This window comes from Leptinotarsa decemlineata, unplaced genomic scaffold (genome assembly GCF_025532065.1).
Source record: "Leptinotarsa decemlineata unplaced genomic scaffold, Ldec_3_MD MMD2_tig00078422_RagTag_RagTag, whole genome shotgun sequence".
In the NCBI taxonomy this organism is placed as follows: domain Eukaryota; kingdom Metazoa; phylum Arthropoda; class Insecta; order Coleoptera; family Chrysomelidae; genus Leptinotarsa; species Leptinotarsa decemlineata.
Genome location: NW_027412747.1, coordinates 3,726,455 through 3,843,585, shown reverse-complemented (window position 1 = coordinate 3,843,585; position 117,131 = coordinate 3,726,455). Strand labels below are relative to the sequence as shown.

The window sequence follows — 117,131 nt, the reverse complement described above, 5'->3', positions numbered from 1 at the left end:
TGATAGGTAAAATGTTCATAACGAATTTTTATAATGCAAACACGTTTAACTAACGAAACTCAAGAGCCTCAAGAGCAAACAGAAATGAAAAATCCGCTACAGAAACTGGTCGATATGACCACCTTCTCTTTCTATACATTTTCTTAGTCTGCGAAGACACCCTCTCTGTACTTGAAATAGCATTCCAGGGTCGTTTCGTATGGCTTCACAATGTAATGTTATTCTATTCAACAATGCATCTCTTGTGTGAATAGGTGTAGCGTAAACAAGGCTTTTTAGATGCCCCCACAGAAAGAAATCCAATGGATTTAAATCCGGAGACCGCGATGGCCATGAATATGGCCCACCTCTACCAATCCATCTATTGTGGAAAATATGGTTCAGATGGTCACGCACAATCAAACTAAAATGAGGAGGAGCGCCATCATGCATAAACCACATATCTCTTCGGGTTTGCAATGGAACATGTTCCAAAAGTCCATTCAAATCGTTCTGAATGAACTCCAAATAACGTTCTCCATTCAATCGGTCCTGTAGAACGAATGGTCCTATAAGATGGTTTCCTATGATACCAGCCCAAACATTCACGTTGAATTTCCGTTGGTGTTTGGTTTGCAATATCCCATGGGGATTTTCTTCGGCCCATATATGGAGATTATGAGAGTTGATAACTCCATCTCTACTGAAACCTGCTTCATCAGTGAATAAAACTCGATTAATAAAAGTCATATCCTCTCTTTGCCTATCCATGAACCAATTGGCATATTCCAGTCGTGCTGGAAAATCTTGAGGTGTCATGGCATGTACCTTCTGGATGTGAAATGGGTGGAGCAGTTGTTCCCTAATTATTCTATGAATAGTGGACTTGGATGTATGGAACTGTTCTGATAGATTTCTGATGCTCATTGAAGGATCATCAGCGACGGCTTCCAAAATATTTTTCTCCAATACAACGGTACGTACAGTCCTAGGAGCGTCCTCACCACCTCGTTTTGGCAAAACTGTACCTACAATAATATCGAAATAAAACAACGTGCTCAAATTAATTATCAATTATTACATACCTGTCTCCCTCAAGCTGCGATCGACACGCTCGAATGTTTCTCTTGACGGTACCGTTCGATTGGGAAAATGCTCGGAATACAGACGACGAGCTTCTGCAGCATTACAAAATGCTCGTCCATAAAATACATGCATATCTGCATATTCATTGAATGTAAACTGTTCGGCCATATCAAAAAATTCAAAATATCCTATAGAATATTGACAATACAATAATAGTCATATGACAACGCACCACTCAACAAAACAAAATCGCATTCCAGTTTCTCATTTTTTATCAAAACTTTCTAAAAGGTTTTTTTGTCAACATCTGTGAAAGAAATGGAACATAATTATTCCCTGGATATTTTTCACCTGATCATGTGCAGCCGTTTTTGTAGTTCATTCGTTTGCTTTTTATTAGTATAGTAAATATTTTTTCCGATGTGCGTTTTTTCAGCTAAATTTAGATTCGTGTTAAAGAATTTCTCCCATAAAATTATAATTATCAGTGAAACTCCTCAACAGTTTAGCTGTGAAGAAGAATTTGAAACATTCGAATGTTGAGTTTCATGAGATTCAGATAACTGATCAACACGAAACGTGATTATTCCACACGTATTATGTACATACAAAATATGGAATGAATTCGATATTTCATAGTAGAGTAGCTTGTTAGTTTAAAAACACCACGAATCTACAGAACTTGATATTTCTTTTGAAAAAATATCTGCTATCACAATTGTGACTTAAACTTCCATTAGGTACTGTACTTTTTGTTTGCGACTTCATATTAGCATACTTTGTATTATTTCTGTTATAAATGTTGTTGAATTAACGTTATCATTATTATTTCTGCTTTGATAATTATTCATTTCAAATAATGATGGACGAGCGGGTTTGATGTCGTCGAGTAGAACTACATTTTTATCAAGACTCGTTGCTCCGATCGACTTTCCACACGAGTACTTTTATTCATAAAATTGTCCAAGTAACCTTATTTTGTTGAAAAATATGGAAAAATATCTGTCATTTCAAAGTTTTGGGGTGTGGACCATCGGGGATAGTCCGTTCCTGTCTTTGTAGCAAAACAACTGACTCCTGCATGAAATCTCATCGACGGAATTCATTTGTTTAGTCAATTACCAAAATTTGGATTATTTTGAATATTCACTTGAAAAGTTATCAAAGAAAAACATTTTTCATTTTGTTACTTCGAGGGCCCGTAACTTGGTTACGAAGACTTTTAGGAAAAAAAGTTATATGAAGTACTGGTGATATTTTGACCCATCTATACATTCCCGAGAGGAAAAGAGGAAGTCCAGGGACACCCTGTATATACAAATATGTTAACGTCTGTGCTTATTAATCTGAATACAAATAAAGTTGCGGCGATGAAAAAAAAAATATGTAGGAGGGATGTTTTGGAATAATTTTGAAATAACTTCTAAAATCATCCTTGATTTTTTTTTCTGACATAATGTAAATGAGTCATTCTTGATCATAAAGTTCCACAGTGCCTACCTCGCGAATGCCACGGTTTGAATTTTACAGAGGTTTGAAGTATAGTATTTCATCGACTTCTCGAATAATCAATAATTCCTTTGTAACGGAAAATGATATTGTTTCCTAGACAAACTTCAAAACATTTCAATGACAAAATAATCTGAAATGAGAATTCATGAATGTACAAAGTTTGCAACTCGTCCAATAAACTATTCATATTTTATATATTGTGAAATTCTATTAGGACCAGGACCACCTCGCCTCCACCCGATGCTTTACAAAAATACAGGATGAAAACAATAACTTATTCTCGAAAAAGATCATATGCTGTTAAACAACTGTCTTCTGAAGTGGATCACGTCATCATTATACTTATTAGTATGAAAGATATTTTTGTTTTGCACCATCAAATTTTTTTCATATTTCGTTCTAATAATGGACAATTAAAAATTCTAGAGAGGAATGATATGCTTTGGTTTATATTCAGGTGTTCATAACTGCATTGTCTTCAATAAATGATGGCCGCAACTGACAGACGTATAAAATGTGAATTAAAGTAAGTACATAACATGAATTTAGCACGATTCCAAACATATGGTCTGATTCAGTGGAGACAGATATAATGATAAGTACCACAACAGCTACTGAACTGAGTCAAATCAATTCAGCAAGTTCATTTTTTTCAAGAAGACAACCTTTCGGGTGTTTCATATTTCGATTTCCGAAAGGAGTTATACCGGTTTCGGGGTTTTGCCCTCATCAGTGTAGGGTAGGTCTTATATAGATATCACTGAATAGAGCATGCGGCATTCTTAGATAACTAGAAAAAAATCTCCATTACAATCATTGAATCTGCAGTTAATTCAATAGCAATGAATTCTATCGCAATAAAGAATTAGACTTCAGACGAAGTGTCATGCATCCAAATTGATCACCTACATACCGGTGTTGGGTTTTTTGAGGTGTTATTCAGATAAATTGTGAGGAGTTTGTTCACCGGCACAACAGTGGCAACATGCGCCCATGTTCCTAAAGCCCTGGCACCGGTTTTACAAGTACAATAATATCCTAATATGGGCTAGTTTGATTCTTCTCCAGGTTCGTCTCCATCATTATATTTGATCCAAAGTTGATATTTTGTGGCATTTCTGAACCTCAAAAAACCTTCACTCTCATAAATCCAAGTTCCTTTTTGAAAATATCTACCTCAAACTCTTCATTTTCTTCCTTCTGTAATTTATCCTGTATACGAAGGTGAAAGTTCAACCTGGTATATACCTACGGTCAAATATCTTAGATAATCTATCTTAAGGCGAGAAAAGTTTGGATTCATGTTTCCATTGTTCTCATCTTCATAGCTGAAGTGTTTAATAGCCACAAAAATAAAACCATTGTCATCGAGAAGATGTATGCACGCCTTCATGTTATCCGGGATGAATATATACCCATGGACGAAAGTATTGGCCCTGCATTTATTGGATAGCGTTTGCTGATCAGTGGCGGCATTGCAGATGAAGCATGTATTGCTCGATGTTTGTGTCAAAACATATTAAGTCTAATATAAGTCGGATCAATCTTTAAGTCGCTTAGTTCATTAATAATAGATCGATTACAGTTTAAACATTTTTTTGTTTCTTCTCCTATGATAAGAGGGGGACCACCGCCTAGAAATAGTTATTTGATACTTTTCCAAATGTTCTTCTCCATGAAGAAGATGTGACATTCAATTACAAGGATAAGCCAATGCATGGGGTCTTCTTCAATAACATTGGAGACCTTGGCTTATCAAAGCGCATGACGCTTTGACGCATGACGCTGAAGAAGAATTTTTCTTTCATGTAATTCAATGTTTATATGAAAGTTTCTGGAAGACTTTTTCTTCCAATTTGGGTCTGAAAGTTATTTCTTTGCATGATCTACATATCTACGTGTAAAGTTACTTCTTTTAAAATTGATTACTTTCTTCCTTTCTTTGGGATATTCCCACATTTCTCTGTATCAGTATAGAATAGTAGAAAGCCAAAACTTCCTTTCCCAAAAATTAGTCACTCGTAAAAATATGAACCTGTAATATATATATATATATATATATATATATATATATATATATATATATATATATATATATATATATATATTGATGCAACTATATTTATTGATGCAACAAATTTTCCTTTATTTTGAGTATTTCAATATTAAATTCTACAAAAAGGATTTGAAGCTTTATATCTTCTATGAATTATCTGCGAGCGCTTTCAACAGTTGGTAGTAGTGTCAACTTCTGGCACTCCTCTGGCAGATGACAGTACTACCAACTGTCGAAAGCGCTCGCAGATAAGAGGGGGACCACCGCCTAGAAATAGCTATTTGATACTTTTCCAAATGTTCTTCTCCATGAAGAAGATGTGACATTCAAGCTGGTATTGATCGGGTATTGCATACAAAGCAATTTACTTGATTTTGATAGGCCATGATGACCTGGGAACATTCCAATATGAGATACTACTGAAGATAATCATTATCTCACCTTATCTTCGAAGAGCAGGAAATAAAAGGAAATAGGTAATTGATGACCAAAACATCAACCGATTCTGTGATTATTAGCAAATACTAACATTTCATCAACGTTCAACCCATCGAAATGTATTTGCTATAAAACATTCATAACTCTAACAGCATTCGAATGACATTCCAAGGACAGCTCTATTTTTGATATTGAATAATATACTTGCATAGAAAAGTAGAAGGTACAAGTGTTGGAAACGGTACAGTAGATTGTGTTTTGTTAATCTGATTTTTTAAATTGCCTTTGGCTTTTAGAAAACGTTAAAGAGGCACAAAAAAAATATAGCAGTTATCAATCTAAGCAAGTTATGTTCACACTGTATATCAAAAAACAACTTTTGAAAAATAAAATAGTTCCGGGATTGCAGGAGAACGTACGCCCCTTCCACTTGGAAAACTCTGCAGTACCTTGGCCTTGCTTGGCATGACCTTTTACTGGCAGACACATTCGAAGCAGCATCGGAACTTTTCCGAAAATTGTTTTCATCCTGTATTTTACTGGAACATATATTGAAAACGATGGTCCTTATAGAATTTGTATTATATTTTCATACACTGTATAAAACATGAATCGTATTCGTGTGCTCATGCATATGCCCGAAACTATATTTACAGAATGAGACTGAGTTGCAACCTTTGTATAGTCATGAATTCTCACAGAATGGAACTAAGTTGCAAGCTCTGTATATTCAGGAATTCTCAATTCAGATAATTTTGTCATTTAAATGTTTCAAAATTTGTGTAGGAAACAATATTATTTTCTATCACAAAGGAATTATTGAATATTCCAGAAATCGATGAAATACTATACTTCAAACTTATATAATTCAAACCATGACATTCACGAGGTAGGCACTGTGTAACTTTTTGATCAAGAATGACTCATTTACATTATGTCAGAGAATAAAAAAAGTCTAGCATGATTTTAGAAATTATTTCAAAATTATTCCGAAACATCCCTCCTCCATATTTTTTAGATCATCGCGGTAACTTTATTTGGATTCAGATTGATAAGCACAGACGTTGACACATTTGCATAAATATACATATATTAACTATTAACAGTAAACCTACAGAAGATCCAACATAAATAATATTACCTGGTGTAACCCAAATACAGGCAAATTTATCTAAAGTACATGGAGTACCTGCACTAAGGCGTTCGGACCGCATAAAAGGACAAACAACAGGTTGGCACGTTCAGTTTGAGTAGAGCCTAGAACATGACAGCACTACCAGCTGTCGAAAGCGCTCGCATATAATTAAATAGAAGTTATAAAGCTTCAAATCGTTTTTATGACTTATATTAATACTATATATATATATTATATATATATATATATATATATATATATATATATATATATATATATATATATATATACAGGCTGATTCACGGTGGATGGCACATTAGACATTAGACGTTTCTGGTGAACCAGACAACGGATCACTTTGAAAATTTAATGGAGGGCATATTCGGACATTCTCTAGCCAACTAAAATATTTTCGACAATGCGGTGTTGCCGCTTTTATTAGAAAGCAGTAGCAACTTTGATTTTTCAAATGGAACACTCTGTATATAATATTATTTTTGGAATCTCCAACAATTGCCCGACAACTTTTCTTGATATTTCCCTATACCTATCTGTTACCGTTTTCAAAATAAAAATTAATTTCAATTTTTTTTCTTCGAAAATCATGACTTCTAAAAATGCCGATATCTTTTAGTTAAGAAGTACTATGATATCGAAATTTGGTTTGGAGTTAGGTGATACTTGGATACTTCCCACACGTCAAATGATTACTATTTGACAGTAGCGTTGTGACATTCTCCTAATAATATCTCGACATTTTCGTCACTTCAGAAGTTGCAAATACCTTCAAAACGATGGAACAAAACTATTCAAACGAAGTTCTTATGAATTTGTTTACTATTTTTGGACAGTGTGACAAAATTATCAGCAGAACATGTAGAAAGTTCAATGAAACTTTAAAAAAGCACCAAGAAACTTGAAACTGGAAATATTGATATGAATAATTATAAAAAAGTAAAACAATCATGTGGAATATTTCAAAATATGTTCGAATCGCTGGCCGTTCACTTCCAAGCACTTTAAAATGCGGGTGTTGACTGCTTTCGTGGTGGCAGATCTGATTTCATTGGGATCCAAATCTTCAAATGTTTGGGCAATCCCTTCTAACAATTCATCTCTCGAACGCACGGGTATTTTGTAAACTTTTTCTTTAGACATTCCCCACAAATAAAAATCTAATGGATTAAGATCGGGTGATCTCGCTGGCCAATTCCATGGTCCCAAGCGCCTCATCCACCGATCGTCAAATAGTCTATCCAGTTCTGCGCTCACTTCTCTTGTGCAATGTGCAGGAGCTCCGTCTAGTTGGTACCAACAGTTTCGATAATCTTCGAGTGGCAGATTATCCACGAAACTGTCTACAGTATTCTCCAAAATATTCAGGTAGCTTCTGGATGTTAATGACTCCTCGTATATCACGTACCTTAATTTGTTGTCCATCAACATGCAGAAGACATTAAAACTAAATTTTTCTTGAAATCCGGCTTCTTTTGTGACGTGAGGATTTTCACTGGACCAATAATGACGATTTTTTCTATTGAAAATCCCTTCTCTCGAAAATTTCGATTCATCAGTCCAAATAATTTTATTTAAAAAAAGTGGATCTTCTTGAATGCGTGTTAACAACATTTCACAAAATTCTACTCTCTGTTGAGGATCTTGAGGTTTCATTGCTTGAATTTTGGTGAATTTATAATCATGCATTTTATGTCTTCGCAAGATTCTTTGAACCGATGAATATTTTATACCCAAATCTTCATCAGCACTTCTTATCGATGACTCGGGAAATGCGTGAAAATATGCTAAGACATTAATCTGGTTGTCTTCGAAAGTTACGGGTCGAGGCAAGTTTCTTGGTGCTTTTAAAGTTGATCCAAATGCATTGAAATTGTTCTGAATTCGTATAAATTTCTTGAGGTTCATTGGCGGTAGATTCGGATACATTTCATTGAACTTTCTACATGTTCTGCTGATAATTTTGTCACACTGTCCAAAAATAATAAACAAATTCATAAGAACTTCGTTTGAATAGTTTTGTTCCATCGTTTTGAAGGTATTTGCAACTTCTGAAATGACGAAAATGTCGATATTATTAGGAGAATGTCACAACGCTACTGTCAAATAGTAATCATGGCCTGCTTACCAAATACCGAATGGAAATACCATTCTGAAGTTGACATAAAAACTTGGACCCCCTTCTCTGCATGACCATGAGAATTGGAGCATTTCTCTTTAGGGCAGCTACCCCAGCAGCTGATGAACATGATTTTGTTTTCGACACTGAACGAGGTGATCGCAACTCTATCACCGAGTTGAAGCCCGTTCAGCAAAAGGCTCATCACTTCACTTCTGCGGTAACACAAGAATAAGCCAATGCATGCAATGCAATAAGCCAATAACATTGGAACCTTTCCTTATCAAAGTGCTTGACTTTCGCTTTCCTCAGGTCGAGTGGGCTGAAGTCGAAAACTGAGGGGTTCATCATGGCATACCAGGATGGTGTCTTCAACACATCAGTCTACCGCAGTCGGGTGATGGGTATAGAGGTTCCTGACAAAAGGTGCATGGCCTGCCGCGAGGCATCCGAGAACGTAATGCACGTGCTGTCAGCATGTTCAGCATATGCGGTCTTGTCCTGTATCCATCGACATAACGCGGCCCTGAGAGTGCTTGATTACCACTTTTACGGTATTGACGAGACACCGTTGTTGCCCTACGCTCCGGGAGATATTGAATCTATTGCGGGGAACGAGAAGTGCCGAATCTATTGGAACTATCGATTTCCTACCCTCATACAATGTGATAAGCCTGATGTTGTCCTTCTCGATCACCAGAGCAAGGCGATATTTGTCGTGGAGTTTTCAGCTCCTGGCAAACAAATTCCGAAAAGAGGAGAAAAAAAATATCAACATCATACCGGCCCGCCGCACTAAGGCAGAAATCTTAGCCGCATCGATTCAGAAGGCTGTCATTCTTGGCTCATTGCGCTTACTCAGGGCACATGATTCTCGGACCCAATTATTACTTACCCCACGATGTGGAGATTGGTCGTTGATTGATTATGCTGGCGCGCCTTCCCGAATGTATCGGGGCTTCGGGGGATAGGGCCTGACCACCGCAAACTTTGGATACGCTTTTATAGGATACGAATGCTGATGCCTGCTGAGAAGCCACTAGTGAGGCGAGCGAGAAATATTACGAAAAACCTCAGATTCCGCGAAAAAATATCCCTCTTATTCCAAGTGCCTCCGCGTGTTATGGATAAGTTGCCGACCACTCATCAGGTAGAATCCTTCTGAAAGAACATCTCTCAACATTCACAGCCACCCAACTTTACATACCAGCCCTAGCGCAGTTCGAAGCTTCCAGCAGAGAGCTTCGACAGCCTGAGCTCAATGAACTGCGCAACCCGATAACCCGGAAGACGTTCGCGAAGAACCGTTATAGAATCCAAGAACTTAGCTGCTCCAGGCACAGATGGCCTGAACACTAATTGGTGAAAAAAACTACCAGGCACCCACCGCCATCAGACCAGAGTTTTCAACTCATGGCTGGACGGGGAGTTGCCGATCTGGATTGTTTTGTCGAGGGGTGGACCATCCTCATCTCTAAAAAGAGATATTTGTCGATTCTTGAGAAATATAGACTGATAACATGCTCAAACTCGTGTTTCAAATTGTTTACGAGTACCTAAGACACACGAATACTCACCGCAATTAACCAAATGTTCGAACGGATATATGAGCATAGAGGGTCGACGAGAGGAGTCGCTGGATGTAGAGAGAACCTGCTTATCGATAAATGTGTAACGCAAGACTCGATACAGTACAAGCATAACCTCACTATGTCCTGGATCAATTAACACAAGGAATTCAATAGAATATCGCATGAGCTCATCTTGCGTTCGCTCAGATGCCTTGCGGCACCTAAAAATATAGTGAGATGCCTTAAACAACTGATACCACTCTGGCGGACTCGCTTGACCATTACAGGTCAGGCTAGATTCCAAATAGGGTCCTCAGTCCCTTTCTCTTCTGCATCTTACTATTGCCATTATCCGTTGCGCTCAGAAATACTCGAAGATATAACTATGACATTCTCGGAAACCAAAGGCATAAGGTCACCCATTTGATTAATATGGATAATCTTAAACTTGATTTCTCTGGAGAAAAAGATCTCCATCAGTCTTTGAGGGTCATGGTGAGAGAGTATACGCATACTATCGGTATGAAACTCGGGATTGACAAATTTGCAAGGCTCCATCTCAAAAAGGACGATGCGGGAACTACGGAGAGGATGTGCAGCTCGTAGATGGAAGCGCCATCTAGATGCCAGAGAGACGTATTCTTTTTTCGGAGGGGGGGCAACGCCACTGACAAGAAGAAACAGAAGTATCAAGTATCAGCATATACTCTGAGACAGATATGGTCATCAGAACTGTCGACGAAGAACAAAGTTGTTGCAACGGAAATGCTAGCCGTTCCAATCTTTCTCTACTCATTTGCTACAGTGAAGTGGAATTGGGAAGAGCTGTATCAATTTAACGTAAATACCCGAAAAATGATTCACTTCTTTAGGAGTTTGTTCGCATCTCAAATCGTTTGTTCCACGGTTGTACTTTCCCCGACAACAGGAAGGCTATGGCCAGAATAGTACTGGATGGAGCTTGTAAAGTCGCCAGGAGTTCGAAATTCCTTCTCTGAATGGTCCGCGATCATGAGAGAGCAGAAATTGGATCATTTATCTTCAGGGTATCTGCACGAGTAGCTGGTGAACCCGGTTTAGTTGTCGACACCGAACGAGGTGATTACAACTCTGTCACCGAGTTGGAACCCGTCCAGCTGAAGGCTCATATGAAAGCCATAAAGCTCATTTCACTCCTGCGGCAATTCAAGGATAAGCCAATGCATGGGGTCACTTACTATTAGCATGTCAACATATGCGGTCTCAGCCTATAATCATCGACATAATATGACCCTAAGAGTGTTTCATTACCACCTACGGTACTTTTAGGGTAATGACGCGACACAAGTGTTACCCTACGGATTGAGGAATATTGAATCCATCGCGGGGAAAGAGAAGTGCCAAATTTCGGAACTATTCGTTCCCCACCCTCAGGCTTATATAAGCTAAAAAGCCTGTTGTAGTCTCTGTCGACCATAAGAACAACACGATATTTGTCAAGATTTCGGTTTTTAACGAGATGGATATCGTTCGAGAAGAGGAGAAAAAACGGATGAAATATCGAGATTTTCTCTTTGATTATCGGAGTCCTTTGTAGAATGATGCCCTCTCTACTCTCGAATATCGATATCATGCCGGCTTGCCGCACTCAGGCAGAAATCTTTGTCGGACAAGGCTGTCAGTCCTGTCCCACTGCGATTGCTCGGGGCACATGATTCTCGGATCCAATGATCACTTTCACCACGGTGTGGCGTAAGTGATCAAGGTATTTGGTACAACATTTTTCCCTCATGAATTGTTACGAATTCAAATATACCGGGTAAGCGGGTACCCAGTGGTATATTATTCTTTTTTCTTTTTTAGCTACTTTTAATGTCTTTCCACTTCCGGTTTTTCTGAAAATGACATTAATGTTCGATTTTCAAACGAAATACCCTATATGTTATTATATTTTTGAAATCTACATACATTCATCCCTCTGAATTTGGGATGATTTGAAAACCATTGTCTATGTAACTTTTTTAACAACCCGCGAGAACTTAGAAATACGAATAAGACAAGCCTTTCAGAGTTTAATGGCTCAACAATTAACCAATGCCATTGAAAATATCGCGAAACGAGTTTGAACATGCCTGGATGTTGTCGGTCTACAATTAGAACAGCTGTTAAGAATTATTTATGTATTTTAAAAAACATTTTGTGTTGTTATGAATAACAATATGAGAAAATACCTGTTTAATTCCATACAATGAAATAATATTAATTTTTTCACTGTTCTTCATGACCATCTAAATGGAAAAATGAACCGAGCGTCTTGCTACCTGAAATATCAACTATGGGGTAACAATGGATTTGGAAAATTATGAAGATTTCCAAAATGCAATAATATACAGGGTGATTCATTCGGAAATCAAACGTTGATTAGTTTTCCGAAAAAGTCGGAAGTTGAAATGAATCTTCCAATACGTTAAAACGCGCCTCTTCACGAGCATATTGATTGTTTCAAATTTGGGAAAAATGCTGAAGAAATAAATTAACGGGAGGTGTACCATAAGCTTAAGATATTGTTCTGAATACTACCGGTGATCAGTAACTCCAATTCGCCAAAATTCTCTATAAATTAGCTGCCTATATACTTTCTCGTTTCTGTTATGAACATGTGACAATTTATTTGTTTCATCAATATAATCTCCACGAGGTTTTCAGTAAATAACTAATAATAACAGTTTATCGAAATGCCAAAAATTGTTTTTTGTTTCATATCAACTTTCTCGATAATCCGCGAGAGGTTGAGTCGGGCAATCTTTCACGCCACCTGACATAACCATGTGTTCCAATTCCTTATTCAAATATCGACTATGAGATATTGTATCCAAAAAATCATATAGATTTCAAAAATGTTATGACATACAAGGTGTCTCATTTGAAAATCAATAGTTGATGTCATTTGTTGTGGGACCGAAAGATAAGAGAATAATTGCATTTGCTATTATACGTCATTATGATGAGGAAATTTGTTGGGCCGCGATTTTTTATCTCAAAGTTGGTTTCCTATAAGAACTAAATAATAATAAATTTGAAAATGAATATCCCATGCAAGAATCATCCTAACCTCACATATAGTCTGTTGATGGGGGTGAATTGGGGCAGTGGTCATTTGTCCGGGCTAGAACCAGAGGTCATGAATTCGAATCCTACCTCAATCTGATATTTTTCTTGCGAAAATGTATTGTTCATTTCCAAGATGTGAAGTGATAAATTACTCAAAAGGAATAATTTTAATGACGTGCTATGAATGAAAATTGTTGTCTTACTATTAGTATTAACTTCATCCCGGAGAACTGTATTATATCTTTTCACCCAATTATTGAAAAATTGTTTTCAAATTAAATATAGAGATAAAATGATAAGAGATCATATCCAAACGCATATTATTCCTTTGACAACCCTTAACAAACAATATACAACCAGTCTGAAAGGGTTTGAATAATAAGCCTTTTACTATTGTCTGTCCTCATACTCGTACATACCTACATACCAACACCCCAATATAACGGCATTAATATCCCACAGTTTTGATTGACAAGATCGATATAGTGCGAACAGTGAAAATTGTAATATGGAAAATATATCGACAATTTATCATTCAAGGTCATATGACGTGCACATATCTCAAGGTCGTGTGACGTCATTCAAGGTCAAGGTTTAGTATTGGGAGATTTAAAAGCTTCATCAGCACCCTACCGTCATTATGTCTTTACTTCATATGTCATTTTGTCCATATCATAGACTCTGTAATATAATAGAGGTTGAGACTATTGTTTGTTATTTTTGTTTTATAGTTCTTAAATAATAGTAAGGTGATTAAGGTAATGTATCTGTAGACCTCAACCAAACATGATTATTGATAATAATAACTAACTGTGACTGCTTCAATTGAAGGTTTATAATAATAAAACAAAACTATGTGTCGTTTTGTCCGTGCTTTCTCGACATCGCTTCAACACTTTCAACTTTTGCTCGATTGATTATGTTGATTATGCGAAATGGTGGACGGGTCTCGAATATCCATGATGGCCCGACAATGCCGTAGATACTAAAGCAAAAAATTAACATTGATAGTTCTATTGAAATCATGTATTTCTAATCGTTATTTTTTCAATTTCGTAATACAAAAATCATTGTTAGAAAGACTAGAATCAAATTCTCTCTCAGAAGAGAAGCTCGCCCACAGTCGATAATTTCATGCTCCTGTAAAAGAAACAATAAAATATCCCAGTTCAAAATCTAAAAACAGTATGATTTATTACCAAGGGATGTTCGTTGTAACAGCCGGTAAGTCTTCTTCTCGATAAGTTATTCAAATTCAACTTCTGGCAAGGTAGTAGCGTCGTATTTATACTCCAATACTCAAATTCTGGTTCCAGCGTGATTGCTACAGGGTCTGTCGAAATTATGCGCTTATTTTCCTCGATCAGTGTATTGTTGATGGCAACAAATATCAAATTACTGTTCGGAATTCTCTTCACATAGTAGTTCCTGGAAATGTATTGTCACCATTAAACAATGAAGTTACCGTAATTTTTTTTAATTTGACATATATGCAACTAGATTGAAGGTGAAAACTGATACATTAACTGATGATGAACGTCAAACCATCCTCAAATCCAATGAGTCCAAATTTTGGCCGTGAAATACAATACAACCGAACTCCTTTCATCAAGCAGTTACTGCAAATGGAAATTTGTTTCAAAATTTCGAGTATATATTATGTAGATAAAGATTTATTCCTGATTATTATTGTACCTATGTGTCGATGAGTCTTACTAATACAAATTTTATGATTGTTTGGTGATAACAGCCCCTTCGCAGCAGGGTTAAGAAGGCCTAAAATGTATATTCTGAAGTATCGCCAAAACTACTTATATATTTTTTCCTGAGCTGAAATTTTGCAGACACGTTTTGCAAACAATGCATGATTGACCAAGTGACCTTCAATATGACGGACCGACTAAAATGACGATTATGAATTTGTATGCACTTCCATGATACTTAAATGATGATATTTGCCCTAGAAGATACAAAAAAAATTAGGTCCAAGATAGCAGACTAGTTATTTTTCATGCATCCCCATGATATAGGTATCAGATGAAAGGGTATACTCAGAACAATATGGTGGACTCCCAAATAAGATGGTGGACTTGGTTTTTATTCTCCTTCATGATATGAATAGGATCAAATAACAAAAAAATAAAGAGAGAAAAATTGAAATAGAGTAAAACAATATGGCCACCATACCAATTATAATGAGTTATAACTTGGCAAATGTTGTAGGGGCTAACTGTACAACAAGGACACATTAATTGAAATGAACAGACTCAGCAACGTGTTCAGCGATAACTAGGAAATAGTAAATGATTAATTACTGAAAATATTTTCAAAATTAAGCTTTTATTTGCATTCCATAAAAAAAATTAAATTGAATGAAACCCATCAATTTTCAACATTTCGAACATTTTACTATTTCAAAAATATAACCCTGGATTACCACCCATCCCGATAGATGAATTCTTCTTGAAGGAATAATACATTTGAAATGTAAATGATATTGAACTCGAAGAAAATTTTATTTGCAACATTTGAAATACATCAAGAGCTATTGAGTTTTCTCCACTTTTGACAATAGATCATCCTGAAAAATATGTAACTAACTTTGTTATTTACATATTCTAATTCTAATTACATATTTCTAATTCCTAGAAAATTTGGAAAGCCTCTGGTTTGGGACTTCAGCTGCGTGGATACAGTTGCAGCTTCACATCTTGCCGCTACGTCTTATTCCACTGGTGCAGCTGCTATGATTGCAGAATACTCCACTTTGCTGAATTCTTACTGTTTCTTTCCTGTTGCTATTGAAACCTTTGGTGTTTTTGGATCTCATGCTTCTGAATTGATGAAAGAAATTGGTAGAAGAATGATGAATTCTACCAGTGACAACCGAGCCTATTCATTTTTAATTCAAAGAATCAGTATCGCCATCCAAAGGAGTAATGCCACATCAATATTGGGTACTCTTCCTTCTACTCAAAAATTAGATGAAATATTTCTGAACCCACAAATCAAATCAGAATTTCATATGAACATCGCCAAATGGAGTAAGCAGATTGATCACTTCCCAATTGTCTCAGAAGATGCAGAGGAAAATAAACAAGTTCTGGAATTATCTTCCTCTCCCAAATTTGAAAAACCACCATGAATATATCTGATTCAGTTTCAAGAAATTTACCTTCAAATTCCTCATTCCGTTGGTCCAATGATGGGAAGAATCATTGCATCCGTGATTACTGGAAAGAAAACAGCGGTGGCGAACGTATCACCAACAGCTACAACACAATTAGATCAGTGATACGTTCCTCAGTCAAAACCTTTGGGCTTAATGGGTTGAAAAATATTGGCAACACCTGTTTCATGAACAGTGTGATCCAATGTATATCCAATACGAGATGGCTACTGGAATATTTGAAAAAAGATGAGTACATGAAAGATATCAATATTAATATTTCTAGTTCGGAGGGTTCTATAATCAAAGCTTTTGCAGAAGTTATCACGGAATTATTGTGGTCACAAAATTCATCTGACAGAGCAGTGAACACAGTCTTCTTAAAAAGTCAGATTCAGAGTTTTGCCCCTCGATTCATGGGTCATCCGCATCAAGACGCCCAAGAGTTCCTTCGTTATCTTTTAGAAAGTTTACATGATGACGTTAATAGAACTATTGAGAAACCTAAACCGACCTTAACGGAGATTGACGAAAAATTGAGCAACAGCGAAAAAGCACAAAAGTCATGGCTGATTTATTTGAGTACATATAACTCTAAGATTGTAGATAATTTCGTTGGTCAATTACAGTTACAGGTGAGTGTCCACACATTGTGGACACTCACCTGTAACCTTCGATCCTTTCTGGGATTTGTCACTCCCCATACCAGAAATAACTAACCAATTGAGTTTATCACAGTGCTTGGATTTTTTCACAAGAGAGGATACTTTGGAAGGACATGAAAAACCGATGTGTTCAAGTTGCAAAGAAAGAAGGAAATGCACAGTCTCTATCGATCCATAAGTTTCCCCATATTTTAGTTATTCATTTTAAAAGATTTTTTCTAACAGAAAGATTTAGAGGCAAGGTAAATGTTGCCATCGAATTTCCTCTAGATGGATTAGATATGAACAATTATGCAGCAGATAATGTGACTCCTTGTCGCTATAATCTATATGCACTTTCGAATCACAGTGGGTCTACCTACACCGGACATTATACAGCATTCTGCAGACATCCTTTGAATGGCACGTGGACCGAATACAATGATTCACAAGTGTCACCAATTTCACCAAAATCGCTTGTGAGTGGAGATGCATACATCCTCTTTTATGAAAAGGAGGAAACGAGTTCGCACCTTTGAGCGTTTTGTAAAGTTATTTTTGAACTGTTCATTGTAATGTTATGTATTATCTAGTTAAATGTTTATAATTTATTAACATTTTTTTGGATTCTCTCTCCCTCAAAAAAAAAGAAGAAAAGTAATCAAAATATCCATTTTGGATTCAAAGGCCATTTTGGTATCTGTCTGAATGAAATCAATTTCAATTTAAAAAAATACAGTACGTACCTGACAAAAAAATAAATTCTCAATCTTATACCCAAAAGTGTAATCCGTATTTCATATCGAGAACAGTTTGTCAGCAACGAATAGCAGTAAAATATCACTCAAGCTTCATGGATGGTAACATTGACTAGTGATTAGAAAAGCTTCAGAAGAAAATAAATGAATATTCAAAAATGTCATATTTTACATCGATATTTCATTTTTTCAAAAAACAAAGAGTTTGTTAACTCATTACGTATTTGAACTTTCACAAAATGAATTTGATCTACACTTTTTTGTGAAGAGGTAATTTTCGAAATTGATTGCTTCCTTCCGTTTTTTGGGAGATTCCCACATTTTTGTATCAAGATGAAAAAGTGGTAAACGCCTTTCTTTCCCAAGAAATAAACATTATCAATCTGGCAAGATAACCGAATGATATTTTTTTCTGAGAAATACGTAAAATTCATTGTTAATTGAATAAAGCAATAATTTACAAAGTAGCTTGTGACTCAATTTTTTATTCGAATGAATTTCCAATTCATGAATCCACTTAATTTTTTCGCGTGAATTGTTACTTCTGAATTCAATTATTGAGACTGGCGATTTTATCCAACTCTGATTGGGTGATAGTTTGGTGAATGATTTTCTTCCATTTCTAATACTAGAGCTTTTGAAAACACAAAATATCACAAAATAGTCAGATGTTCAAAGCATATAGTGAAAGAAGAAGCTGTACTACTGGAGTGTAGGAAGGAAGTTATTATCTATGAAGGTCAAGATCCGTATACTAAGCTTCTACTTAGTAAAATTTCAGCTAAGCAGCAGCCTAACTTCTGGAGATGATGTTACAACGTGTTTCGTTGAGCAAAATAAAACATTATATATATGCATGTCAACAGATAATAAATAAAAAACAAGTAAATTGATTTTTAAATATCAAAGTACGTTGTAGTGACAAAAGTGAAAACCAGAAAAAAGTTAGTAATAATGTTTTTTCTGTCGCAAGAGCATTAGTTTTTTCGAGGATTTCAGTAGATTATGTAAGTCGGTTACCGTTTATAATCAACTTCACCATTGAAGGATCCTTCAATAAAAATATCCTGCCTCAGTACGAATAGATTTAACTGTGTTTCACATGCGTAATAGTTATCAGCCGAGTTATTGAACTGGACCGATTCCTCAGCTTCTCCGACATCAATATCATCTAAAAATTATGACTCAGTATACGAAAATATTTACATTGAAGAACATTTCTTACCAGTATTGTTCTGCATAAAGTCCTGGGCATAGGTCACTGTCTCGTGAAGTTTATAGAAACTCATTTCAAGTATGAAGTAAATCATTTTCGTTAATATCCAGTTCACAAACGTTTGGATGTTTCTCATAGGCTGAAATAAACTATTCAATTTCACCATATTCAACAAAAATATAAACTAAGTCAATCAGAAATAGATGGGTGGAGTATCTGTATCTGTAGAGAAGGGGGGTGAGTATAGGCCCACAGCTCTTAAGTCACATGTGACCCATTGTACATCCTCCCAAGGAGTTGTCCTCCTAGGTCATCGTTAATCCTGTCTTTCCAGGAAGGTAGGTAGGTCTCTGGGAGACATCTCCTTTAAATAGGCAGGTGTAGGCCAAGACTCACCGAACACACATTCTACTATTGACGATAACTCCGGACATTCGCATACAACATGTCTGACAGTTTCATTTTCCTGCATAGAGTGTGTGCACTAGCCTCATATTGTGGAGGTGTTTCCTTAATTGACAGTGGCCAGTCAGAAATCCTACTGTTAAGCGTATATTTTTCCTGATCATCGCCAGATATTTCTTTGGCGCCAGCTTCCCAGGGTCGTCAAGGGTGATCCTGGCTAGATTGCATTCTTTGATTTCATCCCATCTCTTTCGGAATTGAGCATGGGTGTGACGTTTGGCTAGTTCCGCAATTGTCAAAGTCATCAGGCCGTAGGTGCCACTGGATCCTAAAATTCTTAGTCCAGCCGCTTCCTTGGGTAGAAAGTCGGCAATGCGATTACCTTTACTCCTGTCGTGTCCTTCAATCCACCTCAGGATAATGTTATTATGTACCGAGGATTTGGCTAAATCTTGGTAGCACTTTAGTACTAGCCCTGAGGTAATGGGTAAAGTATAATAGACCATATCGGATACGGATGTCGTTTGGAGCATATATTCTTTGTATTTATTATCAATGTATATGATCTTTGTGTTGTTGACCATTTTTCAATTTCATTAGTGGTCAGATGCTTTTATGTGGAAGCAACGCCTATGAATACTTATGGAGAGTTTCATTTGCTCTTTGAAAGTAATTTCATTGCATTCATTTCTTCTTCTATATATTTTCTCTGAATTGGTATATGTCATACGTGTCAATTGTCATATGCAATTGATGTTTATAGATATGTTTCGTCCAAAGAACTCATAATATTCTCATAATATTCCAACCTCGACCAGATATTTTTCTCGAGAGAATTTATCTATTTGAAGCTGGAATGATTCTGCAACGTTACATGGCTGACGAACTGCGAATAGCCATGATGCTTCCTAGGTGGCTCGGGGAGTTATTAACATTGCTAACCCAGGACACGAGGCTAATGACCAATGCAGTCGATGCCGATGACACCCAAAAAAAATTTATTTCCATAATATCCCAATAACCATCCTGTGTTCTACGATTTGTAAAAATTTTACGAACACTACACGTTTTGTTCGTGAAAAAGTTCAAATATTTGATTTCCTTGCGGTATTTGTGGAGAAAATGTTATATGCAAAAATTTTGTGAAATTCGAATAAGCATAGCTGTGCTTATACATCAAACAGAAATGACAAATAACTTTTGGTGGCAATTACTCAATCTGGGTGCTAACAAAACACAACTTATATTTAATTTGTTATAATGGTAATCAATCAAGTTTTTTAATGTTGAAGTAAAATTGAAGTGAAAAATTAACATGATAGCTGACACTAATGATAAATACACAAAGAGTAGCTCACTCAGAAATAAACAATGTGCTCCAAATAACTTGTTCGATTGATGACCTATTTATTTTGTAGAAACTTATATTGATTATAAGATTTTTATTGGATTTGTTTGTCAAAATGCATCAGTTTTCTTGAAAATGGTTTAAGAAACCGAAACCGATCGTAACAAATACAAATCTTAGTAGAAATCAGACAAAAGTTATTTTATCCTATGCTCCAAATGAATACGGTTGAAAAATAGTGTGAATTTTAATACGGAAATTGATTGAAACTCTGGAGTGACGAGTTATGTGATCTCATCACAGTACAGTATTTTTACCTGAGATCGCTCAATCATCAACAGTTTTTTTATATAATCCCTTAAATAGTTAAGATTACTCCCTCGGAGAAAGTGTGCGAATTAACAAGTTTTCGCAAGAGTAAAATATATCGATTTTCTCCATGTTCACTGAATATTATTTTGTCGTTCATGTCAGTCGCATTATTCTTCCTATAAATTAATAACTGAAACTCACCGTAATCAATAAATCTGGCGAACTTGAACTGCTGTTTTCCGTATCTCTTTTGCAGAGAGCTTGGTAGTCATACAGGGTTACGTTTCTGTAAATATCTTCAACCACCATGGATTCGAAAATATCTCCTTCTATTTCTCCAAAAAACCTACCAGTGTCCCACTCGTTTTCGGAAACGATTATATATCCAGAGCTGTCTATTATATAACAATCTAAAGAATCATTACATCTGCTGCAATGCGAGCATTGATTCTGAAAAACAGAGATACGGCTTTAAAAATAGTTCGGGTAAGGTACATACGGGGGGCGGGTTGTCTTGATAATTGAGACCATGAGGAAAATGAAAGAAAAAAAGAGTAATAGCAAATTAAAAGAGATTATAAAAAACTCCCGAGACATGGATTGATAACTGATGTAATATTATGCAGGAAATTGATGTTCCGTTTTAAAAGTTAGCCAAAAAGGTGTTTTTTCCGCTCGAAACTTCTACAGTGCGTCTCTAGACTCACTCAGTGTATGACGATCTTACTCCAAATCGTTCATGATGTCATAAGCTTCTCAAAGTATCACATATCAGTGTTTTCTAATCAGGTTATCAAACTCTGCTAACTCGTCGGAAAAAGTTTAGGAACGCAACCATATCATACATCTACAGGGGTGATAGATTTCCATCTGAGTTTAATACTATATCAATACTCACGGTGTGCATGTTTTCACGACCGGTACCTAACAAATTTCCGGGACCATAACTAGTAAGCCAAAAAACATCGGATAGTTTGTATCTCAATACTCTTTCATATATCACGTTGTGTAGCATTCTTATGCATGATATCTGTTTCAATTCCATAACGAATGTTTGGAGTACAAGCTGAACGAGATAAATTGTTTTTGTGTTAACTCCAGCGGCAGCTCGTCAGAGGAGGCAAGAGAGGCTTAGCCTCACCATAACATTCGAAGATATTCATCGCAATAAATTAAAAGATATTGACAAATAATAATGATTATTTTTTTCTGAAAATGCTTGGGTATCATCACTTTACCATTAATTTTTAATATAAATACATAATATGCCCGAAAAAACACTATCACTCACTACGTAGTACGTACCACACTGTATGCTGCATAAACAAACCGCACCGTCCACGAACGATTAACGAAGAAACCATCAACCCGAAATAATAAATGCCATACGTTGTGAGGGAGCCAAGCCTCCGACCGCTTAAAAAAACATAAGCTCCGCGAGACCGAACCAGCCAGCGACATACGTCCCGATTTGTGATTTTAGTTGCAGAAATTATAGCGTTAAAGGAGGCTAGCCTCCAATTGGTCTCCGTTAGTGTACGACTGCGTTTGTAATTGTTCGGACGGAATGCCGTACCGGACCAGTATGAAAAATTTGTGTATGATAATATTTGTGTATGAAACAGGCAGTATTGTATTATACTTAGCAGTGCTTTTTGGTAATATTTTGAATGTGTTTTTAAAGTGTTTTCTTTCAATTTCAAGGTGTTTTCAGGTTTTCACTTTTCGGTATGTTTTTTTTTCCATTTATTATGAATAAGTTGGACGAAATTAAAAATCTGACGATATAGTCTATTGGTTGCTGACAAATAATTTTAAGTCTTCATCTTATGATAATAAATTTTACATTATTAAAACTCTTGGAAGGCCTTAACCAAATTTGATTTCAATCAAAGCGTCAGATAATCGACAAAATCGAGGATTTAATATTAGTTGGTACGATAAATGCGAATGGTTAAACGGCTCCATTAAACGAGAAAAACTTTTTTGTTGGCCCTGTGTTTCATTTTCCGTACAAACCGAATGCCAAACGTGGTCTAAAATAGGATACTCCGATTTAAAAAATTTACCTCGTTCTACAGAAAGACATTTTAAATTTAAGGATCATATATTTTCGTCTTGTAAATTAAAATTGTTCAGCAAAAAAAATATAGCAACAGTTTAAGATACAGCTCAAAAAGAGGCCATAATTTCTTTTAATAATCAAGTTAGGAAAAATCGGTCGAATTTAAAAAGACTTATCGATATTACGATTCATTTGGGTTCCCAAGAATTAGCTTTTCGCGGACACGATGAAACCGAAGATTCGATTAATCGCGGCAATTACAAGGAACTTTCAATGTTATGGGGCAAATATGATTCACAATTTGGCACTTTGTTAAACGGTAGCGTTTTTTTCGGGCACCTCAAAAACCATCCAAAATGAGCTTATAAACAGTGTGGCATATATTATTAAGGAAAATATAAGCAAGGAGATTGAAAGTGTTCCTTTTTTTGCATGGAAAATTGATGAAACTACCGATATCACCTGTACATCACAACTTTCAATCGTTTTTAGATATGTCAAAGATGGTAATGTGGTAGAACGTTTTATGGGTTTTCATGTGTTTCATCTGGGCGCACAGCTGACGATTTGTTTAATTTTTTAATTCGTACGTGTGACACCTATAATTTTAGGCAAAAGTTTATGATGGGGCTGCGGTCATGACCGGCCATTTAAATGGTTTACAAACTGAAATAAAGTCCACAGCTCCTCCTCATGCACTTTTTACGCATTGTCATGCCCATGACCTAAATTTAGTATTAAGCAAAGCGTGCAACAACATAAAATATTACCGAGTATTTTTTTCAAGTTTGTCTGGATTTTCGGAAATCTTTTTAAAATCCACCAAGAGAAGCCATGTTTTAAATGAAATATGTGGTAGCCGAATGCCAACTTTTGCCGCTACGCGTTGGAATTCTACATCTAGAGCAGTAATTTCAGTGCATTAAACAAAGACAAATTGATTGATGTCTTTTATTTTATCCTAAACAGTGACGATTTTAAAACCGACGACCAAAGTCTTAGGGAGGCGAGAGGTTTCAAATATATTTTAAATGATCACAAGTTTTGTTTCATGTTAGGAATATTTAAATTAATATTTGAATATTGAACATACCGATGTTGTTTTTTCTATTCTTCAAAATAAATCAACATATATTAAATTATGAATTTAAGAAATAACGATACTTTTTTTAATAATATTTTCGAATCAATTGATTTAACTCTTGAACCGCCGGCGCCGAAAGAAAGAAAAACCAATTTAGACTTACTCGATTTGAGACAAAATTATAAACAGATTTATAATGAAATATTGGACACCTTTTTGATGCAAATCAAAGTTAGATTTCAAGATTTACTTAAATGAAACTACTTTGATTTGTTGTTGTTTGAAAAATTTTCGTCCTATACCAAAGATTTTCCCCAAAAACTTTATAACGACTCAATAGCTCAGTATCCATTTTTCCATGTTATTCAACTGAAAAATGAATTAATCGTAATGTACAGCGAACCTTGAATGTTTCAGAATTGCAAGTTTCCTTCAGATTTATTGAATTTTATGTTTAAAAATGATTTGAGAGATTGCATGCCTGAGTTATATAAACTTATATCTATAATTGTGACAATTCCCATAACATCAGCGTCAGTTGAGAGAAACTTTTCAGCATTGAAAAAAATCAAATCCTTTAGTAGAAATTCGATGACTCAAAATAGATAAGGTAATATATCTCTTCTTTTAATTGAAAAAGAGTATATAAAAGAAGTGACAGGCAACCCCTGATGGGGTTGCCTATGGTTTGCCACTTTCATGAGTGCTATGTCCGATATTAACTTCTGTTTCTATATATACATATATATATATATATATATATATATATATATATATATATATATATATATATATATATATATATATATATAGGTACCTAAACGCAAATTCACACCACCACCCAAAACAAATTCACGCGGTGGCAAAAACACTCATTACACGTTCGAGGAGGCTGGCAGACAACGATCACAGACAACAAGAGTTGAACACCATCGAAACAACGCTACAAATGAATAACTACTCAGAAAGAAGTATAAAAGCGGCTGCCAAGACCACACGGAAACAACAAAAAACTCGAGATACACCGGTCATAACAACCACACTACCATATATTGCAGGAACAACAGATAAAATCAGCAGAATTCTTCACCGACATAACATATCAACTTCGTTCGTACCAGAACGAACAATAAGGTCCATGCTTCGTAATCCCAAGGATCAGATACCACTGGAATCACAAGGAGTGTATGAAGTACCATGCCATGATTGTGACAGGACTTTCATCGGCCAGACCAACAGACGAATCAACATTCGCAAAGATGAACACAAACTAGCAGTGAAGGGAAAAGTCACCACGTCTTCTCTCTTCCAACACGTACTTCAAACAGGACATAACATCAATTTCGACAACACAAAAATGCTAGCAAGCAACGAAAACTTTTACTCACGAACAATCAGAGAGGCAATCGAAATTGAAAAACGACCTAATAATATGAACAAGAGGGATGATGCGCAAAGATTACCATCAACATGGAGATCCGTTTTATCACTTCGCACAAGCAATCAGACTGCTCAACTTCAGAGGCATAACTCGGTACATGACAATACAGGTACAAAAACAGAGACAGGAGAGGCAGCTCAGGTAATAAGACCAAAACAGGTAGTCGAGCAAACACAGGTAGTGGCAGCAACGCAGGTAAAGGGAAACATCCATCCCTATAAATTGAGACACAGAGTTCGAATTAATCAGTCTAGTTGAAAAAACCAGACATCACCAGAAGATGGCAAATGAGACTTTGCCGAAACGTTGTGAAAATAATCCCGAGAAAACAGCTCATCATATATATATATACATATATATTGTGATTGTTATATAATTTAGAAATGATTATTGAACAACGACATTAGTTAACTATATTAATCTAACTATATTATAAAAGGGGAGCTGTTGGAAGGTAGGTTGCACTATATCGTTTACTTGAACTATACCGCCTTATACAGACTGCTTTTATATTACGTTACTACTCTTGTTTTCTCTTTTGAAAGAACTTCTTGATAATGTCACTTTCTCTAACTTTATTTTGTCATTTTATCTTGCTAAAGATAGAATTTTTGACAATTGGCACATACAACGTAATAGAATAGGATTCATTTTTCTAATAGAATAGAAATAAATTTTGCCTGTTTCAAAATTTTATTCGGTTATGTAATATAAAACGTGTAATTTCATTGATAATTTTTGTATTTAAATGCTCAGTACTATAAACATATCGATTGAACGTTTGAAAGTGGTGGACAATATTTCAGTTCAGACTTCAATTGTCTAATATGATGTAATATGATTTGGAATCTCTGAAGGAAATTTTCAAATAAAAAAATAAAATAGATAAAAGTAATAATTATACCAAGCAATAAAACGTGTCATCACCCGAAAACGATTGTGGATAGTAACAATCGAAACGTCGATTGAATCTTCATTTTTTTAAAACTTTCTGTTTATTTTTTCACAGTTTCATCATACGTTTTATTGCTAAATATAGTTGTTATTTTTAGCTATTTTCATATCTGAATTTTATTCATTCTCTCAGCGATATAGAATCATATTATATCATATTAGACAATGGAAGTCCGAACTAGTAAAATTCATATCAAATACACCTTTTATTCCGTTGTTAATGAACCACCACGGTTTTATTGATAGTCAGGTTGTACCCTAGAATACATTTTGCTTTTGCTTTCCATTTCATGTTTCCATTGCGTGTAAAATGATATATTTATTTTTTGTTTCAGGTGTGTGTAAAGTTTATTTTTATATATTTTTATATCCAGTGAAATATTAAGACGAGTGCCAATTTTTGCTGAAGTTTAAGCTTTTTCATTACCTTCTATTTGTGACGACCTGGTATCATTATTTGTTGATGTATCCGCATTTTTAATTTTTTCTATCGCGTTTTTGGAGTCTGAATATTGAATTTTATCATAATTCTTTTCAATACGTTTTATTATGCTTCCATAAAATTTCTTCTGTCTGTGTTCTGAAATGAATCAATCGACGTTCATTTGCGCATTACATGAGCACTAGTGAGAAATGAAAATGAATGGAAAATGTAGAAAAATTGAAAGTTGGTGTAGAAGAAACTGAAATCGTTGACTTCGATAACTAAAATTGAAAGGAAGATACATGGAAGTATAAAGGAAATAATACTTTCGTTATAAATAGACGATTTATTTGAACACCGTTCAAATAAAATCGTCTATTTCAAGTAAATTATTCCATGATAAACTCTGAAAATGAACGAACACATCAATACCCACCGTTAACTTGTTAGATACTTTTTTGAACTGAGTTTGAAGATCTCTTTGTGAAAACTGGAAGCCGACGACCGATCCCGGTGCTTCAAAACCACCATCTGACGGGAATATTGCGAAACTTCCTGTCACCATCGGATCGTCTATCTGTCCGGCATCAAATGGTACGGAATAGACGAAAGATTCATCGTACTGATGCTGTAGGACGGCACTCTTGTACCACTTTTCGTTTATAGCCCTTGGGTGGAGATCGCCAAATTCTCTAAAAAGATAAAAAATCTCTTTTCTGTCCATTCAATTATTCATATAATAACTTGATGAATTGGAAAAATTTGAACATCTAGGTGGAATAGAAATAAAAACTAGTGATATGGAAAGGCAAGTGCTATTCCAGATCTTAACTAGGGAGCACATCATATAACTTTCGGGAAAGTAGGTGAAGAAAGTGAAGGATTGTGGAATTTCTCCTTCTCTTTTGTCGCTGTGTAATGGTTTCTGTTCAGGTTGGTTTCATTTGTTGCCAAATCCGCATCATCCATCACAATTTTGGAGTTTTTGGTACATCTCTTTGTAGTTGACAATACCTATATTTTTCGTACAGTTTGCACGCAAACCCCTATAGCCTCACTTACTCCTTCTTAAAACTTCAGAGTTCAAATACATAAATTCTAATTCACCCGCTTTGTCCACTGTCTATGAACAAAAGTCCTGTATCCACCACAATTCCGAGGTATCTCACTCTCGTTTTTTGCTCTATCATTCTTCCATGCATGCTTAGTGCCGGGAGTCTTTCATCTTTGCTGGTTGGTATGAACATGCACTCCGTCTTCCTCTCATTATTACTCAGCCACATCTCTTCCTTCCATGCTTCATACTCACTCCATACCAACTTCCATCTATCCTCGATGCTATCCCCAGAGTTACCCTCTATGATGACAAGCTGGTCATCCCCATAGGCCGGCACTGGTACTCCTACTGCACCAATGCCTTGTCTGGTTTTCATGCTATTAATTCGCCCGAACCATGCTTCCATCACTAACAACCATGGAGTCGGTCCCAGACTTGACCCTGTGGACAGCCTCTATTCACCGTTTCAGAGACCGCCACACAAGTGACTCTTTTCTCCCCTATATAAAGCTCATGCATTTCCTACCCATATTTTCTGACATTCCCATTCGCTTCATGCACACTTTAATCGCTGGTTCCCAAGCGATATTGAAGACGTTTGACAGGTCCGACGCCACAGACTATGTCTCCTTCCTCTCTTATTTTCTTTTATTCGCCTCACCATTCTCTCTACAGTCATGACGGTATCCATTCTCCCTCTGAACCCAAAGTGATTCGAGGAGAATATCAACTTTCTTTCACAGCATATTTGCATCCTACCGTTCAGAAGCCTGTCCAATATCAATCCCATGCCATTCAGCAGACTGATTGGCCTGGAATTTCCGTCCTTCTTCGTTATCCATACGACCTTTGTTCGCTTCCATGCTTCGGGAAAATGCCCTCTCCCTAGGTAGGCGCTGAATAGTTCTACCATACATTCGCCATTCCTTACGAATAATTTCGTTCGTGACCCCATCCACTCCTGTCGACTTTTCGTCAAGGAGCTGCTCAGCCACCGCTTTCAACTCCCGAATAGAAAATCCAGGCTGATCTTTTTTCCCATTTTTCATCATCTCTCTTCTTCCACCAGCTCGAGGTGTCTCTCAGAGGATCGTCCTTGGGAACCAACAGCAGGAACCTACTGGTCTCTTCCTTCCCCTCGATGAAAGTACCATCCTCCTTCAAGACGTTAGATGGCATTTCCTCCACTCTATCATTGTTGAGGAGTCGAAAGGCTCGGTCTCACGGATTTTCATCCTGTATCCGCTCCACTCTCTCCCTCAACCAACTAATTCTTGCCCTCCCTATCGCTCTTCTATACCCATTCCTTTCTCTCCTATACTCATCCATCCTTCGTCTCCTTTCCTCTCCTCCTCTCATGTTTTGAGACTCCCTTCTTATTCTCCTTACATGTCTTCGTAGGCTTTTCAGCTCTACGCTCCACCTTTCTCTCTTCGTGTCCATTATCCTTTCGCACCTAGGTATAAATTCCATGCATGCTTCTTTCAATCTCTCTTGAAGCTGCATAGCTTCCCTGTCGAAATCCTCTTTCGTTTGCAACCTACCTGGTTGGTACTCGAGCATCATCTGTTCGATTCTAACCCAGTTGGTTTATCTAACACTCGCAACTAACGCTCTCCTCATCTTTGGTAACCCCATCAAGGAAAACTCAATCACCCTATGATCACTCATTGTTTCCTTCATGCACACTTTCCAGTCATTCACCTGCTCATTCTCACTGATGATCAAGTCGACCCAACTTTCACCCCTGCTGCTGGAGAAAGTGGCCGGACTCTCACAGTCGTTCTCTTTTAGGTACCTCTTCTCCATCACCTATTCTAGCACATCTTCTCCCCTCTCATCCGTGATGTTGCCACCCCATGCTACATTCTTCGCATTCATATCTCCAACCAGATTCTTCCTTCCCTCTCATTCATCAAATATTCTTATAATTGCATCCAGTTTCAAATTTCTCTTCCCACCTGGCTCATCGTACACATTCATGATTCTAACCTTATTCCTTTCGTTTCCTACAACTATACCTATGACATTCGTACTTCTGACATTCCTAAGGGCGAGGCTATGGATGGTGGATCGGACCCATGTTCGTACCTTGGTGCCTTCTCTACCATCGTGTTTGACCAACCCCTCTCCCAAGCCGGTTCTCTAGCCCACGGTTCCTGTATACACGCTACTTCGGCGTCACGCTCTTCAGCGATCCTCCGGTGTGGTGTGGTGACTTCCCTCCTTTTTCCCACATTAATCTGTAGAACCTTGAACGTATTTGGTTCTCCTTCTTTGTACCTCTACCCCCCTCACATATACTAGGCACTTGGGGTCTAGCGCCGAGTGCCTCCTTTCACTCACTGCCACTACGTCTCGAATTTGTTGTATGCCAATTCTTGCCTGCATGCCTTGGTGGTGTGCCCAAAGTGGCAACACTTAAAGCACACCGCCAAACTATTGTGCTCTTTCACATACACCCCAGCTAGGTCCAGGCCAACCACCCCTAAGGCCATCATCCTCTTGAAAAGCTTCGCATTTAACTCCACAATCACATTCTCTTTCCATGCTTTCCTACAATTCCTTCTCTTTCTCACCACAATGCTCTCTATGTCTCCCTGCGTTAGGCCTTTACCCAGTTCTGGGTTCTGTTCCAGCAGGAGTCTGATCAGCTCCTCGTCCCCATATCCCTTCTTCACTCCCGTGGGTAGGACATAGGGATTTGGTTTCTGACTATCCTTTATGCTGGCCCTACTCTCATCCCGGAGTACGTCCCTGATTTTTTGTTTCCCCTTCTCCGTCTTGCCTTTTATGACCACCACTCCCGTCCGGTTTCGAGTCACGGCTTCCACATACGACAGGCACCCCTCTCTGCGAGGCCTTTCGCTCACAATCCTCGCGGTTGGTATATTGTCCTCCTGGATAGCTTTCATATGATGATTTTCTCTTCTAAGGAAGGTGGAGTTTTCCACCCTGACCTTTCCTGCCTTAGTCTCTCTATTTCGGTCGGGTATGTTTTCTTTTCTCTGTTTTTATTCCTCCTTAAATTTTTGTTTTGGACCTCCTGATAACCAGCATCTGTTTCCATATCAGCTGCCTCTGTGTCAGCTCTGTGCACCCCTTTACCGTGCGTTCCCAAGACTCAGCTTGTTGGTTGTGTCCTTCCTTTTCTCCTGTTTATTACTTGTGACCTTCAGCTGCTTGTCAATATTTTTCATGATACACCACTCTTCTCCCATACCATTCATCCATCCTACCAGCCCTTCTAATCTAACAGTCAGAGCTGTCACACCTTCTCTTTCCTTTTCCATCACTCTCACCATCTAACTTCCTTATTTTCCCTTCAAGCATGCCCTCTTTCGTTTCAAGTGATTTGAGTTTGTAACCAAGATTCTGTTCTTCATGATTAAATTGAATTTCCCCCAGAGAATCTGGTCGTGGCCTTCTGTATGGTCCCGACCACATCCCCAATCATGGCTGTCCACGAGTCTGCCTCCGAGTGTACTTTACCACCCCTTCTAAAAATATTCATAGAGGATTTCTCTAGTTGCTCTTCTTAACTTTCCGTGTCCTCTTCACTATCTCTTAATGTCCTGTTTAAGTCCTCCCGGAGTTTCTCAATTATCTCGTTGGATTTATCCAGGATCTCTTTAACTGTCCCCTCCATGGTTGCCTTGGCTTCTTGAAGAACCAAATCAGTCAGCGTTTTCCTTTTCTCTGGTGGTGTCCTATTCAAAGACTCCGTGGGCTTGAATATATCCAGATCATCCGAATTATCTCCAAAACCTTTTTTTTAAGTGCATATTGTGATTTTTCACTGGATTTTATCCGAAAACTGGTCTTTACATTCGATAAATTGGCGAAGGTTGTTTTATCACCTTTCGCCAGATTAGAATGTAAAAACTTAACCGGCCAAAAATTCTTATCTCGTTTTTATTCACGACCACCGATAAGATTTTATTTCACCTAGAAGTAAATTGTTTTTCAAATATTGAATGCATGCATTCAAAAAAATATAAGAATTCTGTTTTTAAGTGTCTATCACGAAATATTGAAGAAATATAATTTTCGTATACCTTGATAATGTGTCCTTTTTCACTTCACAATTCCACTTGTACTGTACAAAAACAATTCCTAATACGATTCTAGTAGCTCCCAACAATACGTCCGTCCTCGACGAAAGCTGAGAACGAAGTCAGGTCAACTGGCAAGAGTTTCAAATGCTGAAAACCTGGTCCATCCTGCGGCAGGGTAAACATAGAGTATGTGCCTGCCATATTTTGAATTTTCTCCCAAAGATTGACTGGACGGTACATTTTCTCCAGTTCCAAATGCTGAAAACCTGATCCGTTCTACGGCAGGGTAAGCATAGAATATGTGCCTGCCAAAATTTCAATTTTCTCACAAATATTGACCAGACCATGATACATTTTTCTCCAGTTCCAAATGCTAAAAACCTGATCCGTTCTGCGGCACAGGGTATCTGCATATCGAGTATGTGCCTGTCAAGGTTTGAATTCCGCTCAAAGATTCACCAGACCATGATACATTTTTCTCAATATAGTTAGGCGGTTAGTCTGCGACTACCTTCTTCAGGTAGGTAAGCATCACAAATGTATAGTTTAGGAAGTAGGTCTCCTAAGAAACATTTCAGGAAGACGCCCTTCTTACAGCATCCAACAGCCTGGAGACACTCTTCTCAGGTATCCTGCAGCCATCCTGTTGTTGTTTGAACTACTTGCATTAAATACAATTTTATTGAAACCAGGTATCGAGAATAACGATCAATTCTTTTTTATCTAGCATTGGTAATCAGAACAAAAACTGTTGAAAAAACAAACAACTCACTTTCCTTTTGCAATCGTGTAATTATCCTCATCTTCAAAAATATAGTTCCATCTTGTTAGACCGCTCATAGTCGCCACAAACCTCAATGACGCATTATACCGCCTAAAAAGGTCTTTTTGTCTCGGCTTGAAAACCCATTTCTCCATGAAAGTGTCGTGCGTATTTCGGGCATCGAATATCAAACGCTGAACCAAGTGCATATCGCAGTAGTAGTCCTCTTGCTCGAGGTGTTTTCTAGTTTCTTCGTACTGACTTTCCCATTTGAAGTTGCGGTCATACATTTTTGCTAGGAAGTGAAGCAGTTCCTTTTCGGGAGTGGGAAATTCATGGTCCTCGAGATAATGATACTTGCAGTACACCCTGAAAATAATTATAGTTGCACTAGGAGATGTGGAGAAAACAATAGAAAGAATTTTTTTTTTGAATTGAAGGGGTTATATTTTTAGGAGTGATTAATTTTTTTGGGAAAGAAAGTTTTTGGCTTTCTAGTACTCCATATGATACAAAAAAAAGGGATGAGAGAATCTTCCAAAGAATGGAAGCAAGTATTCAATTTGAAACTCTATACATGAATGTGTAGATCATGCAAAGAAGTAACTTTCAGACACAAACTGAAAGAAAGTCCTCCTGAAACAGCTACTTTCATATAAACATTGAATTACACGAAAGAAAATAATTCTTTCGAAACAAATACTTCTATATGAACACTGAATTATACAGAAGATACTTTTCTCTACTCAGTTTGTATTTCAAACATTTGTTGTGGAATAAGAATCAGATATCATTCACATGAGTTCTACTTTGAATGAATGGTTATAAATTGTACTCACATAGAACACTGTCACCCTCACTGGTATACACCGATGTTTCGCCTTAAGACACTTGCCCTAAGGCTCTCAGTACCAAATTGGATAACATATCATCGATGACATCGTAATGACATTCATTCACCTATTTGATTTAATCCCAGCCAAGAGGAATCTTATTTGAATTAAAGGGGTTATATTTTTAGGAGTGATTAATTTTTTTGGGAAAGAAAGTTTTTGGCTTTCTACTACCCGCAAATTTTTTTTTTCTTTGGAAGATTCCCACATTCAAGATGGAGAGGTAGAAGGTCGAAAACTATTTTTACAAAAATTAATCTCTCCAAAAAAATTATCCCTTTCAATTTGAGTATTTTCCTTCAGAGACTATAATATAAAATCGTATAGGAAACGCAAATGGCAATTGAAAATACGACATTAAATATTTGCATAAGATACGTATATATGAATTAAATCAGGTACACAGTTATGAAATTAGTGAAGTTTGTAACTAATTTGAGTAAGATAGTGATTAGTACCAAGTATGTCTTCATTTTTTTTCTTGGGAATATACATTCTGAAAATGTAGAAATCGTAGTCATTGTTTACTTATTTTCACAAAAACAATGCCCACTTTCCATGAGGACATTTACATCTTCCAAATGTTTCAAGGGCTTACCCAGAAAATAATATTCAAAGAGTTTAGGTTCAGAAAAATGTTTTTAAAAGATGTTAGTGACCTTTCCACATTCCAATATACTGGGAAGCATACCTCTATAAAAATAGATTTAAAACATATTGTCTATAGACAAGCGATTCTGCAATAGATCTTTCAGTAAAAGCATGATACATCAGGGGTAGATCAATTCTCTCATTAAAACAGATATATCAAAATTACACAAGCATTCCTGATCAAATGATTTCTCACATAATCTAGTGTTTCTTGGTTTAATAGATGATAGAACCATATCACATAAAATTAACCAAGTTGAGACATGATATCATCTAAAGGTATAGGTAGGTTCGATTCATTGCCATCGAAATTGACAAATATATGGTCTACGGTTTTAACCTAATTTCTGCTTATTATAGTTGGTCAACGGAATTTTAGCTTCAAATTAAATTCACTCACAGAAAATTACATAAGTCAGTGAAGTATCTATAACATTCATCGTTGATATTATATTAATCAAGGTAGAAATCTCAACTCCGAAAACTGTACTTGATAGGTTTGTAAGTAAGTGCAAACACATTGCACATATAAAGATAATCTCAAAATAGTTGTAAATATCCATTCAAAACATAATAATTTTGAAACCTCTTAAATTTTGGGTGTATGTTCGAATGATTACAATGTGATTGTTAAAAGTTATTTTATTCTTGTGAATTGAACGTTTACAAAAGTACCTACTGTAGGTATACTTGTACTGAAAGCAAAAGTTTGTAATTGGTACTTTAATGTACCGAATTTCAAAATAGTGTTGATATTTCCACGTTCTAACATGAGATGAAGCATCTAATCAAAATATATAACTGCTGAGTCAAAAGGCAATATAATATGTCCAAATTGATTGAAAATCGTTTTAAACGAAAAACCGTGTTTTATTTCAGGGATATGAAGTTGCACACATTTATTTTGTACTTCAATTGTGAATGCTGAGAAATTATGAAAATGATGATGTTTCAGACACAAATCTCTGAAATTAGTATAATAACAAATATGGTGTGAAATATACAATATTAGCCTCACCATTTCGGATGTATTTTCCATTTTCCGGTGAAGAATGACGTTAAATTTTCTCCGGTATGTTTGTTCCTCAGAATCTCATCCCCCACTTCCAGGGAATAGTTTCCGTATTTGTGAGGAATCGCGATTCCCACGGTGAACGGCGTATCTTCTATGGGAGTATAATAATAGTCGTAAACCCCTTCGAACACTCTCCTCATGTCGTCGTAATGGTAGCTCAGTTTGATATTTCGCATGCTTCCATTAGCGCCATCTACCATTGCCTGTCTTAGCTTCATTACGCTTTCGGGCATAACCCTTGGGAAGCTCTCCCCGTCAGGCGCGTGCTGCTCCACTTGGGTCAGGTCGATGCTGTTGTAGTTCTCTTTCAGAATTCCTTCAAACTTTACATTATGAAATGATAACATATTAACTGAGAGATTCGTTAAAGATTAAAAATAAGAAGGGCCATAAAAATCTATGATATTATTTTCCACAATTAACACTCACAGTTATAACTGAGGATATACAGTTATGAAGGTGAATTGACAGTTACAACTGTGAACTGCAAATAACATGTATCCTGACCTAGCCAAAGTTAGATTCAGCTAGTGCAACTAGAAATTAAAAAACATTACTTCATGTGAACTCAACTTAGTTGAATATAGCTATAGTTAAAGTTATATATAGTTACAGGTTAGATTTTATCTTTCAAGTGAGACGTGTGCAAAATATACATGCGTCTACAGACACTGGTACTAATTTAAAGTTATATCTGTGATTTCATAAATTACACCTTACGATTTTTACACCTTACGATTTGATCTTCACGAACTTTATTTGAAAAATTATTTATTATCTGTGTATCACTGTGAAAGTGAAATCGAATTATTACTTTTAATTCGCACTTATGAGTGGGAATTTCTTAATTTACAGTAGGTAATAATATTATCAATTTTTGTAGCTCTTCTACGCTTTCGTATTATGAGGTGAACTCTATCAAAAAGAAAACCTCACCATTGGTCTCAAGTCTGGATGCATCAGGACGTATCCGTTGTTACTCACAATGAAAGCGTATCCATTGACACCAATCTGAAACAATTTCAAAATTCATCAAATCTTTGACAACTGCCTCTTTTGTGTGCAATAATTGGGTAAGACATAAGGAGGTTGAATATAGGAAGAATCCGAAAGAAGAGAAAAATCACCAAAAATTTAGTGATCAATGCTCTAAACTTGACAGAGTACGAAAACAAATTATTTTTCTTGTGTCTTGGGTGTGTTGGTATATGGGGAACTGAAAACATGGGAGTACATTCCAAAACTGATCTGGTCAAATATATGTTTTACAGATCATCAGACGCTACTTTGATGGTATCACAAAAAAGTTCATCCCCTGAGAAATAATTGATGGTTGTTACTTCTATCAAGAGATAAGTAAGATTATAAGTTTTTTTCAAATTGAATGAACTGATCAGATAGAAGACAAAGTTAGTGATAGAAATGGACCCTATGGAATGCCAGGGTTGGTGCTTAATGAACAAGACGAGACTATAGTCAGTCATCCACAACAAAATATATCATAGCAAAAAAAGCTAAACCATAGCCAGCATAATGCTAGTAGTATGCCAGGGACAGAATATTTCCGAAGAAGTCCCATGTTCCAAAAATTCACTATTGTAACAGTCCGTATATGCCGAATATTAACGAATACTTTGCGAGCGACTATTAATTATTTATTCTACTGGGGTCTTACAAACAGTGACTGAACGGCAATTTTGTTGAAATCGCACAATATGTAATGATAATATGTATAACTTGATAAAATATATTAAACATCAAATGTTCTTACGCTTGGCATAAATAATGGCAATAATAGAAAGTATAAGCTGAAAAAACTTCTTAACTTTGTAGTTCAACATTTTCAAAGATCCACTAAGCATGAATTCTGTTACATAATTGAATATATAATTATATTTCATTTTGTAATTTGAAAATTTACAAAACTTTCCAAATCAATAAATGCTTTCAATCAATTGGGTTCATTTTATGACAAACAATTTTTTTTTCAAAATAAATTTTTTGCAATTGTTATGATTATTATTTAAATATTCCGCCAAATGTGTGCTATACCTGGTCTAAGATATGTTCAACATGTGGAATTCAGTAAGTTGGTACAGGCACAGTAGAGTGCTAAAGATCTATACTGTGGTACAGTACACGCTACGGCTGATGGCGAGCGATCGTGCAGGTATAGACTCTCCTAACTAAATTACTATTGGATTACGATAAGCTCCTTGCCAGCCCAGTGTCGTACCTATATAATTAGTTTCAATTAGGATAGCAAATGGAACATGACTTCTTTGTAATTTCTTATCATATTTTATTTAGTATTATAGGTAGAAGCACAGTTTATTAAAATATATAATGAAACACTTATCCAAAAATTAACTTTAATCAGTCACTATCTGAATAAAAATTTTCTTCATTTCCACTACTGCTTGTGCTGCTATCGTCATTTAAATTTATAATCACTAGATTTATCTCTGTTTGAACGTTATTCCCAATATTTCCGCTTTATATCTACTACATGTCGGCGGCAATTCCTCGTGCTTCGACAGTTTTCTCACATCTTCCAACTTGAAAGTTACATTTTTTTGGGACACTTGTTCAAAAAAATGGGATTCAAATCCCAATGGTGAGGTAGAAGTCGCAAAACGTTATATCCATGTTCAAGCAGAACCTTATCAAATTTGATCAACTCGTACAATTCGGGTTTGAGCATGTTAGGGGTGAACGTAATATTTTTTTAGTGCAGCCACTCCACCATGTCAGCCTTCCTAGAATTTGTGTTGGGAACTGGCATAATTTGAATATTATGATGTGGAGCATTATCGATCACGACTACCGAATTAACAGGCAAACTTGGAATTAATTTTTCTTGTAACCATTTACCATAATTTTCAGAATTTTTTTCTGAATGATAATCCCCTGATGTTGTGCCTGATTTAAATATAGGCCGACAATTAGGTATTAAGCCCATATCACCTCCTGCATGGACAATAATGAGCCTTGGTTCCTTCGCCATATTTTTAAATAACCCTTTGGTTGATTCATTCGTCCAGTTCTTGGAAGATTTGTGTCCACTATGGAGGTATGTTTAATTTGTAAATACTTGATCCTCAATGCTCTTATGTATATTCTTTCTGTTGAAATTTTTCTATTGTTTTCAGCCCTTCTTCATTTGAAACCTATTTTCTTCAAAATTCTACGAAGAGATGTTTTGGAAGCCATAATATAATTTGTCAAAGTATCTTTGATATCATATTTTATTTTTTTTCACAAATGACATTTGGAATGTTGAAATTTAGTGAAAGAACAGCTAACCAAACAAAGATAACCGCAATAAATGCAATGGCATATAACATTCCATCTAACCTGACCTTCGAATTCTAAAACGAACGTATTTTCGAATATTTCATTTTGCAAGAACTTTCTATCCTCAAAATTCAACCTGACCTTCAAATCGTGAAAGGAACGTGTTTTCAAATATTTACATTTTCAAAAATTATCTATCCTCAACATCTAACCTGACCTTCGAACTCTGAAACAAGTTTTTTTCCAAATATTAAATTTTTGAAAAACTATCTAACCTAACCTCCGAATTCTGTAAGGAACGAATGTTCGAATATTCAATTTAAAAAAAATCTATCCTCAACATCTAACCTGACCTCCAAATTCCAAAAAGGAACGTATTTTCGAATATTCAATTTGAAAAAATATCTTCTCTCAACATCTAAACCAACCTCCGAATTCAAAAATGAAAGTATTTTCGAATACTCAAGTTTGTAAAAACTTTCTTCAACATCTTACCTGACTTCGAATTCTAAAAGGAACGTATTTTCTAATATTCAATCTTTTGTCAACATCTAACCTGACCTCTAAACTCTAGAACTTTCTTTCCTCAACATCTAACCTGACCAAATTCTTGGTGGAACGTATTTTCAAATATTTTATTGAAAAAAAAATCTTTCCTCAACACCAACCTAACCTCCGAATTCTAAAAGAAACGTATTCTCGAATATTCAACTTTGAAAAAACTACCTTTTGTCAACATCTAACCTTACCTCTGAATTCTAGAAAGAATGCTTTTTCGAATATTCAATTTTCAAAAAACTTTCCTCAACATCTAACTTGACGTCTGAATTCTTTAAGGAACGTATTTCAAATTCAAATTGAAAAAAATCTATCCTCAACATCTAATCTGACCTTCGAATTCTAAAAGAAACATATATTAAAATATTTAATTAAAAAAAATATTTCCTCAACATCTAACTCAACCCTCGAATTCATAAACGAACGTATTTTCGAATATTCAATTTTGTAAAAAGTATCTTTCCTCAACATCTAACCCAACCTCCGAATTCTAAAAAAGAACATATTTTAGAATAATTAATTGCAGCCAATTGCAAAGATGGACAACAACTGGTTACATATGTGAAGTTTTTCATGTTTGGGAACCAGTTGTTGTCCATCTTTGCAATTGGCTGCACCGCGCCAATTGCAAAGATGGACAAAGATTGGGGGTTATTTTGAGCAAACACCGCTAAAATTTGAGTTTTGTGCAGAAACAGATAAATCCAATAACTATTATTTTTTCAAAAAGTTCTATGAAACCAGTTTCACCAAAATCTAGGGATTCCAAAGATCAACCCTTATGACGCATTCTGCCAAAAAAATTTCCAAAAATATACCAGTGATTGCATACTACACCTTTTTGTTGATTTACTCAGAAAAAGTGGATTCATCGAGTTTGTACATGTACATAAACTATTCACTTGTAAAACAGTGTTATTTACGTAATATTAATTCATTATTTAAAAATATGATTCTGATATAAAAAATTATTTTGTGCTAGTATAATGTCAACAAAGCATTGCTGTTTGCTAATTATACATCGGATAATCGATATCCGGAAGGAAAAGTGTTTTTTATACTATTTATAAAACCTCATAATGATGAGGTTAGATGTAAGAAATGGATACATGCTTCGAGGAGAGTGGATTTAACAGTGCAAAAAATAAATAAATATTCATATGTATGCTATAAACATGAAATGAATAGTAAATTTTCCATAGTTAATTACCATTGATTAGAAGAGACATAACCTCAATCGTTTATTAAATTATATTCATTATATTTAATTAAATTTATTTCATTACCATCTATATTTGATTCATATTTCACTCGGAAATAAGACTGAAATTCATAATTATTTTAAATATCTTTTATTACAGTTTTCTACCGCTACTCGTTTACTAGAGTCTGTATACTAACCTGTATACTAACCTGTCTATTAATTCACTTTTTTTCCAGTTACTTTTAAATTACGGCATGCAAGCCAACGTTTTAATGTTACAACATTGTTATTCTTTACAGTTGCAAATTTTAGTTTTACTCCAGGAACATTTTCTTCTGTTAAAAATATTCTTTTTTAATTGTACTTTACCATATGTTTATATGAGAATTAGGCAGTGTTTATCCCTACCGAACTACTAGCGCTGCTAGTGAGTGAGTTTTCGTACTTCAGGAAAAAGGTTCATTGTTTCAGAATGATCAAATGGGAAATTCGGTGGTTGATAGTTAGAACGAAATACTGATCCGCGGTGGCCCCCTCGTTCTCCAGATCTCACCCCATCAGATTTTTCATTGGGATATTTAAAGCAAAAGGTTTACAAGGATCGAGCATTCAATAATGCTGAGGAGCTTGAAAATTTGATACGATATCATTGCAGAAAGATTTCAGCAAGTGTGTTGCGATCCACTCTTTGTGAATTTTATAATTGGACAATGAAATGCATTGAACGAGAAGGTGGATACACAGTGATACGTCGATAATTCTTCCTTCACACATTTGATAGTGGTTAAGTTATAATAAAAATAAGCCGATAAACATTGTCAAAACCATCGGCAACGCTTTCAACTACAATTGAAAATAGTTTAGGTATTATTCCTTTCTGATTATTTTGTTAATATTAGTTATTGATAATGATAACTTTCACTTTCAACCCTCATTTGTTTTGTTCTTGGGTATCCGCGATTATTTTAAAAAGAATTCATGTTTGTCGATTAATTTGTATAGCTATTTCAAATACAAAATGTTCACTTCAAATGAGAGTTTTTGAACATACATATCACTATTACTAAGGTTTTACCTTGTTGAAAATATGGTTTGCGGAATTTTATTAATGTTGTGTTAAATATCGTTGCAACAAACATGGAGTTTGTGATTCCCTAAAAAAATTAAAATCCAAGTTGATTGCACAAATATGCATGAATTTGAACAAAGTTATGCACAGCTGATTTTGTTATGATTAACTTATGAAATTTGTTAGGGTAATTATAAAAAGAAAAACAAACTGGGAAAAAATCAACGAAAAAAATTGAAAAACTAAAAAATGTCTTAGGAGGTCATGTTTTCGTATTCAGGCATAACTTTCAACTGTTAACAACATTTTTTTTTTATAATATTTTGCTAAAGTTTCTGAAATGAGGGCAATTTTTATATTTTTTGGCCTAACCTGTATGCAGTTTGATTCGCAACCACTCTAAGTGCACCTAAAATGATAACCGAACATACACTAACTTTCGGCACTATCTGTATTTTGGTTATGCAATGAATTAAAGGTGTTTAGCTCACATATTGTGACATGACTATTTTGTGGTTCAGCATTTCATGTTTTCAGCATTATGAGAGTTTCTTAGTAGTTATCCAGGGGCATTGCTTCTGGAAAGACAAATGCAGTATCTAAACTAATATGTTTTCTTTAGTTAATTATTCATTTATTTACCTTGTAAGGGACAGTTAATCTTGTAAACTCATCTATTGGTACATCAGTGCCAACTACGCCGAGCAAATATGCTGTCCTAGTGTCGTTCATTTTGTTGACTTTCGTGTCATAACAGGGTATAGCTACAGAGCTAAGCAATCTGTATGGCTCGTTTATCGTTATGTCATTCTTATCGTCATACTGAAAAAAACATAACAATTATTCAATTTGTTAAATGGTATATGCAAATTATTCGAATGAAGCATCAATCAGTTGTTTTTCCATATCTATAGCCAGAATGTTTTGACACTTCGTGTGTAAAGAATCATAGAAATATTTGTACAATGTATGGAATATATAAAATACTAACTGTCAAATCTGCATAAGCGTGAGTCCACGAAACTGGATGCTCTTCCGCTTGTAGCACCAAAGGCCTTGCTATGACGCTGATGTACTTAAGAACAGAAGCTGTTATTTGCTCCAGACTCACAACAGAAGTATAGTAGCCTGAAAAATATTCAATCATAGTTATTACTGAATATACTTTCATCAACTGAGGAATTTGGATAAGAATTTTCAATTAATATATTTTTCAGTTCCTTTAAACACTCAATTCTCAGAGATGCATGCGAAACTTTCTCGACTCCATCAAACAGTCACATTTCCATGACAATACCAATAAATATCCCAAGTCCCACTAACTAGAAAGTTTTACCAAGCATTCAAGAATCAACCCCTAAATTTTGGAAACTGTTTCAAATTCATATTCTAAATTGAAGACCCCCAATATCCACTCAACTCGAATCGAATATGTCTATCAAATTTCTTGCAAATATTGTGAAAAAAGTGAGAAAATGTATATTGGTCAAACAAAACAACTACTTGAGGACCAAAAAAGTGGACATAAAAGTGATTCTAGGAAGAATATAAAATCTTGTGTCTTAACAGTCTATGCAGTAGATAAGGATCATGGAATGGATTTTTAAAACGATCGTGTTCTGGATGTTGAAACTGATTTAAATAAGCGACTCTTCTTATAAATGGTTCACATACAGTAGATTAAACATTTCCATGTCTATGTCAATTTTGTTTTATCATTTTATATAAATCTTCATGTTGATCATCAGGCAATTTAATTTTTATTTCATATTTCGATATTTTCATATGTTTATCAACTTACGTTTTGCAGAGTCTCAACAATGAAAATACATATTTTCGAAAGCTCGACTAAAAAATCAGGTCAAATAGACTGCAACCCAAATATCTTTAGAAAATATAAACAATGCATATCCCATATGATGGGATGACTTAATCAAAACAAACAATCAGGTTAGAAATTATAATAAGAGAAATAACGAAATACTTCCAAAGATTGGAGTTGGAAGTGTCAAACTGTATATAGAGTTATAGAATAAGTTGAGCCTACTGATTATTATTCAAAACGCGCATAGACGTGACACTATTTTTTTACTTGCCCCTATTTGCGCAAGACATCCACTTGATTTCTTCCACGTTTGCGGCGTCTTTTCCTATGGCGTAAGTAAATATTCTGACTGGAATATTCGAACCATTATTGAGATAATTATATTTCAGAATAACGTCACTTAAATTTCCATTCACTCCATCTGTGATGATCATGATGGCTTGATTGCAGTTACTATCTTCCCCATCGCAATTTCTTTTGACCCTGTACTAGAAAATAAGTGTGTCTGTCAAGTCCGCTCTGTAAGGAGACGCACAAAAGAAAGAAGAGAGAATTATTTTCATATGTGTTACCGTTTCTTAAATTATATGGTAGTACTTCTTCGCTGTACTAATGGCAATTTTTCATAACTGTGTCACATTTTTTTAGTTACTTACTGACGCAAGGAGTTCGAACGCTACTTGAAGAGCATGATCTAGTTGAGTTTTTCCATCCGGTATGAGCTTCGATATCGCACTTTTGAAAATGCTAATGTTCTCTTCGGTAGCTTGAACCAACATATTTGCAAAGCATGGAATCGTATAATTGGCCACAGAAGAGTAATTGAGAATGTTGACATAGTCATTGTTTGAAAACGTGTCCAAAATACTAGAGGCCGTCATTACAGCAATGTGGTGGCCAATACCTATAAAAAAATTGGAGTCAGAAGTGGATTTTCTAGATTTCAAGACCTACCAGTCATTGAACCAGAGTTATCTATCAAAATAACTACGTCCTTTGTACATGTTGCTGCTTCTATGAACCAGGTACGAATGCGACAGTCAAACAGTAATAAATCTCTTCCGCTATTTGCAGAATTTCCCGGCCATTTGTGTGCTGGAAACGATTTCATGAGATTAAAAAGAATATGTTTGAAAAATTGTGTGAGAAGTTACAATTGTACGTCCATTTATTTAAAGTTAATGAACAAATGAAATATTAATTACGTCGTAACTGATCCTTTATCAGCAACTAGCTTTCCTCACGGCTTCGCATTGTTGCAATATAAGGTTGTAATTTTTTTTATCGTGAAACACACAATAAATCGACTTTGATTTCAAAAACTGGATAAGGATTAGTATCATGATGTGTTTTGATCAATTGATTTGAACACATACTATAAACTCACTTTTTGAGACCCAAGACTTATGCTGAATGGCAAAGAATAAACGAATTCAACTCAGCTTTATTTATTGAAAAACTATTTGTACATAACTACTTGTAACAAGAAATTTTTCTTCTATCAAAAATTCAAATTTCAACTTGCCGCATATTTGAATGACATTATTAAAAATATTAACTTCATTCAAAAGAGTTTTGCAAATAATTTTTTTTATCGTTCATAATTGCCATCGATAAAGTTCAAATTAAAATATTAATTCTTGATTATCTAAAACAGAACAATTATTGTGTGACCTATCATTTATTATGAAATACATGTACATAATTATAGGGTCCAATATATAGCTATTAATTTTTTTATGATCTTGAGAATCTTTTCATTCATGGTTGGTGTTGTCTGAAACAAAATGAAGTATTATTGAACCGCACCCGAGGAAATTTCTGTTTTGATTCAAAAACGAAAGTGAAGTGTTTCTCTTCGTTTTCAACTGTTTGTGTTTCTCGTTATTTTCAGTGGAAGCCTTTTCCTTAGAGGAGGTGATTTATTTCAAGCAATTAACTTCTGGAATCAATATCTCAATCGGGACCATTTTTTGTAGATCTGTTGGTTTCCATTGAACCACGGACGAATCAAATCTTTGGTATTCACTTGGAGCGTAGGTTATCCAACCGACACGAGCATTTTTCTGTGGTTTGGAATCTATGGATTTCTGAATACCTTTTTTTACTACTGATCAGTTTTGGATCAATAACTGAGTTACTCCAATTCGACTTACACCACTTCACAAATTCAGGACCAAAAAGCAGGACTATTTTTCTATTCAACCCTTCAGACTACATTCACATTCATGAATTTACATACATGAAAGACCACACCTTCTGCTGATAACATTCAGAAACAAAGGACTTATTCTTGTATTTGTGCAAAACCTTTCGTAACAAGACGGTCTTTATATTGTTCTGCTCCATATCCATCATCGGACTTGACTTTGAACACCCATTTTGTTTGAACAATTGTTTTGTCAGGAGAAAGATTCACTAACGTCCAAGTATCGTTTTGTAAAAGAGCATTTTATTCCTCTTGCATGGCTTGCTACCAAGACGACACGTCCGGTCGGCTGAATGATTCTTTAACTGTTTCTGGATCACTTCTGTTTCCATCGATTTCACCGATATGTGTGATAATCTAGGAAATCTGTAGGTTTGAAAATTCGTCGGAGTAGATTTTCAACTGGTAGCAGACCTTCGATATTTTTATCGGAATGATTTGAATTTGAATAAGGTTGATTTCATCTATTTTTTCAATTTCACTTCTGCCATTTTCATCAATTGGCTCAGGAATCAAAGTTTCCACCGGAGAAAAATTCGGAGCATTTGAATTTAACGCTGGAATGTTCTAACGCTGGAAAATTTCATTTTCTATCAATACGACGTCTCGACTATTGACAATTCTCCTATTGTCGGTGTTGATTAATCGATATCATTTTGTATTTTCACAATTTTCAACAAAAGTCAGTTACCTGTTTTTTTCATCCCATTTTCCTTTATTTTCTTTCGGAATATGCACCATGGATTTACTACCAAAAATGCAGAGATGACTGACATCTGATTTTTTGGTGGTCCATAATTCTTCAGGAGTTTTTCGTTGCGGATTATTCGCAGGCGTTCGATAAATAAGACAAACGGCGGTAGAAACAGTTTTAGCTCAATATCTACTCTTTGGGCAATCCGGCTTCACGTAGCATTGTCCTAGCCTTTTCTACTATGGTTTTATTGATTCGCTCGGCTACCCTGTTCTGTTGTGGTGAATAAACAACTGTCACCTAATGTTTAGTGTCTAACTCTTTCAAAAGATTCTTAGTTTGATGTTTTATATACTTTTTTCCATTATCTGAGCGTAGGAACTGGATCTTTTTGTTTTATTGGGTTTTGATGAATGATTTGAATTCTTTGACGGTCTCATAAACTTGACTTTTATAAAACCTTTTTCGAATGATCGTCGATGAGAGGAAGAAAATACTTGAGCCCCCAATGGAAGTCATCTCAATTTCATTTGTTCGTTAATCAGATATTGCTCTCAGTTGAGGTATTAAAAAAGTAGAAAGAAAAAAAACCATGACTACAAGAAAGTTCAACTCAAATTTGACGATTGCCAAGTCATTGCATATTCAATTTCTGCCCAATTTATTCAAAGAGATACTACCTATAGAAATAAAATCTCGAAACAATCATATCTCCCAACGTACCTACGCAGAAGGTTCTAGTAAACGGTCTGGTGAACTATAACCCCATATCCCGTGCCACATTGAATTACATCCGATAGAAATTTATGATTTTAACGTGGTTTGTAAAATCTCTTGATTGATTTTAACGCAGTTCGGCTGCACTAATGAGAGATAATACTTTCTACTACTCCACATGGAGTAGTAGAAAGCCAAAAACTTTCTTTCCGAGAAATTAATCACTCCTAAAAATATAACCCCTTCAGATTCAAATAAGATTCCTCTTAGCTGGGATTTAATTAAATAGGTAAATGAATGTCATTACGATGTTATCGATGACATAAGTAAATCAAACTTATTCCGTGACTTTAAAAATCGTAATTCATGAATGAATTGTGTGTATTTTCTATAATGTTATCCAATTTGGTACTGAAGAGCCTTAAGGCAAGTGTCTTACGGCGAAACATCGATGTCTACCAGTGAGGATGATTAAAATTTAAGATGGAGTAGTAGAAAGCCAAAAACTTTCATTTCCAAAAATTATCCACTCCTAAAAATATAACCCCTTCAATTCAAATGAGATTCCTCTTGGCTGGGATTCAATCAAATAGGTGAATGAATGTCAATACGATGTCATCGATGACATAAGCAGATAAAACTTATTCCGTGACATTAAAAATCGTAATTCATGAATGAATTGTGTGTATTTTCTATAATGTTATCCAATTTGGTACTGAAGGGCCTTGAGGCAAGTATCTGACGGCGAAACCTCGATTTCTACCAGTGAGGATGACAGTGTCCCATGTAAGTGCAATTTGTTACCATTCATTTAAAGTAGAACTCCTGTGAATGATATCTGATTTTATTCCATAACGAATGTTTGGAATACAAACTGAGTAGAGAAAAGTATGTTCTGTATAATTCAGTGTTCATATAAAAGTATTTGTGTCGGAAAATTTTTTTTCTTTCGTGTAATTCAATGTTTATATGAAAGTAGCTGTTTCAGGAGGGCTTTCTTCCAGTTTGTGTCTGAAAGTTACTTCTTTGCATGATATACACATCCATGTATAGAGTTACTTATTTTCAAATTGATTACTTCCTTCCTTTCTTTGGAAGATTCCCACATTTTTTTTGTATCAAGATGGAGTAGTAGAAAGCCAAAAACTTTTTTCCCAAAAAGTACTTAAAAACTTGAATAGCTTCATCATCACAATTTGTGGGATGGTCGACGTGGGATAGAAGCTAGGTTTCGAGACTGGGACGTCAGCGTCCTAGGTTTGATTCATACGGCTAGTATCTTTTTTTAACCACTCAATTTTTAAACTATTTGAAGTTAAATAAAATAACAAAATCAATTCATTCGGAGCCATAACTTATCAGATAGCATCATTTCCACAACTTCCAAATCCAGAACTTTATAATGGGCATACGTTTCGAAAATCCTCTGCCCCCTTACTAATAGAAGCAGGTGGAGAAATCACTGCTTTGGAGAGTCATGGAGGGTGGAAGTCATCGTCTGTGGCAGAAGGATATATGGAAGATTCGAAGAAAAAAAAAACTGTAGATACCATCTGTTATGATATTCAGCTGTTCAGGTTTCAATATCAATTTTATTAACAAAAAGTGAATTTGTTCATATGAATTATTCTAAATATGATTATTATTATTTTCAGTCAATAGAAGCTTTTTGTTATGGTATTTAATGAAACTAGTATCATATGCTAGGAATCGCACGTTGAAAAGTAAGTCCTTGTTAAACATTAGCTTTCAAAAGGGCGACAGCTGGAAAATATGTTTCTAAACTCTTTTACTTTTTCTGAAGTAATAGAGCGAGGAATTATATTATTTTCCTTATCCTTCAATTTAGTTTCAAAACTTTTATTCACTTTCAGTTGATTTTTGTGTCGTTTCCATTTTAAACCGCCCTTTACCTCTACAATGTAAGTTCTACTGCCAATTTTCTTTGAAATTATTCCTTCACACCACGGTGACTTCCTCGATTTGGAATCTCGCACCCAAACCTTTTCCAGTTTATTAAAAATGATATATTTTCCATAACTGTAATATTTCATTTGATAATCCTGTCTCTTTCAACTGAAGGTATATAGCATTAAATCGAGTCTGGTAGGCATTTTTCGTCCCAGTAATAATTTAGACGTGTCTTCCTGGTGGTAGTGTGTGGTGTACTTCTGTAGTGAAATAAAAAACAATCTATGATGTGGTTGATACCTTCTTCTTTTCCTTCAATGAATGCTTTTTTGAAATGTTTCAAGTGCTGATTCTGCCAACTCATTTGTGGCAGGGTCATATGGGGCTCCTTTTATATGTTTGATACCTGGGATTAACAGAAGTTGCCAAAGAAGCCATATACTTCCAGAGATTTTTGTCTGAACTGGGGTTTCAAGAATTTGAAGGACGTCATGATTCATAATGACAATCGTAGTGCCTTGATGCTTACAGAAAAATCCAACATTTTATGCAAAAAGCAAGCATATAGACATACGACACCATTTTGTTCGTCAAGTACTAGTAAACAAGAAAGTCCAATAATGGCATACTCTTTCAAAAGATATGGTAGCCGATATTGCAACGGAAAGTTTGCCACGACAAAAACACAATGTGTGTATAGAAATGTTATGGCTTGGAGTTTCAAACAAGTAGATGCCGCCATGTTTCGAGAGCTAGTGTGATAGATGAGGAGAAATTTCATAACCTTCGAGGGTTCGACATGTCTACTGTATATATATTTAGATGATGCAACAAAACTTCTGTTTAATTATCTGCGAGCGCTTTCGACAGCTGGTCGGGCTGTCATCCTCTAGGCCTTACTCTATAGATAGATATAGATATAGATTTCATTTGATTCAGATAGAGATATCGATATAGATATATATATATATATATATATATATATATATATATATATATATATATATATATATATATATATATCGGAGTATTACGGATATGACTGAGCTGTCACGTTTAATGTAGATAGTCACTGGTAGTTGTCTTTGTAAAGTTATCAACAGTTTTTTCAAAAAATCTTGTGAAAGCATTAGTAAAAATTTCTATGGTGGTTTTGTAAGTCATATTATTTATTTGAAAACATTCGATTCACTTGGAAATGGCGTCCTCCAAAACTTAAAAGTAACTGTGAAATATTGGACCAAAAAAATCTGCGTGCAACCTTGTCAACACTTCTTTGGGCCAATCCCAAGGTTTCAGCGATATTCTCGGTGGATTATCAGAAAACTTTGCACAAATTTCATTCCTGGCCACTTCTTCAATGTTTGAGTCCATTGACGGCCACCATACATATATGACTTCGCTAGTGATTTCTTTTTTACTATACCTACGTGACCCGAGAGAATTTCTGATAAAACATTTGAAGCGAATTTTTTTTAATTACTATACGGTAGCCCTAGATTACACTTCAAATATTATAGCCAGTCCCTTCTTTTCTATTTGTGAATATTGTTACGTTTTTACCCGTGGGTTTACCAATAATTGACTACACTGAACAAGAATCAAACTCAAATTTATTCCACCATCAATATAACAAAACGCTTTAACTGAAACTTCAACTATTATTCAATGAGTCGATGAGTTCCTTCGCGGGTTGTTGTGTGCGCTGTAGAGGCACTTCTTCCTCGATTCTGTCAATTTTTACGATCAGTTACCGGTGCCTATTACTTGCCCTTTCTTCCAGTATAACCACCTTGGCGCTGTTATGAAGCTGAGAGGGCACGTCGAGTAGAATTTTCTCATTTCCAACACTTAATAGTTTGCCCACCACGAATACGTAGAGGGATATGATATCTAATCACAAAATGAATTCGTCGACAATGTTGGGCACTAATATCTTGATTTCTATTTCGAAATTTCCAAGCCTTTAGCTTCTCTATAGACTGTCAATCTATCTCCAGTGGATGTTTCCAGAACAGGTATTACTGATAACTTCTTCAAACTGCTTCTGTTGGAAATGTCGGATCTCATTGCCCATCTCGTTGCTCCAGTATCGATGGTGAAAAGGCATCGATGATTATTTAAAAATCCGTCGTTAACTAAGCTGTTACTGTTGCGTCCTATCGTGGAAATCGAATACCTGGGACTTGGGATGTAGCAGCCAATGTACCCCTTTCAATGCTCTATCAATGCTGTACTCAAGCCGCCAGGTCCAGCAACTTCCGCTTGAATAATTTTCTCAGTGTTAGGAGAGATTCTGGAATATTCCAGTATAACCACCTTGGCGCTGTCATAAGGCGGAGAGAGCTCGTCGAGCAAAATTTCCTCATTTCCAACTTTCAGCAGTTTCTTCCTTATGTCCACCACGAATCCGTAGGGGGACCTGATGTCTAGTCCCAGAATGAACACGTCGACTATGTTGGCCACTAATACCTTAGTTTCTATTTCGCAATTTCAAAGCCTCAGTCTCACTTCAGCTTCTCTATAAACTGTCAATCTATCTTCAGTGGCTGTTTCCAGAACAGATACTACTGATAATTTCTTTAAACTGCTTCTGTTGCATATGTCGGCTCTCATCACTGACCTCGTTGCTCAAGTATCGATGGTGAAACGGCACTGATGATTATTCAGGAATCCGTCGACAAGTAAGCCGTGACTGTTGCGTCCCATGGAAATCGAATACCTGGCGGCTTGTGATGCTGCAGCCAATATACCTCTCTTAACACAGGCTGAATTTGGTTTTTCCAAACCACGACGCTCCAGTTCGGGTAATCTCGAACGCCAGTATCTTCTTCCGTCGGATGTTGAACGTAATAGACAGTCCCGCCTAAAATATCCTTATCTGCCGCATTCATAGCATTCAGGCCGCCCTTTTGACTTGGGTGCAGTTCCAGACTTTGAAAGTTCCTCCAGATCAAACATGAGTCGATCTGTTCCTTCGTTTTCCTTTACGTTGATGGCCCTCAGTAGAACTTTACGTAGTTGTCTGTAGCATTTTTGGCAGCTTCGAACTCTAAGACATAAATGATGGATCCATTAAATTTTTTATGACATGTCATCCTCAGCGACTGCTGCAGCTCCGTATCATGAACCCCGTCGATAAAACTATGATCACTAATCCAGTGGGTGAAGTTATCAGGTGCTTCTGGGTAAGTGAGTCTCACCAACGACTTTAACCTTAAACTTTTGTAAACTTTCTGATGAACCTTGAGTTCTCACCTTCAATTGAGCTTTGTGGACTTGTTGAAGGTGCTCACTACCATATCTGACCTCCAAAGCTGATATAACTGCTTTCCTATTCTTCCTTTTCACTGGAATATTTCGCAGGATTTCGGAGGCCTTTCCTCGTAGTGCCAGTACGAGAGCTATTGCTTTCTCCTCATTTCTCCACCCATTATTTTTCGCAGTGGCCTCAAATTGTCTGTGATAAATTTACCATAAAAATTCGCCATCGAAAGTTGGAGTTTTAATAATACCTCTGCTTGAAGGAAGAGATGACACTCCCGATTTGAATTTTTCCACGATAATCATTTTCCTGTCCGGTGATTCTTTCCGAGGTTCCCGGAAAACCTCTTTGAATTTTTTGTCGACACCTTCAAACTCCTCTTCGAATTTCCTTTCAACCCTCGAGGGTTGATAAGAAGCTTGAGATCCCAGCTTCTTATTGACTCCTGTTTCCAATCCCTTCTTTGTTTCCTGGAATAGTTTGTCAAATCCTTCCTGAATATATTCCCTTTGCTCACTTCGGAAGATTTCAAATCTTCCAATGAATTGAGGTACATCTGACTGTCTTTTTTCTGCTTTTCCTGTTTTTCCTGAATATCTAGTAGTAATTCACGATCTTCATTTTGGCGTAACTTCCTCCCACCTTCATTCTTCTTCTTCGTCTCTTCTCCGATTTTCATTCTCCGCCAGGCCCGCTTACAAAGCCTCGAACATATTCTCAGGCTTTTCCATCTCGTCTTAGTCGGCACTCCTTGTTTTCACCGTAAAACCGAAAATTCTCAGTCAATTATTTCACTTCCGACACCAAATGTTACGTTTTTATCCGTCGGTTTACCAATAATTGACTACTCTGAACAATAATCAAACTCAACTTTATCCCACCATTAATATAACAAAACACTTGAACTAAAACTTCAACTATCATTCAAACGTCTATCGCATTATAAAATCGCTTTGCACCGCACTAACCGCGAAAGTTGACTATTTCAATATGCTCGTCTAGTCTGGCCTATAAGTTTAGATTCGTGTTAAATGGACATACTTTTAGTAAAATTAAGTGGTTAGGCTCATTCGATCCGGAATATTGTCTAGATCATTGCGAAAAAAAAAGTAAATTAGTTCATGAAAAATTCTGAAAGTTATAAACAATTGAAGGCCCCAAAAAGCAGTGTTCGGTTTTGTTGTTTATAGTTCGTAAACTATAAATATTTTTGAATATTGAAAACAATATCCTTGAAGAGGAAGAAATTTACTTAAAACAATTTTTCTATTCACTTTAAGTACCTTAAAAAAAATATTTTCAAGTTACGTACTCGCTTAGAGGCCGTGCGCGCAACCTAAAAATGACGCACGGACGGCGATTTTCAGCGTTAAATTAAAATTATAAATAATGGAGATACCGTTTCGTTAGTTGGAACTTTTTTTTAGTAAATTTCCTTCTCTTTAAGAATCCTTTTTTCAAAATTCAAAAATATTTATAGTTTACGAACTATAAACAACAAAACCGAACACTGCTTTTCAGGGTCTTCAATTGTTTATAACTTTTAGAATTTTTATGAACTAATTTACTTTTTCTTCACAATGATCTAGACAATATTCCGGATCGAATGAGCCTTACCACTTAATTTTACTAAGAGTATGTCCATTTAACACGAATCTAAACTGTAGCCCAGACTAGTAAGTAGTGTTTATATGCGGCAAACGAACTATCCCGAAATCGGTGGAGAATTCCTCAGAAATCCATCCGGTAGAAAATTCGAAGGAATTCCATCGAAATAAAGCAAACATCAAATAAGGGCGAAACGTCGGCAGGGCTGCCTTGGCCACGTCATAGTTTTTCACGACGGCCAGCGGCGGCCGCGTTATCTTTTTTTTTTAGAAGATGATCCACAACAAGCTTTTATTTCGGCTGATGTCAACATCCGAGATGCAAATGCAATAGATCGTTCAACATTGTCGTTATAAATATGACCGATCATTGCACCAATTGCAATTGCGTTAATTTCGAAGGTCTATTCGGATCATAGTGGTGTAAAACCGTATTTGACAATAATATTTTTGGCACTCTGTGGTGCATTTCCATTCAACTCAACTCGTAAAGCTCTTTATCATATTTGCCCGTGATAAGAAGATCATCTAAAAAACACTACCCCGGGAATTGTGAAATAACTATCTATTAAATTTTGGAAAATAAACGGAACACGGAACACCATACGGTAAACGTATGAAAGAAAATTACCCTTCGTGAATGGATATTGTAACCAACTTTTAACTATCCTCTGACAATAACTTTGCTGGTAGGCTTCAGATAGATCTATTTTTGAAATATTTCCACCACTTTGTAGTTGATTAAACAAATACTTATTTAGCGGAAGACGGTATCTTTATTGTACCTCCAATTGAGGATTGAGGGTTATTTTAAAATCGCCACAGAGTCAAACTCATTTTGTTTCAATATCGGAAGGATGGGTGTTGCCCATTCGGAAAATTCAATAGGCATTAAAATTTTATTATCAACTAATATCTTTAGTTCATTCTCTATTTTAGGTTTCAAGCTGAACGGAACAGGGCACACCTTATAAAATTTTGGAAGACCGCTGGTTTCAATTACGAAGAAACTTCAAATTTGTTAAAAGTGAGTTTATGGACTACAACCAACATACACAAAATCAAATATTTTTCTTCATAATGTCACTTTGAATAGATGAAGTGAGACAAAAGACAAAAAATTGTGAAATGAGTCTTATTTCATATTTAAAGATGATGAAAGTGTACAAATACCTGGGTAATGTCTCATTATGCCGGTCGTACTTCCAAAGTACTGCCATGAAAGGGCAGGATCTAATTTGTAGTTTTCCTTGAAAATATCATCTAGCGACTGGGACCATTGGATAGCAAAAGAAACATTGTCATCTGAAAAGAGGAGGTAGTTTCAAATAGCAAACTATCAGAAATGAAAAATGAAATATTGATGCAACTCATTTCTATTTGTGGATTATTTCACATAAAAACATATTCGAAGTATAATTTATAGGGTGTGTTGGTTATAGGAAATTCAAAACAAGCGACATTTCTCCTGGGGTCGATGAGGTGAACTAGAAACAAGTACATTGTTCATCTTGGTAGTAATTATCAAGTATGTACCTATTTTTGTCGCTGTTATAATATTGATTCTTGAAGTGAATTGATGACGATTGCCTATCACTTCGATTCAAACAAATATAAGCGATTCAGAATCAAGTTGAAACTATCAGTACTATACGTCCGTCAATGTGATTTGAAGCTGATAGGATCTCGATGCAGCAACATCAATTTCTATTATTTTCCGCGAAAAAATAAACTCAAAGATATAGTGGATATCAGTCTGAACAAATCGGCAATACTATATCTTGTCTCGCCTAAAACTCAATCAATTATTTCCAATTTTGGTATTAAACGACTAAATTCAGAAATCCTAGGCGAAAAAAGAAAATAGTGATAGAATTCAACTCAAAACATAGAAACTCAAGGGTCAATTGAGTATTTGCGTGAACTACATAAACACAAATCAGTTCTCTAACATCTTAAAATATTTGTCGAGAAAAAATCTAATAAAAATATCAATACTATTTCGAAACAGATGCTCAAAATACACTGGTTTGCACGTTATCTTTTTTTCAGTCAGATGTTTGGGCCGTAGGCCCCTGATCCTTTCATCAAATTGGGGTTTATATCTGTTTGGGTTTTTGTGTTTCAGCGACAGAGACGGATCTCTATTGTCCTCTTGCGGCTTGTGGCCCTGTTTGTAAAAGTCGCAGCGTTCTTCTACTTTTTCTTTTTTGTCGTTTAGACATAGGTTTCTTTTTGATTATTTTCGGCGAGCATGGTCTGCAAGATCTAAAATTTCGTGAGAATTTCCTGCAGCTGCCCTAGGGCAGTTGGGAGACTCTCGGGAGAGTTGTAGGAATTCTTCGTTGTGGATACGGCTCTCGCGTATGAAACTCCGTTCCTGACTGTATTCTGCCTGACTGTCCTCGGATTTGGGGGCTGCCGTCTGTCGTTTGACCCATCTGAGGCCTTTTTCTTGTTCTCGGGGCGTTCTGGGCACCCGTGGAAACTGGCTGGGTGCTCGCCCTTGCAGTTGAAGCACCGCATGGGCGAGTTTTTCTGTCTTTTACATTCACTTGTTACGTGTCATCCGGCACACTCTACACAGGCTGGGACTGCTTTACAGTTCCGCTGTGTGTGCCCGAACTTCTGACACCTGTAACATTGTCCTGCTCTATTTGTGGGACGCTGTGTTTCAGCGCTTACGCGGACATTTTGGATCGCTTTTACATCATAGATGTTAGCTTGGTTTCTGGGAACCAAGACTAACACGAATGGAATTGGCTTTTTTTGTTTGTTTTGCACATACGAGTGATGGAAATGATTTCGAATCCTTTCCCTTGTAACTCTGTCTTAATGTCATCTGTTTCCAGGGATTCTGGAACTCCCCGGAAAATAACTCTCAATGGTTTTTCGGCTTGTACCGAGTAGGTAAGTGTGGTATGGGATTTTTTCATGATCTAGGATTTTCGTTATTCTCCTGTATTCATCTATGGCTTTTAGATGAACCTTAATCCCATCATTCGTATTTACCGCCCGCGAGATGGTGATATTCTGCGCAGTGGCGATCGTGTTAAATTGCTTCCATCTCTCTTTCGCTCGGATGGTTATTGGCGGAGGTCTGTCGGTCTTTTGTTTTGTTTCTCCTTGGCGAGTTGCCGTGGCATCCCCGACCTTTGTATCTTCATCTAATTCCATCTGTTCCGGTGTATGGTCGTCTTTTATTTGGGGGTTTACCCTCTGGGCTACCTGATTTGCCTTATGTTTGGAACCTTCCGGCTCACCCGGTTCCTGTGACGTACCGGATGTAACGTCAGCGGTCTTTCTTTCATTGTTCCGGTCAGTTTCGGAATTTTTAGACTTTTTCTTCTTTGGCTGTTGAGTTTGAATTTTCTCATTTGCCGGGCTTTTTGTTTTTTCAGCAGAGGGCTCAGGTGTGGCCGCTCGTTTTTGAGGGGTATTTTCTTCTAGATTTTCTTCTTCATCCGTAGGGATATCGTCGAAATCTGGATCGTAAGTTTTATTTTCGTAGCTTGGCAAAGCTTCGAAAAATTGAAAATACTTTGGTTTGCGATTTTGTATATTTCGTTCTATGACTTTTTCGAAATATTTATATGATTTGGCCAGCTTTATGCTGGTAATGTCATAGCGGTCTAGCATCGCCGCTATTAGCGCACATACTGCGTCTCTTGAATAATTCCTTCAGAAATAATGGATTCTATCCAGTAAATCCTCCATCATTTACGCGTATCAGCCTAAATACTTTTAGGGGATAGCGGTTTGTAAACTGTAATATGTCACTACTCTCTTTGTCAATGTTTCCGCATCGACGTCTCAATCGCAACTGCTCACTGACTCGTGTGACTCACTCGACTGCACTAACAGTAGCTTTCTATAGAATACACCGGTTTGCAGATATAATTCAACGTATAACCTAGATCCAATGTAGACATCTGTTTTGCACTTTCGCCACCATGGCGCTAGTATTTAATTTTAAATCACCAATGAATGAACTTGTTAAATAAACTGAGTTACAATAATGAAGTACAGAAGATAATTAGTGGAAGAAATGAACTATTACCTACTACAAATATTTTACAAGGTGCAAGTCACATTAGATGAGTTCTTTAATTCACCGATGATCATATTGGTTGATTCGAAAAGTTAGCGCGTTTCTATCATATTTTATTTCGTTAAATTTAAGAACTCGCCTTTTCTTATTATTATAAATACTACTACTTTATTACTAGGTTAGGTTACTCTTCAACTTAGGATATATGGAACTAGTTATAATAATAATCCCAACATACATCTTCGATATGTATTGATTGTGTTGAAATTGGCTGATACTCGATGAAAATTCACAAAGTATTTAAGTAACACTTAATTGTGAGTGTAAACTATCACGTGTTAGGAAACACACATTAAAAGGTAAGACCTCTTTTAGTCCTTAGCTCGCATATGTTTCGACTTCTGGAGTTGCCGTTCATAGGGGTGCGATAGCTGGTTAACGGAAAAATATATTTTAAACATATTTTTTTTATATTTTTAAACTATATTGCTAGGTTAGGTTACTCTTTATCTAGGATACAAGGAACTAGCTATAATAATAATCCCAGAATACATTTTCAATATGTGTTGGAGTTGGCCGATACTTAATGAAAATCCATTACGTATTTGAGTAACACTTAATTGTGAGATTTTCACTGGACAGTTCACGTAACCGCAACACGTGCTTCGCTGTACAATAGTTTCCTCAATCTTTTTCATGCACGAAACAGTTTTGTAAATTGTCCAGTGAAAATCTCACACTGAATTGGTACTTGATTCGAGGTCTAACATAAAAGTCGCGTTAAAGTACGAAACACACTTGAAATAAAAGAATTGCATAACCAATATTGTGACATCGATATAATTAGGTATTTTTATTAGTGTATACTCTCTCATCGGCACAGGTGCTAAACATTTTTATCAAATGTTATAAAGGACGTCGTTGAGCGGGACACTGCGATGTTAATATTATTATTTTTGGAATACAGTTTTGAATGTACCTTCATGCGTTTCATTTCTTTGGATTCTCTTCCAAACGATGTCATTGTTTCACTTTAACTTGCACTGGCGATCCGTAACTCTTTTGAACTGATTTAGTCGATAAGGCACTTGTTACAGATTCTTTTAATGTTACAGTTTCCGTTTTGGTAAACAAATTCTTTTAGATTTGAACCCACATATAATTTCATTCCAAAGAGCATTGTCTAAATTTGTCTCAAATTCAAAATGTGTAGCAAGCCTTCGAAAAATATTTTTGAATACTTTCTGTTTTCAGTTTTTTGGCAGCATAAATAGCATACCTACCTTTCTGCAAAAACTGCCCGATGTGGTTGATGTTTCGTTAAGAACTCAACCAGTAGGTACTTCAGAAAGTTTATCTTCCGGTTTGTCGGGAACACATGAATCTTCAACTTAAGCAAATGCAATCTGGTTTATGCTATTCATAACATCGCTCGCTGCTTACATTCATCTGTCACACCATTGGCCTTGAAAAGAGATTTTAATTTCCGGACATGAACTCCTAAATCATGAATGTCAGCATTGAACTCCGCTTGTATACCAAACCGACCAGAGGATGTCATTTCACTTTTATTAATGCTTTTTCGATTTCATTTGTTATATATCTACTAATTAATATGCTCATCCTCGTCGCCACTGATATTTCGTTTAAAATGGAAATGTAACGCATTTTAAGATTAGTTTTTCAAATCGTACACCATATTAGAGTATTACCTACAGAAATGGTAATTTCAGATTTGGAAAATTATTTTTGTTCTTGAGACGCAAAAATTTTATATGCAGAAGAAGTAACTGAGTTTTTGTTGGAGGCAGGTGATCATACATGGTTGCTTAAAAAGGTTGTAATAAAGTGTGGTATTATCGGCGCCTGTAGAGGTGAACAACTTGTTAAGCTGACTGTAGATGATTTTGAAAGCACCAGAACCAGAATGTTTTTTTTGCATTGAGGTATACTAAAAACAAAAAGAATAGGGTATTTGTCATTCCCAAAGAAGGACTCTCTTTTGATGCCTATGGTTTTACCAAAAATACGTAGACTTGCAACCCTCAAATTTGGAATATCGGCGATTCTTCATTGGTTATAGGAAAACTGTTAAATCAAAATAACAGTATGGGATTACTAAAATATCAATTATAATTATGTGAGCAGTGAGGAAGTTGAGATGGATGATGAAAATATTAATTCATCTCAAAATGTGAATGATTCGAGATCCTTATCAAGTGATACTGAAACGGAGGACGGGACGAAATAAAAATCACAGAGGAGTTCTGCATTAGGAAGAAAGGAGTGTGTGTGATATCGATATAATTAGGTATTTTTATCAGTTTATACTCTCTCATCGGCACATGTGCTGAATAGGTTTTCTTTCCGATAATGTTATTTACGATATCGTTGGAGGGGACACTGCGATGTGGAATATTATTGATTTTGGAATACAGTCTTCAATGAACCTTCATGCGTTTCATATCGAAATATTACAAACATCTTACTTATTTGCTTCAAAAATCTATTTTAGCTAGGGCCTTCGTTGAAATGTCAGCTAAATTTTCATTTGTTGAAGCTTATTCAATTGATTTTTCCCTTTATTTACAAGTATTTTATATGCTTCATCATTTTTGATTATTATTTGTGACTGCATATGGAGAACGCTGCCCTGTGATTTGTCGAATTAATTGTCCGTTGATAATAATGATTCTGTAACAAATAAATGAATTAACTGTCTTTAACAAATTTATTTCCAATAATATTTCACTAATCACAAACTAATTTATTTACAACACTTAATTTATTTCCACTATTTGCATATCGGTCAGGGGCAGCTTCAGATTCGTTACACTTCTTTGTGAAAAATGAACAATGTAAATAATGGTCCAGTGATAAATTTGAGCCTTGGTTGGAGTTTCTAATATCATTTGTAAAGAATGCGATACATCAGCTATCGAAGTGCTTGTGATGCACTGTTTGGAACCTCTGGTGTAGTAATGAATATTACTGGAGTTTTATCCCAACACCGTTATTCTTAACACCTCGACACGTGTTTCGATTACCAAGTGATCATTTTCAAGAGGTGAAGATGATCACTTGATGACCGCAACACATGTCGAGGTGTTAAAAATAACGGTTTTTTGTTGGGATAAAACTCCAGTAATATTAATTACCGAAGTATCAAATGAAAGATGAATGTTCTCATGGAATTAACAGTACATAATGAAGGTGAATGTGCCAGAATTATATATATTATATATTATATATTATATATATATATATATATATATATATATATATATATATATATATATATATATATATATATATATATATATATATATGAGGAAGCGACACTGCCCGCATCATTCAGAAAGATGAATAGGCCTCTACAGATTTTCATACTTATGAAGCTCAAATTATACCTTTCCTCACATAATGAAAAACGGCCATCCGTTTGATTGGAGACCCAAATACACAAGCAACATTGTTAGTGTACAATATCAAAGGGAGATTGAGGGGGTCTTTTAGAGGTATATATTTCGGGTTTTTATTTCATCTACTAATTTTCATGGCTTCAAACAAATTCATTTTCATCCTTTTTTACATATGTGTAGGATTGAGGTTATCGTCACTTATCTTGTGTTTTGATTCTTATAGATGTTCATACATTGTAGATTTCTTGTCCAAACAGACACATAATTCAGCTTGAATTATCATCACTTATGAAAGCTGTTGTTATTTTGTTTTCAGAAAAGTAACTTTGAATATTTTTTGAAAGTTTACCTGTGTATATTATGCTACTATATTTACATGTATTGTGTTATCTACTGTTTGAGTATAATTTACTCATAAGTGTTTTATGAGTTTTATCTGATATTATCTTTTCTATTAGAGAAACTGGTACCTCAGGGTTTTCTGCAATTTGTTTAATTATTTTCAGTTCATCCTGGAAATTATTTTTGGTAAAGAGATTGCGAAAGCTCTGTGTGTTATTGACGTAAACGCCGATAATTTATGTGAGAGCGGACTGAAATGGTCAAAGGGAATTGTATAGTATCTATCAATGTACTTTTCCGGTAGATATTGAATTGAAAACCATTACTGACTCTTGAAATATTCAACTCTAAGAAGTTAATGTGACTTTGGTTCTTTCAAATTCAGTCTGAATGAATTGTTTTTTATAGTTGGAGATCCCAAAACATCTTCGTTTGCATCATAAACTTGAGCTCCCTTTCAATCAGACACGAATGAATTCATGTAATTTTTCATAATTTGGCAGACAGATTCACTCTCAAATCCGGAACAAGATACACATTTTTTTCGACAGTAGACTTATCTTGCTCTTCGTCCTGAATTCAGTTCGCTATTTTTTTTCTGTAGACTTCCTCTGCTACTCGTAATATTTTCTCCCGACTTCGTGGATTAACCTTTTTTATTTTTCTCGTAATAACACGCTATTGCAAAGTTTCGTTTTTCTTAACAAACTGCACAGGGCATCTATATTTGGGATATGTTCATGAAGACACTTCACATCTTCTTACATCACCTACGCCTAAATAATCTATTGTATAGCAAAACACGTGTTGCGTTTCTGTTGAACATATAGCTTTGTTAAAAAAACCTGTCATATGTGTTACGTTTTTCTCCGTGGGTTTACCAATAATTGACTATACTGTATGATAATGAAACTCAACTTAATTTTACTTTCAATACAACAAAACACTTCAACCTGAACTTCAACTATTATTCAAATGTCTATCGTCTTATTAGATCGCTCTGAATACCGCACGGTCATTTCCACTCGACTGTCTCAATAGACGAAGGCCGTAGAAAATTCCTCGGAATTCCATCGATGCCAATAGCATTATTCTCGCCACATCTAGAACGGCGGCGAACATCGAACATTCACGAAAAGTCGGTCGAACTGGGCGTGCTCTTAGCCACATCACAAATGGTTTATGGCTGCCAGTGTTGGCCGGCGTTATTTTCTTTAGGGCATGGTTTACAACAATATTAACATTTATTTTATCTAACACTACCCCTTCCTTGAGGTTGTTCGCCCCGGACAACATTCCAAGAGGTAACATGACGACCCATGTAAGGATTCAATCTCCATGTGGACAACTTTATACTTGCTTCTGGGTGACAATTGGATTCTACACAGCAGATTGTTGATCGTTTTGGTTGCCAAGTGAGGTCCTTGCCATGGTCTCTGCAATTTGATACACATTTCCGATGTTAGAGTTGGTAGAGCCACACTGCATCGCCCTCCTTAGAACTCACCAGCAGCGACTTTCCGTCAAATCTTATCTTCATCTTATCGCTGGAAAGCTGTAATTTGATTCTGACAAATTCGTGTATAATTTCCAGTCTCTCCTTTAGGTGATTCACATACTCTGAAAGAGGTATTTCTTGAGATTCATCGAAAATACTGCCACACAATACATCTATCGGAAGCTTCAGTTCCATACCAGTTAACAACATGGATGGTATGTAACCTGTCGCGTCATTTTGGGAGCTTCTGTATGCCAACAGAAAGAGAGGAACCAATTTATTCCAGTCTCTTTGGTTTTCGGAGACAAATATCGAGAGGTATTTATGGTGCGATTATGCCTCTCGACCAATCCATCGAATGGTAGGGGAAAAGCAGTTGTTCTTGACTTCTTCATTCCCAACAAAGTCATCATTTCTTTCCATAAATCCAATTCGAAGTTGTGGCCCTGATACGATGTTGTTGCTGGGGTACTCCGTGTCTGACACTTACTTTCTGCATCAGGGCTTCTGCCACCGTTTTATCCTCTTGGTTGGGAAAGGCTACTACTTCGGGCCATTTGAAAAAGTAATCCATCACAACCATGAGGGACTTGTTACCGGATGTGGTCATAGAGAGTGGTCCCAGAATGTCAACTGCAATTCTCTCGAAAGATCACCCACTTTGGTATTGCTTCAACTTCCCTCTTTGCTTTGTCTTCAGACCATTTCTCGAAGAGCATAGGTCACAGCGCGTACACCATTCTTTCACGTCTGGGGATCAAACGAAAAGGGTTCTCCTTTTAGTCAATCTATGCAACAGTCTGTAAATGTTCCCAAAGTCTTTCACGAAACGCCATTAATAACTACGGAGTCCTAATAGTCCTTCGGAGTTGGCCATTCTTGCACTGCCTTGATTTTCTTTGGATCCGTTTCAAGTCCTTCTGAAAACACAACGTGTCCCAAGAAATTCACCTCTTCCTAGAAGAGACAGCACTTCTTGGGATTGATCAGAAAATGGCCATTTCGCAGCCCCGTGAAAACACTTCTTAAGTTTGATAGATGTTCGTCAAAACTTTTTCCGGTGACTATGATGTTTTCCAGGTAAGTTCTCGCAACACCAACTTCATTAAGCGTTCAAATGTTGCGGGTGCATTGCATAATCCGAACGGTCTAAACATAAACTGGTATAATCCATTGCCGGTGGGAAGGTAGTCTTCTCTTTATCTTCGAGGCGAACAGCCACCAGGGGTAACTGTCTAGGGAGAGGGTAACTGTCCTTTCTGGTGACATCATATAGCCTCCTGAAGTCTACGCAAAATCTCGTCGATCCATCTTTTATAGTCACCAACCTACAGGTGACGATCAGGGGCTGTTTGCTTGCTCGATTACTCTTTTCTCCAACATGTCCTCAACAATGTATGCAGCTTCGTCTTGCTTTGCGGAGAGAAGTATTCTCGGTGGTTGACATATGGGGTTGGCATCACCAATATCGATCTGATGTTGAACTTAAATGTTGAACTGAAATGTTGAACTAAACTTGTTCGATCAATGATTTTGCCCTTCACAAACATATCGTTCTCTTCATCTACGAATCGAGTTGCCTTGCATAGTTCTTCTTCAGACAGATCGCTCCACGTCTTCTTGAAAGAGTCGATGAGATCCATTGGGTTCTTGAGAACGCTATAGAGGGACTTCTTTCTCGATTCTTGCAATTTTCACGATCGGTTCGCAGGTGCCTATTAACTTACCCTTCCTTGAGAATCACCTTGTTATTATTGGGGTTGATTATAATTATTCTTACTGGAATGGTCTGAAAATTTCTGCTTCAGAGCCGTCAGATGGCTCTATCAATGGTGTGCCCAAGTCGCCTGGTCCAGCAATTTCCGCTTGAATGATTTTTTTGGTATTGGGAAAGATTCTGGAATCTTTCAGTATGACCACCTTGGTGCTGTCATGTGGCTGAGAGGGCACGTTGAGTAGAATTTCTTCGTTTCCAACTTCCCACAGTTTGTTCCTCATGTCCACCACGAATCCGTAAGGGGACATGACGTCTAGTCCTAAAATGAACTCGTCGACGATGTTGGCCACTGATACCTTGTTGGCTCTCATTACTGACCTCGTTGCTTCAGTATCGACGGTGAAAAGGCACTGGTGATTATTTAGCAATCCGTCGACAACTAAGATGTTACTGGGATGGGGATGCAGCAGCCAATGTACTTCTCTTAACGCTGGCTCAATTTGGTTTTTTCAAAAGCCGACGCTCCGGTTGGGATGATCTCAAACGCCAGTCTCTTCTCTCGTCAGATGTTGGACGTGATCGACAGTCCCACCTTAAATGTCTTTCTCTGCCGCAGTTATAACATTTAGGCCGCTCTCATGCTTTGGCTGCAGTTCCATTCATCAAATATTTCTTCAGAAGTTGTACTAGACCTACCATGAGTGCTTATTTTTCTTCGTCTTCCTTTTCATTAATGGTACTCACTAAAAATATCCGCTCTTGTCCGGAAGCATTTTTGTCAGCTTCAAATTCTAAGGCATATATGATGGCTTCATCCAATTTTTATGGCGTGCCATCCTCAGTGACTTCTGTAGCTCTGTGTCACGAACCCCATCGATGAAACTATGGACACAAATCCAGTGAATGAAGTTATCAGGTGTTTTCGGGTAGGCAAGTCTCACCAATCTTTTTTCTCCAGCCCCAAACTCCTGCAGACTCTCTGATGGACCTTGAGTACTCATCTTCTGTTAAGCTCGGTAGACCGGTGATTCTTTCCAAAGTTCCGGAAACACTTTTCCAAATTCCTCCCGAATGAATTGTTGTTCCTCCCCTTTACTCACTTAGGAAGATTTTGAATCTTCAAATAAATGAAGGTACATCTGTTTTTCCATTTTGGTGCAATCGTTCTTCTTTTCTCCTTCGTTCATCTTCTTCATTTCGGCCTAATTGTTCTTGCTTTTTTCTGCGTTCATCTTCCTCTCTTCTGCAATTTTCATTCTCCGCCAGGTCCGCTTGCAAAGCCTTGAACATTTTCTTAAGTTCTTCCATTTCGACGTAGTCGACACTCCTTGTTTTTACCATAAAACAGAAAATATTCAGTCAATTATTCCACTTCCGACATCAAATGTTACGTTTTTCTCCATGAGTTTACCAATAATTGACAACACTGTATAATTTTAACTTTATTTCCTTTTCAATACAACAAAACAGTTTAACTCAAACTTCAACTATTATTCAAATGTATGTCGCCTTATTAGATCGCTTCGCGTACCGCACTGTTACTTCAACTTGACTGTCTCAACAGGCCAATGGATCGTGTTTATATTTGGCGGAATTCCATCGAAGCCGCGGTAGCATTATTCTTGTAACATCTAGAATGGCAGCGAACATCGAACATTCGCGAAAAGTCCGTGAGATTGGGTGCGCACTTAGCCACCTTACAATCGGTTTATGGCTAACAGTGGCGGCCGGCGTTATTTTCTTTATGGCATGATTCACAACAAATGTATGTTTATTAGCCTGTAAGAACGGTTAACTTTCATTAAAGTTTGTTTCTAGTGTGGTATTAAATTACATTTCATACCCTTGATAGATTATATTTGATGTGATATGGTCAACAACTTTGAAAATTAAATAACTAACCTAACGAAACAAGGTATTCCTATTCATTCAATTAGCATGTGTAAAGCTTTTTCCTTTCCTAATAACACAATTATTTCACTCCATGCGCTGTATCTCTTTTCAAATAGAAACGAAAACATGAATTTTCATTGACACTTCACCCATATAAAGGGATTTTTTAAATGAACCTTCACAAAGAAAAGGGTTTGAAATATTCTGAAATATTACCTACGTCATATATTATACATATGCTATACATATATTAAAACAGGAGTTTCAAAACAGGATTTTTCATCGTTATTGGTATGGGAATTCATGGAAAAACAGTTTAATCTATTGATTAACAAGATCTTAACTTTTCAATATACGCTCGTTATTGCTTATACCTAATTGCTCATTTAAAAAATAATTGAAAAATCAATCACTACAGGAAGTATTTGATTATCTTATCACTAGATGGGACAAAAATGAAATTATGAAATGAAAATTATACAATATGCACTTTTCTCTTATAGAAAAAAAAAACAAAAACGTTCGAAATGAAGAAAATTGAAATAGTTGGAGATTTTGCGAACCTCTTGTGTGAAGGATGCTATCGAAGCTATTGTCGAAAAAGGGGTCGGAGGGTTGGAACCCAGACCAAGTCACATTCACTTTTAGTTTTAAAAACTTTGCCCGTGGTGAGGGCTAGATGCCATTTAGATATGCGAGTGAAATCACCTTCGTGGAAATTTGGGATAAAATATCACCCATTCATCAATTCATCTCATCAGGTTTCAATACTGAAGCAAAAATTACAATATTTTCGTTGAGGAATGCCGTGAGAGAAATAGGACTATCGTTACTGAAATCACCTCACGCCCTTGTTTTTGCTATGACTGACATTGACAAAGTTCCACACTTTCGAAAAATTCGTAACGATACAGAAAAAAATTTAGACATTAAGAACACAAGAGCTCATGAAAGTGTCATCTGTATGTGTTCCTTCCGAAGAATGTGGCAAACCCGAGCATCAACAATTTCAAGCACACCTCAAATATTACCGCATTATTGTTTACAAATAAGGCAACAAAGTTCGATACATTCTATTTGAAGATTCAAATGATTCTTCCAAAAACCTGAATCTTATGTATCGCGAAGGACACTACAGTGTTCAAACTTTGCCCACTGCAGCATTCTGCGGTGCTCATTTCTGCGAAGAATTTCATGTACCCTAAAACTTCATAGATAATTTGTAACGGCGTATGCTTGTCAGAGATCTCATCTTGTGAAAAGGATATTAGGATGAAATATATCCACTGTATTCGTTTCTCCAAAAGGCAGAACTTCTTCAAAATCCAAATTTTGAGCACGAGCACATTTCTGCGGAGTATCATTCAGGATATTATGTCTTACCCATCAAACGGCAGGGTATTTGAGGTATACGCAGACAGATGCCAGTTCACAGAAGAACAATATTTTACGACTTTGAGACTAGACAGGAGAAGAAACGTGAGAATAGATCCCTTTTAGATGGATCAAATATCTGTGTTTGCACAGTGTTGTTCGACTTATATGAACAGTAAGATTAACGTGTGTAACATATGTGGGGTTAGATTACAGGTTTCAAAAATCAACATCTTTGATATATTCTGTTAAAATCTGTTGAAATCGTAGAGTATACTCCAAATCAGGGGTTGGCATGTAGTTTTAGGTGGGGTCCGGTAACTGTGGGAAAATTTTTACGAGGTCCAGAAAAAACAACTGATAAAAATCAAGTGCTACCTACGTATTATTATATGAATTATAAAACACAAGACCTAAAATTATTGTGAGAAATTACACTGATGATTTCGAGCCACTTTTTTATAGTTTGGTTCTCGAGACGAATAGCAAATTCGAAGTGTGTCTTTAGGCGGCCGTCCTTTAATCTCGAAAGATATCTTCTTCTGCAATGTCTTCTTCAAAGTTTTTTTTATATTAAGGAATTGTCGGAATATGAATACATTCTTGTCTTGTAATATCTTTTTTAAAGATATCCAGCTTGCGACTAAAAGCAGACATGCCCAGCATATTACGCTTCTTTGTGCTTTCTGGCTCCCTACGTATCTGAGTTGTGCAAGAAGGAGGTTACTTCTTCTTTTATCAGCCAGAAACATTCAATAACTTGACCTTTACTTAGCCACCGAACATTTTGTCGTGTTGCAGTTGAGTCAGAATACGCTGTCAGAAAGAAACTCCTTGAAATGTCGGTGCTGCAGATGCAGAATGAGATCTCATAAAATTAATCAACTTGACTAAGCTCTCCATCACTTCTTTGAGTGTAGTAGTACTAAGTTTTCCACAAAGGCAGCCCTTTGAATTATGCACTGATACGATATTAGACATGAGTTTTTATTCCTGATTCTCTTTACTATACCTTTTTCTTTGCCAATCATTGCTGGGGCCCCGTCAGTTGAAAGCGATACCATTTTATCTTCACTAATGTTAGATTTAGTAATAAATTCATCAATGACCTTGAATAAATCTTCTCCTCGAGTGTAACCTTTCAACGGCAATATTTCTAGCGACTCTTTCCTAAAAATCTGACACTCTATCAAGAAATCTTACGAAAATAGACATTTGTGCATCATCAACAATGTCACATGATTCATCAAATGCTATGGCATAGCAAGGTGCCTTTTACAGATGTTCAAGAAGAGTATTTTTAATATCAGTAGCAAAAATTTCCGTTTTTCGTGTATTACTTCTCGCTGATAATGGAATATTTTGAAATGCAGCGAATTCTTTTCTTCTTCAAAATGTGACGTGACTACTACTAACATACATTTTTTCACCATCTCAGAATCTGAAAATGGTTTCTGCTGTTTATTAAGCGTCCAGCACACACGTAGCACTGCTTCTGTGGATTTTTTTTGCTCGCTTATGCAACGAACTAGTAACTTTGTACTTTTTTTGTGAGAACAGAGATTGAAGTTTTTTTTAAGAGCCTTACTGCCAATAGGAAAGTTTTTGTGAAACTGCTGTTGAGTTGTTTCGTAGTGTCGCTTCAAATTATCACTCTTAATAATGGTGACAGTTTTATTGCATTTAAGGCACACTGGAACCGCTTCACACCTATTAGGCAGCGTAAAACAATATTATTCAGTCCATTCTGCCAGAAACATCCTATTCTCACTGTCCACCTCACGCTTTTTAGAATCCACGTACGAAAATATTATGAAAACGCGAAAAATCACAAAACAAATAAATGGTTGCTCCGAGGTTTGCGCTACGATTGACAATGTGCTTCCGCCGCCCACACTCCCACACCTCCGATTTTGATACTCGTTCGCGCTTGTTTCAACCAAACAAAATAGTGGCAAGCGCGCACAAAGACACATACACACAGAATAGATAGGAAACTGATAAAACCATATCAGTTGTAGGTACTTGTGAAACAGGTTGACTAGGCAACTTGAAATAAAATATGTACATACTTAATTAATTACTTCAATTAATAAAGGTATAGTATACCTTATCTGCGTATTCATGTTTATACTTGGTATATAACACGTTACAATATTTAGCGGTCCGATGTTCGAATTTTCGCGGACCGCGGTCCGCCTATTGCCGACCGTTGCTCCAAATTAACGAGTACTTTTCAAAAATATCGTTGTCCTAACACAGAACAGACAAGGATTTGATCATCAGTTTTTCCTAGATCAAGTTTTAAAAAAAATCTGTTTTTCTGTTAATCAGCTGTCGCTCCCATACGAACGACAACTTTCAGAAGTTGAGAAACTTGTGTGAGCTAAGGACTAACGAGGTCTTACCTTTTAACGTGTGATTCCTAACACGGTTGCAGAATCATCCCAGCTTCAACCAGATAAATTCTCTCAAGAAAAATATCTAGTCGAGGCAGGAATCGAACCCACGGCCTTCCGATCGTGAGTCGAGCGCAATATCACCGCGGCCAAATTTGAAATCAACCCCGAACTGATAATGAGCGGGACCCTAAAAATTTCGATGCAGATTGTCATTGTTTGACCTTGGATTCTTTGAATTATTCTTCGATGGCTCTTTCTGCCCTCCTAAAAGCATAGTTGAAAAGAGGGAGTTTTTGCATTTACTCAATCGCTCAGGAAATCAAAATTATGTTGAATCTTCACCAGATGTGAAATATTGCTACCTTGAGTATTTAAAAAAATTAGTTCGCATAAACTTCTTACTTGGCATGCAGAGCGTGTCGCCGAAAATTGTATATTCGATTTCTGGTCTTGGTTTCAAATTTATTCTTTGCTGGCCATCCTTATCTTGGATACAGAGTAAGTATATCGTGGCGTTAAGATTTAACACCTGATTTATTTAATTTCACAGAAACTGTGAAACTAAGTATATCATCTGGGGATAACTTAGTCAAGAAATAACTGTATGTGTTGTATAACTTTAACAATTCTTTTGACTATATCATCCATAGTAAAATGACAACCTCGGTTGTCTCACTCTACTCCTACAATTTTCAGTTAGGTATATAATTCATTCTTATTTTTCCGTCAACTCTCTAGAACAATAATTTATCTCTTCAGAGAATTAAACATTTCTTCGGTAGTTTTTTCATTATACAGTATATGTTTGAAATACCTACTGTGATAAATACCCACCTAGCTCGTAAACATTGATTGGCACATGGACTGAACTATAATTTGTGTTGACAGCGAGATTGTAAAAATGCGTATCATTATTCAGCGTCATGTTTTTGTATCGATCTTTATACTTCTCCCATATAGTCTTCCGAAACGTATCCATCTTCTCGTTTTTCAGCGGCGAGAACCGCGAACTGTAATATTTAAACTTTTTCGAAATGTTGACTTGGGGTTGTTCGGCAAATTTTTCCGCCTGTTGCTGAATCAACTGCAATAATAATATTTCAGTTAACACTTTCAAGTATCAAAGAACGTAAAATTTCACGGCTGGAAATAACTGTGTGAAAGCTTTCGGGTTTCTGCCGTAGTCTGCAAGTTTTAAGCATGGCGTTTCATCTACTACTGCGGTAGACATTATCAAAGGCGATATGATAACAGTCTCAGTGACCGAGTTGGTGCTCGAGTTGTTGTTCTCTGTCAACAATTTGTCTTGTGAACACAAGTTTGTACTAAGAACAAACCGATAATTAGCTATAGCCGGACACGCTCTCAACATGTATTATCTCATTCGTAGTTAATGCGTTTGGTTCAACGGGAATAACAACTATAGCACCAACTGGGGCACTGCGACCGTTGCCAGATAGCCTTTGATGATGTTTACCGTAGTAGTAGACGAAACGCCAGACATAAAAACCTGCAGACTGTCATATATATATATATATATATATATATATATATATATATATATATATATATATATATATATAGAGGAGAATAATCGTTGCTGACTAGTTAGGAATGGAACCAACAAATAATGGGGCTAAGCAGCAAATGAAAGAGTACTCTTTAAAGTTTGTCCAAACTTTCGGAAATTTAATAAATTGTTTCCATCATCTACATGCTACAATTTGAGGGTGTAAGTAATATCAATATATAATTATGAATGGTTAGACTTTTTGAGGATGTTTCATACGATGGTTACGTAAAATATTGGACACAACATAATGGATGAACATTGATACAATACCTTTATAAAACTGGTTAAAGGATGTCTAATATTGGATAAAATATTTTTGAAAAACGTTACAGTTTAAAATTATTTTGAAGGAAGAATAATGTCACATGGAAGAATTGACAGATAGTTGACATGACATATGTCAGTGGTTCTAGTGATAAAAGCTGTTACCAACTTTGACTTGTAAAGAATTATTTTTGGAAATTTCTACCTGTGCAGCTTTTTTTTTAAAGTGAATGTAGGATAATAACATTTGGATTAAAGTATAAAGTACATCATTCTATTAATCCTAGATTGGGTGAATTCATTTAAACATTGTTATATGGATTTTTATCTAACGTCAAAAGATAGGAATATATCTCACTAAGATGATTAATATCTGTTTTTTTGTTGATGCAATTTTTATTTTCAGCAATGAAGGTCGTTTCAAGAAAGGACCTTTTTGTTAAATGTGTTTCACTAGCTAAGACCTCAGTGGCATCAAAATTCATATGGTGGTCAAACTTATTGACATGTTCAGCTAGAGCACATCTTTCAGGATGGTGTCTACAATCGCTTTTGTGAGAAGTTATTCTGGAACTTAAAGTCCTTGACGTTTGACCAACATAGATTTTGTTGCACGATTGACATGGAATAGTATATATTACATTTATTCGAGAAGTAATGAGGGGTTTATCTTTAACCCTGGTGTGTAAAGTTCTAATCGTGAGAACTGCTTTGGTGGCTATTTTAATATTGGGTAATTCATTGAAAATTCTAGTGAGTTTGGGGGTGATCTCCTTAATGAAGGGTAAAGTACTATAAAAAACTGGAGTTGGAGCAATATTAATTCCATTGTTTTCAATTATATTTGGGTTTGGTGGTAAGGTTATATTAATGTCTGATATGGATGAGGAATTAAACAAAATATTTTTTAACATACTTAAAGGATATGAATTATCAAGATTTTTTTTGTGAAATTGTATGTCAGAGATTTTCAACACTCTATTTTTCATTTGTTTCACTAGATTCACTTTAATCGAATATTTGTGATATGACCAGTAGTTGATATATCTTCCCGAACTACAAGGTTTTCTGTACCAATCTATCACAATATTATTATTGGTAGTTCTTATGAACCTTGTGTCAAGAAATGGCACGGAGTGGTCAGTGTCTTCTGCTTCCATAGTAAATTGAATGTAAGGATCATAGCTGTTAAGTGTGTCAAGAATCTCTTCAGTACAATCCATTGGTAATGCAACGATGATATGCAGATGGTAACGATGGTAACGATGGTAATGCAGATATAGATTGCATCACTTCCACTTCCACAATGTTTCAATGAATTCACCCAATCTAGCATTAATAGAATAATGTACTTTATACTTTAATCCAAATGTTATTATCCTAAATTCACTTAAAAAAAAGCTGCACAGGTAGAAATTTCCAAAAATAATTCTTCACAAGTCAAAGTTGGTAACAGCTTTTATCACTAGAACTACTGACATATGTCATGTCAACTATCTGTCAATCCTTCCAAATTAATGTTTTGTGAAATTTCGACATGTGACATTATTCTTTCTTCAAAATAATTTTAAACTGTAACGTTTTTCACAAATATTTTATCCAATATTAAACATCCTTTAACCAGTTTTATAAATGTATTGTATCAATGTTCATCCATCATGTTGTGTCCAATATTTTACATAACCATCGTATGAAACATCCTCAAAAAGTTGTAAGTCTAACCATTCATAATTATATATTAATATTACTTACACCCTCAAATTGTAGCATCCCTGATGATGGAAACAATTTATTAAATTTCCGAAAGCTTGGACAAACTTTAAAGAGTACTCTTTCATTTGCTGCTTATAGGTATATATATATATATATATATATATATATATATATATATATATATATATATATATATATATATATATATATATATATATATATATATATATATATATATAGCATATGACGTAATATACAGGGTCCTGCAACAGTGGCGCGGTGTTCCATATCTCTATATAGGAAGCAGATAGGAATCTAATTTTCTATAATATTACCTTATTGCTCGAGCTCGACAAAATAAAAATATTGGCGGTCACACAGGGTGTTCGATTTTTTCTGGGCGGATCCCAACTGTGTCTTTTTAAATGGCAACCTATATTTTTTATCGCTTTTTCGGTTTCTTCATAGAAAATAAAATAAACTTTATGTATATCTACACTTCGAAAATATTGATGGTTTTCGAGATATCTAGCATGACAGGTTTTTTTTTTCCAATATTCGTCACTCAGAATATTTGAAATTATAAAGTGGTGCCAAGTCCAGTTGAAATTTTTTTTTGGTCGAATATTCTACATTGGTAACTCTCTCAAACGATATATCTGAAATCGACCTGTGATATACAGGGTATGAAAAACCGCTTGCCAAATATTGTAAATGAAAATTTGCAAAATCTTCCTTATATTAAATGGAACACCCTGTATATTATTGATCCATAAGAAGCGCCAACGAAACCTCTACAAATTTCATTAAGTATTCCCTATGGCTAAGTTCAATAGTTTTTCTTAAATGAGCATTTCTTTCGAAAAATGGTCATTTTTTCAAAGCGAAATCCATTTGACGACTGATAAAAATATACGAAAGATATCTTGTTTCAATTTTGTACATTAGAAGGTGTCCAAACAAATATTTTTTAACGAAATAAATGTATGTACCTATCACTTTTTGCTATATGGAAAATTATTTTTTCATTGGATGCAGAATTTCACTCATAAATCGTGCAATATCAAACCAAACAAGTTAAAAGAAAGAAACATTATAAATAACTATTTTTTTCATGTTATTATATTCATTCAGAGCTTGAGTTCTAGATATTCAAATTTGTCAACTGGCAAATTACAAAACTACAAAAGGGAGAGTTTAATTAAGGTTGATAATGAAACTTTTATAAAATATGTTCAACATGTCTTCCATTTTCTTGAATGCAGAGCTGAAGTCTATGTTTGAAAGACTGTTCTACCCTGCGCAAGACAGCTGGTGTAATGCTGCGAAAAGCATTCGTTATTCTAAGTCGCATATTTTCGGGAGAAGTTGGTGGCTCAACGTAAACCATATTTTTTATGTATCCCCATAAGAAAAAATCTAGTTTCGTCAAATCTGGTGATCTAGCGGGCCACCGTACAGGCCCATTCCGTCCTATCCATTTATTGGGAAATACTTCATTTAGATGATCTCTCACTTCTGCCGAATAGTGAGCAGGTGCACCATCATGTTGTAACCACATTCTATTGCGGAGGTCAAGAGGAATATCATCTAACAAACCTGGTAAATCATTTCGTAAGAAATTGAGATACATTGCACCATTCATATGTCCCTCAAAAAAGTATGGACCAATTACATATTCTCCAATGATGCCTCCCCAGACATTTATCGACCACTTATGTTGATAATCCACCTGTCTCAATAAGTGAGGATTTTCTGTCGCATAATAATGGTAATTATGTCGATTTACAAATCCATTTTTATGGAATGTCGATTCATCCGACCATAAAATATTATTGAAAAAATATTCGTTTCGACGAATTTTGTTCATGGCCCAATTGCAAAATCTCACTCTTTTCTCGAAATCAGCATACAGTAGTTCTTGATGTAACTGAACGTGGTATGGATGCAAGCGATGTTTCTTCAATACTCGTTGCACTGATCTCTCACTTATATCCACTATTTCCCCAATTTGTCGTTGACTCCTACTAGGATCTTCTTCAACAGCAAGAAGAACTTGCAATTCATTATCTTCATTAGTAGCTGGCTTGATGCGCTCATGTTTGGAATAATTAATAGATCCAGTTTCAACGAATCGTCCCAAGACCTTTCGGAAAGATCTTTCATCTGGATGCCTTCTATCTGGATACCGTTGAGAATAAATTCTACTTGCCAATAAACAATTCCTGTCTGATTCACCTAATATGAAAATCATATCAATCAAATCACTTTTTGATAACAACATTCTGATGAAATTATACCGACAGTTCAACTTCACGATTGACTAAAAATTTCAATATTCATTTGCAGCCAAATATTTTGTTCTGTCATTTGCCAGACTACTTGATTTCCAATAAATATTTCATTCGCTGAAAGGTTGTTTTAGACCGAAAGAATATGGCACAAATTCCGAGATTTTTGAAATTATTGTAACTATTCAAGAACGTCCATTTTGTGGTGTAATTCGCAACTTGTTTATCTAGCAACAGGTAATTTTAGGAATGGGCGATATTTTAAGGAAAGGGTATTTTTTGTATATTCTTATCAGTCGTCAAATGGATTTCGCTTTGAAAAAATGACCATTTTTCGAAAGAAATGCTCATTTAAGAAAAACTATTGAACTTAGCCATAGGGAATACTTAATGAAATTTGTAGAGGTTTCGTTGGCGCTTCTTATGGATCAATAATATACAGGGTGTTCCATTTAATATAAGGAAGATTTTGCAAATTTTCATTTACAATATTTGGCAAGCGGTTTTTCATACCCTGTATATCACAGGTCGATTTCAGATATATCGTTTGAGAGAGTTACCAATGTAGAATATTCGACCAAAAAAAAATTTCAACTGGACTTGGCACCACTTTATAATTTCAAATATTCTGAGTGACGAATATTGGAAAAAAAAACCTGTCATGCTAGATATCTCGAAAACCATCAATATTTTCGAAGTGCAGATATACATAAAGTTCATTTTATTTTCTATGAAGAAACCGAAAAAGCGATAAAAAATATAGGTTGCCATTTAAAAAGACACAGTTGGGATCCGCCCAGAAAAAATCGAACACCCTGTAACCGCCAATATTTTTATTTTGTCGAGCTCGAGCAATAAGGTAATATTAAAACTTCTCTGAAGAGGTGAAATACCTTGGTATTATCCTCGACAAGAAGCTAACATGGAACTCTCATCTACAGAGTAGAGCAAAAAGAGCATACGTGGCTTATGAGCAATGTCGGAGGACAGTGGGACGCGCATGGGGTCTTTCACCCCGTGTAGTCGCCTGGATCTACACTGCAATAATAAGACCTATGTTAACGTATGGAGCCATTGCATGGGGACCTAAAGTTCTACAAGCAACGGCCATCCAAAAATTATACCAAATACAGCGACTGGCTTGTTTAAACATCACAGGAGCCATGAGAACAACACCAACCGCGGCAATGGAATTAATCACGGGTCTGACCCCTCTGGACCTGTACGTTAAGGAGGTTGCGTTAATGGCCATGGTACGATTGCACACGGCTGGTGTAAACCTAGAAGTAGGAATGGGTCGATTGAGGTTGGGCCTGTGGCAGAAAGCGCTTACTGCGCAACCTCTGCTGCAGGCAACAAGTGATGCAATTGAACCCAGGTTTGTGTTTAATAAACTCTACAAAATACAAATCAAGCAGAACACAGAGTCAGATGTTACAAATGCAATACGGATTTATACAGATGGCTCAAAAACCAAAGAAGGCTCAGGATGTGGAGTGTACTCCAGATCACTAAGCCTAAGGATTAAGTGGGGAATGGGAAGAAATACCAGCGTGGTCCAAACAGAACTGGCTGGTATCTCAATCGCCACAAAAGAAATAACCAAGAAAAGAATTTCTGGCAAAAACATTACAATCTGCACTGATAGCAGACAAGCACTATTAGCCTTGAACAGACACCGTGTTACTTCAGGGCTAGCACTAGAGTGCCACGAAGATTTAGCCAAAGCCTCGATAGATAATAACATTATCCTGAGGTGGGTTAAAGGGCACAACAGGAGTAAAGGTAATCGCATTGCCGACTCTTTAGCCAAGGAAGCGGCTGGACTAAGAATTTTAGGACCAAGTGGCACCCACGGCCTGATGACTTCGACAATTGCGGAACTAGTCAAAAGTTACACCCATGCTCAATCTCTAAAGAGATGGGATGAAATCAAAGGATGTAATCTTGCCAGGATCACCTTGGGCGACCCTGGGAAGCTGGCGCCGAAGAAATATCTGGCGATGACCAGGAAAAATCTACGCCTTACAGTAGGATTTCTGACTGGCCACTGTCAGCTAAGGAAACACCTACATAATATGGGGCTAGTGGACACACCTCTATGCAGGATGTGTGAACAGGAAGATGAGACTGTCAGGCATGTCCTGTGCGAGTGCCCGGAGTTATCGTCAATAAGAGAGTGTGTGTTCGGCGAGTCTTGGCCTACACCTGCCGATATAAAGGAGATGTCTCCCAGCGACCTGTCCACCTTCCTGGAAAGGACAGGATGGACGACGACCTAGGAGGACAACTCCTCGGGAGGATGTACAATGGGTCACATGTGGCCTAAGTGCGTGGGCTTACACTCACCCTCCCTACTCTACAGATACAGATACAGAATAAGGTAATATTATAGAAAATTAGATTCCTATCTGCTTCCTATATGGAGATATGGAACACCGCGCCACTGTTGCAGGACCCTGTATATATATTACGTCATATGCTATATATATATATATATATATATATATATATATATATATATATATATATATATATATATATATATATATATATGTATATATATATATTTGTTACTTGCTCATATATTACGTCAAAGATGAGGAGGATCAATAAATGGATTTAAAAAACAGTAACCTTTTATTGCTTATCATATCATTTTCGAATCCAAATTTTTAAATAAAATATACTTTCTCCACATTCTGAATTTTCATGGCTCCTAGATAACTGAGAATAAATTAAGTTGATTCCATTTCAAATGAATTCTGACGTTTCGTTCTGAGAATGAATAATTCATTATTTTTTCAGTGCGATTCTACTATGGAAGTATAAAGCATATATTTTTCTCATGTAGGTATAATAAAAAATGAAAACCCTTTTATTTACCAGAACAATTAAATGAGAATACAAAAATTACCATCTGGATACTACTTATTCAAAAATTTTCTGTGAGTTTGAACATCTTTTGTAACTAATACTTTCTTAAATTGTCAAATAAATGCATTCCTTTCTGGATTTTAGATTCGACACTTAGTGTAGGTGATTTTAAATTTTTTTGATGATATTTTTTTTAACATTAAGAAAAATATTATTTCTTATCATTTCTAATTTTGGTGATTTAAGCATTACCTATAGTTATTTTTCCATACCACCTCTTTGAGGAAACACAGAAAAAAGAAGGAATAATAAATAGTTCAAACTACTGTTTTTCAAAACTATTTTCAATACTTGAAATTTTTTTTTCGTACTGAGACTGTAATGGGTAAGTGTGAGAATTATATTGCTGAGTGGATTTTTAATGCAACATCCTTGACTGTGCTCTAACACGCAAATAAGGAAGAGCTCAATAATATTTGCTGGTCGAATTCTGGACACAAATTATGTTGAATCACATGCTTACCTTGATGGCGCTGATTTTTCTCTCTATCATTATGGAGAAGTTAAGTTTGATTTCAGCTAATAGTTCTTCCGGGTTTTTTTTCTGTATTTTGGCATTCAAGAATGTGTATTTCTGAAAAAATGGCTCATCATTGAAACAATCAATATTTTTATGCTCCTATTCTTACTTGCTTGATTTCGGTGTACTGGGTAATGGACTCACCCATGGTCCATAAATCTTTTCCTAGAGATTTTGCCCATTGTGAAACCCTGTAAACAAAGAATGGCCTTCAGGGAGTAGTATACTATGATCTTCTCAGCGGACCTCAACTTTTTCATTTGACGAGATAGACTCTTAGTTGCTTTGGGGAAAATGAGCAGCGTAAAACATATTTTTTTTTAAATGCCTGTCCTTGTCAGCGACGACTGCTGACGAATAGAGATATTCACTTGAAATTATCACCACATATAAGAGCTCACTATATTTGCAGGTGATTAAGTTTTTTAGAAAATGGAAGAGCTGTTTTTCCGGAGATATTCCAATTTTTTCAAAATTACTTTTAGTGGCAAAAAGTTTATAGAAACTGTTTTTTCTATATAGTTCTAAACAATCATTCGAACGTTTTTCCATAACTATAATACTTGTGTACATTTTTGGGAATTAGCGGATTTTGATATCAGAGGACAAGTTTTGGAACTGAAAACTGACAAAATCGGGAAAACTCATTGTTACTTATCTCGATTAGTAGCCACAAAATAATTCAATATATGTTTGCCATAGTTCAGGAAATGTTCGTTAAAATTTGGAAAATGTACAATTATGTTCGACTCATTGAATTCCATAGAAAAGCTCATAGGAGTTTCTCTCTAAAATGCATAGTTTGTAAATTATTGCCTTGAAATGCTTTCTGGTATGAAATATTTCAGCGACGGTAAATAAATTGGAAGTAAAAACCGAAAATATCAAAAAAACACATGGAACCCGTTTTGTTCCTTTTGAGAACAGTTTTTTCGTATGGAATATAGTCCAGGAATTGTTTTTTGAATTGGAAAAGCATTCATAGTATCCGCATTATTGGCATCCAATGATGGTGTAAAATTATTTTCCAGAAGAACATATGCTCAATTGGTCTACGTTTGGTCGTAGCATTCACACATGAAAAATCACCTGTTTCCAGACTTCTACACTCTTCAAATTCTACGTAGTGTCTGTTTAATTTCCAATTATATAACAGCATATCAATATTGATTCAAACAGAAGACGGTTAACGACGTTTGGAATGGAGAAGTTTTTTTATCAAGAATGGAACAGGAGGCTTGCCATACTATGCTCCTCGCGCTGCTGCGATGTTGCCCTTTCTGTCCACAAACTTCTCTTCTAGTGTATTCAATCACCACGCTCCATTGTATGCCTTTGCAACACAATGGATGTTGAAACTAATTCAGTGTGCGCTCTTAGTATTGCCGATTATATCAATGCCTTAAAAAGAAGTATACTTAGTCGTTGTCCTTGCCACAGAGATGGTGAATAACATCGGACTGCGTCCACTCTATTATGAGGGCGACCATTTGACTCGCACTGACAAAACAGGAAGTGGAGTCCAGCAATGCATTCGGTATCATCATCATCGTTTATTTACACAAAAAGAAAAACAGCAAGCATAACAAGGCTATATATTTTGCAAATAAACATTGGGAAACCCACAGAAGCAACAGGTGTTGCTTGTGCGTGGTGTAAATAAATTTTTATAACTTAAGATACTAAAATTAATAATAAGTATAAGGTTAACAAAAGGGTGAAATAAATATATACGGAACATTCAAAAACTTTATAGACGTGTAAGTAGATATAAAATTAATCATATGTAGTATAAATAAAATATATTAAAATAACCATTATAACAATCATAAGAACATCCGATACTTTTATATATAAAATGAATCACATGTATAAGAAAAATCACTCGGATCACAAAACAATTGGAGACGTTTAAGAATGAAATAGATCACATGGGAGGTGTAAATAAAATTTCTTACAAGTTGGAAGTTGTCTTGCGAGAGCGTAACGGTGAGTACATTTTTTTTATTTAAATAGAACATTTCAAATGGCATCATCAAATATTTGACCAATTTTCTCACGAGGTTGGCTTCTAATTAATTTATCGACCGTTTTTTTAGATGTGAAAATGATTCTAGGGAATGTATGTTATCTGGTAGGGAGTTGAATACAGTTGGTCCCAGAAAATTATAGGACCTCTGACCTACATTCTCGGATGCATATGGTATGATATATTTATTTTTGTGGCGTGTGATATACTCATGGCTCGGCCGACTTAGTTTTCTCTTTTCCTTGAATTGATTTAGCACAAGTGTCTTATAAAATAATTGTCTTAGGTCGAACATCCCAGATTTCTCATACAACTTGTCACTACTATAGAGGAGAGACTTGTTCAACATTAGTTTTAAGAATTTTCTCTGTATTACGTTTAATGGATACAGGTAAGTTTTGGATAATCCTCCCCATCCTATTAGGCAGTATGTCAAATGACTTTGTACAAGACTATAATAAACTATTTTTTTTTGTTTCAGGTCCAATCTGTTGTTAAGTTGGCGGAACTTATAAAGAATAGTTCTTAATTTTTTCCCTAAATAATTTATATGGAAGTTCCATCTCAAATGAGAATCTATTAAAACTCCTAAGTATTTTATATTTGTCGTTGAAGATATTCTGAATGTATTTTGAATAGTTATGAATTGATATTGTGGCAAGGAAGATTTATAATTACAGAAAGGTAAGAAAAATGTCTTGTTGAAATTTAAGGAAAGTTGTTTGTAATCAAACCAATCTTTAATCAGTGCCAGGTCCTTTTCTGCTTGTTCTTTGACCTCAAGCCAGGTTTCCCCAGAGTAGAAAACCGCAGTGTCATCTGCAAAACTAGTTATTTCATCTGACGATCCTATAGAAAATAATTGGTTCACATATATACAGAATAGTACTGGACCTAAAATCGTTCCTTGTGGTACTCCATATTCAATTTTCCTTTCAGTACTCTTTATATTTTGAATTCCCACGATTTGTTTCCAATCTGTCAAATATGATTTTAATAATTTGATTGCGTTCTCTCTTATTCCAATGTTCTCCAGAGTGGTTAATAGTATGGAGTGGTTAACTGTGTCAAATGCTTTTGATAAATCGATGAAAACTCCTATTGACGGTTTGCTTCTATCTAGTGCTTTGTATATGCTATCAGTTAGCTGCAATAGTGCATTTTGGGTGCATTTCCCTTCCTGAAAACCAAATTGTGATTTTGATAATATTTTGTGTTTTTGGATAAATGAATTTGGTCTGGATTTAATTAACTTTTCTATAATTTTGCTGAAGTCTGTTATTAATGAAACTGGCCTATAGTTAACCACTTCATCGCTGCTTCCACTTTTATATATTTTAGTTACTATCGATGTTTTTAAGCATGATGGAAAGTGTCCAGTTTCTACAGCCTGGTTGAAAATATGGGTTATCGGTTCAGCGATGAATTCAGTAACTAATTTTAATGTTTCACCCTTTAAATTGTCAATTCCAGGTGCTTTTTGATTTTTAAGTCCTTTTATAACGCTTGAAACTTCTTTAGGGGTTGTAGGACTCAAAAATATAGATTTTTCGTTTATATATTCAGTGAATTTATGGTTTGATGCTCTCTTGATTTTTTTGCAAGTTCTTCTCCTGTGTTGATAAAGGTACTGTTAAAAATGTCTACAATTTCATTCATATCATTAACCATGTTTCCATTTTAATTTTTTACGGAATTTATTTCTCCACCAAACATTTCATTTATGTTTCTCCACAGGTTGGCAGCATTATTCTTGTTTTCATTAATTTTTCTTTTATAGTATTCATTTTTGGTTTTTTCTATTATCTTTTCAAGCATGTTTTTGTAATTCTTAAACTCAGCTTTGAGTCGTGAATTGTTTGGGTTGTTTTTGAGTTGTAGGTACATACTATTTTTTTTTATTTACCGATTCGACCAAAGATGTAGATATCCAATCTTTCTTTTTTTTGTTTCCTTTTATTGGTATATAATTGGTGCATTGCTCAGCTTCATATTGTAAATGTGCAACAAATCTCTCAACTACAGTATCCAAGTCACTATCTGAGATCATGTTTTGCCAATTTGTGTTTTTTATATTTTCAATAAACTTTTTTTCATTGAGCTGTCTTATGGTTTTTTTCTCATATTTTTTTGGTTCAGTGTTTTTTCCGAATACTTCTTGAACAATAATGGTTGAGTGATCTGTGAGAGTAACTATCGGGATTGAAAATTCGATATCTTGTATAATACAGGGTTTAATAAAGATGTGGTCAACACAAGCTGCAAGGCGCGTTGGTGCATTTATGAGAGATTTGTACTCTGCCATGACTGTTGAATAGTCATTGACGCTGTTGTCATTTTCGTCGAGGATGTCAATGTTCATATCCCCAATAATGAAATTATATTTATGATTATTTATCGTTTGGGTATCTAAGTAATTCTGTAGGTTCTGGTTGAACTGGTCTATACAAGTGGAGGGAGACCTGTAGAAGGTGTGGATAACCATGGGTTTATCAAAGAAATCTACTTCTAGTTTTGATAATATCGAACCACTGAAATGTATTAACTCATGATCTTTGAAAATATCTGTCTTTATATATGCGACAGTGCCATCGTTCTGGTTCAAATTTCCCTCATTATAAAGCATTTTATACCACGACATGTTAAATATACTGTGATCTTGAATCTTTCTTGTTTCTGTGAGAACAATGCAATCAAATTCGAAGTCAAATTGTGTGATAAAAATTTTGAATTCGTCCAAGTTTTTTGCAATACTTCTGATATTATTGTGTATCATTTTGAAATTTTGTGTTTGCTGGTTAATTTTCAGAACCTCATTTGTTTGGGATATTGTTTCCAAGGTAAAAGTATATATTTTTGTTATTTCAATGTCTCGAATATTGGATCCATTGTAGCCTACCTCAATAATATTTCAGAGAAAAATACATTTAAATAATATACGAATCTGAATGTGTGCAACTTCATCTAGTTCTTAATTTATTCATCAAGAGAAATCTATATTAGTTCAAAACGTAGACAAGATTGAAAGAAATACATTTGAGGGAATAGTAAAAACGTCTACAATTCACTTATTGGATCAGAGTCTACTCTTAACTCCTTCTTTGTTTAATGGCACTACGGTTTGTTTAGTTGTTTTTGTTGTTGTACCTGTTTTTGGGGTGTTGTGAAGTTCATCCAAATCTGACGATATTTTTTGTTCTTCCCTTATTCCAATTTTCGCTTGTTTCACTTCGGCGTATATGCTAGGTTTCCAGATTATAGGTTCTTGCACGTCTATTTCTATTTCCAGTGATCGATTCGGGCAACTGTTTGGTGTTGGAGGGGCACTATTATGTTTTGTTTTTGTATCTTCTTATCTTTGTATCTTTGTATCTTATAAGCTATATTATTCACGTAGAACTTGTTTCCTTTAATGTAGCTCCGATCGCTGGTACTTCCTCTAGCTTGATTGAGGTACACATCTTTGTTTCTCTGGTAAATCATGAGCGATGAAAACTTTCGAGCCTTTCAGTTTGCTTCAATTCTGAAGGATCTCTTTTTTTCTTAGCTGAGATACCAATTCAAGTTTATTCGGAGAGTTATCAGCTTTACCGAGTAGATATATGTTACTGCTAGTAACTTTTTTATTTCACTACAAATGAAAGCAACAGACACCTCTCTAGAATTTCTATTGAGGCCAAAAATTATCAAGTTCTTCTTTCTGCTATATCTGTCTAAAATCTCGACTTTATTTTTCAGCTCGGTATTTTCTTTCTCCAATTTTTTCAATTTATTATTCAAGAATTCAAGTTTCAATAAAACGCGTGCTTCACTAGCCTCAACTGAGTTTTTCAGTTCTCTCCTATTTCTCACGATTTCATCAAATAACTGCTTTATAGTAATTTCTGTTCCATCGCTGTTCATCTTCACGTGATATAAACTGTCGTGTGTGGTCGCCTTTAGTTTTATCGAAAGTTTGTCGATTATATCTGTCACTTTTTAGAGGAGACACTATTTGTTTACTGATAAAAATCGTTGAAATTTCACGTTATATTCAATATTATGGATATGAACTGAACATATTTAAATTGTTAGATGATGTTGATCATTTGTCTGCTTATCTAGGAGTGTTTCACTATTTAATACTCAATTTAACATACCACTTTTGTGTTTTCACCAAGAACTCTTGGTTTAACATCACTGAAGAGACCTACGGCGTGTCGAAACAGCGCTGTCTGGTGTTGTATCACTATCTGGTTTTTTAATTAGTTGCCTTGCAGCTGTTACCTCATGAAAGTTTCTGTCAAAAAGGACGAGTCTCGTTCGGCGGTCGATATCGAAGCTTGGAATTAGAATAGACCACCTTTGATATTCGAGAATTGAGTGTTCAGTCGATCGCATAGATGGCGGTTCTGTAAGAAATAATGTCATCGACTCCACTTAGTCAGGTTTATTCTTTAAGGACAATTGAGCCCAGTCATAAATTCGTCCTTCAGCCTTATAACACCAGTGATGAGACATATAACGGGTCGAAACAGCGCTGTCTGGTAAAGTAACACAAATATTTTGTTTTTTAACTCTGGTTTTAGCTGCAGTGGAACTGCTGTGAGAGAGCGAGGATATATCTCTTTAGGCAGTAGATGTCGACAGATTGAAGTGTCAATTATAAAATGAAAATGTTCTGTAGCCCTTCAGCGCCTTCCTATCTTCAACTTGGACTCACACGATTTCTTTTTGAGACTGGAATTGTTCTAATGTAAGTATTTCTCTCATCAATCGAAACAGGTAAAATAATCAGAGGAAACAGTGTATGTTGAATGCATCAAGAGGGGCATATATTTATGGATTTTCAAACTTCACTCAGTTTCTTATGTGTTCGGATAGGTTTCTGTGGTCAGCAATTTCGTGTACTATAGTCCGGGTTGAACCGCGTCTGTAGTGTTCATCCTTTCGACGTTTCGTCTTCTGCTTTGAAGCCATTTGACGTGTGTTACCTCGAGATGTTTGGCGAGATAATAATGACCTCCATGATTGCAGTAGTCTCTGTGAGTCATCTCGTTTATTGAGACAGTTGGGACGTAGTTTTCCGTAACAGTGGTTTCAGTATTACCGACAAAGTGAGCCGAGTTCTGAAGAGGCATAACGCAAGAACAGTATTCACAGCCAACAATTAAATCTCCACTCTTTTATAAACATCCAAGGACACGATACCCAATGAGGCACAGGCCTCTCATGTGAACCTACGACTTTTTAGGTACGTGTGGTAGATACCCGACGGAGAAACAACTAACCCAGCTAATGCCGGGCAGAAAGCTGAAGTAAAACCATCAGGAACATCTGTAACGTTTTCCATTTGGAAGATTCGTCCTAAGTAACTTCCTATATATGAAAAGTTGAAATAATTACATCTGGTTGGGATGACCACCGATAGACCTGATTCGGAGTACTAGCTCCTCGTCAGTACTGGAAGGGTCATTTCAGACGAAGTGAACCGTCTGAATATCCCGAACCAACAAAATTAATTCCAACTAGTCATAAGTTCTATCTGCAGTTGATTCAAAACGATGTACCAGCACTGCGCCACCTGCAGATAAAGTCCGGAAACAACTCAACAAACAAATACTCCGGAATGAGAGTCAGAATGATAAACATTTTCTGGAGAGGTGCACATGATATGCCCAGGTTCAGGTGGAAACACTTCACCTTTGCCTCTAAAGTGAACCTACGACTTTGTAGGTACGTGTGGCAGATACCCGACGGAAAAAGAACTCAGCTAATGTCTCGCAGAAAACAAGGAAAGTTGCTACATTCAGTTGAAAATTACCACTTCTATTTGAATTGAAAGTGTTATATTTTCAGGATACATTACTTTTTGGTTAAAGAAAGGTTTGGGCTTTCTACCACTCCATCTACATACAAAAAATTTTGGAAAACAATTAATTTCAAAATCTGTTTAAAAAATCTGTTTTTCTGTTAATCAGCTGTCGCCCCCATACGAACGACAACTCTCAGAAGTTGAGAAACTTGTGCGAGCTAATAACTAACGAGATCTTAACTTTAACGTGTGATTCCTAACACGGTTGCAGAATCATTCCAGCTTCAACCAGATAAATTCTCTCGAGAAGAATATCTGGTCGAGACGGGAATCGAACCCACGGTCTTCCGATCGTGAGTCGGGCGCACTACCACCGCGGCCAATTCTAAAATAAACTCTTAACAAAGATATGAGGATCTTGCATTGAAGTTAGAAATAAAAAGCCCTCCCGAAACAACTACTTTCACATGAACATTGAATTATATGGAATTGAATCCAATATATCATCCATATAAACACTGCACAGTGTGAAACTGTCACGATATAAAATTTCACTTACATGGAACATTATCATCCTCAATGGTGGATTTCGAAGTTTCTTAATAAGACACTTGTCTTATTACCTCATCGGCACCATTATGGATAACATTATAAAATAAACTAAATTCAACGTTACGACTTTACGTCACGTATGAGTTAAATCTACTCATGTCACAATAACAGAAGGTGATGACAGTCGAAGGCCTATTTTATTTAATCCCAGCCAAAAAAAAAACTTGTTTGAACTGAAAGGGGTATATTTTTAGTAAAGATTTATTTTCTGGGAAAGAAACGGATTTTGACTTTCTACTTCTCTCCAATCAATGATATCAGATTACATTCTATAACGAATGTTTGGAGTACAATTCGAATGAGAAAAAGTATTTTCGTATAATTTAATGCTATGTAAAAGTAGTTTTTTTACAGTACTTCTGCTTTAGTAATTCAATGTTAATATAAAAGTAGTTGTTTCGTGAGGGATTCTTCTACCAGTTTGTATCAGAAAGTGCCTTCTATGCATGATTTACATATCTTTGCTAGAAACACTCGTGTTGATATCTTTCTCATACCTAGGCATCGTTATTTGAAATATTTCATCAGTCATCTACTATTTGATAAACATTGGATTTCACTATTCATGAAACATGTACTTAATACAAATATTTTTCAACCCCTACAAGTTCAGAAGTTTCAAACAAAGAATGTATTTCTTCTTCAATGTTTTATATGAATGCTTCGTTGGTAGCCTTTTGTGAGGCAGTCGAAGACTTCCCAGGCTACAGAAGGCACTCTCAAATCACCACCATAAGAGAATCGGCATCCTGACGAGGGAAAATGGCGATAAAGCCGCCAACCTCCAGGAGAGTGCTGAGATTCTTATGAAAACTCACGTCCCAGGTTCTGTCTTTCCTGGAACGACGAACTGGACGGATGTACCAACAACACCCTCACAATACGACTGGCAATCTGCTAGTGCAGTAATTGATGAGGGCAAAATGAGATGGGCTATATCGGGCTTTTTCCCCTTCAAGTCACAAGGACCTGGCAGTATAAGACCAGCCCTACTTCAATGGGGACTGGACATTCTTATGCCGCACCTTGTTGGAATATTCAGAGCCTCTCTAGCTCTGAGGTATATTCCCAGTAAGTGGTGGGAAGTAAGAGTAGTATTTATACCCAAACCAGGTAGGATGGACTACACCCCACCCCACTATGGAGAGGCAATGTAAGCGTTACATGAGAGATGAAGTACTAGTTCACAACCCACTTCATCTAAATCAGCATGCATATACTCCGGGAAGGTCTACTGATTCGGCCCTTCACCATGTGGTTGGCAGAATCGAGAGATCATTGGACAACAAAGAATACACCCTGGGTATATTCATAGATATCGAGGGAGCGTTTAATAAAATAACCTTCCCAACAATTACCCACCAACTACACTTCAGGAATGTACCCCTGGTAGTAGAAGAATGGATACTCAAGATGCTCTCTAGTAGAGCAATAAGTATTAGTGTAGAAGACATCACAGTGAAAGGACTGGTCATGAGGGGATGTTCACAGATAGGGGTCTTATCACCCCTTCTCTGGAACATAGTTCTGGATACCCTGATTAATACCTCAACAAAAAAGGATCCTACACAATTGCATATGCAGACGACATAGTAATCTTGCAGACCGCCAAATTTGTGAACACATTGTGCGATAGAGCGGAGGATGGGCTCAAATTAATAGAAACATGGTGCAAAGAACACTCACTGTCGATCAATCCCAAGAAGACTGAGTTGGTCCTTTTCACCAGGAAAAAAAGTTTATCGGGCTTAAAACCTCCCGAAATCTTCAAAAGCAAACTAAACTTCTCCAAAGAGTTAGGTATACCTTGGTACTATCCTCGACAGAAAGCTAACATGGAACTCTCGCCTACAGAGTAGAGAAAAAAAAGTATATGTGGCTTATGAGCAATGTCGGAGGACAGTGGAACGTGCATGGGGTTTTTCACCCAGTATGGTCACCTGGATCTACACTGTAATAATAAGACCTATGTTAACGTACAGAGCCAATGCATGGGGACCGAAAGTTCTTCAAGCAACGGCCATCCAAAAAATATATCAAATACAGCGACTGGCTTGTTTAAACATTACAGGAGCCATGAGAACGACACCAACCGCGGCAATGGAATCTGGCCCTCTCTGGACCTGTAGGAAGTTGCGTTAATGGCCATGGTACGATTGCGCACGGCTGGTGTAAACCACGAAGTATTAATGGGTCAATTGAGGCTAAGCCTATGGCGGGAAGCGTTTACTGCGCAACCTCTGCTGTAGGCAATCAGTGATTCAATTGAACCCAGGTTTGTGTTTAATAAACCATACAAATTACAAATTAAGCAGATATGTTAAGCAGATATATATGCAATACGCATATATATAGACGGCTCAAAAACCAAAGAAGGCTCAGGATGTGGAGTATACTCCAGATCACTAAGCCTATAAGTGGGAATAGGAAGAAATACCAGCGTGGTCCAAACAGAACTGACTGGTATCTGAATCGCCACAAAAGAAATAACCAGGAAAGGAATCTCTGATAAAAACATAAAAATCTGCACTGACAGCAGACAACCCCTATTAGCCTTGAACAGACAACATATAACCTCGGAGCTAATACTGGAGTGTCACCAAGATTTAGCCAAAGCTTCGGTAGATAATAACATCATCCTGAGGCCCACCTCAGGAACCCATTGAAGGGCAAGACAAGAGTGAAGGTAATCGCATTGCCTACTCTTTAGCCAAGGAAGCTGCTGGACTAAGAATTCCAGGACCCAGTGGCACCTACTGCCTGATGACTTCGACAATTGCGGAACTAGTCAAATGTTACAACCATGCTCAATCCTTAAAGAGATAGGATGGAATCAAAGGATGTAATCTTGTCAGGATCACCTTGGGCGACCCTGGGAAGCTGGCGCTGTAAAAATATCTGGCGATGACCAGGAAAAATCTACGCCTAATAGTAGGATTTCTGACTAGTCACTGTCAACTAAGGAAACACCTCCATAATATGGGGCTGGTGGACACACCTCTATGCAGGATGTGTGAACAGGAAGATGAGACTGTCAGGCATGTCTTATGCGAGTGCCCGGAGGTATCGTCAATGAGAGTGTGTGCTCGGCGAGTCTTGGCCTACACCTGCCGATATGAAGGAGATGTCTCCCAGTGACCTGTCCACCTTCCTGGAAAGGACAGGATGGACGATGACCTAGGAGGACAACTTCTCGGGAGGATGTACAATGTGGCCTAAGTGCTGTGGGCTTACACTCACCCTCCCTACTCTACAGATGCTTTATTGGTTTTTGTTGTTTCCTTTTGAAAGGGGACTCACACTAATATTGCTTGTTCTTGAGAAAATCGAGAAATGATCAATTTTTTCACTTCATTTTTGGTCTTACTTAGGAAATTTTGTTTTAATTTCATATAATTTTGAATAGGCGGAAGAGTACCCAACACTCTTTGTATGACGATACCTACTAATTATTTGAATCAAAAGTGAATATGATCTGTTGTCATCGGTAAAGCGATGTACGACAATTCCGAAACAAACAATCCAAAAACATCGAAAGTTTCGATTGCAACAGAGCAGAAACAGTATTCACTTGAAAAAGTTTAAGTATTTCCAATTTTTTTGCAATCATACCCACTGCACCTTTTGAATTAGTTGCACTATCAAAATATGAAGCTTCAACTGTGTCTACGTAGGTAAAGTCCCAAACGAGAGGTTTCCAGATTCCCAAGAAATTGGAATCATCCCGTCTGGACGCTTTCCATTATCTCGACAGACACCAAAGGGTTCAAGAACTGAATGAACCTCTACAGTGGCTAGAGCTTTTTTTATAAAGTCATCAATGGAAGGATGTCTTGAAAATCTGACAGAACTAAATTCAAAGCTCAGGCCATGTTAATTATTTTCTTATACAGTGGATCTACATCTGCACTTGTGACTAACACAAATTGAAGGACCTAACCGAAACCCTATTGAATTTTTGAAAGATGCGTCATCTGAAAGAGTACCCAAAGAATCCACAGGAAGAGTATTTAGCCAGGTACCAGATTCTTTGAACATAACAACTTTGAGTCTAGTAATCGCTATATCGGAACGTTCAGAAGAAGTTGATCATAAATCAAATTAATTGCTAGATAATTTCAGACTTCCTGACACTTTTTATTTTGGAAAAGACATTTTTCGTCATCTGAATAATACGCATCTTTATTTTAACCATCCAAGTAATACGCCTAAGATATTTCATACAAAGATTTGGAAATAATGGATTTGATCAAACGACGAAAACTGTTATTGGAGTTATGGAAAGCTGGCAGTGGAAGGGACGAATCTAATCAAATACCTAAACCACCAGATTAACGGGGAGAGTAACTAGACTGAAAGTAATATCTTCGAAACTATTATTGATACTTTTTTCAAAAATTGGCGTAGGGTGGAATTGAATTCTTGTAACTCCCTTTGATAGACCCAAGTTGGTAGAGACGAGATAACACTAACATTTCTATGTGAGGCAACATGATAAAAACTCTACAGTGAGAGGAGCTTTCAATAACGACCAGTTTGTTTTGGAAATGATTTTAGTTTGTGGAAAGATGATTTTGAGTGTATTTGTGAGCATCTAAAAAGGAGCAAAAATTTCATATTTGTCGAAATTTAATTCAGGTCCTATCTCATTGTAGAGGTGAAATGAATTCCTGGAGAACAAAATCTATATTACCACCAATAGAACCCTCGTCTAGGTATCAGCAATTGGAATTGATGTCGATAGACATGTCAGTTCATTCAAAGCGAGTCAGAAAAAAACAGGACCTAGAGGATCATCTTGTTGTACTCCTCTCTGATATATTTTTTCCGAAGTACATGTGAAAGTATTTGTTTCGGAAGGAATTTTTCATTCAGTTTGTATTTGACAGTAATATCTATGAATGATCTATATACCTTCGTGAAAAGTTTATTTCAAACTTGATTGCTTTCTTCTTTTCTTCAAAGTTTCCCCCTTTTTTGTATAAAGATGGAGAAGTAGAAATCCAAAAACATTTCTTTCCTAAAAACTACTTTTGTTATTTTTCAATTATTATTTCATCGAAATAATAATTTTTCAAATAACTGAAGTGACAATTTTCAACTAGAAAAGGTAATTTTCCTCCCTCATAATAATAATAACAATAATAACAACAATAACTGTTAAGTCGTCAGGAGTTCAGATCTGCTTCTTTGCATGGTCCGAGACCATGAGAGAGCAGGAATTTAGGGCAGCTGCCCGAGAAGCTGATGAACTCGGTATAGTTTTCGACACTGAAGGAGGTGAGATCACCTCACTTCTGCTGAAACACAAGGATAAACCAATGCTGGGGTCTTCTTCAATAACATTGGAGACCTTGGCTTATCAAAACGCCTGACTTTCGCTTTCCTCAGGTCGAGTGGGCTGAAGTCTGAAACTGAGGGGTTTTCATCATAGCTTGCCAGGATGGTGTCCTCAACACCTTAGTCCACCGCAGTCCCGTGATTGGTATAGAGATTCCTGACACAAGGTGCAGGGCCTGCCACGAGGCGCCCGAGACCCTAATGCATTTGCTATTAGCATATCCAGCATATCCATTGACATAACGCGGCCCTTAGAGTGCTATATTCTCATCTACGGCACTCTTACGGTATTGAAGAGGTACCGGTGATGCCCTACACTCCGGGGATATTGAATCCGTTGTGGGGAACGAGAAGTACTGAATTTATTGGAACTATTCGTTCCCCACCCTCATGCTCATACAAGCTAATAAGCCTGAGGTAGTCGGTCTCGACCACCAGAGCAAGACGATATTTGTCGTGGAGTTTTCAGCTCCTGGCAAGACGAGTATCGTCCGAAAAGAGGAGAAAAAACGGATAAAATATCGAGATCTTCTCTTTCAGCTCCGCAGACTCTATCCAGATCACTCTGTCGAGATGGTTGTTCTGATTATTGTAGTCCTTGGTGAGATGATGCCCTCTCTGCTCTCGAATCTTAAAATCATACCGGCTTGCCGCACTAAGGCAGAAATCATAACCAGACAGATGCAGAAGGCTGTCGTTCTTGGCTCACTGCACTTGCTAAGGGCACATGATTCTCGAACCCAATGATCACTTACCACACGGTGTGGGGAGTGGTCGTTGGTTGATAATGCTGGCGCGCCCTCCCGAAAAAAATAATAACGACTTTTATTCATCATCATACAAAGGTATAAATAATATGAAAACAGACAAAATAATTCACATCATGATGAAATGGCGTGGTTCAGCATTAGCTGTTTTTAACTAACCATGAGAAAAAAAGTGTCAAAAAGTGAAAAATATTACTAAACATCTCCGTTACAATATAATCAAACCACATTCCCTCTCAGCTGTTTTGTTAGCCGTTTCTTAAAATTTATCAAGCTAATTGATTTGAGTGTTAGGAATCACACGTTAAAAGGTAAGACCTCGTTAATCCTTAGCTCGCACACCTCTGAGGGTTGTCGTTCGTAGGGGTGCGACAGCTGATTAACGGAAAAAACAGAAAACGGAATTGATTTGAGTTCATTTAGCAATTGGTTATAGAGATTGGCAGCATTATAGAAGAAACTGCGAGTGTATATAGAACTAGAATTTTTGGGTATTACCAGTAAGTTTCCATGACGAATACGAGAATTTTGTAGACTTGAGAAGTCTGTCAATTTTTCATAAATAAGTATATGCTTTTCATGCAAAAGTTCATGGGTGACTGTGAAAAGATGTAGTTTTTTTATGTTCTAGACTGAAAGCCAAACCGATAATCTCATATTGTTGCTAGTGTAGTAATATTTACGACATCCGTATATGAGTAGGCACCTCATGCGGGAAATTTGTAGTTTTTGCAAACATAAAGAGTCACACATACTATCAAAATATGAGATTCTAGAGAAATTAAGAAATTTACACAATTTCAGGTTGATTATTCAGAGGTGGGATCAACGATCATAACATAATGAATCTGTATTAGATACACAACAGAACTGAAAGATCATCAGATGTAGGGTATTATAATAGAATGAATTATATTTACAGTACTTACTCTTCACCTTGTAAAGAACTAATTGTCCCACTCGGAAAACTAAAAAACACATAGGCTACTGAAATGAAGTTGAGAATAATAATTTGAAGGAACATGATTTATATTATGTCAGTTTCATAGCTGAACATCAACTGCGAGCCCATGTTAATGCGAGGTTTCGAAAATAAACTAGACATTATTTTTAGATATAGTTGGGTGAATAAAATTTCAATGTGCATTCACTCGTTTATGGATCATTATTATATTATAGCCATTGAACAAATAAATGATCAGTAGTCTTCAAGATAAATATTGATTGAGTGTTGCGTTATAGATTTTATTGCCCTACTATGAAAAACTGCAATCCGATAAAAATTTTCGAATAAAACCACTTTGATAGAAGTTAATTGAGTGATGTGAGATATTCCTAATTTTCTATAATATTCATCCTACAATAATAATCTCATTCGGGAAATAAATTAAATGGAAATAAATTTTACAATTATTATTTTAAAAAGAATAGAAAGAGACGTTGTCTGCCCTCTAACGGTTGATAGTTAAAAGATCTAACAATAAATCATTTTAGAGTTGGTACTGAAAAGAATTCGTCAACTATTTTTTAATTCATTTCGGAGGATCACTGAGTGAGCGCCACCTCGACTTCATCATTCGAACGTGAAACTCAGGAAATTATTTGACATAAGAATCCGTAGTTGTAGTTATACGGTTATACTTGAATTGGGACCCCAGCGGTGAATGCATTCGACGTCTGCATAGTCTGAAGACTATATCATCTACATTTAACGTGTTAGGAATCACACCTTATGAGGTAATACCTCGTTAGTCTATAGCTCGCACAAGTTTCGACTTCTGAGGGTTGTCGTTCCTAGAGATGCCACAGCTGGTTAACAGAAAAACAAATTTTAACATATTTTTTTTTATCGGGGAGAGACACATACGTATAAAAAAAATATTATTTCTAAATGAAATCTCGAAACATGTATCTTTCTCTATCGCCCCGGAAAAGTCAACCAGAAATTGAGCCAAAAATATTATTAAGGTACATATTTTGTTTGAAGGTGATTGACAATGTTTCATGATGAATTTCACTAGTTCGGACTTCCATTGTCTACTATATAAAATGATTTGAAATCCCTGAAACAAGTAAAAAAGAATAATTAAAAAAGAATAGTTGAAAATAACAATTATATTAAGCAACAATAAACCTGAAATGAAATGATAGTGAAGTAACCTACAAGTAAAAATATAATAATTGAATAAATAAAAATTAAAGGAATGCAAAAAGAAAATAATAAAAATTAAAAAAGTGTAGAGATTCCAAGTCACGTTAGTTCACGACGTTTCGATTGTTGGTATCTACAATCGTCTTCGGGTGATGACTGGACTGATTCCTCCGAGAGATGACTATTTTATAGGTCGTTGAAATACTTTCACTTTCTCTACTTTCTATTTTCCGCTTCACTGATTCCGTGAGAGATGACCGATTTGGCGGGAGTTGGTCATTTTCCGTTTGATGATGGCTGAGATCTTGCACAGAGAGGAACATTGGTTCAGGAGAAAATTTAAGGAAGCCGCATACATGTTGTCCAACAACGTATTCAGCCAGGCCAGCGTAGATATACGAAACATATGGAAACCCATCATCAAACGGAAAATGACCAACTCCCGCCAAATCGGTCATCTCTCACGGAATCAGTGAAGCGGAAAATAGAAAGTAGAGAAAGTGAAAGCATTTCAACGACCTATAAAATAGTCATCTCTCGGAGGAATCAGTCCAGTCATCACCCGAAGACGATTGTAGATACCAACAATCGAAACGTCGTGAACTAACGTGACTTGGAATCTCTACACTTTTTTAATTTTTATTATTTTCTTTTTGCATTCCTTTAATTTTTATTTATTCAATTATTATATTTTTACTTGTAGGTTACTTCACTATCATTTCATTTCAGGTTTATTGTTGCTTAATATAATTGTTATTTTCAACTATTCTTTTTTAATTATTCTTTTTTACTTGTTTCAGGGATTTCAAATCATTTTATATAGTAGACAATGGAAGTCCGAACTAGTGAAATTCAAGGTACATATCTTTGAACATTACAATAAAATTTGAATTAACTCGAATTGGTTGTTTAGGGACTCGACAATATGTCTGGGCCATATAAAAGCAATCCACATTTTTATGCCGGCCCATACCGAAGTATGATCGGATAACGTTTTGTTTCTCGAACATGATACCATGAAAAATAAATATGGAGTCGGGTTGACTTCAGATGGTTCCGCTACTTCGGGAATAGGCAGCCGATGCAGATGTGCTTAGTTAGGGTGTAAAGAGACATTGTATATAGAATTCAGACGACCTTGCGGTCAGAAGCAACTTCAGGAAATCGCTAGGCATCGAATCAAAGTAAAAGACGCATCTTTTGGGGAAAAAGCGGCTGCTCTGCCGTTAACATATATAATGATAGGAAAATGTCGATTGAAAAAAAAACGGTGAGGTGGTAGCGTTTGGTTCTGGAATCGTCAAGAAAGTTTGCTATATTCTACAGACAGGGGATAGTGAATTTGTTATCAGGAATTCTAGAAGGCCTACTGAAATCACGCTGAAACCAGTACGCAAATATACTGAAGCTGCAGGTGGAAAAAATGAAATCCTCACACCGCGAATAATACTAATACAAAAAATTTATGAGATTCTACCCCTCAGACCAATCTTTGCCCGATTATCAGCACTAGGTAGTTGAGCTGACGCTACGCCTGGAATAACCAAAGTAGTTTAAGCAGCAAGGTCGAGTAGGGAGCGATTGGGGGAGGCAAAATGCCATATACATACATGGCGACAATCGCTATCCCACACAGCACTAGATATTCATGGAATATTCCCTGTATATCATAAAACGAACGTATATATTCCAAATATTCATAGAATATTCTTGGAATATATACATGCCTTTAGAATATTCATAGAATATGCTTGAATGAATATGGCAGGATTATTCCCGAAAGAATGTGCATAGAATGTCTATAAATGGATTATTCTCCCTTGAATATTCTAAGAATATTGTCGCTCGAATATACCATATGGTATATTCTTAGAATATATCCCCACGGTATATTTTGGAATATTCTATACAATGGAATTTTGAATTATCTAATAATAACGCATTCAAATAATTCAATATTAATAAAAACAAAAATATTTGAAGATCTTAATCGAATGCATAACCTAATGTATATAACCCTGATAGTGTTAACCAGTTTTTGAACTCAACGCAAAGATTCTGGATGAATTGCTCCAACAGCAACTGTTGGAAACGACAAAAAAATTTGAATGGGCCAATAAATGAACCAATTGCATCAATAAATTGGTTAATTCTCATCCTATTTGTCTTTTTGTATTTGAAATTATTTAATTACAAAGCGAAAAATCCTGGAAACAGAGAAATGGGGAAGTGAATAATTGGAGTAAACGTTTCTCATTGGTCAATTGAAGTGTAGCGCGCGACAGTCGAATAAGCTCTGTGAAAGCGCCTGTCCTTTAATGCATGGTACATTTGCGTTTGCGTTAATTTCGACATTTGATTCAACATGGCGGTTGACGTGGCAGGTTCGTTCAGTGTACCATTTATAATTTGGGGTTGTCCAATTTGCAGTACAGCGAATAGTTTGATTTTGGATCTTCAAACAGGAGAGTTGCATCTATTCAGTCTTCAAGAAAAGTAAGTAAAATGCAATAGTATCGATAGTAAAGTCATAGTGATTAACCTACTATACCTCATTTTAGGTTCGAGGAGAGTTGGCGTGTGGGATTTGTTGGTTTGACTAAGTACATGTTTGAACTAGAGTGATTTCAGTTGTGTATCTTCAATAGAGAAAAGTAAGTGAATGACACATTCTTTTGTATCATTTGTTTTCATAATTTTTATCACTCGTTTTCAAGATAGTATCAATTTGCCCAAAAGGAAACAGAGTGGTACCTGGTACAGGCAGGTGCACCAAGGAACTGAAAACGTAATGATTACTTTTTTACAAGACAATGCATGTTGTTCTCCAAGTCATAAAATGTTGTAAATGTTCATGAGTAACCTATGCGAAAAATATCTATTTGATTTTTATTCCAGTTTTATTGTGCCACTTTCAAATAGTGATAATGAACGTTAATGTACATTTTGTTCCAGGTATTACTATTGAAACACTGGCTGATGCATTGTTGGACAAATATAAGGAAAACTTTTCTGGTGAGCAAAGTTTGAATAACTTTAAGTAAGTGAAATTCATTGAAGAACCCATCATACCACTCATTTTAAATACTTCATTTGTGGGTTTATTTTTCTAAGTGAGAAACCTAACCTAACCTATTTCTTGATGTAATACACTTTTTCTTTTTCAATGAAATTATATATTTATTATTTTTTAATTAGTGCTGATGAATTCACAGAGTTGTTATTTTAGCATATTTTTTAGCATACATTTGTTTGAGAGTAGGAACATCCTAATTTGAATACATTTCTAATATTTGTAATATGACAGTATTCAGGAATATTTTATTCAGTGAATAAATATTTTGAATTAGATTTTTTATTTTTAATATTGGTTGAAACGTCAAATATTTCAGTGTATATTGTTTTTGAAATATATTTGTTTATGAATATTATGTGTTTTATTACTTGTGTGAATCTTGTATCAAAATGCAATATATACATGCCTAATAGCGGTTACTCGTCACATTCTTGGAATATTTCAAATATTCCTAGAATATTCATAAAATATATTTGAAGGATATTCTATGCTGTTTCTCTATTGTATATTCCTACAATAAACTAAGAATATCCTGAATATTTTATGAATATTCCTCGGGTTCTATTCCTGGAATATTCTTAATAGAATATACTTTAGATATTCTAAGAATATTATAAGATATTCCAAGAATATTCCCAAGGAATATTCTTAAAATATATCAAAGGTTCGCCAGGAGCACTTCCAGGGAATATTCTCCAGAAGATATATATATCCATGGCATATTCATAGCATAATACAATATCCTTAAATGTATATTCATGAAATATACCTGGAATATCTATTGCAATGTGGGATAGGCAGTGACGGCTCGTGCATTGGAGAACAGGGGAGGCTAAAGTCATAGACTATATATACACAGAAAAGCCCCCCAGAGGCGCGAAAATATTTTGGGGTACCGCACCTATTTAAAGCAAAATAAAGGATGGATGGGGTAGGAAAGGTGGTTAAATCTGGTTTGTTTAAGTGAATTCACATGGCACCCGCAAACTACTTTTAATCGGCGGTCATTGAAATTCAATACAGTATGTGAGGGTCCCGCATTTTGAAAGGTGAATTGAAAGGTGTATTTTGTAATTTTGGATAGGGGTTTTGTAGGGGTATACACAAATAACAAATATTATCAAAAACACTAAAACGATTTACCGAAATATTTTTCAGTCCCGGTCTGTCACGGCATCCCGTCCGAAAGTCGTACACTAACGGATACCAACTGGAGGCTAGCCTTCTCTAACGCTATAATTTCTGTAACTGAAATTGAGTTGGATATACCACCAAGCAATAAGAGTATGTGAATCAGTGAAAATGTATCCATCATATCACGAACGTTTTCATTGTCGGAATACTCTAGCGAGTTGTGCGCCAACTTCTATTTACCCAGCAACTCCATATTCAATGTGGATGTTTAAAAATAACATTGCGGCTATTTAAAAAAATAAATCAATAAAATTATTCAAAAATGTATTGAATGCAACCGGCAAATGAGATTGGAAGAATATTGACAAGGATTTTTCCTGCATAGAAACAACAATACTCTGAAATGCAAAATACGGTCGAAATATTACATCCATCTCAAGCATGAAGACACCATCGCTGAAATTTTGGGGTTCGATGCTATATGTTCAGCAACGATGAAACTCACGAATCAACAGTGCCTGTGAATGTCAATAAGGCGATAATAATTCGTGTGGATTGTAATATTACAGCTGGAGTATATTCAAATAGTGAGGAAATCCACAGCATCTTTGTAATTGATATGGATGTAGAGCCTGGATATAAAGTCACTAAGGCACCAGAAACTATTATTTATATGCCAAACCAGCCTGACTGCCGTCAGTACCTCGATATTATCACTCTACGCATATTAGATAATAATGTTAATCTAATTAATTTCAATTGTGAAGAATACTTAGTCAAATTGAAAATGATGAAGCTATAATAACAATTCCCATAAATTGTGGGAAATAATGGTTTTGGCTTTCTACTTCTCCATTTTGATACAAAAAAAATGTGGGAATCTTCCAAAGAAAGGAAGAAGGAAGATGTGTAGAACATGCAAAGAAGTAACTTCCAGCAGAAACTGGAAGAAAAAGTATTTTTGAAACAGTTACTTTCATATAAACATTAAATCACACGAAAAATACTTTCATATGAACACTGAATTATACAAAAAACACTTTTTCTATTCAGTTTATATTCCAAAAATTCGTTATAGAATTGAATCAGATATTACTACAGGATTCCTACACAATATAGTAAATGAAAGAGGTGAAATTTCACTGGTAGACATCGAATGTTTCGACTTAAGGCACCTGCATTATTAGCTCTTCAGTACCAAATCTGGATAACATCAGTGATTCATTAAAATGAGTGAATGAAGCATTGATAGGTTTGGTCGCAGAAGTAAGTCAGCTTCAACCATTATCTGCAAGGAAAACCTGGGTTCCAGATTAACTTTCGATGGAAACTTTGATATGAAAAACAAACGTTTGAAAAATCTAGCAGAGCCTGAAGAGAGTACGGATTGTTCTACTCGTAGATTTATTGGTTTACACATGTCAAAGTTGATGAGAGACTTAGATTCCAATATTGATGGAATTAATTCAAAATTACATGAAGTAGAAAAATATTTTCTATCTGTCAGTGAAGACTTCTTCACGTTTGGGTTGAAATTAGTAGAATTTGTAAGAAAATGTGAGCATATGAAATGATGCAATCTGATATGAAAAAAGTTCTCATAAAGCATTCAAATAATTGAGCAGCAAAAACAATTGTGAGTGATAACCAATTTCATCTGTGAGAAACATCATTATAAAGCTTGAGCTGATATAATTGTAACTCAGTAGTTATTTTCTCCTGACAGAGAGCAGTTTATAATCATTTATTGAGCTATACATTCTACGGTGATTATGTCTGAAAAATGTGCGATTGAAGAAGGAAAAAAGCTGACTCTTTCCACGCTCGTCCGCCGAATGATAAGGATATATAATAAGCTGTAGTAACCTAAACTTCCTCAAATTCACTAGTTAGAAGCTGCAATATAAACAAAAGCTGTAATATGGCTGCCATCACCGCAAGTGGAACACTGTTCTGAACCAGAAACTGTACAGACCTCAGCAAATTTTGATGCTTCATGAAGCTCAGATCTAACCTTCTTTAAAGTATTGTTCTCATGTATGGAGCTTCACCCCTAAACATATCCTGAAGAAGCTGCTGGATTCCATCCAGAAAAGAGCCATCCACCTGATTAGAGATTCAGATATCACTTGTAACCTTGATAGTCTGGAACATCGAAGAAAAGTTGGAGATTTGCCTCTCTTTCATAGATACTTTCATGGGAGGTGTTCAACTAACTTGGCACATTTGATTCGACCAAGAGCGGTACGTATCAGAAATACGCGACGGACTGTGACTGCTCGTCGTTTTGAGGTTCCACTTAGTACACCTCGAACACTGTTTAAGAACACTTCCATTTGAAGAACTGCGTGTATATGAAATAAACTTCCTGATAACTTTTTTCCAAATTAATTTAATTTCCAGCGATTCGAATCCAACGTGAATCACTACTTTCGCACAGGCACCGCTCTTAGAGCGTCTCAAGGGATTTATCTGTAGTGCTTGTATTCTGTATTCATTTCGAAAAACGCACGTAACTCATTCAAATTATCATTTCCGTACGAATATTCATGACATAGAGCCACACTAAGCTCATACTTCTCGTTAAGCATCTCTTCAGCATCATAACATACACTCAAATTATAATTTGGTGGTCGGCTAATTCCCAAGCCAACCTCTTCATAGCAGAATCCAACTCTACCGCTTCCGGCCACTCTTCGGCTGAATATTGCATCCATATGTTCGTAGGACAAAGAGCTCTGAAAACACACACATCAGTTTGATATTCTGTTGCAAAAACAGCAGTCATTTGGAATTCGGTCATGTTTTGAAGCGAAAGAGCCATTTAATATTTCACATTGATATACCATATTTCTACTATTTACAAAGAGATGGAAATTGTAATCAATCTAAAATATCGAATTTGAACAGTGAGCGGATTTGAGCACTGAGATAATCTTGAAAACTTCGACTCATAGGTTAGGTTGGGTTAGTTTAGGCCCAAAGTGAGTGGGTATATTCGATCCTCCACCGCAATTCGTAAGGGTTTATTGTGGCTCACACCTATTCACACTCGACCAAATAAATCCAGCTTCTCAACGAAACCGATTTGTTTGTATGGTTTGTATGTATGGTCTTTCAGGTCAGATGGTATGAGTACGGCTCAGCCGAACTCTAAAAACCTGAGTCGGTCCGCAGCGGTGCAGGCATAAAGTATATGCTCTGCTGTTTCATCGTTAATGAGGTGGTCGGATAGTTAAGATGCAAGATTTCCACCTTGTTATTTGCGATAACTTCCCCAAATGAGGGTTTTTGCACGTCAGCTAGACCTGACGATGCCTTAGATTCAACCGTGCAGGGTTTTTCGCCTCTGGTTTTGGTGAAACATCATTTGAGCGCAAAAGTTTGCTAACCTGCTCATGGGACAGATTCTGCGTACGCTGCTCGAAAATTTGGCGCAAAGCGGTTACATAAGGTACCCCACTCTTGAGGAGATGACTCAGTCGTTTCCTGGCTGCACCACCGAACCTTTTTCTTAGGTTCAGTTATTGGATCAGGAGTTGGAGAGAAGCTCTTCCTCCTGATCTGATTTACTGATTTACAGGAAGTTCAGTTCAGTAAGCTCGACATCCATCTCCTCTGTAGACTCAGCGTCAGAAAGAATTTTTAAGTTTACTCTGTCCATAAAAGTCCCACGAGTAGCTAGGGAAAGAAGGTCAATCACGGCAGAGCCCCGTATTACCGTGACAAGGCGATGATACGACGAGTAGGCGCCCGGAATCTAGAAAATTCCGTTAGAGACAGCTGCTAGGCTCAGTGTCATTCATCCTCTCGGCACGGATACATACACCTTAGGATTGAGCCATCGTTAGGATGCCATTCAGTTAGGGAATAAGAGAGTGAATAACAAGTGATTCTGTCATTCCAGTATCCAGCGGGGCTACGTGGAAGCTGGCATCCGATGGCCGGTTTGTTCATCCCCACATCCCAAGCCAATGCCCTCGCCAAAAACAGCATGCACAGTGGTTCAGGTAGTGAAAGATGAACAAGGACAGCCAACCCGCCCGGCTCATAGGTAGTCGTATATGTAAAAATAAATTTGGTTTTGGATGAATTCTCTTCGGGAATCACTTCTTCTGTGAAATGATATGTATCCCTTTACAGAAGCCATTATCTGAGTGAGATTAGTATCACTTTTCTCGTCCAATGAAATCACTTGAATGGATTTACCATATCGCGTGGACACTGTCGACAGCAAATCTTTTCAATTTTATAATTTTTATCGAAAATGGAAGATATTATACGTCTCTGCCTCACAGCCTCAGTGTTTTAATTATAGTAGAATTGATCTTTTCGATAATAGATTTCAAATAATTCATTACGAATATAGTAATATTATGGTATGGACATATAAAATACAACTCGGTTACAGAAGAGGGAAGTGCTTCCTTACCACAGACTGTATGTTTATAGTCAATCAATAACATATCCAGTGCTCAAAATCACAAATGTGATGTTGCTGAAGGTCGTTCGTTCAACAAAGCAAAAAGTCTAGAAGCCACCTCGTCCACGCAGTTGAAAGTCGTTTGAGGTCGAATCCTCGAAACTTCAAAATAGCCACGTGATATAGAGTGTAAATTAAGTTCGTTTAAGGTCAAACCGAAAACATTACTTCAAAGTCACCTTGTCTACGTCGTATGACGCAGGTCAAGGTCATTCAAGGTCAAACCCAAAACACTCCCCCTAAGTCACTATGGCTACGTCGAAAGACGTATGTGAAGGTCGTTTCAAAGTTATAAGTGGTGGGGGAAGGTTCCGAAATTGGTTTAAACCAACTACCACTGAATGAGGGAATCGTGATAAAATCGTGAATGAGAATCTGTAACTTCCACAATTACCCGTCGACAAAAGAAATGTGGATTGGTGGTTGGATATGTTTTCGAAATAATCGGATCGGACCTTCAAAAAATCACCTTGATATCAGGTTTTCCTGTTGGCACATAGTCTGTAGGCTACAAATTGATACTGTATCGAGTCTCTGAAGTGTCCTTTGAGCAGATGAAGGCATACGACACCAATATCACGGAGAATACGACAATTGCGGGAAATGAGAAAAGAATGTCTTAGTTGCCGAATACGATTCAGCACACGTTTCTCTAGTGAACTTTTCTGTTATATCTTCTCTGTCCCGTTCGGGCATATCTGGTTCGGATTTCAGAAGTATATACACCCCAAAAACAGCTTAGTTCTACGGGCTAAACAAACAGAATGAAAAATGTAAACTTTCACAGCCGAAGATAACTGTGTGAAAACTATTTTCCGGTTTTTTTGACCGTGATCCGCAGGTATTTATGCCTGACATTTCGTCTACTACTGTGATATACATTATCGTAGGCGATGTGGTAACGGTCACAGTGCCTTAGTTGGTACTTGAATTATTGTTCCCGTTGTTCACATGACCGATTCAATAAAATAAAGAATGTGAACTTTCACGGCTGAAGATAACTGTGTGAAAGCTATTTTTCGTGTTTTTTGACCGTGATCCGCAGGCTCTTATGCCTGACGTTTCGTCTACTACTGCGATATACATTATCATATGGGATGTCGTAACGGGCTCAGTGCCCGAATTATTACTCGAATTATTGTTCCGACGCAGTAACTACGATGTTAAATTTTGACTCTGGTTTCATATTACGTGTTATGTGACCGATTCAACGCCGATTTACATAGTCCACCAAAATTGTGTGTCCTAAACAGTATATAGGCAGCAGGGCTTCTAAATCAAAACCCCATGTATTTTCTTATGGAGGTTCATTCTGGCAATTTTGGATCCTGCGACCAATCAGAGCGCTCCAAATTGTCACGTGACCCAGACGCATCGTCGCGAGTACACCAATCAGAGCGCTCCAATTTGTCACGTGACCCAGATGCATCGTCGCGAGTACACCACACTGGCGCCACCTATGAGTCACTAGCTGAACTATCTATTGGTTGAAGAAGGACACTGTAAACACTAATCTTAACGCCACCTATGAGTCACTAGCTGAACTATCTATTGGTTGAAGAAGGACACTGTAAACACTAATCCTAGCGCCACCTATGAGTCACTAGCTGAACTATTTATTGGAAGATGACCAAGGCGGATTCTGGCCCAAAATCCCATGTATTTTCTTATGGAGCTAAACTTTCTGCAATTTTTGGTTCAAACAGGAGTGGGGGAAACGTGTGACGTCATCGACACAGGATGGAACGAGTATCGTATCGATTCAAGCATGGAACCCCTTGCCCTCGCCCCCCTTAGTATTCCACATCACCGCTCAGGCCCTCTTGCGACTCTTCCTCACCCCTCGGCCCCCTTGGGATTCCGCATCAGCGCTCAGACCTCCTTGTCACGTGATTTTAATTAAAAAAAGTTTATAGTTATGAGATTCGAACCTGGGTCGTCCGCGCCGTAGACATTGTCCTTAGCCTCTACACCATCGTAAGATATTGAAGTTAACTGCGAATGTTGGGTATTTATAGCCATCTAACATCAAAACAAATTGTGCGGTACAATAATTACTGTGAGAGATATTTTTCCGTAGATTGTAATCGTCATTATCATATTGAAGATAGGAAAATATACTTAGATTTGGGAAATAATTAATATTTCATGTAAAGAGGTGCATGTGTGTGTGTGTAAGAGCGAGAGGCGCGTGTGACGTAATCGATGCACAAATTTACGTGGCTTTGCGTATATTGAGAGATTCATTTGAATAATTTATCGTACAGAATTGTTTCATGTCCTGTTATCAGTAACCGCACAAAAATAGGCGCTCGATTCATCGATACAAAAGTATATGGAAACAAGAAAAGTTATAGAACACACAGAGTCATCTATGAGTCACTAGCTGAACTATCTATTGGTTGAAGAAGGACACTGTAAACACTAGACTCATAAGACGGCATCTGTCAAATGTGAATACATGCCAGCATGGCAGGTTCGGCGTTGCCAGTTGTACAATAAATCATTGTTTATGGGGCAATGTGGCGTTGCCGGTTTAGGAATTAACCGTGAACTACTCCACGAAAATTAAAAGCGCGAAAATGATATATTAATAATAATGAATCAGATTTAATAAAAAACATTACAGATTAATGAGGCTGTATCGTTTCAAAGTGTGATCCCTCAATGTTACAAGGTATCTCAAAATACATCATTGAAAACAAATATGGCGTCGAAGTGTACAGGGTGTGTCAAAATACATCATTTAAGAAAAAACATAACAGTTCCACGAGGCTGTAAGTTTTCAACGTGCGATCCCTCAATGTGTACAAGGTATCTCAAAATACATCATTGAAAAACAAATATGACGTCGAAGTGTACAGGGTGCGTCAAAATATATCATTCAAGGAAAAAAACATGTCGATTTGAAATATGATATTAATGTGTATACAGGGCGTTTCGAAATACATCATTTAAGAAAAAAACATATCGATTCAACAGAAGTCTAGCGTTCCAACATGTCGGAAGTCTCGTATCTTTGTTAACCAAATTAGCATCATCAGGAGAAAGAGGAAATCCAAAAGTGTCGAGAGGTTGAGCTTAGTGGACTCAACGTGAGGGCGCGAATGGGGGAGCGAAGTATTCGACAATGACATTTCAAAATACGTTGTTTTCCATGCGTTTTCGTTTTTTTTTCGTGCGTTTACGATCGTTTTTCGTGCGTTTACGATCGTTTTTCGTGTGTTTTCGATCGTTTTTCGTTCGTTTTCGACCGTTTTCCGTGCGTTCGTAACGGTTGTTCGTGTTTCAATATGACAGTCATTTATCATTTAACGCGTTTCGCTAACCAAGTTAGCATCATCAGGAAATGACTAAAGTCCATGCTTTGTCATATGAAGATTCATTTTGCGAATATTCAGACTCTTGAACGGAACCTTGTGGAACACCCAACATAACTTCTGTTGTTACAGAGTAGTGTAGGTCAGCCAATCAGAATGGAGACATCAAATATTGCTCGATTGATTGTGCTAAATGAAATTGAACTGGAGAATGAGGGTCGAATCATAATAATAATAGTGATAAAACATTAAAAGCTTGAAAGTGACGTAGTCAGCGTGGGAGGTGGTGGCGTGTGTGAGGATTTGTGGAAATAAATGAGTTATTACAAAAAATAATAGCGCAACTGTCAGAAGGGCACTGAGTTGTATATTCACTAATAATGATCGGATCGTCGCACACAGCACGTCAAATGAAAGGATGAGAAATGAAGGAAGAATTGCAAATTCAACAAACTTGTAATTAAAAAATGTTGGGTTATGAACAACTGTAAGTTTATTCCAATTGCAGAAGCTTGATTCAAAACGCAGAATTTATTGACAAAGAAAATGAAAAAATCATTGGATACTGAAACATATGATATATTTAGATTCCTTAGGGTGAGAAGATTTCGAATCCATCAAAAAACGACCACTTCCGGTTTCCACTTCCGGTCCTCCGATTTCGATGACTTCAACATCAATGGATTCGTTTAGATGTCATGAAACATAATTAATCATTTGTCGAAGCCAAAAGAGCCTCATAACCTATTTTCATTATACTAGCAGCAACAGACCGATGTGGGTACTCATTTCAAATGATTTCATTTGTAGATTATGAAAAGTATGATATACAGTGCCCAATATGAAACACCATAGAAAGAATTGCACATTTAAAGAAAATCATTGAACATATTTGAAATTAAAAGTTGTTGGGTTATGAACAACTACGAGTGTAATGTAATTGCAAAAGTTTCATTCAAAACACATAATTTGTTGACAAAAAAATGAAATAATCATCGTATACTGGAACATATGGTTTATTTTTGGATTCCCTAGGGTGAGAAAGTTTCGAATCCGTCAAAAACAGGTCACTTCCGGTTTTCACTTGCGGTCGTCCGATTCCGATGATTTTGACATCAATGGATTCCTTTAGATGTCAAAAAACATAGTTAATCATTTTACGAAGCCAAAAGGACCTCATAACCTATTTTCGCTATACTAGTCGCAACAGGTCGATGTGGGTACTCATTTCAAATTATTTAATGTGTAGACAATGAAAAATATAATATCGAGCGCCTAATGTGAAACAGCATAGGAAGAATTGCAAAGAGAATCATTGAAAAAACTTCGGATCGCCACGTACATCATGTCAAATGAAAGAAGAAAAATTGCAGAATTCATCAACAACGAAAAAACAAATATGGTGCAACATGTCAGAAGGGCACTAACCCACATCTTCATTAATGATAACTGAATCTCAACGTGCAGCAAATCAAATGAAAGGAAAACGAATGCAGAATTCATCAACAGAAAAAAAAACCGAGACGATGCCAAGAGGGCACAAAGTTGTATCTTCACTAATAATAGTCGCATCATCACATGTAGCACTTCAAATAAAATGGGGGAAAAAAGCAGAATTCATGTGTTTGTTGCGCTATTCAAATCCAAGGTGACATGGATCAATGTCAACGCTGAATATGCATATAACAAAGACTCTTTGATTTTCTTTTGTTTCAGTTCAGAATATGTCATCATTAATTTTTATATTCAAACCCAAAGTGACATTGATCACTGTCAATGTCGAATCTACATCCGGAGATACGCAGTTCTCAAAGCGACGAAACAAAGGCTCTTTGTTTCATTTTAAAATATGTCATCACTCATTTTACTATAAATACGTCATGCATGGCGAAATGAGTTAGTTGCATCCGTTGAAAGTGATACTAGTGCAAAGTGCACCGATTCTATTTGAAAGTAAGTGTTTTAGGTTTGACTTTTTCCTCAGATGAATTTATTCAAATGTAATTTAATTGAAAATTGGTGAGAGTTGTTGAATCATTTGATTTCCAAAATTTTTCTCGATATATATGTTGGATGATTTCAGTCAAATGTTTTACATGTCGTGGTTTGTTTGAGATAGTATTCGCATATATTGTCAATCAAAACATGAAGCTTTCATTTTTTATTTTTCACAGATGGATTTACAAAAGTTGAATGTAAGTTCGATCGTGAAGAGAAAGCCAAGTATCAAAGTAGCAGATTTGCCTGTGGAGATGCCGCAGAGGATATTCACTGGCAAAATCGTGAAAGGAAAATTTGGTGAGGCGGTCTTGTTAGATTTGGGAGATAAAGTATCATTTCTGCCCCACCGAGTGACGGAGGCGTATTGTCCTCACTTAGAAGAAAATACGCTATTGTGTTCAAAGGGTTAATGGACATTGGGAAACCGAATCTTGTCGTTTCATTTGAGATTGTACAAAATTAAGGTTAGTACTGTTTCCAATTTTTTCTTTGTTTTATAGGCAAAGAGTTTTTGGGTGTATACAATATTTTTCATTCGGGTCAAAAATTCTCACTCACAGATATGATCCGCATAAAGTAGTGTTTTTATACAATATTTTTCCTTCACTTAGTACGTGCAGAATATGTGTTTTAAATTCTTTATTTTGGATGACACTTGATTTTTTATTTTCATTATAAGTGTGGCAATTACTTCATAAAAGACATTACCCTCTCTGTTGCCAAAACATTTTTTTGGTGTATGTTTTTATTGAAAAATCGAATTTATTTCAGTGTATTTTTTACTGAAAAATCGAATTTATTTCAGGATAATACATCAACGTGTGCAGTATCAGTCAGAGTCATCTCAACAACAACATTCAAAACCGTCATAGCAACCTTTCCAGAACGAGTTTGAAATCTCAGCAGTTTCCATTTTTGTCAGTCTATAGTTGCACATTATGAGGCTAGAATTTGTCGATATTCAGTGATTGGTTGGACAAACTGCACCTATTCAATATATATACAACCGTAGTGAATTTGGAAGACTTTGAAGATTCATCGTGGTGTGTTCCAAAATTCAAGAAAAACACGCCGTTCTGTATGGGTCATTCCAAAGGAAATTTGTTCAGCTGCAGTCTCAATAACGTTGATATTTTATATAAATGGCTTTATAATATACTACCAAAATAAATACAATACATATCACACACATCTTTTATTGAAAATGAAAACTTATCTTACACAGGGAAAGTTGTCAAAAATATGCAATAACAAAAAATTATATACCAGATTTTATAGAGATGAAGAAACATCATATTGAAAGATACTAAGTTGACAAAAACAGGACATTTTAGAAATAAAGAAAATAAGTTTGTCTGTCATTTTAAATTCTGATTCGTTGGGTCGATATAACAAAAAGTGGCATTTTATATCTTGAATTTTATTCAGGACATTATCATAGATGATTGACATTTGACATTAAATTCCAAGTGTGATATTTGGAAATTCATTCCGTATTGTAGTTTCTTCGAAATTCCCATTCAAAACAGCATCCTTTGATATAGATACCGGACGAGTCTATTATGTGTAGATAACCTGAGTTTCAATTGTTCGGAGTTCTGAGTTCTTGTACATATAAACATAACAAAGTAACGATACAGACAAATATGAAAAATCGTCATAAAATAATTCAAATCCATTCAAGTGAATTCATGAATTGAAAGATATTTTAACCTCAACTTCGATATTCTGAAACAAAAACACACAGTATTCACAATTCCATCTTTCGTTATTCCAAGTTCATAGTCATCAAAATTGATACGATTATAATATATATAGGAATATAAAACTATCTTCAAATACAGTTGCATGAATGCACATCAAGCATTTTGTCGTAGTAAGGTGACCGGGGCAAAGTTACAACTTCAGCATAATATGAATGTTTATAAATATTAGGGAAGATCAAGATCATCAACAGGCCGAGGGGCGGAGTTCCACGCTTAAATCGCTACGATACTCGTTCCATCCAGCGTGCCCCCTTGGTACTCCACCTAACCTATCGGCCACCTTGGTACTCCACCTAACCTATCAGCTCCCTTCAATCCCGATAATATTGAATGTTTGGTGGTCATACAATCGGGATAATAATGAAAATATGGATAACGGGTGTTGGTCATAGAGCATCAAACACGTCTACAAAGCGTTGAAACGTTGTTTTTTTCTATTTCCAAACCCCTTGTATTCAACGGATTCGAAATGATAAACAATAAATATTGTCATCTATGGTGTATCGCAACAAACATCCTCCAGAGGGCGCAACCAGTGAATTTAATGGAAACCTTCGTTACACACTACCGACACATACTTAACTTCAGTAGATAGAAGCGTTCCGCAGCTGAGTTTTGTCTTTCTGTTACAGATATTTGGAAAATTTGAAGAAATTCAAACATTTTTCGGCAGAAAAATGCCGCTCTTCACTGACTTGGTGTACTATATCTCCTATTTTTTGGGGTTCCACCTTCTGCTTCGATAAGTTTTTTGAGGTTCAAATGGACACCAATATGTCTTGGAATAATCATGTCGCTGGAATTAACGAAATTGCACGCATCATTCGATACCTAACAAAGCATACCAGAACTTATAGTCACCGTGAGATCTCCTTTGGTATCTTCTAAATATTTCAGTTTTGAGTGAATGAATCATGTCAAATGCGACGATCCGACTATTATTGACGAAAATATGGTTCAGTGCCCTTTTGGTTGCCTCTTTTGTTTTTTCTTTGATATGCTGCACGTGACGAGGCGACTTTTATTAACGAAGAAGCAGGTTAGTGCACTTCTGACATGTTGCACCATCTTTGTTTTTTCTCTGTCGATGAGTTCTGCATTCGTTTCCATTTCATTTGATGTGCTGTACGTTGAGAACAAATCATTATTAACGAAAATACGGCTCACTGCCCTTCTGACATGTTACGTTGTCTTTGTTTTTTTTTCTCTGTCGATGAATTCTGCATTTTTTTTTTTCTTTTTCAGTCAATGTACTGCACGTTAAGATCCAAATATCATGAGTGAAATTGTGACTTAATGTCTTTCTGACATGTTGCGCCATCTTTGTATTCTCTCGTCAATGAATTCTGGATTTTTTGTCCTTTCATTTGACGTGCTGTAAGCGAAGATTCGATTATTATCAGCGAATATACAACTTAGTGCCCTTCTGACAGTTGCTCCATTTTTTTTTCTAATAACTCATTCATTTCCACAAATCCTCACACATTTTCTACCACGCCACCACCTCCTACGCTGACTACGTCACTTTCAAAGTTTTAACATTTTATCATTATTATTATTATTTTTCGACCCACATTCCCCAGTTCAATATCATCTAACACAATTATTAGCCCGATATTTGATTCCTCCATTCTGATTGGCTGACCGACACCACTCTGTAACACAAGTTGAGTTTTAATGTTTTATCACTATTATTATTATTATTCGACCCACATTCCTCAGTTCAATTTCATCTAAAACCATCATTCTACTGATATTTGATTTCTCCAGTCTGATTGGCTTACGACACCACTCTGTACCAGAAGTTAGGCTGATTGTTCCTTTAAGGTTCGGTTCAGGAGTCTGAAAATTCGCAAAACGAACCTTCATACGACAAAGCGTGGACTTTAGTCATCTCCTGATGATGCTTACTTGGTAAGCGAAACGCGTTAAGTGTTAAATGACTGTCATATTGAAATAGGAAAATAAAACGACATTAACGACGAAACGATAACGAATAAAGGCACGTAAACTGTTCGAAAACGCACGCATAACCGTCGCACGTAAAACTGTTGAATACTTCACTTTCCCCAATTTCGAATGTTAACTCTACAATACGACTCAGCATTATTTCTGCCAAAATTCGATAGAGAAGGGTTATGGGGGGTTCCAAACGACGTATTTCAAATATTGATTCACTCTGTATGTATGCGCTTATATTTCGTAGAATTTTTAATACGATTTTCACCACACTATGGCAAAATTTCCAACATGTATGGGCTATTATTTCTGCAAACTGAAACTAACTTTTCAAATGTAACTGAAAAAATGAATCGCAAACGTGTTATGATTTCGATATATTTTGAGGTAATAATATTTAATATCGAACGAATAGTCATAAAGAAAATTATTTGCATTGTATTCCGAAAGCTTTGGACACCGAATGAATTTCTTAATACCTGTTGATGATCTTGATCTTCCCTAATATTTATAAACATTCATATTATGCTGAAGTTGTAACTTTGCCCCGGTCACCTTACTACGACAAAATGCTTGATGTGCATTCATGCAACTGTATTTGAAGATAGTTTTATATTCCTATATATATTATAATCGTATCAATTTTGATGACTATGAACTTGGAATAACGAAAGATGGAATTGTGAATACTGTGTGTTTTTGTTTCAGAATATCGAAGTTGAGGTTAAAATATCTTTCAATTCATGAATTCACTTGAATGGATTTGAATTATTTTATGACGATTTTTCATATTTGTCTGTATCGTTACTTTGTTATGTTTATATGTACAAGAACTCAGAACTCCGAACAATTGAAACTCAGGTTATCTACACATAATAGACTCGTCCGGTATCTATATCAAAGGATGCTATTTTGAATGGGAATTTCGAAAAAACTACAATACGGAATGAATTTCCAAATATCACACTTGGAATTTAATGTCAAATGTCAATCATCTATGATAATGTCCTGAATAAAATTCAAGATATAAAATGCCACTTTTTGTTATATCGACCCAACGAATCAGAATTTAAAATGACAGACAAACTTATTTTCTTTATTTCTAAAATGTCCTGTTTTTGTCAACTTAGTATCTTTCAATATGATGTTTCTTCATCTCTATAAAATCTGGTATATAATTTTTTGTTATTGCATATTTTTGACAACTTTCCCTGTATAAGATAAGTTTTCATTTTCAATAAAAGATGTGTGTGATATGTATTGTATTTATTTTGGTAGTATATTATAAAGCCATTTATATAAAATATCAACGTTATTGAGACTGCAGCTGAACAAATTTCCTTTGGAATGACCCATACAGAACGGCGTGTTTTTCTTGAATTTTGGAACACACCACGATGAATCTTCAAAGTCTTCCAAATTCACTACGGTTGTATATATATTGAATAGGTGCAGTTTGTCCAACAAATCACTGAATATCGACAAATTCTAGCCTCATAATGTGCAACTATAGACTGACAAAAATGGAAACTGCTGAGATTTCAAACTCGTTCTGGAAAGGTTGCTATGACGGTTTTGAATGTTGTTGTTGAGATGACTCTGACTGATACTGCACACGTTGATGTATTATCCTGAAATAAATTCGATTTTTCAGTAAAAAATACACTGAAATAAATTCGATTTTTCAATAAAAACATACACCAAAAAAATGTTTTGGCAACAGAGAGGGTAATGTCTTTTATGAAGTAATTGCCACACTTATAATGAAAATAAAAAATCAAGTGTCATCCAAAATAAAGAATTTAAAACACATATTCTGCACGTACTAAGTGAAGGAAAAATATTGTATAAAAACACTACTTCATGCGGATCATATCTGTGAGTGAGAATTTTTGACCCGAATGAAAAATATTGTATACACCCAAAAACTCTTTGCCTATAAAACAAAGAAAAAATTGGAAACAGTACTAACCTTAATTTTGTACAATCTCAAATGAAACGACAAGATTCGGTTTCCCAATGTCCATTAACCCTTTGAACACAATAGCGTATTTTCTTCTAAGTGAGGACAATACGCCTCCGTCACTCGGTGGGGCAGAAATGATACTTTATCTCCCAAATCTAACAAGACCGCCTCACCAAATTTTCCTTTCACGATTTTGCCAGTGAATATCCTCTGCGGCATCTCCACAGGCAAATCTGCTACTTTGATACTTGGCTTTCTCTTCACGATCGAACTTACATTCAACTTTTGTAAATCCATCTGTGAATAATAAAAAATGAAAGCTTCATGTTTTGATTGACAATATATGCGAATACTATCTCAAACAAACCACGACATGTAAAACATTTGACTGAAATCATCCAACATATATATCGAGAAAAATTTTGGAAATCAAATGATTCAACAATTCTCACCAATTTTCAATTAAATTACATTTGAATAAATTCATCTGAGGAAAAAGTCAAACCTAAAACACTTACTTTCAAATAGAATCGGTGCACTTGTCACTGGTATCACTTTCAACGGATGCAACTAACTCATTTCGCCATGCATGACGTATTTATAGTAAAATGAGTGATGACATATTTTAAAATGAAACAAAGAGCCTTTGTTTCGTCGCTTTGAGAACTGCGTATCTCCGGATGTAGATTCGACATTGACAGTGATCAATGTCACTTTGGGTTTGAATATAAAAATTAATGATGACATATTCTGAAATGAAACAAAAGAAAATCAAAGAGTCTTTGTTATATGCATATTCAGCGTTGACATTGATCCATGTCACCTTGGATTTGAATAGCGCAACAAACACATGAATTCTGCTTTTTTCCCCCATTTTATTTGAAGTGCTACATGTGATGATGCGACTATTATTAGTGAAGATACAACTTTGTGCCCTCTTGGCATCGTCTCGGTTTTTTTTCTGTTGATGAATTCTGCATTCGTTTTCCTTTCATTTGATTTGCTGCACGTTGAGATTCAGTTATCATTAATGAAGATGTGGGTTAGTGCCCTTCTGACAT

At 36.1% G+C, this 117,131-nt stretch overlaps 1 protein-coding gene and 2 long non-coding RNA genes across 4 annotated transcripts in view; 1 reads left to right on the top strand and 2 right to left on the bottom strand.

Annotated features, from left to right (window-relative positions):
- Positions 1-14,012: 14,012 nt before the first annotated feature.
- Ca-Ma2d (Ca[2+] channel Muscle-specific alpha2/delta subunit) lies at positions 14,013-95,299 on the bottom strand. 2 transcript variants are annotated; one of them, XM_074186367.1, is made up of 19 exons: positions 95,143-95,299; positions 79,781-79,862; positions 79,615-79,725; positions 71,208-71,457; positions 54,848-54,979; positions 44,226-44,366; positions 43,928-44,175; positions 43,543-43,759; positions 42,438-42,574; positions 42,089-42,268; positions 36,255-36,329; positions 35,262-35,641; positions 32,709-33,068; positions 27,258-27,513; positions 21,055-21,303; positions 18,798-18,927; positions 18,593-18,743; positions 14,201-14,429; positions 14,013-14,141 (listed from the first exon to the last, which is right to left on the bottom strand). In XM_074186367.1, exons 1-19 carry the CDS (start codon positions 95,235-95,237, stop codon positions 14,049-14,051), a joined length of 3,516 nt encoding a protein of 1,171 aa, XP_074042468.1. In that variant the 5' UTR covers positions 95,238-95,299; the 3' UTR covers positions 14,013-14,048. The 2 variants fall into 2 exon arrangements, with proteins under 2 accessions (XP_074042468.1, XP_074042469.1); XM_074186368.1 differs by lacking the exons at positions 71,208-71,457; positions 79,615-79,725; positions 79,781-79,862 and having other exon boundaries at positions 95,143-95,280.
- On the top strand, positions 81,266-106,304 carry LOC141487393 (uncharacterized). The gene is made up of 7 exons (XR_012468352.1): positions 81,266-81,388; positions 81,610-81,660; positions 81,771-81,874; positions 81,987-82,091; positions 82,182-82,384; positions 86,269-86,435; positions 104,483-106,304. It is a non-coding gene; the product is annotated as an uncharacterized lncRNA (long non-coding RNA).
- Positions 106,305-114,350: 8,046 nt separating this feature from the next.
- Positions 114,351-117,131, bottom strand: part of LOC141487326 (uncharacterized) — a 2,942-nt gene continuing 161 nt past the window's right edge. The window contains exons 1-3 of the long non-coding RNA XR_012468330.1: positions 116,589-117,131; positions 116,077-116,367; positions 114,351-115,735 (exon numbers count right to left, since the gene is read on the bottom strand). The exon at positions 116,589-117,131 is cut by the window's right edge and continues 161 nt beyond it. This is a non-coding gene — a long non-coding RNA (uncharacterized lncRNA). The remainder of the gene's footprint in view (positions 115,736-116,076; positions 116,368-116,588) is intronic.

Excerpts from the sequence above, each read along its gene's own strand:
- Ca-Ma2d (XM_074186367.1), bottom strand. The coding sequence starts at position 95,237 with ATGTTCCTTCAAATTATTATTCTCAACTTCATTTCAGTAGCCTATGTG. Across the intron at positions 42,269-42,437 it reads ACGCTTATGCAGATTTGACA|TATGACGATAAGAATGACAT; the intron begins GTTAGTATTTTA and ends TGTTTTTTTCAG. Across the intron at positions 18,744-18,797 it reads CTTTATGCAGAACAATACTG|ATGATATTGATGTCGGAGAA; the intron begins GTAAGAAATGTT and ends CATAATTTTTAG.